At 46.9% G+C, this 121479-nt stretch overlaps 2 protein-coding genes and 1 long non-coding RNA gene across 7 annotated transcripts; 1 reads left to right on the top strand and 2 right to left on the bottom strand.

The window, feature by feature from the left end:
* Nucleotides 1-18882: 18882 nt before the first annotated feature.
* On the bottom strand, nucleotides 18883-56471 carry LOC139254802 (zinc finger protein 229-like). Of its 5 annotated transcripts, XM_070873830.1 has the most exons (4): nucleotides 52475-52578; nucleotides 51630-51793; nucleotides 23726-23912; nucleotides 18883-20751 (listed from the first exon to the last, which is right to left on the bottom strand). In XM_070873830.1, the coding sequence occupies exon 4, from the start codon at nucleotides 20420-20422 to the stop codon at nucleotides 19220-19222; it is 1203 nt and encodes a 400-aa protein (XP_070729931.1). In that variant the 5' UTR covers nucleotides 20423-20751; nucleotides 23726-23912; nucleotides 51630-51793; nucleotides 52475-52578; the 3' UTR covers nucleotides 18883-19219. The 5 variants fall into 5 exon arrangements, with proteins under 5 accessions (XP_070729931.1, XP_070729930.1, XP_070729929.1 ...); XM_070873829.1 differs by lacking the exons at nucleotides 23726-23912; nucleotides 52475-52578 and adding an exon at nucleotides 56392-56471; XM_070873828.1 differs by lacking the exon at nucleotides 23726-23912.
* A 3101-nt stretch (nucleotides 56472-59572) lies between these two features.
* On the top strand, nucleotides 59573-73213 carry LOC139254803 (uncharacterized). Its single transcript, XR_011592038.1, has 3 exons — nucleotides 59573-59657; nucleotides 63014-63342; nucleotides 72805-73213. It is a non-coding gene; the product is annotated as an uncharacterized lncRNA (long non-coding RNA).
* Nucleotides 73214-76830: 3617 nt separating this feature from the next.
* On the bottom strand, nucleotides 76831-78722 carry LOC139254800 (zinc finger protein 154-like). The gene is made up of 2 exons (XM_070873823.1): nucleotides 78496-78722; nucleotides 76831-77868 (listed from the first exon to the last, which is right to left on the bottom strand). Exon 2 carries the CDS (start codon nucleotides 77530-77532, stop codon nucleotides 76831-76833), a length of 702 nt encoding a protein of 233 aa, XP_070729924.1. The 5' UTR covers nucleotides 77533-77868; nucleotides 78496-78722.
* Between the last annotated feature and the right edge of the window lie 42757 nt (nucleotides 78723-121479).

Raw genomic sequence — 121479 nt, 5'->3', positions numbered from 1 at the left:
ACCCCACTAGTTACTGATTGCCAACCAGAGAATGACCCATTTATCCCGACTCTCTGTTCTCTGTTAGTTAGCCAATCCTCTATCCATGCTGATATATTACCCCCAACCCCATGAACTTTTACCTTGTGCAGTAACCTTTTATGTGGCAACTTGTCAAATGCCTTCTGGAAGTCGAAATGCACCTGATCCACTGGTTCCCCTTTATCCACCCTGTTCATTACATCCTCAAAGAATTGCATCAAATTTGTCAAACATGACTTCCCCTTCATAAATCAATGCTGACTCTGCTTGACCGAATTTTGCTTTTCCAAATGTCCTGCTACTGCTTCTTTAATAATGGACTCCAACATTTTCCCAACCACAGATGTTAGGCTAACTAGTTTCCCGCTTTTTGTCTGCCTCCTTTTTTAAATAGGGGCATTACATTTGCAGTTTTCCAATCTGCTGGGACCTACCCAGAATCCAGGGAATTTTGATAAATTACAACCAGTGCATCCACTATCCCTGCCGCTACTTCTCTTAAGACACGAGGATGCAAGCCACTCCGCTGCTCTTGCCTCATAACCCTGCAAATATTTCCAACTCAAATATTTATCTCTTTTGAAAGTAACGTGAATCTGCTTCCATCACCCTTACAGGCAGTGCATTCCAGGCCATAACATCTGGCTGCTTAATTTTTCCCCCTCGTGTAGCATCTGGTTCATTTGCCAATCACCTTAAATGGGTGTCCTCTGGTTACCGAACCTTCTGACACTGAAAATTGTTTCTCCTTATTAAGAGAGTTGGTGGGCTGGAGGAGGTTACAGAGCTAGTGAGGGATGAGGCCTTGGTGGGATTTGGACAAGAGGAGTATTTTAAAGGTTGAAGCCACCAGCTATCTCTCCCAGTGCAGAATGTGACTCACTGCTAACAGGAAAGATTTTTGTTTAACGACTAAAGATGCATAATGAGGGTAAATCAATCTCTGTACCTTTAACTAACAGCAACATGGATCCCCGACATTGTAAATTGTTTCTCATTATAGAAGCATAGAAATTTACAGCACGGAAGGAGGCCATTTAGGCCCATTGTGTCTGCGCAGGCTGACAGAGAGCTATCCAGCCTAATCCCACTTTCCAGCTCTTAGTCCGTAGCCTTGTAGGTTATAGTACTTCAAGTACACGTGCAAGTATTTTTTAAATGTGAAGGTTTCTGCCTCTACCAACCTTTCAGGCAGTGAGTACCAGACCACACACCACCCTCTAGGTGACAAAATTTCCCCTCAAAACCCCTCTAATCCTCCTACCAATTACTTTAAATCTATGCCCACTGGTTGTTGACCCCTCTGCAAATGGAAATAGGTCCTTCCTATGCACTCTATCTAGGCCCCTCTCAATTTTATACACCTCAATAGGGTCTCCCCTCAGCCTCCTCTGTTCCTAAGAAAACAAACCCAACCTATTAAGAGGGTTGCTGGGCTGGAGGAGGTTACAGAGATAGGCAGGCGTGAGACTTTGGAGGGATTTCAACAAGTGGAGGAGTATTTTAAAGGCTGAAGCTGCCAGCTATTCCTCCAGCACAGAATGTGACTCACTACCAATAGGAAGGATGTTACTTTAATGACTACGACTGCATAATGAGGGGAACTCAATCTCTGTCCCTTTAAGTAACAGTGACATGGTAAGAGGGAAATGAATGATCTTTTCAACATCTATTCCACTTGGCACTGAAGTGTCTGGAACTCATAATAGGAACTCTCGGGAAACAAGATATTGACAAATGTTAAACTGTTACGTTGAGAAAAAAAACCTCGATTTAACTGTTAAAAGATAAATTCTTTAAGAGGGCTTCACACTGACTCACCTGACAGCCCGACTCAGGCTCCAACCCTCAAGCACCTCGATTGACTGCAGAACACGCTGCTGCCTTGGCCCACCTGTCATGGCCTACTCCTGCACCTATTTTCTATGTTTCTATAGCAGGAATGGGGTATTGAAGTTGCATGTTCAGCCATGAACTCGTTGAGTGGTGGTGCAGGCTCGAAGGGCCGAATGGCCTACTCCTGCACCTATTTTCTATGTCATGTATGCAACCCCAGGCAACCTGTATAACTCTGCCACCAAAGGGCTTACCTGTTGGAGTCCCAAGGGATCCCAACATCCCTTGGGAGCACTGTATATAAGCAGGCCTCCCACGCTGTACTAGCATTCTGGATGGAGTCTGCATAAAGGAGCTAAGGCCACACTTACTCATTGTCTACAGTACTCAGTTGCATTACTTTATTATGAGCATAACAGTTGGTGATGAGATAACGAACAACCACGCTTAAATGAAGAGAACTGTTGGTATCCTGGAGAAATTCTCAGAAGGGGATGATTGGGGGGCCTTCGTGGAGCGAATGGACCAATGCTTTGTAGTCAACGAGCTGGAAGGGGATGAGAACACTGCCAAACGAAGGGCGATCCTCCTAACCATCTGCGGGGCAACACCCTATGGCCTCATGAAGAATCTTCTCGCTCCGATGAAACCAACAGTCAAATCCTATGAAGAACTGTGTACGCTGGTCCGAAAGCACCTAAATCTGAAGGATAGCGTTCTGATGGCAAGGTATCGATTCTACACGTGTCAGCAGTCTGAAGGCCAGGAAGTGATGAGCTATGTCGCCGAACTAAGGCGCCTTGCAGGACATTGCAAATTCGATGGATTCCTTGAGCAAATGCGAAAAGACTTTTTTGTGTTTGACATTGGCCATGAGGTTATCCTTCGCAAACTGTTGACTATTGAAACACCAAATCTGAGCAAAGCCACTCACTCACCTACTCACTCCCACTCACCCACTCACTCACATTCACTCACTCACTCCAACTCACTTACTCACTCACTTACCCACCCACTCACTCCACTCCACTCACTCATCCACTCACTAAATCACTCACTTGCTCATTCTCCCACTCATCACTCACTCACTCACTCCAATGTTGGGGATGTCCAGAACAGGGGACACAGTCTAAGGATAAGGGGTAGGCCATTTAGGACTGAGACGAGGAGAAAATTCTTCACTCAGAGAGTTGTTAATCTGTAGAATTCCCTACCGCAGAGAGTTGTTGATGCCAGTGCATTGGATATATTCAAGAGGGAGTTAGAAATGGCCCTTACAGCTAAAGGGATCAAGGGGTATGGAGAGAAAGCAGGAAAGGGATAGTGAGGGAATGATCAGCCATGATCTTATTGAATGGTGGTACAGGCTCGAAGGGCCGAATGGCCTACTCCTTCCCTATTTTCTATGTTTCTATGATAGCCCAGGCATTTATGTCCACCAGCGATAACACCAAACAAATTTTGCAGCATAAAGAGGTTTCGGCAAGTACTGTTCACAAAGTAACATCGTTTTCAGGCAGAACGTAAACGCCGGCAGCTGCACGACCTCAGATGACCCAGAGTCCACCATCAACCATTAATTCGAGGCAGTTAACACCTTGTTGGTGCTGTGGAGGTGATCATCGAGCCCATCAATGCCGCTTCAAACACTGTGCAAAAGCTGTGGAACAATGGGACACCTCCAGCGAATGCGCAGATGAGCCGCAAAACCTGCAAACCATCACATTGCAGAGGAGAACAGATCCATGGCGGATCAGGCTGAACTAGAGACTCGAACCAAGGAGGCAGTAGTGTACAGGGTACACACTTTCACCACGAAATGCCCACCGATCATGCTAAAAGTTTAACTGGATCGAATTCCAGTATCCATGGAACTGGACAAGGGTGCGAGGCAGTCTATCATGAGTAAAAAGGCCTTCGACAGACTGTGGTGCAACAAGGCACACAGGCCCAAGCTTAGCTCCATTCATACCAAGGTAACAACTTACACTAAAGAGCTGATCCCTGTAATTGATAGCGCAGCAGTAAAAGTCTCCTATGATGGAGCAGTGCATGAACTCTCACTATGGATTGTACCAGGAGATAGCCTCACACTGTTCAGCAGAAGCTGGCTGGGAAAAATCTGTTGGAATTGGGACAGTATCCGAGCACTCTCGTCCATCGACCTCGTGCCCAGGTTCTGAGCAAGTTCCCGTCATTGTTTTAGCCAGGCATCGGAAGTTTCTCGGGGTCACAGGTACAGATCCACTTGGTTCTTGGTACACACAAGGCACGGGTGGTACCATATATGATGTGAGAGAAAGTGAAAATTGAGCTGGACAGGCTGCAGTGAGAAGGCATCATCGCGCCGATGGAGTTCAATGAGTGGGCCAGTCCTATTGTTCCAGTTCTCAAAGATGACGGCACGGTCAGAATTTGTGGGGACTATAAAATAATGATTACCTGTTTTTGCTACAGGACCAGTACCCACTACCTAAGGCAGATGACCTATTTGCGACTCTGGCTGGAGGAAAGACATTCACCAAGTTGAACCTGGCTTACATGACGCAGGAGCTGGTGGAATCTTCGAAAGGCCTCACCTGCATCAACACGCACAAAGGTCTGTTCATCTACAATAGGTGCCCGTTTGGGATTTGATCGGCTGTGGCAATTTTCCAAAGGAACATGGAGAGTCTGCTACAGTCGGTTCTGCACACCGTTGTTTTCCAGGACAAAATACTGGTCATAGGTCGGGACACCATCGAACACTTGCAGAACCTGGAAGAGGTTCTAAGTCAGCTAGATCGCATGGGACTCAGGTTAAAATGCGTGAAGTGTGTTTTCCTGGCACCAGAGGTCGAGTTCTTAGGAAGAAGAACCGCGGCAGACAGCATCAGACCAACCGACACTAAGACAGAAGAGCCATCAAGAACGTGCCGAGACCACAGAACGTGACAGAGCTGAGGTCGTTCCGGGGACTCCTCAACTATTTTGGTAATTTCCTACCCGGTTTAAACACCTTGCTAGAACCCCTACATGTGCTACGCAAGGGAGACGACTGGATATGGGGGAAATCACAAGAGGCTGCTTTTGAGAAAGCCAGAAATCTGTTATGTTCCAACAAACTGCTTGTCTTGTATAACCCATGTAAACGTTTAGTGCTAGCTTGCGATGTGTCTTCATACGGGATTGGGTGTGTGTTACAACAAGCTAACGAATCGGAAACATTGCTACCAGTCGCCTGTGCATCCAGGAGCTTGTCCAAGGCCAAAAGGGCCGATAGCATGATTGAAAAAGAAGCTCTGGCATGTGTTTACGGGGTGAAAAAAATGCACCAGTATCTCATGTTTGGTCTCATGTTTGAGCTGGAAACTGACCATAAGCCACTCATATCACTATTCTCAGAGAGCAAAGGGATTAATACCAATGCCTCTGCCCGCATCCAAACATGGGCGCTCACGCTGGCTGCATACAACTATGTAATCCACCACAGACCAGGCAGAGAAATGTGCTGATGCTCTCAGTTGGCTACCATTGGCCACCACCGGGGTAGAAATGGTACAGCCTGCAGACTTGCTCTTGGTGATGGATGCATTTGCAAACGAAAAGGCACCCGTTCCAGCCCGCCAGATCAGGACCTAAACCAGCCAGGATCCTTCACTATCCCTTGTAAAAAACTGTGTCCTCCATGGGAGCTGGTCCAGCGTCCCAGCGGAAATGCATGAAAAGATCAAGCAGTTCCAGCGGCGCAAAGACGAAATGTCCATACAGGTGCACTTTCTTTTGTGGGGTAATCTTGTGGTTTTGCCCAAGAATCATAGAAACATAGAAATTAGATGCAGGAGCAGGCCAAACGGCCCTTCGAGCCTGCACCGCCATTCAATAAGATCATGGCTAATCATTCAACCTCAGTACCCCTTTCCTGCTTTCTCTCCATACCCCTTGATCCCTTTGGCCGTAAGGGCCATATCGAACTCCTTTTTGAATATATCTAATGAACTGGACTCAACAACTTTCTGCGGTAGAGAATTCCACAGGTTCACAATTCTCTGAGTGAAGAAGTTTCTCCTCATCTCGGTCCTAAATGGCTTACCCCTTATTCTTAGACAGTGACCCCTGGTCCTGGAACTCCCCAGCTACGGGAACATTCTTCCTGCCTTGAACCTGTCCAGTCCCATCAGAATTTTATATGTTTCCATGAGACCCCCTCTCATTCTTCTAAACTCCAGTGGATACAAGCCCAGTTGATCCAGTCCCTCCTCATATGTCAGTCCTGCCATCCCGGGAATCAGTCTGGTGAACCTTCGCTGCACTCCCTCAATAGCAAGAACGTCCTTCCTCAGATTTGGAGACCAAAACTAACAGAATATTCCAGGTATGGCCTCAGCAAGGCCCTGTACAACTGCAGTAAGACCTCCCTGCTCCTATACTCAAATCCCCTAGCTATGAAGGCCAACATGCCATTTGCCGCCTTCACCGCCTGCTGTACCTGCATGCCAAACTTCAATGACTGATGTACCATGACACCCAGGTCTCGCTGCACCTCCCCTTTTCCTAATCTGTCACCATTCAGATAATATTCTGCCTTCCTGTTTTTGCCACCAAAGTGGATAACCTCACATTTATCCACATTATACTGCATCTCCCATGCATTTGCTCACTCACCTAACCTGTCCAAGTCACCCTGCAGTCTCTTAGCATCCTCCTCACAGCTCACACCGCCACCCAGCTTAGTGTCATCTGCAAACTTGCCGATATTATACTCAATTCCCTCATCTAAATCATCAATGTATTATATTGTAAATAGCTGGGGTTCCAGCACTGAGCCCTGCGGCACTCCACTAGACACTGCCTGCCATTCTGAAAAGGACCTGTTTATTCTGACTCTCTGCTTCCTGTCTGCCAATGAGTTCTCTATCCACGTCAGCACATTGAACCCAATACCATGTGCTTTAATTTTGCACACTAATCTCTTGTGTGGGACCTTGGCAAAAGCCTTTTGAATGTCCAAATACACCACATCCACTGTGTCCACTCTACTAGTTACATCCTCAAAAAATTCTCGAAGATTTGTCAAGCATGATTTCCCTTTCATAAATCCATGCTGACTTGGACCGATCCTGTCACTGCTTTCCAAATGCGCTGCTATTTCATCTTTAATAATTGATTCCAACATTTTCCCCACCACCGATGTCAGGCTAACCAGTCGATAATTCTCTGTTTTCTCTCTCCCTCCTTTTTTAAAAAGTGGTGTTACTTTGCTACCCTCCAGTCCATAGGAACTGATCCAGAGACAATAGGATGTTGGGAAATAATCACCAATGCATCCACTATTTCTCGGGCTTTAAGTACTTTGGAATGCAGCTTATCAGCCCCTTGAGATTTATCGGCCTTCAATCCCATCAATTTCCCGAACACAATTTCCTGACTAATAAGGATTTCCTTCAGTTCCTCCTTTTCGCTAGACCCTCGAATCCCTAGTGTTTCCGGAAGGTTATTTGTGTCTTCCTTAGTGAAGGCAGAACCAAAGTATTTGTTCAATTGGTCTGCCATTTCTTTGTTTCCCTTATAAATTCACCAGATTCTGTCTGCAAAGGACCTACATTGGTCTTCACTAATCTTTCTCTCTTCACATATCTATAAAAGCTTTTGCAATCAGTTTATATGTTCTCTGCAAGCTTCCTCTCATACTTTATTTTCCCCTCTTAATTATACCCTTTGACCTCCTATGCTGAATTCTAAATTTCTCCCAGTCTTCAGATTTGCTGCTTTTTCTGGCCAATTTATATGCCTCTTCTTTGGATTTAACACGATCCCTAATTTCTCTTGTTAGCCACGGTTGAGCTACCTTCGCCTTTTTATTTTTTACTCCAGACAGGGATGTACAATTGTTGAAATTCATCCATGTAATCTATAAATATCTGCCATTGCCTATCCACTGTCAACCCTTTAAGTATTATTTGACAGTCCATCCGAGCCGATTCATGTCTCATACTGTGAATGTTTAAAAATGTATAGAGACATTGAAGTTGAGAATGTGGGAATTGTATAGGGACAGTATAAGCTAACAAAGAATTCATGGTGGAATAGCCATGACATCTCAGACTCGAGACTGCGAAATGTTACAACACTAACACATATTGAAACAAAACCCACAGCTTGCAGAAAAACCTCAAGGTCTTATTAAATCATGTTATTAACCTGAAACATTAACAGAAGGTCTTTGTTTAAAATCAGACCATACTTAGGTCGGCTTATGAGTGGACAAAGGGAAAGAGGGATCAAAAGAGATAGGCTGAACTAGGATGTCACTCTAGCCCTATCTTGTTATCTTTTGCCGAAAATGTATAACCGTCATCCCTTTACAATGTAACATCACTTTGTCCGTAGGAAGTGGGTGCGATCTATCAGAGTTGCATTCTGTCTGATAAGGTCCCCGATCGGGATTTGCTTTTGAAATAAAAGCTTGCTTTGTTTAAAGCACAAACGGTATTCGTTTCAGTAATTTTGCTGAACCAGATTGAAAGAAAAGAATCTACATTTACATTTGGTGTCAGAAGTGGGATCTCAACGGACGACTGCCGAAAACTTGCGAATTAAGAGCCAGACTCGCCTTGGACGAGACGAGGGGAAAGTGGCCACTGGAGTGAGTATGATTTCAATACTGCTCCAGTTTCCCCCGGTTTCAAAAGTCTGAGGAAAGTTTAGCCAATCGCTGGTTCTCAGGTAGTGTCTGAACGAGATCCAGGACAATCTGGTGAATACCTTTCAAACTTAGAATAGGGATAGAGATAGGGAAATTGCGCGGTGACGCAAACCAAGCGGCGACTTGGAAAGATAGGTTAGAATAGGTAAGTATTGCGCGGTGACGCAAACCAAGCGGCGACTTGGAAAGATAGGTTAGAATAGATAAGTCTTGCACGGTGATGCAAACCAAGCGGTGACTTGGAAAGAGTAGATCCGTGCGGTGACACGGAAAGTAGGGATAGTTAGAGATAGATAGGGATAGATGATCAATCATGGATCCAAAAATTAATAGGAAAGAAAAGAGACTCTTGTGAACGTCTGTTTAAATGAGAAATGCTTGTGTGATTTTTACTGTAAAAAAAAAAGCCGGGGAGTTGTGGTTTGTTTTAGCTCCACCTACTTTTTCAAACAGAATGAAAGTTTTTTTAACCCTTCGTAGTGTTGTCCTGTATGTGGGAAGTTTAAGAGTGTGAACCTTATTGAATTACGTATATTCGGATGATAAGTTACGGAGCCAGGAAATGCACAAAGGATAGGTTTGTTGAGTAAAAAAAAAAAAAAATACGTGGTCCCGGTGGTTAAAAAAAAGGATTTGACATGCTCACTTACTTGTCGAAAGAAAACATTCAGAGAAGGCACAGCAAAACAACTGAGATGGATTCAAAAGGATTCAAAAAAAATATTATATTAAATAACACGACCTTGAGGCTGGAACAATTGAGATAACGAAAAGCAGTCCACAGCCTACGTGCCAGACTTCTCTCTAGTTATGGAAAAGACAAAAAAAAAGTAACGTACTAAATAGGTGCTAAAAAAAAATGTTCTGAGATTTTAAATTATGAGAAAAATTCCACTGCAGTCTAAAAAGATCACTCCTGTCGAGTTGGCAGAAAAACTCCATTAAATTAGGGCTTTCATTGACAGAAGGAGGACATATTAAAAACCGTAGACGTCTTAAAGAAAGAGTGCACGCACGAGAAACGTACTCAGAGTTCCACTGGGACCTCTGAGAAATGTATCGATAGATGGTTGGCTTTGCATTGACCGAGGCTGATGACGAAATTGAATTTCAGTAAACAAATAGCTATTAAAAATTTGTGGTCTCGTTTTAAATCAATTAAAAAAAATGTCTTTGGCAAGTACTTGAATAAGAAGTTAAAAACATATTGGAGTTTAATCAAATGCTGCCTTTCCTGATGAAAAGATTTTTTTTTCAGATGGTTACGTGAAGACACGTAATGACATCAGGTCTTCTTATAAACCTGTAAAGGAGTTAACCCTTTCCATTGACAGCCGTTTCATACTAAACATTATCAATTTGGATTTCTTAATAGAAAAAGACTCACCTAACAGAGGAATGGTGCGATAGTCAGAATAAAAATAAAAACAGAACTAGCTTATGTCATAATACTTGCCTGATACAATAAAGAAATAGATACTCAAACAAAACAAATTGAAGAGTTAAAAGGCTAAGATAAATAAGCTGAAAGGGATCCACAAACCCAACTTAACCCTGACCTCCGATTTCACGGAGTGACCTCGACATGCATGGATATAATGCAGAATCAAGGGACCTGTGGGCCCTGGTAAAGCAAACCCTGAGCCCAACTGAGCATGCCCGATTTCTAACTCACCTCGGACGTGCTACTCATGATGCATTGTTGGTTGCTCACCCTAACGATGTCCAGGATCGCGTAAACGCTATCTTTAATGCTCTCACCACGACCCTTCAGAAGCCCATCAGTATGGCCGCAGTATTAGAAACTAAACCCAAACGAGAAGAAACTGCCGATGAATTCATGGAAAGATTTATTGAAATATACGGAAGTCAATAAACCGCAGACGTCCAAGCCTTTAAGGAACTAAAGACAGCCCTGCTGCAAGCTCTGGCTTTGGGCCGGCCCCTCTATGACCGGCCCTTTCAACTGTACTGTACAATCCTGAAAGACTGTGCTACTGCTGTCTTAACTCAGAAACACGGGGATAAGTATAGACCCCGTTGCCTTGGGGCACCCTGTATGCACTCAAATATTAACCGCCATCTACAATAGCCTTCAATCTGCTGCCAACCTTACCCTCCAGCAGGATATTGTTGTGTACACCTCTCACTCCGTAGCTGCCCTCCTGGGCCAACTGCAGACTCAACACCTTACCATGGCCAGGCAAAGCAGATATGAGATCTACTTACAAAACAATCCTAAGCTGATCTTTTGGCACTGTGCTGCAATTAATCCGGCCTGTTTTCTTACTGAGCCGCCCCAAGATGAGGAAGAACCCAGTCATGATTCTTTTAGTTGATGTACCAATGGAAGATCCACATCAGTCAGGGAAGATTACGCCATAGTAAACCAGGAGAATCAGGTCTTGGAATCTGCCGCTTTTGAAACTGCCTATTCTGCCCAACAAGCTGAACTATTCACCCTCACCCGAGCCTGTATCTTGGCCAAAGATCTCAAAGTCAATATCTATACCGACTCTAGGTATGCCTTTGGGGTGGCCCATGATTTCAGACAATTATAGAAAAATAGGGGATTCCTAACCTCACAGGGGAATGAGCTATCCCATAAGCAACTAGTATCTGATTAGTTGCAAGCCCTCATGCTCCCCAAGCACATTGCCGTTGTTAAATGTACCGCCCACACCACCGGAAAATCCCCGGTTGATATAGGGAACCACTGTGCTGACAAAGAGGCTAAACAGGCCTCTCGTGACCAACAGATGGTAGTGCCCAAAATTATGATTCAGACTAAAAATCCTGTGAAGGATAAGTTAGCCTCGGAAAAACCAATGCCAACCATCCAAGATGTTATAAAAGCACAGGAGGACGCTCCTGAAAAAGATAAACTGTTGTGGAAATATTATGCATGTACTTATGACAATGTTTCTAAACTCTGGACCACTCCCGCGGAACAGACTTGCATGTCTGACGAGTTGGCTCTATGGGTTATTGAATGTATGCATTTTGCTACTCATTGTGGAGCAAGGACCACGAGTGATACACTTTTGGCTACTTGGTGGCACCCTGGACTCCAGGCGCTCGCCCAGAACATCAGTAGTTGTTGCCTGGTTTGCCAGCAACATAATCCAGGGAAGGGAGTCCTCTGTGATTGGGGTAAAATGCCCCTACCCGAAGGTCCCTTTGAGACATTTCAGTTGGACTACATTGAGTTGCAAAAAGTTCAGTGTTACAAATATGTGTTAGTAATAGTAGATGTGTTTAGCAGATGGATTGAAGCCTACCCTACCCTGGACAATAAGGCTCAAACTGTTGTTAAGGTGTTAATGAGGGAAATTGTTTCTAGATATGGTATCTCAGCTCGACTGATGACCACCTATGTTCTTTCTCTGACTCAGGCTCTGCGACTAGCTCACAACCAGGTTCAAGATGCTCACCTTGACCTCCCAGTTTTACCCGAATTGTCCCTCGTGGCACCAGGGAAGTATGGATTCGGAAGGGATTAGAGCCACAATGGGAGGGGCCTTTTCAGGTGTTACTCACTACCCCCACTGCAGCCAAGGTTGAGGGGAAAAGTGCCTGGGTTCACCTGCACCACTGCAAGCTCACCACCCTCTAACGAACCTATTTTACTGGTTATTCTAACTCCTGTTTCTGTTCCAGACTTCCTCTCCTCCATAGCTGAACAAGGCCGTTGGCATCCTAATTGGAACGTGGACCAGTTTGAACTTTTACCCGTAGTGATAGACAGCCAGCTACACCGACGGTGACCTGAGAAGAGAGACGGGAAAACTGAACTCTTTTAATCAGCAAAATAATTGGACTATTTATCTGAATCCTGAGCCATAAGATGAAACTGTGTCTGTATGCCACAGTCTGTATAATAGTGTTGATATATGACAGTTTTGGTGCATGGGAGGGGAGACAGAGACGAGAGCTCCATGTAAACACCTTTTTGTACATGTCTTATGTTTATGCGCAAAATGGGAACTTTTCTAGATGCTGGGTGTGTTCACATATCCCTATACATTCCAAAGGGGGAATTCCTTTGCGCCCCGTTCCACTGACCCTAACTGAGACTGTCATATGGATTCAGAGCCAAACTATCACGAGAGGAGGGGGGGCCAATACAAATACGAGAGAGGAAAGGCGGGTCCATAGAGGGATCACAGAGATCAGGAGGAGTATCATACCGTTACCACGTGAATGACCACGGGGAGGTCACCAAGTGGGAGAGTGCTGGAGATCCCATTAGTCAGACATTCCAGGGATGGTACCAACCAACCTACAACCGTGAAAAGGAACCCCCATTCATAGCCCTGACCAATACCTCAGGGATTGGGAGGCCAACCGGGGACATATGTCTAACCCGAAATGACACCAGTAACAAGGGACATATCGTAGGGTACAGCAATTGCCTACACAGTCTCAACCTCACCACAGGTGCACGAGTCACCATCCACTCTCACGATCCGAATCCTTGGTTGCCTTGGCGATGGACAGGGTTCTGCTATCTGGGATATGTGGTGCCATTTGTGCGGCAAGTACGTACCCTGGCGGAAGCACATGCCTCCAGCCGATACAAGCGAGCCATCACCCCCACCGACAAGTTCTTTGGGGTCTTAATGTTCCCAATCGGGATAAGACGTCTCATGGACGAAGTACAGAACCTAGAGACGATATTGGAACAGATAGTTAACCATACTGCTGAAGCTCTGGAGGGCATCACAGCTGAAATGGTAGCAATAAGGACCGTAGCATTACAAAACCGAATGGCCCTCAATTACCTGTTAGCTGAGAAAGGGGGAACGTGTGCCCTGATAGGATCTGAATGTTGCACTTACATTCCTGATAGTTCAGAAAACATAACCAATCTCGCTGATCACATAAGAAGGGAGGTGAAGAAGTTATCCACACCAGCAGAAGGATCTAGCTGGTTTGATTGGCTATCAGATGGATCTTGGAGATCCTATCTAATTGTTGGTTGCCTTAACCTTTGTTGTAAAGTAATGATGGCAAGGTTAGCAAACCCTCTTGTGGTCAAGGGCTCCCGAGTTATGATTCAACGAACTAAAGAACTAGTCGACACTAACAACAATATGATTCAGGAAATAGAGTGTGAACGGATGAATGCGATACTCCGAGAATGATCCTAAGTGTTATCATGGAATGATAAAAGGGGGGAATGTGAATGTTTAAAAATGTATAGAGACATTGAAGTTGAGAACGTGGGAATTGTATAGGGACAGTATAAGCTAACAAAGAATTCATGGAGGAATAGCCATGACATCTCAGATTTGAGACTGCGAAATGTTACAACACTAACACATATTGAAACAAAACCCACAGCTTGCAGAAAAACCTCAAGGTCTTATTAAATCATGTTATTAACCTGAAACATTGACAGAAGGTCTTTGTTTAAAATCAGACCATACTTAGGTCGGCTTATGAGTGGACAAAGGGAAAGAGGGATCAAAAGGGATAGGCTGAACTAGGATGTCACTCTGGCCCTATCTTGTTATCTTTTGCCGAAAATGTATAACCGTCGTCCCTTTACAATGTAACGTCACTTTGTCCGTAGGAAGTGGGTGCGTTCTATCAGAGTTGCATTCCTTCTGTCTGATAAGGTCCCCGATCGGGATTTCCTTTTTAAATAAAAGCTTGCTTTGTTTAAAGCACAAACGGTATTCGTTTCAGTAATTTTGCTGAACCAGATTGAGAGAAAATAATCTACATTTACAGCTCAACCGTGCTAACAAGGGAAATTAGGGATAGTGTTTAATCCAAGGAAGAGGCATATAAATTGGCCAGAAAAAGCAACAAACCTGAGGACTGGGAGAAATTTAGAATTCAGCAGAGGACAAAGGGTTTAATGAGGAGGGGGAAAATCATCATCATAGGTAGTCCCTCGCAATGAGGATGACTTGCTTCCACGCCAAAATAGGATGAGTTCACAGGTGTTTCAATAAAGAACCTAATATTCCAGGTCCTGAACTACATCCCAAAGGGTGGAAGATGACTGTGCATGCATTTTTTTTAACGCTTGATGGCCGTTGCACACCAGCCACCACACGGGCTTGACAGAGCTAGGTCTTGGTCCAGTGGCGAGGATTAACCAGGACGACTGAAGACCAGCTCTGTTGCATGAATCTAGTGCACACACATATCGCAGTGTGGGCTGGCCCGTGCTGCCTCTGGGCCCCTGGCCCCGAACTCACACCTCTCCTGGGCCCCAATCACATCCCTCCACAGTCTCTCGCCGCTCCTTCGCCTCTTCGCCCCGACCTCGCTGCTCCTGCTGCACCAACCCATGGTCCAATCATCAACCTGGACCTTGATGATGTCACTCTTTGCTGCCTTCACAGCTCGCGCTGCTCCCTCAAGCTGCATGCCTCCACGCTGCTCCCTGGGCCGCACGCTGCTCCTTTTATGACCCTGACCTGCCATAACATATCCTGATCTTCCAATATAACATGGACAGGGTATCCGGTCATTTATCACATTGCTGTTTGTGGGAGCTTGCTGTGTTCAAATTGGCTGTCGCGTTTCCCACAGTACAACAGTGACTACACTCCAAAAGTACTTCATTGGCTGTAAAGCATTTGAGATGTTTGGTGGACATGAAAGGCACTATATCAATGCAAGTCTTTCTTTCTTAATACAAAAGCAAAATACTGCAGATGCTGAAGTCTGAAATAATAACAAACTGCTGAAAATCTCAGCAGGTCAGGCAACATCTGAGAGAAAAAAGAGAGTATAAGAACATAAGAATTAGGAACAGGAGTAGGCCATCTAGCCCCTCGAGTCTGCTTCGCCCTTCAATAAGATCATGGGTGATCTGGCCGTGGACTCAGCTCCACTTACCCGCTCTCTCCCCGTAACCCTTAATTCCCTTATTGGTAAAAAGTCTATCTATCTCTGACTTGAATACATTCAATGAGCTAGCCTCAACTGCTTCCTTGGGCAGAGAATTCCACAGATTCACAACCCTCTGGGAGAAGAAATTCCTTCTCAACTCAGTTTTAAATTGGCTCCCCCGTATTTTGAGGCTGTGCCCCCTAGTTCTAGTCACCCTGACCAGTGGAAACAGCCTCTCTGCCTCTATCTTGTCTATCCCTTTCATGATTTTAAATGTTTCTATAAGATCACCCCTCATCCTTCTGAACTCCAACAAGTAAAGACCCAGTCTACTCAATCTATCATCATAAAGTAAGCCCCTCATCTCCGGAATCAGCCTAGTGAATTGTCTCTGTACCCCCTCCAAAGCCAGTATATCCTTCTTTAAGAAAGGTGACCAAAACTGCACACAGTACTCCAGGTGCGGCCTTACCAATATCCTATACAGTTGCAGCAGGACCTCCCTGCTTTTGTACTCCATCCCTCTCGCAATGAAGGCCAACATTCCATTCGCCTTCCTGATTACCTGCTGCACCTGCAAACTAACTTTTTAGGATTCATGCACAAGGACCCCCAGGTCCCTCTGCACCTCAGCATGTTGTAATTTCTCCCCATTCAAATAATATTCCCTTTTACTGTTTTTTTTCCCAAGGTGGATGACCTCACGCTTTCTGACATTGTATTCCATCTGCCAAACCTTAGCCCATTCGCTTAACCTATCTAAATCTCTTTGCAGCCTCTCTGTGTCCTCTACACAACCCGCTTTCCCACTAATCTTTGTGTCATCTGCAAATTTTGTTACACTACTCTCTGTCCCCTCTTCCAGGTCATCTATGTATATTGTAAACAGTTGTGGTCCCAGCACCGATCCCTGTGGCACACCACTAACCACCGATTTCCAACCCGAAAAGGTCCCATTTATCCCGACTCTCTGCTTTCTGTTCGCCAGCCAATTCTCTATCCATGCTAATACATTTCCTCTGACTCCGCATACCTCTATCTTCTGCAGTAACCTTTTGTGTGGCACCTTATCGAAAGCCTTTTGGAAATCTAAATACACCACATCCATCGGTACACCTCTATCCACCATGCTCGTTATATCCTCAAAGAATTCCAGTAAATTAGTAAAACATGATTTCCCCTATGAGAGGAAGCTTGCAGGAAACATAAAAACTGACTGCAAAAGCTTCTGTAGATATGTGAAGAGAAAAAGATAAGTGAAAACAAACGCTAGGTCGCTTGCAGTCAGAATCAGGTAAATTTATAATGGGGAACAAAGAAATGGCAGGCCAATTGAACAAATACTTTGGTTCTGTCTTCACTAAGGAAGACACAAATAACCTTTCAGAAATATTAGGGGACCAAAGGTCTAGCGAGAAGGGGGAACTGAAGGAAATCCTGATTAGTCAGGAAATTGTGTTACGGAAATTTATGGGATTGAAGGCCGATAAATCGCCAGGGCCTGATAGACTGCATCCCAGAGTACTTAAGGAAATGGTCCTAGAAATAGTGGATGCATTGGTGGTCATTTTCCATTATTCTATCGATTCTGGATCAGTTTCTATAGATTTAAGGGTAGCGAGTGTAATACCACTTTTTAAAGAAGTGAACGAGAAAACCGAATTAAAGACCGGTTAGCCTGACATCAGTCGTGGGGAAAATGTTGGAATCAATTATTAAAGATGTAACAGCGGCGCATTTGGAAAGCAGTGACAGGATCGGTCCAAGTCAGCATGGATTTATGAAAGGGAAATCATGCTTGACAAATCTTCGAGAATTTTTTGAGGATGTAACTAGTAGAGTGGACAAGGGAGAGCCAGTGGATGTGGTGTATTTGTACTTTCAAAAGGCTTTTGACAAGGTCCCACAAAAGAGATTAGTGTGCAAAATTAAAGCACATGGTATTGGGGGGTAATGTAATGACGTGGATAGAGAACTGGTTGGCAGACAGGAAGCAAAGAGTAGGCATAAATGGGTCCTTTTCAGAATGGCAGTTAGTGACTAGTGGGGGAACCGCAAGGTTCAGTGCTGAGACCTCAGATATTCACAATATACATTAATGATTTAGACAAAGGAATTGAATGTAATCTCTCCAATTTTGCAGATGACACTAAACTGGGTGGCAGTGTGAGCTGTGAGCAGGATGTTAAGAGGCTGCAGGGTGGCTTGGACAGGTTGCATGAGTGGGCAAATGCATGGCAGATGCAGTATGATGTAGATAAATGTGAGGTTACCCAATTTGGTGGCAAAAACACGAAGGCAGAATATTACCTGAATGGTGACAGATTCGGAAAAGGGGAGGTGCATCGAGATCTGGGTGTCATGGTACATCAGTCATTAAAAGTTGGCATGCAGATATAGCAGCCAGTGAAGGCGGCAAATGGCATGTTGGCCTTCATAGCGAGGGGATTTGAGTATAGCAGTGAGGTCTTACTGCAGTTGTACAGGGCCTTGGTGAGGCCACACCTTGAATATTGTGTACAGTTTTGGTCTCCTAATCTGAGGATGGACATTCTTGCTATTGAGGGAGTGCAGCAAAGGTTCACCAGACTGATTCCTGGGATGGCAGGACTGACATATGAAGAAAGACTGGATTGACTAGGCTTATATTCACTGGAATTTAGAAGAATAAGAGGGGATCTCATATAAACACAAAATTCTGACGGGATTGGACAGGTTAGATGCAGGAAGAATGTTCCGGATGTTGGGGAAGTCCAGAACCAGGTGTCACATTCTAAGGATAAGGGGTAAGCCAATTAAGACTGAGATGAGGAGAAACTTCTTCACTCAGAGAATTGTGAACCTGTGGAATTCTCTACCACAGAAAGTTGTTCAGGCCAGTTCGTTCGATATATTCAACAGGGAGTTAGATGTGGCCTTTACAGCTAAAGGGATGTGGGGAGAAAGCATTGAATGGTGGTGCAGACTCGAAGGGCCGAATGGCCTATTCCTGTACCTATTTTCTATGTTTCTATAACAAGCAAAAATCTGGCAGATGGACCATGTGGTAAAATGTCAGGTTATTCCCTTTGGTAGGAAAAAGAAAAAACAAAATTATTTAAATGGGGATTATTGCAAAATGCTGTAGTACAAAGGGATCTGGAGGTTCTTCTACATGAAACTCAAAAGGTTAGCATGCAAGTACAGCAAGTAATCAGGAAGGCAAATGGAATACTGGCCTTTATTGCAAGAGGGATGGAGTATGAAAGTAGGGAAGTCCTGCTGCACCTGTACAGGGCATTGGTAAGACCACACCTGGAGTACTGCGCACTGTTTTGGTCTGGACTTGTCTCTATTCCCGTGCCGAAGGGATTGCTGCACCAGATGGGAGGGGCAACATTTGGGGACACGAATTCCCCACCAATTCCCATTCCCCTTCTTTCTGGTGGATAATGGAGGGGCCACTGTGTGTAATGTGCAAGTCAGTAAGAATTGTCAGTAAGCTCTTTCTAATTGGACATTTTATTCAGTCGAAACTTTCACACACTATTGCAGATTTTGTACCAAAGATCAATTTAGGATTAAAGTAAAAGTTCATAATTTTATTGCAAACTAACTTTCTGTTGAGAGTTGCTGAATTAAGGGGAAAGATAACACACTGTGTTTCTTAAATGGACACTGCAGCCCCGAGAACACAATCAGCAATATATCCTGAATATTAAAGTCCAGCCCAGTTATAGGGTTATTAACATCAGCAGAAACAAATCCCAACTGTCAGAATGAACATGGTTCAGTGAGGATGTGATTAACAGCAGTAATAACAGCAGATTCCAACCCCTGCAGTCACTTGTGAACTCGCTGGTGTGTTAGCAGGTGGGATGACCGAGTGAATCCCTTCCCACACTCTGAGCAGGTGAATGGCCTCTCCCCAGTGTGAACTCGCTGGTGTGTCAGCAGGGTGGATAACCGAGTGAATCCCTTCCCACACTCTGAGCAGGTGAATGGCCTCTCCCCAGTGTGAACTCGCTGGTGTATCAGCAGGTCGGATGATCGAGTGAATCCCTTCTCACACTCAAAGCAGGTGAACGGCCTCTCCCCAGTGTGAACTCGCTGGTGTCTCAGCAGGTCGGCTGAACATGTGAATCCCTTCCCACACTCAGAGCAGGTGAATGGCCTCTCCCCGGTGTGAACTCGCATGTGTATCAGCAGGCTGAATGACCGAGTGAATCCCTTCCCACACTCTGAGCAGGTGAATAGCCTCTCTCCAGTGTGAACTCGCTGGTGTGCCAGCAGGGTGGATAACCGAGTGAATCCCTTCCCACACTCAGAGCAGGTGAATGGCCTCTCCCTAGTGTGAACTCGCTGGTGTTTCCGCAAGTTGGATGACTGAGTAAATTCCATCCCACACTCAGAGCAAGTGAATGGCCTCTCCCCAGTGTGAACTCGCTGGTGTATCCGCAGGATGGATGAATAAGTGAATCCCTTCCCACACTCAGAGCAGGTGAACGGTCTCTCCCCGGTGTGAACTCGCCAGTGAGCTACAAGTTGGGATGACCCAGTGAATCCCTTCCCACTCTCTGAGCAGGTGAATGGCCTCTCCCCAGTGTGAACTCGCTGGTGTGCCAGCAGGGTGGATGACCGAGTGAATCCCTTCCCACACTCAGAGCAGGTGAATGGCCTCTCCCCAGTGTGAACTCGCTGGTGTCTCAGCAGGTCGGCTGAAAATGTGAATCCCTTCCCACACTCTGAGCAGGGGAATGGCCTCTCCCCAGTGTGAACTCGCTGGTGTGCCAGCAGGTTGGATGACTGAGTAAATCCCTTCCCACACTCAGCGCAGGTGAACGGCCTTGCCCCAGTGTGAGTGCGTTGGTGTGACTGCAGGTGGGATAATCGAGTGAATCCCTTCCCACACTCTGAGCAGGTGAACGGTCTCTCCCCAGTGTGACTGCGTCGATGAATTTCCAGCTCAGACGGTGATCTGAATACCTTCCCACAGTCACATTTCCACGGTTTCTCCATGGTGCGGGTATCCTTGTGACTCTCCATGGTTGGACGATGGGTTGAAGCCTCGCACAAAACACGTTTACAGTTTCTTCGCGCTGTGAATGGTGCGATGATTTTTCAGTCTGTTTAATTGGTTAAAGCTCTTTCCACAGGCAGTGCACTGGAACACTCACTCGGGTGTGTGTGTCTCGGTGCTTTTCCAGGCACACTGATGTTTGATATCTTTTCCAACAGACAGAACAGACAAACATTTCTCCTTCCACTTTCAAAGGCCGATGATATTCAGGTCCTGATGAATCGATTGACTCTGTCAGATCTTGACATGATGTTTGGTTTGTGTTTCCTGTCTGAAAATCTTCCCTTCTAATATTCTGTAAAAGGAGATAATAAAAGGTTACCGCACAAGATAATAGTTCACGGGGTTGGGAGTAATATATTCGCATGGATAGGATTGGTTAACTAACAGAAAACAGAGATTCGGGATAAATTCTCAGTTTGGCAATCAGTAACTAGTGGGGTGCTGCAGGAATCAGTGTTGGGCCCCCAACTATTTACAATCTAGATTAATGAATTGGATGAAGGGACCGAGTGTAATGTTGCCAAGATGGGAGGAAATGTAATGTGCGAGGAGGACACAAAAAACCTGCAAAAGGACATAGACAGGCTAAGTGAGTGGGCAAAAATTTGGCAGATGGAGTATAATGTTGGAAAGTGTGAGGTTATGCACTTTGGCAGAAAAAAATTCGAAGAGCATGTTATTATTTAAATGGAGAAATATTTGCAGTACAGCGGGACCTGGGGAGTCCTGCTGCATGAAACACAAAAGGTAAGTATGCGGGTACAGCAAGTGAACAGGAAGGCCAATGGAATCTTGGCCTTTATTGCAAAGGAGATGTTGTATAATAGCAGGGATGTCTTGCTACAGTTATACGGGGTATTGGTGAGGCCACACCTAGAATACTGCATACAGTTTTGGTTTCCATATCTAAGAAAGGAGATACTTCTTTGGAGGCAGTTCAGAGAAGGTTCACAAGGTTGATTCCGGAGATGAGGGGGTTGACTTATGAGGAAAGGTTGAGAAGGTTGGGCCTCTACTCATTGGAATTCAGACGAATGAAAGGTGATTTTATCGAAACGTGTAAGATTATGAGGGAGCTTGACAAGGTGGATGCAGAGAGGATGTTTCCACTGATAGGGGAGACTAGAACTAGGGGCATAATCTTAGAATAAGGGGCCGCCCATTTAAAACTGAGATGAGGAGGAATGTCTTCCCTCAAATGGTTGTAAATCTGTGCAATTTGCTGCCTCAGAGAGCTGTGGAAGCTGGCTCATTGAATAAATTTAAGACAGAGATAGACAATTTCTTAATCGATAAGGGAATAAGCGGTTATGGGGAGCAGACAGAGAAGTGGACCTGAGTCCATGATCGGCTCAACCATGATCGTATTAAATGGTGGAGCAGACTCGAGGGGCCGTATGGCCTACTTCTTCTTATGTTCTTATGCTGACTCTGGCTGGGTTTAGTTCTACACTCACTGGTTCCCCTCCCGCCCCTCCCCTGATGGTGCTGACTCTGGCTGGGTTCAGTTCTTCAATCACATGTTTCCCACTCTCTGCTCCCCTGATGGTGCTGACTCTGGCTGGGTTCAGTTCTTCAATCACACGTTTCCCGCTCTCTGCTCCTCTGATGGTGCTGACTCTGGCTGGGTTCAGTTCTTCAATCACACGTTCCTTTCTCTCTCCGCCCCTGAAGGTTCTGACTCTGGCTGGGTTCAGTTCCACACTCACTGGTTCCTCACCTCCCCTGAAGATGCTGACTCTGGCTGGGTTCAGTTCTACATTCACTGGTTCCCCTCTCTCTCCTCCCCTGATGCTGCTGACTCTGACTGGGTTCAGTTCTACAATAACTGGTTTCCTCTCTCTCTCCTCCTCTGAAGTGCTGGCTATCTTAGATCTGGTCCTGTGTAATGAGATAGGATTAATAAACAATCTCTGAATAAAGGAGCCCCTTGGAATGAGTGATCATAGCGTGGTTGAATTTCAAATTCAGATGGAGAGCGAGAAATTTGGATCTCAAACCAGCGTTCTAAGCTTAAATGATGGAGACTACAAAGGTATGAGGGCAAATTGGGCAAAAGTGGACTGGGAAAATAGATTGAAGTGTAGGACGGTTAAAGTGTCGGGCCAAATTACAGCAAAATTCTAAAGGGGCAAAGTGTGTTAAAAACACAAGCCTGAAGGCTCTGTGCCTCAATGCGAGGAGTATTCGGAATAAGGTGGACGAATTAACTACACAGAGAGCTGTTAACCGATATGATGTAATTGGCATCACGGAGACATGGCTCCAGGGTGAACAAGGCTGGGAACTCACCATCCATGGGTATTCAACATTCAGGAAGGATAGACAGAATGGAAAAGGAGGTGGGGTGGCGTTGCTGGTTAAAGAGGAAATTAACGCAATAGTAAGGAAGGACATTAGCTTGGATGATGTGGAATCAGTATGGATGGAGCTACGGAATATCAAAGAGCAGAAAACGCTAGTGGGAGTTGTGTACAGACCACCAAACAGTAGTAGTGAGGTTGGGGGCAGCACCAAATAAGAAATTAGGGATGCGTGCAATAAAGGTACAGCAGTTATCATGGGCGATTTTAATCTACATATTGATTGGGCTAACCAAACTGGTAGCAATGCGGTGGAGGAGGATTTCCTGGAGTGTATTAGGGATGGTTTTCGAGACCAATATGTCGAGGAACCAACTAGAGAGCTGGCCATCCTAGACTGGTTGATGTGTAATGAGAGAGGACTAATTAGCAATCTTGTTGTGCGAGGCCCCTTGGGGGAAGAGTGACCATAATATGGTAGAATTCTTTATTAAGATGGAGAGTGAAACATAATTAAGGTGAAGATAGGCACATTTTTGAGCGATAAGGGATTAAAGGGTTATGGGGAGCGGACGGGGAATTGGAACCTAATCCATGATTGGATCAGCAATCATCTTATTGAATGGGGAGCAGGCTCAAGGGGCCAAATGGCCTACACCTGCTCCAATTTCTTATGTTCTAGACAGTTTCCCCTCCACTTCCAGTTTTCTCCACCGATTCTGGCTGGGTTCAGTTCTACACTCACTAGTTCCCCTCCCCTGAAGGTGCTGACTCTGGCTGAGTTCAGTTCTACACACACTGGTTCCCCTCCCCTGAAGGTGCTGACTCTGGCTGGGTTCAGTTCTACACTCACTGGTTCCCCTCCCCTGAAGGTGCTGACTCTGGCTTGGTTCAGTTCCAGACACTGACATCATTCACATTGTTCCTGCACCAACATGGCCGCACATGCGCTTTGCTACTCACTGAATATAGATAGCAGACCGTTGAACCTGACTTCCTACACGAAAATGTCCGCCGTTAGCCTGGGCCTGTGACCGGGAGAAAGCCCCGAAGCTGCAACCGCCGATATTCCGGTTATTATTTCGGGCTTGCGGCGGGCACCGGTTGTTTATGAAGCCTCTCCGGCTCCCCGCTGGTTCATTACTCCGCTCTGTACCGATGAAAAGGACACTTCTGAGGAGCCTACCCAAAACGTGTGGCCTCCGCCATTACCCGCACCGTACATGCTCCAAAGCCCCACCCCCCAGGACCCGCGCCTGCGCACTGAGCTCCTGTAGTCTGGGTGCGGCACATTCTTCCCCGCGGGGCATGCTGGGTACATAAGACCATGAGAAATCGGAGCAGGAGTGGGCCACCCGGACCTGCTCCCCATTCAATAAGGTCATGGCTGATCTGATCATAGAGTCAGCCCCACTTCCCTGCCCGCTCCCCAGAGCCCTTTACTCCCTTATCGCTCAAAAATCTATCCATCTCCGCCTTAAATATATTCAATGAACCAGCCCCCGTGGCTCTCTGGGGCAGAGAATTCCAGATTTACAACCCTCTGAGAAAAGAAATTCCTCCTCATCTCAGTTTTAAATGGGCTGAGGAGAAAGGCTGCATTTGTGAATAGGACAGGATTTACTGTGATTGCATTGGACACTGAAACATGTTCATTCTGGCAGCTCTTGTTTATTTCTGATGATCTTCAGAGCCCCTATACCTGAGCTGGAAATTGGTAGCCTGTATAAATGTTGAATAAATTATCTGTGTTTCAAACACAGTGTTTCGAATATTTGATTGCTCCATGATCACAGGAGACCAACTGATGTTCCATTTTAGTGCTTTTTCTTAATCTAACTTATATCACTTCTCACCTCGTTTGCCTTCTATCATATAAACCCCAAACTTGTTCTGTTTGAGGTCCTACAAGACGAATTTATGGAGCTAGGAGCTAAATTAAAAAGTAGGACCTCAAAGGTAGTAATCTCAGGATTGCTACCAATGCCACGTGCTGGTCAGAGTGGGAAGCGCAGGATAGCTCAGAGGAATACGTGGCTTGAGAAGTGGTGCAGAAGAGAGGGATTCAAATTCCTGGAATATTGAAACTGGTTCTGGGGGAGGTGGGACCAGTACAATTGATCTACACCTGGGAAGGACCGGAACCAATGCCGTAGGGGGAGTGTTTGCTAGTTCTGTTGGGGAGGGATTAGACTAATATGGTAGGGGGATGGGAACCTATGCAGGGAGACAGAGGGAAGTAGAATGGGGGCAGAAGCAAACCCATTGTAAATGTCAACAATTGTATTTAAGTGCTGTTCAGAGGGCAGTGTCATTAATTTAGAATTTTTTTACATCAACAACAATACCAGGAATCAGAGAGTGTAGATGAACGGAGAAGGATTCAGGTGTAGAAAGAAGAAAAGTAAAAGTGGAGGGCAGAGAAACCCAAGACAAAAAGCAAAAAGGGCCACATTACAGCAAAATTCTAAAGGGGCAAAGTGTGTTAGAAAGACAAGCCTGATGGCTCTGTGCCTCAATGCGAGGAGTATTCGGAATAAGGTGGACGAATTAACTGCACAGATAGCTGTTAACAGATATGATGTAATTGGCATCACGGAGACATGGCTCCAGGGTGACCAAGGCTGGGAACTCAACATTCAGTGGTATTCAACATTCAGGAAGGATAGACAGAATGGAAAAGGAGGTGGGGTGGTGTTGCTGGTTAAAGAGGAAATTAACACAAGAGTAAGGAAGGACATTAGCTTGGATGATGTGGAATCAGTATGGATGGAGCTACGGAATACCAAAGGGCAGAAAACGCTAGTGGGAGTGATGTACAAACCACCAAACTGTAGCAGTGAGGTTGGGGACAGCATCAAATAAGAAATTAGGGATGCGTGCAACAAAGGTACAGCAGTTATTATGGGCGACTTTAATCTGCATATTGATTGGGCTAACCAACCTGGTAGCAATGCGGTGGAGGAGGATTTCCTGGAGTCTTTTACGGATGGTTTTCGAGACCAATATGCCGAGGAACCAACTAGAGGGCTGGCCATCCTAGGCTGGGTGATGTGTAATGAGAAAGGACTAATTAGCACTCTTGTTTGTGAGGCCCCTTGGGGAAGAGTGACCATAATATGGTAGAATTCTTTATTAAGATGGAGAGTGACACTGTTAATTTAGAGACTTGGGTCCTGAACTTAAGGAAAGGTAACTTCGATGGTATGAGACATGAATTGGCTAGAATAGACTGGTGAATGATACTTAACGGGTTGACGGTGGCTTGGCAATGGCAAACATTTAACGATCACATTGATTAACTTCAACAATTGTACATCCGTGTCTGGAGTAAAAATAAAACGGGGAAGGTGGCTCAACGGTGGATAACAAGGGAAATTAAGTATAATGTTCAATCTAAGGAGGAGGCATATCAACTGGTCAGATAAAGCAGCAAATCTGAGGACTGGGAGAAATTTATAATTCAGCAGAGGAGGACAAAGGGTTTAATTAGGAGGCGGAAAATAGAGTTTGAGAGGAAGCTTGCTGGGAACATAAAAACCGGCTGCAAAAGCTTCTATAGATATGTGAAGAGAAAAAGATTAGTGAAGACAAACGTAGGTCCCTTGCAGTCAGATTCAGGTGAATTTATAATGGGGAACAAAGAAATGGCAGACCAGTTGAACAAATACTTTGGTTCTGTCTTTATGAAGACACCAGTAACCTTCCGGAAATACTAGCGGACCGAGGGTCTAGTGAGAAGGAGGAGCTGAAGGAAATCCTTATTAGACGGGAAATTGTGTGAGGGAAATTGATGGGATTGAAGGCCGATAAATCCCCAGGGCATGATAGTCTGCATCCCAGAACACTCAAGGAAGTGGCCCTAGAAATAGTGAATGCATTGGTGATCATTTTCCAACAGTCTAACGACTCTGGATCAGTTCCTATGGGCTGGACGGTTGCTAATGTAACACCACTTTTTTAAAAAGGAGGGAGAGAGAAAACGGGTAATTATAGACCAGTTAGCCTGACATCAGTATTGGGAAAAATGTTGGAATTAATGATTAAATATGACATAACAGCGCATTTGGAAAGCAGTGGAAGGGTCAGTTCAAGTCAGCATGGATTTATGAAAGGGAAATAATGCTTGACAAATCTTCGAGAATTTTTTGAGGATGTACCTAGTAAAGTGGACAAGGGAGAACCAGTGGATGTGGTGTATTTGGACTTTCAAAAGGCTTTTGACAAGGTCCCACATAAGAGATTGGTGCGCAAAATCAAAGCACCTGGTATTGGGAGTAATGTACTGATGGGGATGGAGAACTGGTTGGCAGACAGGAAGGAGAGAGTTGGGATAAACGAGTCCTTTTCAGAATGGCAGGCAGTGACTAGTGGGGTGCCGCAGGACTCAATGCTGGGACCCCAGCTATTTACAAGATACATTAATGATTTATATGAAGGAATTGAGTGTAATATCTCCAAGTTTGCAGATGACACTAAGCTGGGTGGCGGTGTGAGCTGTGAGGAGGATGCTAAGAGGCTGCAGGGTGACTTGGACAGGTTAGGTGAGTGGGCAAACTCATGGCAGATGCAGTATAATGTGGATAAATGTGAGCTAATCCACTTTGGGGGGAAAAAACATGAAGGCAGAATATTATTTGAATGGTGGCAGATTCTGAAAGGGGAGGTACAACGAGACCTGGGTATCATGCTACATCAGTCATTGAAAGTTGGCATGCAGGTACAGCAGGTGGTGAAGGCGGCAAATGGTATGTGGGCGTTCATAGCTATCGGATTTGAGTATAGGAGCAGGGAGGTCTTACTGCAGTTGTACAGGGCCTTAGTGAGGCCTCACCTGGAATATTGTGTTAAGTTTTGGTCTCCTAATCTGAGGAAGGACGTTCTTGCTATTGAGGGAGTGCAGCGAAGGTTCACCAGACTGATTCCCGGGATGGCAGGACTGACATATGAGGAGAGACTGGATTGACTGGGCCTTTATTCGCTGGAGTTCAGAAGGATGAGAGGGGATCTCATTGAAACATATAAAATTCTGACGGGACTGGACAGGTTAGATGCAGGAAGAATGTTCCCGATATCGGAGAAGTCCGGAACCAGGGGACCTTATCAAAGGATAAGGGGTAAGCCATTTAGGACTGAGATGAGGAGAAACTTCTTCAATCAGAGAGTTGTTAACCTGTGGAATTCCCTACCGCAGTGAGTTGTTGATGCCAGTTCATTGGATATATTCAAGAAGGAGTTAGATATGACCCTTATGGCTGAAGGGATCAAGCGGTATGGAGAGAAAGCAGGAAAGGGGTACTGGGGGAATGATCAGCCATGATTTTATGTTCCCGATGTTGGGGAAGTCCAGAACCAGGGGTCACAGTCTAAGATAAGGGGTAAGCCATTTAGGACCAAGATGAGGAGAAACTTCTTCACCCAGAGAGTGGTGAACCTGTGGAATTCTCTACCACAGAAAGTTGTTGAGGCCAATTCACTAAATATATTCAAAAAGGAGTTAGATGAAGTCCTGACTACTAGGGGGATCAACGGGTATGGCGAGAAAGCAGGAATGGGGTACTGAAGTTGCATGTTCAGCCATGAACTCATTGAATGGCGGTGCAGGCTAGAAGGGCCGAATGGCCTACTCCTGCACCTATTTTCTATGTTTCTATGGGTCAGAGGGTCTAGTGAGGAGGAGGAACTGAGGGAAATCCTTATTAGTAGGGAAATTGTGTTGGGCAAATTGACGGGATTGAAGGCCGATATATCCCCAGGGCCTGATGGACTGCATCCCAGAGTACTTAAGGAGGTGGCCTTGGAAATAGCGGATGCATTGACAGTCATTTTCCAACATTCCATAGATTCTGGATTAGTTCCTATGGAGTGGAGGGTAGATAATGTAACAGCACTTTTTAAAAAAGGAGGAAGAGAAAAAACGTAATTATAGACCGGTCAGCCTGACATCGGTAGTGGGTAAAATGATGGAATCAATTATTTAGGATGTCATAGCTGCGCATTTGGAAAGAGGTGACATGATAGGTCCAAGTCAGCATGGATTTGTGAAAGGGAAATCATGCTTGACAAATCTTCTGGAATTTTTTGAGGATGTTTCCAGTAGAGTGGACAAGGGAGAACCAGTTGATGTGGTGTATTTGGACTTTCAGAAGGCTTTCGACAAGGTCCCACACAAGAGATTAACGTGCAAAGTTAAAGCACATGGGATTGTGGTTGGTGTGCTGACGTGGATTGAGAACTGGTTGGAAGACAGGAAGCAAAGAGTAGGAGCAAATGGGTACTTTTCAGAATGGCAGACAGTGACTAGTGGGATACAGCAAGGTTCTGTGCTGGGGCCCCAGCTGTTTACATTGTACATTAATGATTTAGACGAGGGGATTAAATGTAGTATCTCCGAATTTGCGGATGACACTAAGTTGGGTGGCAGTATGAGCTGCGAGGAGGATGCTATGAGGCTGCAGAGTGACTTGGATAGGTTAGGTGAGTGGGCAAATGCATGGCAGATGAAGTATAATGTGGATAAATGTGAAGTTATCCATTTTGGTGTTAAAAACAGAGAGACAGACTATTATCTGAATGGTGACAGATTAGGAAAAGGGGAGGTGCAACGAGACCTGGGTGTTATGCTACATCAGTCATTGAAGGTTGGCATGCAGGTACAGCAGGCTGTTAAGAAAGCAAATGGCATGTTAGCCTTCATAGCGGGGGGGGATTTGAGTACAGGGGCAGGGAGGTGTTACTACAGTTGTAGAGGGCCTTGGTGAGGCCACACCTGGAGTATTGTGTACAGTTTCGGTCTCCTAACTTGAGGAAGGACATTCTTGCTATTGAGCGAGTGCAGCGAAGATTCACCAGACTGATTCCTGGGATGGCGGGACTGACATATCAAGAAAGACTGAATCAACTGGGCTTGTATTCACTGGAGTTCAGAAGAATGAGAGGGGATCTCATATAAACGTTTAAAATTCTGATGGGTTTAGACAGGTTAGATGCAGGAAGAATGTTCCCAATGTTGGGGAATCCAGAACCAGGGGTCACAGTCTAAGGATAAGAGGTAAGCCATTTAGGACCGAGATGAGGAGAAACTTCATCACTCAGAGAGTGGTGAACCTGTGGAATTCTCTACCACAGAAAGTTGTTGAGGGTAATTCACTAAATATATTCAAAAAGGAGTTAGATGTAGTCCTTACTACTAGGGGGATCAAGGGGTATGGCAAGAAAGCAGGAATGGGGTACTGAAGTTGCATGTTCAGCCATGAACTCATTGAATGGCGGTGCAGGCTCGAAGGGCCGAATGGCCACTCCTGCACCTATTTTCTATGTTTTCTATGTTTCTATGTAAGATTTGAAATCCGTTACTTTCTGTATCAGTTAACCCGGTTTTGGAACCGATTGAATTTAACAAACTCATCCACACATTTTACACGTGATAGCCTGTGAAATATCGTGATATTTGTAATTGTTATTGCCACAAACTCTGTTCCCTAGTCACTGATTCCATCTCTCTCCCCAACTTCTGTCTGACGCTGAACCAGCCTGTTCGCAACCTTGGTGTCATACTTAACTCTGAAATAAGTTTTTGACCACATATCCACAGCATAACTAAGATTGTCGATTTCCACCTCTGGAACATCGCCCGTCTCTGCTCTTGCCTCAGCTCATCCACTGCTGAAGCCCTCATCCATGCCTTTGTTACTTCTGGTCTTGACAATTCCAACTCCTCCCACATTCTACCCTACATAAACTAGAGTTGATCCAAAACTCGGCTGCCCGTGTCCTAACTCACACCAAGTCCTGCTCACCCATCACCCCTCTGCTCGCTGACCTACACTGGCTTTTGTTCAGCAAGCCTTGAATTCAAAATTCTAATACTTATTTTAAAATCCCTCCATGGCTTCGCCCCTCCCTAGCTCTGTAAACTCCTCCAGCCCCACATCTGCTCCCCCCACCCCCCATACCCCGGCCAAAAAGATATCTGCCTTCCTGAGCATCCCTGATTATAATTGTTCAACCACTGGTGGCTTTGTTGGCTGTGCCTTCTGTTGCCCAGGCCCCAAGTTCTGGAATGCCCAGCTTAAACCTTCCTGTCTAACCCGTGCTGTACCTGCCCTGGCAGTTTTTGATGGGATCGTGTGTAGCAAGCTTTTCTCTGTATCTAGTGGACATAGTCTCAGAAAAAGTTGCCGCCCATATAAAACTGAGATGTGGAGGAATTTCTTCTCTCAGAGGGTTGTAAATCTGTGAATTTTCTGCCCCAGAGAGTTGTGGAGGCTGGGTCATTGAATATATTTAAGGTGGAGATAGACAGATTTTTGAACGATAAGTGAGTAAAGTGTTCTGGGGAGTGTGCAGGAAAGTGGAGCTGACTCTATGATCAGACCAGCCATGATCTTATTGAATGGGGAGCAGGCTCGGGGTCCGGGTGGCCCACTCCTGCTCCTATTTCTCATGGTCTCCACCCACCGAGCCTGTTTTTTTTCCTTGTCTCGAGTGGCCACTGATCATTATCCCACCACTCACACCCTATCCTGACTAATGTTGTTCTAACTCCTGCCAGTACCATCTGAATTCGGCCCATCCTCCCTTTTGTCTCTCTAATCTCTCCTGCCTTCCCCCTATCACAGACCTTCCCTGTTGTCCTTTCTCCCCCTCCCCCTTTCAGTGCTCCTTCAGGATCTGTTCTTTCCCAGGACTCTCCAGTTGTGACGGAGGGCCGCGGCCCCGCCCCCTCTGACGCTGCCCACAGATGCTGCCTGAGCCGTGGACACTTCCAGCATCTTCTGTTTGTGTCGCCAGAGACACTTTCCCTTCAGCACCGCGCGCCCTGGATTGTTCACCGATTGATTGATTGGTGCCACGGCCCCGCCCCCCCGCCGCTGATTGGCGCGGAGCAGCACGCGCTGTGTGGGCTGGTGCCCCGCGCCGCCTCGCCATTGGCTGCGGGCTGAGTGCTGCGCGCAGGCGGACGGTTGGCGGGCTCCGCTCGCGGCCTTTGAGCTCGGGGTCCCGGGTGAGGCGAGGCGGAGTTGTGCGCAGGCGCGAGGCCAGCCTATTGGCCGCGGGCGGACGGACGATGTTTCGCCGCCGAGGATGGAGGAGGGGCTCGAGCAGCACACCCGGCCTCGCTGCGGACTCACATACTCACGGACACGCGCGGGCAGCGAGATTTGGCCGCCGAGTCGGCGGGTGGCAGCTGCGGGGCACCTTCGGGCGGGGACGGGCCTCGGTTACTGTCGGGGGCTGCGGGGAGTTCGGCCGCCATCTTTGGGCAGCACGGGACCGGCCGCCGCAGGGAGCGACCGGGGCAGGGCTTCCTCGACGTCACAATGCTTTCCATTGTCCCTCTGCAGGGCAGGGAGCATGCGCGGCGGCCATCTTACTGCAGGGAGGCCATCAGGTGCAGGATGGGGACCAGTGACATGAATACATGAGAACATCAGAAATAGGACATGAGTCGGCATTTGGTCCCTCGAGCCTGCCACCATTCAATAAGATGATGGCTGCAGTATCTGGGGTGTTTCTCCTTGGAGCAGTGAAGGTGCAGGGCAGGTTTAACAGAGGTGCTCACAATCAGGAAGCTTTAGATTGAGTCATGGAACAGAGTGGTTCTCCTCACACAATCAGAGAATGGTTACAGCACGGAAGGCCATTCGGCCCGTCGAGACCCTGCTGGCTCCCAGCTCGTCCCACTGCCCCCTCACCGGCCCTGCAAATGTTTTCTTTCAGAAACTTATCCAACTCTCTTTTGAAAGCTGTTATTGAGTCTTCCTCCACTACCCTTTCAGGCCGTGCATTCCAGATCCTAACCATGTGGTGTATTTAGATTTCCAAAAGGCATTCGATAAGGTGCCACACAAAAGGTTACTGCAGAAGATAGAGGTACGCAGAGTCAGAGGAAATGTATTAGAATGGATAGAGAATTGGCTGGCGAACAGAAAGCAGAGTCGGGATAAATGGGTCCTTTTCGGGTTGGAAATCGGTGGTTAGTGGTGTGCCACAGGGATCGGTGCTGGGACCACAACTGTTTACAATATACATAGATGACCTGGAAGAGGGGACAGAGTGTAGTCTAACAAAATTTACAGATGACACTAAGATTAGTGGGAAAGCGGGTTGTGTAGAGGACACAGAAAGGCTGCAAAGAGATTTGGAGAGGTTGAGCAAATGGGCGAAGGTTTGGCAGATGGAATACAATGTCGGAAAGTGTGAGGTCATCCACCTTGGGGAAAAAAAACAGTAAAAGGGAATATTACTTGAATGGGGAGAAATTACAACATGCTGAGATGCAGAGGGACCTGGGGGTCCTTGTGCATAAAACTCTTTTTGGAGTTCACCTGCAAAACATAAAACAGTGCCACCCGACCTGGGTGACACTCCAGACATTTACAAGGCCCTTTTTTTCCCCCCCCCCTTTTTTTTTTTTTTGTTTTTTTTTGTGTGTTTCTTTTTTTTTTTGGGGCACTAAAATCACAATTTTTCCCCAGTGCCCCCTATAAAAGGGAAGGGGACACTAAAAGCACCGGCAATTAAAACAAATTAACTTTAAAACGTAAAATCAAATTAAAATTTGGTTGCCGGGCGTGATGATGCACTCCAGTCCCTCCGGTGCCCACCTCTCGTGGAAGGCCGCGAGCGTACCGGTGGACACCGCGTGCTCCATCTCCAAGGACACCCTGGACCGGATGTAAGAGCGGAAGAGAGGCAGGCAGTCAGGTTGAACGACCCCCTCGACCGCCCGCTGCCTGGACCGGCTGATGGCACCCTTGGCCGTGCCCAGGAGCAGTCCTACGAGGAGGCCTTCGGACCTACCCGCTCCCCTCCGCACAGGGTGCCCAAAGATCAGGAGAGTGGGACTGAAGTGCAGCCAGAATTTCAGGAGCAGCCCCTTCAAATAAAACAGGGGCTGCAACCTTGTGCATTCCATAAAAACATGGAACACGGACTCTTCCAGACCGCAGAAATTGCAGGCGGCCTGGGAGTCCGTGAACCGGCTTAAAAATTTATTGCACGGCACTGCTCCGTGCACCACCCTCCAGGCCAAGTCCCCGATGAATAGTGGGAGGACCCCTGCGTAGAGTGCCCTCCATCGGGGACCCCCGCCTCCTCCGGACGGCAAGATGGTACGCCATGGCGTGTCCGGACGGCCGGCGAGGATGGCAAAGTTGAGGGTGTGCAGGAGCAGCCCGTACAGGAAACCCCTCCGCGCGGAACTGAAAGGCACGGAGGGGATTTCCCCGAGGCGGCTCAAGTTGTGAGGCGCCGGCCCCCGAGGGAGGTTCCGGGGTTTGGCGCCGATGAGGAATTCCGTCCGGACGGGGGTCAGTTCGGACGGGATCTCCCCACGTGCTTGAGCCTCCTCGATGCACCTAACGGAGTCAGGGCCCAGAGCTGTTTTTAGCGACTCGATGGCATCGGCCGCGTGACGGACGTTGGCAGAATTTAGGCGCCGCGCCAGCGTGTCTGGCGCCATCCAGCCCGCTCCTCCGCCATCGAGCAGGTCCCTGACCCTGGTCACCTCACCAGCCACAGCCCTCTCTTCCGACCGCCACATAAAACCTCGGCCGTGGAGGTACGGATTCCCGAGCAGCGGTTCCTGCAGGACGGCCGCCACTCCAGCCGGCGGAGAGCTGCGCTTGGTGGAGACTTTGTTCCAGACCCTGATGAGTTCCCTGTAAAAGACAGGCAGCTCCCGGAGGGCGGTCCTGGCACCCCCCAAGTTCACAAACAGGAGCTGAGTGTCATAATTGAGGTCGAGCTGCTGGCGGAAGAAATACCTCGCCAGAGCGCACCACCTAGGAGGGGGCTCGACGTAAAGGTATCTCTGCAGGGTCTGAAGACGGAAAGTCGCGAGCTGGGCGCTGACGCACACCAACGACTGACCGCCCTCCTCAAGCGGGAGACTCAAGACCGCGGCAGAGACCCAGTGCTTCCTGTCGTTCCAGAAGAAGTCCACCAGCTTCTTCTGTATCTTGGCGACAAACGCAGGGGGAGGGGTCAAAGTGACCAGCCGGTACCACAACATTGCGGCCACCAGCTGGTTTATGACTAGCGCTCGACCCCTGTAGGACAGCACTCGGAGCAGTCCTGTCCAGCGCCCTAGGCGAGCGGCGACCTTGGCCTCCAGCTCCTGCCAGTTCGCCGGCCAGGCTCCCTCGTCGGGGCTAAGGTAGACTCCCAGATAGAGGAGATGGGTCGTGCTCCAGGCAAAAGGCCTGAGCTCCTCCGGCAGGGAGTCCACCCGCCACTGACCCACCAGGAGTCCGGAACATTTCTCCCAGTTGATCCTGGCGGAGGACGCGGCCGAGTAAATCTCCTGGCACTCACGCATCCTCCGCAGGTCAGCGGGATCCTCTACCGCGAGGAGCACGTCATCGGCGTAAGCCGAGAGGACGACCTCCACGCCCGGCCCTTGCAGAGCAAGTCCCGTCAACCTCGTCCGCAAGAGGCGCAGGAAAGGCTCCACGCAAACGGCGTATAACTGGCCGGACATGGGGCATCCCTGGCGCACCCCTCTCCTAAAGCGAAGGGGCGCCGTCAAGGACCCGTTAACCTTAATCAGACACTCCGCGGCGGCGTACAAAAGTCGGATCCGGGCGACGAAATGCGTCCCGAACCCGAAAGCGCGCAGAGTTCCGAGCAGATAGTCGTGATCCACCCTGTCGAACGCCTTCTCTTGGTCGACCGACAGACCAGCCTCCTGGGAACAATGGATGAGGTCCCGGACCAGATGGATGTTATCGTGGATTGTCCGGCCCGGGACCGTGTATGTCCTTGTGCATAAATCCTAAAAAGTTAGTTTTCAGGTGCAGCAGGTAATCAGGAAGGCGAATGGAATGTTGGTCTTCATTGCGAGAGGGATGGAGTGCAAAAACAGGGAGGTCCTGCTGCAACTGTACAGGGTATTGGTAAGGCCGCACCTGGAGTAATGCGTGCAGTTTTGGTCACCTTACTTAAGGAAGGATATACTGGCTTTGGAGGGGGTACAGAGACGATTCACTCGGCGGATTCCGGAGATGAGGGGGTTACCTTTTGATGATAGATTGAGTAGACTGGGTCTTTACTCGTTGGAGTTCAGAAGGATGAGGGGTGATCTTATAGAAACATTTAAAATCATGAAAGGGATAGACACGATAGAGGCAGAGAGGTTGTTTCCACTGGTAGGGGAGGCTAGAACTAGGGGGCACAGCCTCAAAATACGGGGGAGCCAATTTAAAACCGAGTTGAGAAGGAATTTCTTCTCCCAGAAGGTTGTGAATCTGTGGAATTCTCTGCCCAAGGAAGCAGTTGAGGCTAGCTCATTGAATATATTCAAGTCACAGATAGACAGATTTTTAACCAATAAGGGAATTAAGGGTTACGGGGAGAGGGCGGGTAAGTGGAGCTGAGTCCACGGCCAGATCAGCCATGATCTTATTGAATGGCGGAGCAGGCTCGAGGGGCGAGATGGCCTACTCCTGTTCCTAATTCTGATGTTCTTATGACCCAGGAGGTAGTGATGGAGGAGCCTCAGCCCTTACAATTGTCCAACAGGTACGGGATTCTTGTTCCTTGTTTGGACGAGGGCAGGGGCTGCAGGGAGGATCAGCAAACTGACCACAGTGCCGTGGTACAGGAGGCCATTCAAGTGGGGGGACTAAAAATAAATGTTGTAGTGGTAGGAAAGAGTATAGTTAGGGGGTTAGATACTGTTCTCTGCAGCCGAGAGCGTGAGTCCTGAAGGCTGTGTTGCCTGTGTGGCTCAAAGACTGGTGTGGGAGAAATGGGTTTTGGTTCATGGGGCACTGGCACCAGTACTGGGGGTGGGGGGGGAGGGTTCAGGTGAGCAGAAATTTAAAAAGGCAAAGAGCATGGAGAAGGCAATAGAGCAGGGTAGCGGTGGGGGAAATGATAACCAGACTGTGACAGGAAGGGACAGAATGTATAAAATAAGAGTGTAACAGAAAGTAGGGTCAAAGCAGGGAAAAATGGTAAAAAGACAAAATTAAAAGCTCTTTATCTGTATGCACATAATATTCGTAACAAGATAGATGAGTTGACGGCACAAATAGATACAAATGGGTATGATTTGATAGCCATTCCAGAAACGTGGTTGCAAGGTGACCAAGGCTGGGAACTGAATATTCAGGGGTATTAAACAATTCAGAAGGATAGACAGAAAGGAAAAGGTGAGGGAGCTCTGTTAATAAAGGATGAAATCAGTGCAGTAGTGAGAAATGATATTGGCTCAGAAGATCAAGATGTAGAATCAGTTTGAGTGGAGATAAGAAATAATAAGGGGAAGAAGTCACTGGTGGGCGTAGTCCATAGGCCCCCTAACAGTAGCTACACTGTTGGTCGGAGTATAAATGAAGAAATAATGGAGGCTTGTAAGAAAGGTACGGCAATAATCATGGGAGACTTTAATCTTCATATTGATTAGACAAATCAAATTGGCCAAGGTAGACTTGAGGAAGAGTGTATCCGAGATGGTTTCCTTGAAGAGTAAGTTGAAGAAACCAATCAGGGAGCAGGCTATCTTAGATCTGGTACTGTGTAATGAGACAAGATTAATAAATTATCTCACAGTAAAGGATCCTCTCGGAAAAAGTGATCATAACATGGTTGAATTTCAAATTCAGTTGGAGGGCGAGAAAGTCAGACCTCAAACCAGTGCCCTGATTCTAAATAAAGGCGACTACAAAGGTATGAAAGCAGAACTGGGAATGTTCGCTGATGACTGCATAGTATTCAGTTCCATTCAAAACTCCTCAGATAATGGAGCAGTCCATGCCCGCTTGCAGCAAGACCTGGACAACATTCAGACTTGGGCTGATAAGTGGCAAGTAACATTCACGCCACTCGAGTGCCTGATAATGACTATTTCCAACAAGTGAGAGTCTAACCACCGCCCCTTAACATTCAATGGCATTACCATCGCCGAATCCCCTACCATCAACATCCTGGGGGTCACCATTGACCAGAAACTTAACTGGACCTGCCAAATAAATACTGTGGCAACAAGAGCAGGTCAGAGGCTGGGTATTCTGCGGTGAGTGTGTCATCTCCTGACTCCCCAAAGCCTTTCCACCATCTACAAGGCACAAGCCAGGAGTGTGATGGAATACTCTCCACTTGCCTGGATGAGTGCAGCTCCAAAACTCAAGAAGCTCGACACAATCCAGGACAAAGCAGCCCGCTTGATTGGCAACCCATCCACCACCTTAAACATCCACTCCCTCTACCACCGGCGTACCGTGGCTGCAGTGGCTACAAGATGCACTACAGCAACTCGCCAAGGCTTCTTCGGCAGCACCTCCCAAACCCGCGACCTCTAACATCGAGAAGGACAAGGGCAGCAAGCGCATGGGAACACCACAACCTCCACATTCCCCTCCAAGTCATACACCATCCTGACTTGAAAGCATATCGCCATTCCTTCATCGTCGCGAGGTCAAATTCCTGGAACTCCCTAACAGCACTGTGGCACTACCATCACCACACAGACTGCAGCAGTTCATGAAGGTGGCTTACCACCATCTTCTCAAGGGCAATTAGGGATGGGCAATAAATGCTGGCCTTGCCAGCGACGCCTACATCCCATGAACGTATAAAAAAAAAAGTTGGCTTAAGTCAACTGGGAAAATAGATTAAAGTGTAAGACGGTTGAGAAGCAGTGACAGACAATTAAGGAGATATTTCATAACTCAACAAAAATATATTTCAGTGAGAAGGCAAGACTTTAAGCGAAGGGAGAACCATCCATGGCTAACGAAGGAAGTAAAGGATGGTATCAATTTGAAAACAATGTCATACAAAGTGACCAAGATCAGTGGGAGGCCAGAGCATTGGCAAATTTTTTAAAAACAGCAAATGATGACTAAAGAAATAATAGAGAGGGAAGATAGATTATGAGAGTAAACTAGCAAGCAATATAAAAAAGATAGTATGAGCTTCTACAGGTATGTAAAAAGGATAGGGTAAATAAAGTAAACGTTGGTCCCTTAGAGGATGAGACTGGGGAATTAATAATGGGGAACAGGGAAATGGCAGAGACTTTGAACAAATAATTTGTATCAGTCTTCACGGTAGAAGATACTAAAAACATCCCAATAATAGATAATCAAGGGACTATAGCGAGGGAGGAACTTAAAGCAATCACTATCACAAAAAAAGGGCTCAGTAAAATAATGGGACTAAAGATGGAAAAGTCCCCTGGACCTGATGGCTTGCAAGCTTGGGTCTTAATACACAGTAATGGTCCCACTTCATTGTCCCATCAAATACTCCAAGGGCCCACACAGCACGGGTTAGATACAGAGTAAAGCTCCCTCTATACTGTCCCATCAAACACTCCCAGGGGAGGTACAGTACGGGTTAGATACAGAGTAAAGTTTTCTCTACACCAGCCAATAGATGCTCCAAGAGCAGGAATTGCATGGGTTAGGCAGAGAGTAAAGCTCCCTCTATACTCCCCGATCAAACAATGCCAGGGCAGGCAGAGCATATGCTAGATAAGAGCAAGGCTCCTTCTATACTGTCCCATCAAACACTCCCAGGACAGGTACAGCACAGGTTAGATACAGAGTAATTCTCCGTCTACATTATCCATCAAACACTCGCAGAGCAGGTACAACACAGGTTAGATACAAAGTAAAGCTCCCTCTACATTGTCCTATCAAATACTCTCAGGGCAGGTACAGCATGGGTTAGGTACCGATTAAAGCTCCCTCTACACTGTCGCATCAAACACTCGCAGGGCAGGTATCGCAAAATTAGATGCAGAATAAATCTCCCTCGACAGTGTCCCATCAAAAACTCCCAGAGCAGGTATAGCACAAGTCAGAAAGAGAGTAAAGTTCCGTCTACACTGTCCCATCAAATATTCCAAGAGCAGGTACAGCTTATGTTAGATACAGAGTAAACCTCCCTCTACACTGTCCTATCAGACACAACTAGGGCAGGTAGAGTATGGGTTAGATACAGAGGAAAGCTTCCTCTGAAGTGTCCCATCAATCACTCACAAGACAGGTACAGCACGGGTTATGTGGAGAGTAAAGCTCTCTCTACACTCTGGGGGGAGAGTTGAACAGCCAGAGGTTATGGTTCACATCGGTACCAATGACATGGGTAGGAAGAGGGATGAGGTCCTGCAGGCAGAGTTTAGGGAGCTAGGAGATAAATTAAAAAGCAGGACCTCAAAAGGTAGTAATCTCTGGATTACTCCTGGTGCCACGAGCTAGTGAGTACAGAAATAGGAGGATCGAGCAGATGGCTGGAGAGATGGTGCAGGCGGGAGGGCTTTAGCTTCCTGAGGCATTGGAACTGCTTCCGGGGGAGGCGGGACCTGTACAAGCCGGACGGGTTGCACCTCAACATAGCAAGGACCAATATCCTTGCGGGTGGGTTTGCTAGTGCTGTTGGGGAGGGTTTAAACTAGCTTGACAGGGGGATGGGAACCTGAAAAAGATTCAATAGGGAGAGGAGTAAAGCTGGAATTAGAAAGCAAAAATAAAGAAAGTGAATTTGAAGGAGAGGATACAAGCAGGAAAAAAAAGGTAAAAAAAAAACTTAAAGGCACTGTGTCTAAATGCACGAAGCATTTGTAACAAAATAGATAAGTTGACGGCACAATTTGAGACAAATGGATATGATCTGATAGCCATTACAGAGACGTGGTTGCAAGGTGACCAGGACTGGGAATTATATATTCAGGGGTACTTGACAATCCGGTAGGACAGACAGAAAGGAAAAGGAGGTGTGGTAGCTCTATGGATAAAGGATGGAATCACTGCAATAGTAAGAAACGATATTGGCTCAAATGATAAGAGTGTTGAGACAGTTTGGGTGGAGATAAGGAATAATAAGGGGAAAAAGTCACTGGTGGGTAGAGTCTATAGGCCCCCGAACAGTAACAACTCTGTTGCTTGGAGCATAAACCAGGAAATAGTGGGGGCTTGTAAAAAGGGAACAGCAATAATCATAGGTGATATTAACCTCTATATTGATTGGACAAATCAAATTGGTCAGGGCAGCCTTGAGGAGGAGTTCATGGAGTGCATAATGGACAGGTTCCTTAAGCAGTCTGTAACAGAACCAACCAGGAGGCAGGCTATTTTAGATCTGATCCTGTGTAATGAGACAGGATTAATAAACAATCTCCTAGTAAAGGATCCCCTCGGAATGAGTGATCATAACATGATTGAATTTCAAATTCAGATGGAGGGTGAGAAAGTTGGATCTCTAACCAGCGTACTAATCTTAAATAAAGGAGACTATGAAGGTATGAGGGCAGAGTTGGGGAAAGTGCACTGAGAAAATAGATTAATGTGTAGGACGGTTAATGAACTGTGGTGTACATTTAAGGAGATATTTCACAACTCTCAAGAAAAATACATTCCATCAAGGAGGAAAGGGTGCAAGAGAAAAGATAGCCATCCGTGGCTAACTAAAGAAATAAAGGACGGTATCCAACTAAAAACAAGGGCATACAAAGTGACCAAAACTAGTGGGAGGACAGAAGACTCGGAAGCTTTTAAAAGTCAGCAAAGAACGACTAAAAAAATTAAGAAGAAAGGGAAGATTGACTATGAGAGTAAATTAGCACAAAATATAAAAACAGATAGCAAGAGTTTCTATAGGTATATAAAAAGGAAAAGAGTGGCTAAAGTAAATGTTGGTCCCTTAAGAGGACGAGACCGGGGAATTAATAATGGGGAACATGGAGATGGCAGAAACTCTGAACAAATATTTTGTATCAGTCTTTACGTTAGAGGACACCAACAATATTCCAACAGTGGATAGTCAAGGGGCTATTGGGGGGGGGGGGGGGGGGGGGAAGAACTTAACACGATCACAATCACTAGGGAGGTGGTACTCAGTAAGATAATGGGACTAAAGGCAAATACATCCCCTGGACCTGATGGCTTGCATCCTAGGGTCTTAAGAGAAGTAGCGGCAGGGATTGTAGATGCATTGGTTGTAATTTACCAAAATTCCCTGGATTCTGGAGAGATCCCAGCAGATTGGAAAACTGCAAATGTAACGCCCCTATTTAAAAAAGGAGGCAGACAAAAAACAGGAAACTTTACACCAGTTAGCCTAATATCTGTGGTTGGGAAAATGTTGTCCTTGTCCATTATTAAAGAAGCAATAGCAGGACATTTGGATAAGCAAAATTCGATCAGGCAGAATCAGCATGGATTTATGAAGGGGAAGTCATGTTTGATAAATTTGCTGGAGTTCTTTGAGGATGTAACGAACAGGGTGGATAAAGTGGAACCAGTGGATATGGTGTATTTGGACTTCCAGCAGGCATTTGACAATGTGCTACATAAAAGGTTGCCGCACAAGATAAAAGTTCACGGAGTTGGGGGTAATATATTAGCATGGATAGAGGATTGGCTAACTAATAGAGAACAGAGAGTCGGGATAAATGGTTCATTCTCTGGTTAGCAACCAGTAACTAGTGGGGTGCCGCAGGGATCAGTGCTGGGTCCCCAACTATTTTCAATCTATATTAACTACTTGGACGAAGGGACTGAGTGTAACATAGCCAAGTTTGCTGACAATACAAAGATGGGTGGAAAAGCAATGTGTGAGCAGGACACAAAAAATCTGCAGAAGGACATAGACAGGCTCAGTGAGTGGGCAAAAATTTGGCAGTTGGAGTATAATGTTGGAAAGTGTGAGGTCATGCACTTTGGCAGAAAAAAATCAAAGAGAAAGTTATTATTTAAATGGAGAAAGATTGCAAAGCGCCACAGTACAGCGGGACCTGGGGGTACTTGTGCATTAAACACAAAAGGATAGTATACAGATACAGCAAGTGATCAGGAAGGCGAAAGGTATCTTGGACTTTATTGCAAAGGGGTTGGAGTATAAAAGCAGGGAAGTCTTGCTGCAGCTATACAAGGTTTTGGTGAGGCCACACCTGGAATACTGTGTTGAGTTTTGGTTTCCATATTTACAAAAGGATATCGTTGCTTTGGAGGCAGTTCACAGAAGGTTCACTTGGTTGATTCCGGGGATGAGGGTTGATTTATGAGGAAAGGTTAAGTAGGTTGGGCCTCTACTCACTGGAGTTCAGAAGAATGAGAGACGATCTTATTGAAATGTATAAGATTATGAGGGGGCTCGACAAGGTGGATGCAGAGAGGATGTTTCCACTGATGGGGGAGACGAGAACTAGAGGGCATGATCTTAGAATAAGGGGCCGCCCATTTAAAACACAGATGAGGAGAAATTTCTTCTCTCACAGGGTTCTAAATCTGTGGAATTCTCTGCCTCAGAAAGCTGTAGAAGCTGGGACATTGAATAAATTTAAGATAGAAATCGACAGTTTCTGAAACGAAAAGGGATAAGGGGTATGAGGAGCGGGCGGGGAAGTGAAGCTAAGTCCATGATCTTATTGAATGGCGGAGCAGGATCGAGGGGCCGTATGGCCTACTCCTGTTCCTTATGCTCTTATGTACACTGTCTAATGAAACGTTCCCAGGGTAGGTGCAGCACGGATTAGATACAGAGTAAACCTCCGCCTACACTGTCCCATCAGAGACTCCCAGGGCAGGTACAGCATGGGTTAGATATAGCGTAACACTCCCTGTACACTGTCCCATCAACCACTTCCAGGGCAGGTATGGAACATAAGAAATAGGAGCAGGAGTAGACCATTTGTCCCTTTGAGCCTGCTCCGCCATTCAATAAGATCATGGCTGATCGGATCCAGGTCTCAACTCCACTTCACTGCCCACTCCCCATAATCCTTGACCCACTTATCGTTCAAAAATCTGTCCATCCCCACCTTAAAAACATTCAATGACCCAGCCCCCACAGCTCTCTGAGGTCGAGAATTCCAAAGATTCACATCCCTCAGATAAGAAATTTCTCCTTATTTCAGTTTTAAATGGGCGACCCCTTATTCTGAAACTATGCCCTCTAGTTCTAGATTCCCCCACGAGGGGAAACATCCTCTCTGTCAAGCCCCCTCAGAATCTTATACGTTTCAATAAGATCACCTCTAAGTCTTCTAAATTCCAATGAGTACAGGCCCAATCTGCTCAACCTTTCTCATTATGAAAACCCCTTCATCTCAGTTATACACCTCGGGAACTTTCTCTGAACTGCCTCCAGTGCAAGTATATCCTTCCTGAAATAAGGAGACCAAAACTGTACGCAGTACTCCAGGTGTGGTCCTACCAACACCCTGTACAGTTGCAGCAGGACTTCCCTACTTTTATACTCCATCCCCCTTGCAATAAAGGCCAACATTCCATTTGCCTTCCAGATTAATTGCAGTAACTGCATGCTAACTTTTTGTGTTTAATGTACAAGGACTCCCAGATCCCACTGTACCACTGCATTTTGTAATCTCACAATTTAAATAATAATTTGCTTTATTATTTCTCCAACCAAAGTGGATAAGCTCACATTTTCCCACATTATACTCCATCTGCCAAAGTTTTGCCCACTCACTTAGCCTCTCTATATCCCTTTGTAGATTATTGGCGTCCTCTTCACAACTTGCTAGGTTAGCACAGGTTTGGCACACAATAAATCTCCGTCTACATTATCCCATCAAACACTCCCAGGGCAGGTACAGTATGGGTTAGATTCAGAGAAAAGCTCCCGCCACACTGTCCCATCAAATACTCCCAAGGCAGTTACAGTATGGGTTAGATAGACAGAAAAGCTTCCTCTAAACTGTCCCGTCAAACTCTGCCAGATCAGGTACAACATGGGTTAGATACAGCGCAAAGCTTCCTTTACATTATCCTGTCAAAAACTCCCAGGACAGGTACAGCACAGGGTTAGATAAAGAGTAAAACTCTCTCTATACTATCCCATCAAACAGTCCCGGGACATGTACAACATGGGTTAGATATAGAGTAAAACTCTCTCTATACTATCCCATCAAACACTCCCAGGGCAGGTACAGCACAGGTTAGATACAGAGTAAACCTCCCTCTACATTGTCCCAGCAAACAATCCCAGGGCAGGTACAGCACGGGTTAGATACAGAGTAAAACTCCCTATGCACTGTCCCATCAAACACTCCCAGGGCAGGTACAGCACAGGTTAGATACAGAGTAAACCTCCCTCTACATTGTCCCAGCAAACAATCCCAGGGCAGGTACAGCACGGGTTAGATACAGAGTAAAACTCCCTATGCACTGTCCCATCAAACAATCCCAGGGCAGGTACAGCACGGGTTAGATACAGAGTAAAACTCCCTGTGCACTGTCCCATCAAACAATCCCAGGGCAGGTACAGCACGGGTTAGATACAGGGTAACTCTCCCTTACTGCAACAGTGACTACAATCCAAAAGTACTTCATTGGCTGTAAAGCGCTTTGAGGACTCCGGTGGTCGTGAAAGGCGCCAAATAAATTCAAGTCTTTCTCCCTCTTCACTGTCCCATCAGACACTGCCAGCCCATAATGAGCAGGGCTCAGGGAGGTTGGTTGCTAGGCACTGCAGTGATGTCATAAAGCAGGGCCATTCAGCCCAGTGGGTCCTCTCCATGTCCCTTTAAAGGTGGAGAGCTGGGACATCCTGTCTCAACACACATCCCCCTGTTCATACTGAGAATCCTCGGGGAAGGCCCAAGGCCGAGTGTGGAACACAACCAAGGGGGAAAGGGGAGGCGAGCTGGGACATCCTGTCTTAACACACAGGAGGAGAGACGGTGCAGTGTGGGAGAGGAGGGAGGAGTCTGCTCATTCCCAGGGGCAGATCAGACAAAGTGCTTTGAGTAGTAGGTCCAGCAGTGAAACTGAAAACAAACCAAAGGGAATAAATAAAGATCCAATCCAAGGGAACAAGCAACGGTCATTTGGCAGACATCACAACCGGCCCAGAATTATTCAATGGGCGAGCATCGACTGCTTATTGTGGGAAGTTCCACACTTCCACACAGCTTTTTCATAGTGCGCAACAAAAATATATTCCAGTGAAAAAGAAGGGCGGCAAGAGAAGGGATAACCAGCCGTGGATAACCAAGGAAATAAAGGAAAGTATCAAATCAAAGACCAATGCGTATAAGGTGGCCAAGGTTAGTGGGAAACTAGAGGATTGGGAAAATTTTAAGCAACAGCAAAGAATGACTAAAAAAGCAATAAAGAAAGGGAAGATAGATTACGAAGGTAAACTTGCGCAAAACATAAAAACAGATAGTAAAAGCTTTTACAGATATATAAAATGGAAAAGAGTGACTAAAGTAAATGTTGGTCCCTTAGAAGATGAAAAGGGGGATTTAATAATGGGAAATGTGGAAATGGCTGAGACCTTAAACAATTATTTTGCTTCCGTCTTCACAGTGGAAGACACAAAAACGATGCCAAAATTTGCAGGCCACAGGAATGTGGGAAGGGAGGACCTTGAGACAATCACTATCACTAGGGAGGTAGTGCTGGACAGGCTAATGGGACTCAAGATAGACAAGTCCCCTGGTCCTGATGAAATGCATCCCAGGGTATTAAAAGAGATGGCGAAAGTTATAGCAGATGCATTCGTTATAATCTACCAAAATTCTCTGGACTCTGGGGAGGTACCAGCGGATTGGAAAGCAGCTAATGCAACGCCTCTGTTTAAAAAAGGGGGCAGGCAAAAGGCAGGTAACTATAGGCCGGTTAGTTCAACATCTGTAGTGGGGAAAATGCTTGAAACTATCATTAAGGAAGAAATAGCGGGACATCTAGCTAGGAATAGTGTAATCAAGCAGACGCAGCATGGATTCATGAAAGGGAAATCATGTTTAACTAACTTACTGGAATTCTTTGAGGATATAACGAGCATGGTGGATAGAGGTGTACCGATGGATGTGGTGTATTTAGATTTCCAAAAGGCATTCGATAAGGTGCCACACAAAAGGTTACTGCAGAAGATAAAGGTACGCGGAGTCAGTGGAAATGTATTAGCATGGATAGAGAATTGGCTGGTGAACAGAAAGCAGAGAGTCGGGATAAATGTGTCCTTTTCCGGTTGGAAATCAGTGGTTAGTGGTGTGCCACAGGGATCAGTGCTGGGACCACAACTGTTTACAATATACATAGATGACCTAGAAGAGGGGACAGAGTGTAGTGCAACAAAACTTGCAGATGACACTAAGATTAGTGGGAAAGCGGGTTGTGAAGAGGACTCAGAGAGGCTGCAAGGAGATTTAGATAGGTTAAGCGAATGGGTTAAGGTTTGGCAGATGGAATACAATGTCAGAAAGTGTGAGGTCATCCACCTTGGGAAAAAAAAAACAGTAAAAGGGAATATTATTTGAATGGGGAGAAATTACAACATGCTGTGGTGCAGAGGGACCTGGGAGTCCTTGTGCATGAAACTCTTTTTGGGAGTAAACAAAAAACATTAAACCGTGCCCCCCCGATCTGGGGGAAACACCAAACATTTGCAGGCTCTTTTATTTTTTTTTTTGTGGTTTTTTTGGGGGTTTTTTTGGGCACAAAAACATATTTTTTCTCCAAGTGCCCCCTATAAAAGGGGAGGGGGACACTAAAAGCAACGGCAATTAAAACAAATTAACTTAAAAACATAAAATCAAATTAAAATTTGGTTGCCGGGCGTGATGAGGCACTCCAGTCCCTCCGGTGCCCACCTCTCGCGGAAGGCCGCGAGCGTACCGGTGGACACCGCGTGCTCCATCTCCAGGGACACCCTGCACCGGATGTATGCGCGGAAGAGAGGCAGGCAGTCTGGCTGAACGACCCCATCGACCGCCCGCTGCCTGACCGGCTGATGGCGCCCTTGGCCGTGCCCAGGAGCAGTCCTACGAGGAGGCCCTCGGATCTACCCGCTCCCCTCCGCACAGGGTGCCCGAAGATCAGGAGTGTGGGACTAAAGTGCAGCCAGAATTTCAGGAGCAGCCCCTTTAGATAACAAAACAGGGGCTGCAACCTCGTGCAATCAATAAAAACATGGAACACGGACTCTTCCAGACCGCAGAAATTGCAGGCGGCCTGGGAGCCCGTGAACCGGCTTAAATCCCAAAAGGTTAGTTTGCAGGTGCAGCAGGTAATCAGGAAGGCGAATGGAATGTTGGCCTTCATTGCGAGAGGGATGGAGTACAAAAGCAGGGAGGTCTTGCTGCAACTGTATAAGGTATTGGTAAGGCCGCACCTGGAGTACTATGTGCAGTTTTGGTCACCTTACTTAAGGAAGGATATACTAGCTTTGGAAGGGGTACAGAGACGATTCACTAGGCTGATTCCATAAATGAGGGGGTTACCTTATGATGATAGATTGAGTAGACTGGGTCTTTACTCGTTGGAGTTCAGACGGATGAGGGGAGATCTTATAGAAACATTTAAAATCACAAAAGGCATAGACAAGATAGAGGCAGAGAGGTTGTTTCCACTGGTAGGGGAGTCTAGAACTAGGGGGCACAGCCTCAAAATACTGAGGTGCCAATTTAAAACCGAGTTGAGAAAGAATTTCTTCTCCCAGAGGGTTGTGAATCTGTGGAATTCTCTGCCCAAGGAAGCAGTTGAGGCTAGCTCATTGAATGTATTCAAGTCAAAGATAGATAGATTTTTAACCAATAAGGGAATTAAGGGTTACAGGGAGAGGGCGGGTAAGTGGAGCTGAGTCCACGACCAGATCAGCCATGATCTTATTGAATGGCGGAGCAGGCTCGAGGGGTCAGATGGCCTATTCCTGTTCCTAATTCTTATGTTCTTATGTTCAACCATCCATTGAGTGAAGAAGTGTATCCTAACATCTCTCCTGAATGGCCTGGCTCGGATTTTAAGGTTATGTCCCCTCGTCCTAGATACCCCAAGCAGCAGAATAAATTTCTCTCTATCTACCCAAGCAATTGCTTTCAAATTCACACTAAATTCCCACAGACGAGGTGGTGTATGGGTTAGATACAGAGTAAAGTTCCCTCTACCCTGCTGCAGGGCACACTTTGGTGTCCGTCCCGACCGCACTGCTGGCAGCTTATCAATTAAAATTCAGCAGCAGTACGATCTGCCACTGCACTGAAAACTTTCCACCCGCAGCTCCTGATCAGTTTCAGGTTAAAGCTCCTTTTAAACTGCCAGCACTCCCAGGGCAGGGACAGCACGAATTAGGTATACAGTAAATCTGTGTCAGAGGAAACTGTACCCCAGTGAGAGTCAGTGCCAGAGGAAACTGTACCCCAGAGTCAGTGCCAGAGGAAACTGTACCCCAGAGAGTCAGTGCCAGAGGAAACTGTACCCCAGAGAGAGTCTGCCAGAGGAAACTGTACCCCATTGAGAGTCAGTGCCAGAGGAAACTGTACCCCAGTGAGAGTCAGTGCCAGAGGAAACTGTACCCCATTGAGAGTCAGTGCCAGAGGAAACTGTACCCCAGTGAGAGTCAGTGCCAGAGGAAACTGTACCCCAGCGAGAGTCAGTGCCAGAGGAAACTGTATTCCAGTGAGAGTCAGTGCTACAGGAAACTGTATCCCAGTGAGAGTCAGTGCCAGAGGAAAGTGTATCCCAGTGAGAATCAGTGTCAGAGGAAACATGCAGCAGAGCCTGGTCTCCAGTCATCTTGGATCCCCTTGCCATTGGACCAAGACCTTGCTCTGCCAAGCCCGTGTGGTAGCGAATGTGCAAGGGCCACCTCACATTAAAAGAATTCACACTATGAGCAATACAGAACAATCCTCTTCCTCTGCAGTTATCAACCTATTGCAATTCCCCATGCCTGTAGTTTTGTTATATTACGATTCAAAATATATTCAGTTATCAGCAACAAATGGCATCTATATCACGCCTTAAACGTAGTAAAATGTCCCAAGGCACTTCACAGGACTGTTAGCAAACAAACTTTGACACCCAGTCACGTAAGGAAATATTAGCACAGGTGACTGAAAGCTTGTTCAAAAGGGTAGGTATTAAGGAGCATTTTAAAGGTGGAGAGGTTTAGGGAGGAATTCCACAGCTTATGGCCTCGGCAGCTGAAGGTACAGCCACCAATATTGCTGAAAATTGGGGCTGCTCAAGAGGCCAGAATTGGAGGAATGCAAAGATCTGAGGGCTGTCGCGTTGGAGGAGGTGACAGCAATAGGGAGGGGCAAGTTCCTGGATGGATTTCAAAACAAGGATGAGAATTTTGAAAGCGAGGCACTGATGGACCAGGAGCCAATGTAGTTCAGCGAGCTCAGGGGTGATGGGTGAACGGAAATTGGTACAAGTTGTGATGAGAGGGCTGAGGACAGATTGAGTAGAATAGGCCTATATTGTCTGGAGTTTAGAAGAACGGAAGGTGATATCACTGAAACATATAAAATTCTGAGAGGAACTGACAAGGGCTGGATAGTCTAGAGTTAGGGTTCCTCGTATTAGGATAACAGATCGGTCATTTAAGACTTTGTGGAGGAGCTATTTCTTCACTCAGAGTTGTGAATCTTTAAAATTCTCTATCGAATACAGATCTTACTGAATGGCGGAGTAGATGGGAGGGCCAACTCCTGCTGCTACTTCTTGTGTTCTTGAGTAAGGATATGGGCAGGAATGTTTTAGAAACATAGAAATTTACAGCGCAGAAGGAGGCCATTTCAGACCATCGTGTCCGCGCCGGCCGACAAAGAGCCGCACGGCCCTCGGTCAGCAGCCCTGAAGGTTACATATAAACCTATGAACAATGAACAATGGCGGAAAGGTAAATAGCACCCAGCCCAACCAGTCCGCCTCACACAACTGCATCACCCCTTGCACCGAAACATTCTACATTCCACCCCAACCAGAACCATGTGATGTCCTGGGGAGAGGCAAAAAACAGGTAAAAACCCAGGCCAATTTAGGGAAAGAAAATGTGGGAAAATTTCTCTCCTACCCATCCAGGCGATCGAAACTAGTCCAGATCACCCTGGCCATATTCGATTCCCTGCAGCACTTACCATTATATCTGCGCCGGCCAACAAGAGGTGATCTCGTCTAATCCCAATTACCAGCTCTAGGTCCGTACCCTGCAGGTTACGGCACTTTAAGTGCCCATCCAACCATCTCTTAAAAGTAGTGAGGGTTTCTGTATCCACTACTCTTCCAGGCAATGAGTTCCAGATCCCCAAAACCCTCTGCGTAAAGAAGCCCCCCCTCAAATCCCCTCTAAACCTTCCACCAACCACCTTAAAACTATGCCCCCTAAGTTTAAGCATATGTTTACGGAGAGTGCGAGGTGTGAGGCCGATCAGAGGCTTGGATGAGGGTTTGAGCAGATGAGCTGAGGAAGGGGCAGAGACCGGCAATGTTATGGAGGTGGAAGTAAGCATACTTGGTGATTGATGGAATATGGGTTCGGAAGCTCATCTCGGGGTCAAGTACGACGCCAATCAATAAATTGCAACTCTCCATATCTGTGTTTCAGTATTTTAGAATACTACATATCTCTCGTGATTAATGCTTCAATATTAGTAATAAATATAAAATAGTTATCAATATATTTTCTTATCATTCTAAATGTTCATGAATGAATAATTGATTCTGTGGGTGATGGGCTGTGCTGGTCTTTCAGATGGGTCTGTGCACCGTGATCAGTGAATTGACGATGTGCTTCCGGTTCAATCTTTCCATTGGCTTTCTCACCAGATGGGAAATATTTGAACATTGAGATCTGATGGTGTCGGTGAGAGCTCAGCCGCACCTAATGTACAGAGACCGGTCCATCTGCTGGGCTCTGCCTCAAACTGGAGTCATCTCTTAGATTAAAGCCCTTTACTCTAAAACACACACAAGATTCACTGTGACTGTGTTTAGACAGAAACTGATCTCACTTCACATCCCATTGCACGGCCTCATGCTGGATAATTGTGCTCGGTGGTTAGTCTCTCCCGGTCTCATTTCCTGTCTTGCCTTGTAACCTGTGTGTACTGTCTACAGGACCGGTGTGTATCTGAGTAAATGGCACTTTCTCTTACCTTTCTCTCCAGTCGATCTATTGAAGCGCTTTCAATCAAAAGGGGCTCACTGGTTGGTGCTCTCACAATCCTGTGCTTGTTCACCTGCTGTTGTTCCTCAGACCACAATCCCCGTTTCCTTCCAGCTGTGGAACTTTCTCAATCACTCCACCATTCACCGGGATCTAATTATCACAGGGCAGAAAATTAGAAGATAAATGTTGTGAAGTGGAATGTAACGTAAAGTGTTTTTCCAACGTTTCAGAACAGTATATGTCCAGTATTTCTGTTTTATTTTATCCTTTTCCTCAGATCTCTCCTGCCCGTCTGGACTTATAGAAAATCATCAGAAATCTCCTCGGGTTACACACTGTCTGATCTCACTGGGCCACGGGTTACACACGGTCTGATCTCACTGGGCCCCCGGGATACACACTGTCTGATCTCACTGGGCCCCGGGTTACACACTGTCTGATCTCACTGGGCCCCCGGGATACACACTGTCTGATCTCACTGGGCCCCCGGGTTACACACTGTCTGATCTCACTGGGCCCCCGGGTTACACGCTGTCTGATCTCACTGGGCCCCGGGTTACACACTGTCTGATCTCACTGGGCCCCCGGGGAGGGGGACGAGGAGGAGGGGAAGGTTACAGGAGGAGGGGAGGGGAGCGGTTTTCCAGGACCCCCCACCCTCCCCGTCTGTCTCCTCCCTCCCCAGTCATTCTGGGGATGTGCCTGTGTCAAGTCTGTGTGCGCGTGTCCGTGTCTCTCTCGCCCTCACCCCCATTCCATGTCTCACCTCCCCCACCCGGGACTCTCTCCCTCGGCCCCCTCTCCCCCCCGGTGCCGCTCGGCTCCGCTCACTTTCCGCCATCTTCACCAACGGCCGATCTCCGGGAATCCTGGACATGCGCAGTGCCGCCACTCAGCGCGCTCAGGGAGGCGTTGTCCGCCCCTGCAATTGGCTGATTGACCTGATTGACAGGCCGCCCACCAATCGCGACCCTATATCTGCCATTTACCCCGCCCGCTCCCACAGTCTGAGGCGGGCTCGCTCCGGGTCACGTGGCTGCGATTCGAACTCGCGCCGCCGCTCGCTCAGCGCCAGTGACGTCAACAACCCGGCAATAATGTGTGTGACGTGAAAACCCCAGCAACGTGAGCTGTGTGACATCAGCAACCTGGCAATGCAGTCTCTGTGACGTCATGTAGCCTGGCGGGGAGGGCACTGAGCCCACAGAATGGGTATACCGAGCCTGGCACCAGGGGAGGGCACCGACCCCGCAGGATGGGCGTATACTGAGCCTGGCACCAGGGGAGGGCACCGACCCCACAGGATGGACGTGTACTGAGACTGGCACCAGGGGAGGGCACCGTCCCCACAGGATGGCCAGATACTGAGCCTGGCACCTGGGGGGGGGCACCGACCCCACAGGATGGGCGTATACCGAGCCTGGCACCTGGGGAGGGCACCGACCCCACAGGATGGGCGTATACCGAGCCTGGCACCTGCGGAGGGCACCGACCCCACAGGATGGCCAGATACCGAGCCTGGCACCTGGGGAGGGCACCGACCTCACAGGATGGCCGTGTATCTATACTGGCAGCAGGGGAGGGCACTGACCCCACAGGATAGTGTACACCGAGCCTGGCACCAGGGGAGGGCACCGACCCCACAGGATGGCCGTATATCTAGCCTGGCTCCAGGGGAGGGCACAAACCCCACAGGATGGCCGAGTATTGAGCCTGGCACTAGTGGGGGGGCGGGGGGGGGCGGCGGGGAGTGCAGCAACACCACAGAATGGCCGTGTATTGAGCCTGGCACCAGTGGTGGTGGGGGGGGGGGGTAGGGCACCAACCCACAGGATGGCATATACCGAGCCTGGCACCAGGGGCGGAGAGGGCACCAGGAAAACCATTGGCCCATTGGTTGTCACGTGTGTGTCCAGCGGGGCGGGAGCTGCGGGTTTTACCATCAGTGACAGGCCCAGATTACCCAGGTGTATCGGCGCTGCATGGCCCATAGGACAGGAACAAGAAGGAGAGAATGTTCTGAAGTTCTATCCTGTACTTACAGTGATGACTTTTGTAAACTCCTTTTAAAGAATATTAGGAAAAGATTAGCACACGGGAAGCTCAAACCCAAAGATCACATCTATATCTGCCACAGTTAGTCTATTCATCAAGGGCTGATTATCATCGGCTTTTTACATAAGAACATAAGAAATAGGAGCAGGAGTAGGCCATATGGCCCCTGGAGCCTGCTCCACCATTTAATACAATATTGGCTGATCTGTTATAGACTCAGGACAACTTTCCTGCCCGCTCCCCATAACCCCTAAATCCCTTACCGGTTAAGAAACTGTCTCCCGCTGTCTTAAATTTATTCAATGTCCCAGCTTCCACAGTTCTCTGAGGCAGCAAATTCCACAGATTTACAAGCCTGAGAGAAGGAATTTCTCCTCATCTCAGTTTTAACTGGGCGGCCCCTTATTCTAAGATTATGCCCCCTAGTTCTAGTCTCCCCTATCAGTGGAAACATCCTCTCTGCATCCACCTTGTCAAGCCCCCCTCATAATCTTATACGTTTCGATAAGATCACCTCTCATTCTTCTGAATTCCAATGAGGATAGGCCCATTCTACTCAACCTTTCCTCGTAAGTCAACAACCTCATCTCTGGAATCAACCTAGTGAACCTTCTCTGAACTGCCTCCAAAGCAATTATATCCTTTTGTAAATATGGAAACCAAGGCAATATCCCAGGTGTGACCTCACCAATACCCAGTAAAACTGTAGCAAGACTTCCCTGCTTTTATACTCCATCCCCTTTGCAATAAAGGCCAAGATACCATTGGCCTTCCTGATCACTTGCTGTACCTCCATACTAACCTTTTGTGTTTCATGCACAAATACCCCCAGGTCCCACTGTACTGCAGCACTTTGCAATTATTCTCCATTTAAATAATAACTTGCTCTTTGATTTTTTTTTGCCAAAGTGCATGACCTCACACTTTCCAACATTATACTTCATCTGCCAAATTTTTGCCCACTCACTTAGCCTGTCTATGTCATTTTGAAGGTATTTTGTGTCCTCCTCACACATTGCTTTTTATCCCATCTTTGCATTGTCAGCAAACTTGGCTACGTTACACTCGGTCCTTTCTTCCAAGTTGTTCATATAGATTGTAAATAGTTGGGGTCCCAGTGGCACCCCACTAGTTACTGATTGCCAACCGGAGAATGAACCATTTGTCCCGACTCTCTGTTTTCTGTTAGCCAAACCTCTATCCATGCTAATATATTACCCCCAACCCCGTGAACTTTTATCTTGCGCAGTAACCTTTTATGTGGCACCTTGTCAAATGCCTTCTGGAAGTCCAAATACACATCCACTGGTTCCCCTTTATCCACCATGTTCGTTACATCCTCAAAGAATTCCAGCAAATTTGTCAAACATGACTTCCCCTTCATAAATCCATGCTGACTCTGCCTGACCGAATTATGCTTTTCCAAATATCCTGTTACTGCTTCTTTAATAATGGACTCCAACATTTTCCCAACCACAGATGTTAGGCTAACTGGTTTTTGTCTGCCTCCTTTTTTAAATAGGGGCGTTACATTTGCGGTTTTCCCAGAATCTAGGGAATTTTGGTAAATTATAACCAATGCATCCACTATCCCTGCCGTTACTTCTCTTAAGATGTCATCAGGTCCAGGAGATTTATCTGCCTTTAGACCCATTACCTTACTTCTTAGTGATTGTGATATGTTCCTTCCACCCCCCCCCTTTCGCCCCTTGACTATCCACTGTTGGAATATTGTTTGTGTCCTCTACCGTAAAGACTGATACAAAATATTTGTTCAGAGTTTCTGCCATCTCCATGTATCCCATCACTAATTCCCGTTCTCGTCCTCTGAGGGACTAACATTTACTTTAGCCACTCTTTTCCTTTTTATATACCGAGAGAAACTCTTGCTATCTGTTTTTATATTTTGTGCTAGCTTACTTTCACAGTCTATCTTCCCTTTCTTAATGATTTTTTTCGTCATTCTTTGCTGGCTTTTAAAAGCTTCCCAATCTTCTGTCCTCCCACTAGTTTGGGCAACTTTGTATGCCCTTGTTTTTAATTGGATACCATCCTTTATTTCTTTAGTTAGCCACAGATGGCTATCTTTTCTTTTACACCCTCAATGGAACTGGAACTTGATTGCAGTGGGACTTTCAGGAGAATATTAAAGTTGGGCACCACAGAAATAATTACAATCTGAGTGTCAACACCAGGGCAACTTATTCCCGGGGCATTCATTTATCGTGGGCCACCCTGACCTGCGAGAGGTCACCACCGCAGGTCGGGAGGATAAAAGAGCAGCGTGGGTCCTGGGACATCGAGGGCCACCCTGACCTATGAGAGGACATATTCTCATCTGTTCCATGTACTGCTTTCATCTGCATAGTGCTACATGCAATGTGATTCGTGATCGGTATTGAAATGTACCCTGGAATGTAATGTAAACCTGTTATTATCTGCTCCATGTAATACCCTTATTTGCACAGTACTACATGTAACGTGATTCACGGATTGTACTAAACTGTACCTTGAAATGAAATGCACGCTAGTGCATCGTATGGAACTGCTGTCAGCATCCAAACGAATTGTATGGAATTGCTGACCGCAAGATACTGAACTATTTTCCAATGTACTGTGAAAATTTTATATGAATAAAGTATATTTTTGAAGAAAAAAAAGCCACGGCGGGTCGGGAGGATAAAAGAGCATACCACTGCAGCTTCCAGAGTGAGCTGCTACAAGTGTGCGACGGCTTCGAGGTGGGCGACTGGATGACATCATCAAAACCCAGGTCACAGTTTGGGGCGTGGGCAGGAACATCGGCGGGGTCCAGGTACAGCGGAGGAGCGGGATGGTCGGGGCGGAGGAACGGTGAGAGATCATGGCGGAGGAACGGTGAGAGATCGTGGCGGAGGAACGGTGAGTGATTGTGGCGCAGGTACGGTGAGATATCGTGGCGGAGGTACGGTGAGAGATCGTGGCGGAGGAACGGTGAGAGATCGTGGCGGAGGAACGGTGAGAGATCGTGGCGGAGGAACGGTGAGAGATCGTGGCGGAGGAACGGTGAGAGATCGTGACGGAGGAACGGTGAGAGATCGTGGCGGAGGTACGGTGAGAGATCGTGGCGGAGGAACGGTGAGAGATCGTGGCGGAGGAACGGTGAGAGATCGTGGCGGAGGAACGGTGAGAGATCGTGGCGGAGGAACGGTGAGAGATCGTGACGGAGGAACGGTGAGAGATCGTGGCGGAGGAGCGGTGAGAGATCGTGGCGGAGGAACGGTGAGAGATCGTGGCGGAGGAACGGTGAGAGATCGTGGCGGAGGAGCGGTGAGAGATCGTGACGGAGGAACGGTGAGAGATCGTGGCGGAAGCACGGTGCAAGATCTTGACGGAGGAACGGTGAGAGATCGTGGCGGAGGAACGGTGAGAGATCGTGGCGGAGGAGCGGTGAGAGATCGTGGCGGAGGTGCGTTGAGAGATCGTGGCGGAGGAGCGGTGAGAGATCGTGGCGGAGGTGCGTTGAGAGATCGTGGCGGAGGTGCGGTGAGAGATCGTGGCGGAGGTGCGGTGAGAGATCGTGGCGGAGGTGCGGTGAGAGATCGTGGCGGAGGAACGGTGAGAGATCGTGGCGGAGGAGCGGTGAGAGATCGTGGCGGAGGTGCGTTGAGAGATCGTGGCGGAGGTGCGGTGAGAGATCGTGGCGGAGGTGCGTTGAGAGATCGTGGCGGAGGTGCGGTGAGAGATCGTGGCGGAGGTGCGGTGAGAGATCGTGGCGGAGGTGCGGTGAGAGATCGTGGCGGAGGAACGGTGAGAGATCGTGGCGGAGGAGCGGTGAGAGATCGTGGCGGAGGTGCGTTGAGAGATCGTGGCGGAGGTGCGGTGAGAGATCGTGGCGGAGGTGCGGTGAGAGATCGTGGCGGAGGAGCGGTGAGAGATCGTGGCGGAGGTGCGTTGAGAGATCGTGGCGGAGGTGCGGTGAGAGATCGTGGCGGAGGAGCGGTGAGAGATCGTGGCGGAGGTGCGGTGAGAGATCGTGGCGGAGGAACGGTGAGAGATCGTGGCGGAGGAGCGGTGAGAGATCGTGGCGGAGGTACGGTGAGAGATCGTGGCGGAGGTGCGGTGAATGAGCGTACGGGGCCCAGAAGAGCCAAGAGCCCAGGGGCAGCACGGGCCTGCCCACACTGTGATATGTGTGCGCACTCGGTCCTTGCATCAGAGCAGGTCTCCAGCCATCCTGGTTAACCCTTGCCACTGGATAAAGGCCGAGCTCTGTCAAGCCCGTGTGGTGGCTGGTGTGAGACGGTCACCACACGTTAAAATAATCCAGGCACAGGCATCTTCCTCCCTTCAGTTGGAGTTTAGGACTGGAATATCGGCTCCTTCATTGAAACATCTGCGACCCCCTGTGGAAGCAAGTCATCCTGGTTCCAGGGACCGCCAATGATGATGATGAAGACCATTCTCGGGGAGGTTGCGGGTATTCCCGGGATTCTGTAGACATTGTAGGAGGCAGATTAGTTCGGTGACAATCACAGATCTGCCTCGGAATAGACAAAACAATCTGTGACCCTCCTGTGAAGCGCCTGGGGACCTTTTACTGCGTTAAAGGCGCTATATAAACACAAGTTGTTGTTGTTGTCCTGCCAATCCCACTTTTTTCATAGGCAGTCCCTCAGAATTGAGGAAGACTTGCTTCCACTCCTAAAATATGAGTTCTTTAGTGGTTGAACAGTCCAATATGAGAGCCACAGACCCTGTCATAGGTGGGACAGATATTTGTCGGAGGAAGGGATGGGTGGCACTGATTTATCACACGCTCCTTCCGCTGCCTGCGCCTGACCTCTTCACGCTTGCAGCATTGAGATTCGAAGAGCTCAACAACCTCCCGGATGCACTTCCTCCACTTCGGGCGGTCTTTGGCCAGGGACTCCCAGGTGTTGGTGGGGATGTCGCACTTTACCAGGGAGGCTTTGAGGGTGTCCTTGTAACGTTTCCTCTGCCCACCTTTGGCTCGTTTGCCGTGACGGAGCTCCGCGTAGAGCGCTTGCTTTGGGAGTCTCGTGTCGGGTATGCGGACAATATGACCTGCCCAGCGGAGCTGGTCGAGTGTGGTCAGTGCCTCAATGCTGGGGATGTTGGCCTGGTCGAGGACGCTAACGTTGGTGCATCTGTCCTCCCAGGGGATTTGCAGGATCTTGCGGTGACATCGTTGGTGGTATTTCTCCAGCGACTTGAGCTGTCTGCTGTACATGGTCCATGTCTCTGAGCCATACAGGAGGGCGGCTATTACTACAGCCCTGTAGACCATGAGCTCGGTGGTAGGTTTGAGGGCCTGGTCTTCAAACACTCTTTTCCTCAGGCGGCCGAAGGCTGCACTGGCGCACTGGAGGCGGTGTTGGATCTGGTGGTCAATGCCTGCCCTTGTTGATAAGAGACTCCCGAGGTTTGGGGAATGGTCCCCGGTGTCCAGGGCCACGCCGTGGACCTTGCTGACTGGGGGGCAGTGCTGTGCGGCGGGGACAGGTCGCTGGAGGACCTTTGTCTTACGGATGTTGAGTGTAAGGCCCGAGCTCTCGGCCGCCTCAGTAAATACGTCACAATGTCCTGGAGTGGGACACAGGGGCAAAGGTCACCGCCCGTTAAACATTCAAATATTTCAACCCAACCGCCAAGCTCCGAGCGCGAGCCTCGCTCAACCCAAATCATGGCCGCAAACCCCGCCTCCTGGCGGCACTGATTGGCCAGGGGCGGCCCGGTGAGGAGCTCAGGATAAAGCTGATTGGCCTGAGCGCCTGTCACACAGAGTGAGGGAGGCGGGTTTCCGGGGGCGGGGCTCTCTCGGGGGAAACGGATTGGCCGGAGCGCCTGTCACTCAGAGTGAGGGAGGCGGGCCCGGACCCGGGCCTCAGTGGGACTCGGAGCTCGGGCAGTGTGTTTGGGCCGGGTGCCAGTGACGCGGCGCTGGGCCCTTGTGTCGGTGAGTTGGAGCCGGTGGGAGCGGCCGCCTGGTTTTATACCCGGGGGGTGAAGGCTGGGATGAGGGGAGGGGGGATTGAGGAGGAGGGGGATGTGTTTGCTCCAGTCTGTACTATATATAATGTGTTGAATGTTGTTGTGGATTGTTACAGAGGGGAAACACATTGAAACAGTGTTTGCAATGACAGGGTCTGCTGCCCAGTGAGTGAGCCACAGGCCTGGCTGCTGGGTACAGGATGTGCTGCAGAGGGCACAGATCAAATGTTTCATCTATTGGAAGGTAATGCACCTAATTCCGGACCTGCCAAGTCTGTTATTTGGAGTGGGCACCATATAGCGGATCATTTTTAAATTCACAAACCGCAGCCGTGCCTTCAGCTGCCTGGGCCCTGAGCTCTGGATTCTCTCCCTAAACCTCTCCGCCTCTCTACCCCTCTCCTTTAAAGCGCTCCTTAAAACCTGCCTCTTTTACCAGCTTTTGGTCACCTGACTTAATATCTCCTCACGTGGCTCAGTGTTGACACTGATTTAAGAAGCGGGGTGAAATGAAACTTTGTTTTTTAAACACAGCGAGTCGTTGTGATCTGGAACTACTTTTGAAGTGTACTTGTGGTTGTAATGTCGGAAACGTGGCCGTCAATCTGCACACGGCAAGCTCCCACCAGCAGCAATGTGTTAGCGACCAAATAATATGTTTTTGTTGATGTTGGTTGAGGGATAAATATTGGCCAGGGCATTGTGGATAACTTCCCCTGCTCTTCAAAATAGTGCCGTGAGATCTTTTACATCCACCTGAGGGGGTAGACGGGGGGCTCGGTTTAAGATTTCATCCGAAAGACGGCACCTCCGACAGTGCAGCGCTCCCTCAGCACTGCATTGGTGTGTCAGCCTAGATTTTGTGCTCAAGGTTCTGGAGCAGGACTTAAACCCATAACCTTCTGAGTCTTAAAAAAACCCAAATTGGTAATACAGAAAAATAGACAGGAGGAGTTGGGGGCAGGTCTTGGTGCAATTATCTCCCTCCTGTCACTATATGAAGGCACAGTTTTAAGAGGATGACTTCTTTACCCAGAGAGTGTTGAGAATGTGGGATTCGCTGCTGCATGGAGTTGTTGAGGAGAATAGCATAGATGCAATTAAGGGGAAACTAGGTTCTTTATTGTCATCCTTTATTATCAGGGTCCCCTCCCTCCCCCTTTACCATTCGGGCCTGCTCCCCCATTCAATAAGATCATGGTTAATCTTCGACCTTAACTCTACTTTCCCGCCAAATCCCATATCCCTTAATTTCCCCCAGAGTCCAAAAATCTATCGATCTCAGCCTTAAATATATTCAGAGACTCAGCATCCACAGCCTTTTAGGTTAGAGAATTCCAAAGATTCGCAACCCTCTCAGTGAAGAAATTCCTCCTCATCTCGGTCTTAAATGGCCGACCTATTATCCTGAGACTATGTCCCCTAGTTCTAGACTCTCCAGACAGGGGAAACAACCTCTCAGCATCTACCCTGTCAGTCCCCCTCAGAATTTTGTGTCTCAATGAGATCACCTCTCTTTCTTCTTAATTCCAGAGAGTATGGGCCCAATGTGCATTGGGGAGGGGGGAGAGGAAGGGGGATGGGATGGGGAGGGGGATGGGATGGGGAGGGGGAGAGGAAGGGGGATGGGATGGGGAGGGGGAGAGGAAGGGGGATGGGATGGGGAGGGGGAGAGGAAGGGGGATGGGATGAGGAGGGGGAGAGGGGGGGGGAAGAGGAAGGTGGAGGGGAGGGGATGGAATGAGGAGGGGGAATGGTGAGGCGGAGGAAGGATGCAAATAATCCCCATAATATAATGGTGGGTAATCTTAGTCATGGGTTAAAGACGATCTGTGCATGGGATCTTCTGTTTTTGTGAGGGGGGGGGCTATCATCTATTGTAAGGTGTGTATGTGTGTGCTTAAATTAGACTCGTGGTGTGAAGAATCTGCTCATAGCTGGAGTATGGGTAAGAAATGATGGAATCAGCAACGACAGGAAATGATGCTGTATCAGGACTATCTCAGTCACACACTGTCGCTGACTTGTGTCTGACAGTTTCTAGCAGAAGACATGTCATGCTGCAATAATGGTGTGTGTTAATCCTGTAGAAAGAAAGACTAAATCGTGTTTTTCACAAGCTCAGGACATCCCTAAGTGCGTTACAGCCAATGAAGTACTTTTGAAACGTAGTCAGTATTGTAAAGTAGGAAACGCAGCAGCCAATATGCGCACAGCAAGATTCCATGAACAGCAATGTGACAATAACCAGCTCGTCTGTTTTAGTGATGTTGGTTGAAGGATAAATATTGACCCAGGACACTGAGGTGAACTTCCCAATAGGAAACTTGGTGTTACCTGACTTTGCATTTTATTTAAATTTCAGGATATCTTGTGAGCTGGAGGAGGGCAGCAATCTTACTGTGAATCTAATGTTGTTGAAGTATAGAAAGCTCAGTACTTCTGTTCATAGTTCAGCTGATTCTGCATGTCTTAACTCAGTATGTCCCAGCTCAGTGTGATTGGGACAGTCATGCCACATACTCTGTGTTGATGCAAAGCAGTTTGAGATTGATGGCGAGGGAAGATGTGCAGAGTAACTCTGAAGATCAATAGTTTCCATTGACCGTGGGCCAGGAGAGAGTTTGACTCCACTTCAGCTTTGCATCAGCTGCAACCATTATGAAGTGAAGTTAAAATAGTTGGTCCAGCTAAGAATTTATTTTAAAATTCACATTTAATCTTTCTAATTTTAACAGAGCCCCGACTCTGCTGTCAGCACCTAGAATTATAGAAACACACAACACTGGAGGCCATTCGGCCCATCGTGTATGTGCTGGCTCTTTGAAAGAGCTGTCCCATTAGTCTCACTCCTCTGCTCTTTCCCCAGAGCCCTGTGAATATCTCCTAGTCAACTATTTATCCAATTCCCTTTTGAAAGTTACTATTGAATCGGCTTCCACTGCCCTTTACTCGCTGCGTAAAAATGTTTCCCCTCATTTCCTCCCTGGATTTTTTGCCAATTAACTTCAGACCTCATTTAATTTAAATTGCAGGTGAAAATGAACTGAATCCTACATTCTCTGAGGCAGAAGGAAATCTCATGAGTTTGAGTTTAAGCAGCAAGAGATCATCTCCAAAGTGAAGGTGAATTCTCAGCAGGCCGATGTGGGCTGTGCCTGTACGGGTAGCGTGTTGTGCACCCCATGCCTGGCTAACACAACTCTTTCCCTGTGCATTTTCAGCAGCGTGGCTTGGTGGTTATTAAGCATTGTAATCCATGTGCTGGTGACCTGCGATAGTTTTGTTTCCTTCTTTAACAAACTTTTTTTGTCTTCACAGGAACAGTCGAATCAATCGCAGAACCTCATCGACTCTGAATTTTCTACATTGCGCAATATTTTGGATGAAAAGGAACAGAACTTGGTCAAAGAACTCTAAGGAAAAGAATGATATTTTACTCAGAATGGAGACACATCTGTGAGAAATCTGAGACCATTCATGATAAGCTTTCCTTGTTGTAGATAAATAACCTGAACTTGGGGATAGAAAGTATAATTTTGAAATTTGCAGATGATACAAAACTTGGCAATGTAGTGAATAGTGAGCAGGATAGTAGCAGACTTCAGGAGGACATGGACAGACTGAAGAAATGGGCAGACACATGGCAGGTACAGTTTAACGTGGCTGAGTGTGAGGTGATGCACTTTGGGAAGAACAACATGGAGAGGCAGTATAATCTAAATGGTGCTATTTTGAAAGATGTGCAAAAACAGAATGAACTGGGGTAAATGTTCACATATTGAGGGTTGCAGGGCAAGTTGATCAGACAGTGAAGAAAGCTTGTGGGATACTTGGCTTTGTAAACGGGGGCATTGAATTCAATACAAGGAAGTCATGCTGAACCTTTACACATCACTGGTTAGGCTGCAGCTGGAGTTTTGTGTAGCATTCTGGGAACCAGACTTAAGGAAGGATGTCAAGATCTTGGAGAGAGTAAGGAGGAGGTTTAGTAGGATGAGAGTAGGAATGAGGGACTTCAGTAAAGTGGAGAGATAGCAGAAGCTGGGATTGTTCTCCTTGGAGCAGCAAAGGTCAAGGGGACACCTAATGGAGGTATTCAAAATTCTGAGGGTGTTTGATTGAGCAAACGGGAGAAACTGTTTCTTCTGGTAACCGGACCGGTAGCCCGAGGTCACAGATCTAAAATAATTGGCAAGAGAACTAGAGGGGAAATGTGGAGATATGTTTTCAGATTTGGAACCTGAAAGGGTGGTGGAAGCAGATTCCATCGGGACGTTCAAAGGGCAATGGGACATGTAGCTGGAGAGAACTAATTTGCAGGGTTATGGGGAAAGGATTGGGTGTGGGAATAAATTGGACAGCTCTTTCACAGGATCAACAGCTTTAATCTCCTCGGTGTCTTTGACATCCAGGCCCAAATCACATCCCTGCTGTCTACTCTGCTGTGCCTGAATACTTTTACAAAAATTATTCATTCACAGAGTTGTGGAAATCTGGAACACTCTCCCTCAAAAGACTGAATGCCAGAATCAAACAATTCACCATTTTCCAGACTGAGATGGGTATATTTGTGTTGGTTAAGGGCATCAAGGGATATGGAGCAGAAGTGGGTAAATGCAGTTGAGGTACAGATTGAACTGAATGGTGGAACAGGCTCCTCCTGTCCCTGTGCACCATCCTCTGCAGTCAGCCATGTTTATAATATTCCCACAACACTGGAGTTCCCGAGTGCTGCAGTAACCTCGTGTTTTGGAATTGCTGATTCCGAATGCATTCAGCATTCACGTCGATACAGCTTACTGTAGATGTTCCATCTTTTGTCCCCTAGTTTACCCTTGTTAATGTTACCTGGTTCTTGTATATCACCCACCTGCAGTCTAGATTCCACTCTGTAATCAATGTCATGTGGATCACCTTTCCTCCTGGCCTTCTCCCTCCTCCAATGTAAATGCTTCTTGCAGCTACTTCAACGTTCCTGACCAGTTCCATGGTTTTTATTTGCTCATCTCTCTCCCATTTTTTGTCACAAGAACAGCGCCATTTACGTTTCAACGTCCCAGTATTATTTTCGCAGCAGATTTACATAATTTGCGATTTTCTTTGCAAACATCTTTGTCACCCAGAACAGGAAGTATAACACAGGGAATTGCCTTGATTTTCTCGGCCATCCTTGCATGGGAGGGTTCAGTACCCTTACAGGATTTCATACATTGTCATTTAGAACCCCCCTGCTCCTCCAGTACCTTTTGTCATTTATCTTCAATGTGCACAGACCTATCCCTGAGTAACCGACTCATCATCATTACCGCACTCATCACCACCCATCTCCCTACAGCCAGAATCGACCTGCACATTAACAGACTGCAGGAAGATATCAGTGAACTGGTCACGTGGGCAGAACAGTGGCAAATAGAATTCAATCCGCAGAAGTGTGAGGTCATGCATTTGGGGAGGGCTAACAAGGCACATTAAATGGTGGGTCACTGAGCAGTGTAGAGGAGCTGACACTGAGACACACACGGGCCATACAGTACCAGGCGGGAGTGAATCATTCTCCTTTACCCACTGTGTGCTGTACATGTACAGGAGATGACACTGAGACACACACTGGCCATACAGTACCAGCCAGCTGTGAATTATTCCTTTACCTGCTGTTACTGTACATGTACAGGAGCTGACACTGAGACACACATGGACTTTACAGTAGCAGACGGGATTTATGAGGATGTTGCCTGGACTGGAGAATTTTAGCTTTGAGGAAAGATTGGATAGGCTGGGATTGTTTATTCTTTGGAAAAGAGGAGACTGAGGAGAGACCCGAGTGAATAGGAAGGACCTATTTCCCTTAGCAGTGGGGTCAACAAGCAGGGGGCATAGATTTAAAGTAATTGGTAGGAGGTTTAGCGGGTATTTGAGGGGAAATGTTTTCACCCAGAGGGTGGTTGGGGTATGGAACTCACTTACCGAAAGGTTGGTAGAGGCAGAAAACCTCACCACTACTAAAACGTACTTGAATGTGCACTTGAAGTGCCATAATCTACAGGGATAGGACCGAGAGCTGGAAAGTGGGATTAGGCCGGATAACTCTTCGTCGGCCGGCACGGACACAATGGGCTGAAATGGCCTCCTGCCCTGCTGTAAATTTCTATGATTCTGTGAACTGCATCTTTGTCCTAACTATGTTCTCTGGCTTCTGAACTACTTGTTCCTCCATTACTTGGTCTTCTGCATTCGGAGTTGGTGCTTGATCTAACTAAATCTTGATTTAAACTCGAGGGGCTGAATGACCTACTCCTGTTCTTATGTTCCTATATCTGCACATTGTTGTGACTTTCTCAGTGTCTTTACAAGCATTCTTCCTGCCGTCAGTGCATCCTCTATTATCTTATGTGCTCGGTTTCCCCCAGCAGTTATTTCTGTTTCTTGCTGCCCCTGTACCTGTTTGCAAAAATCCCTGTCCCAGCTCCCCAGTGACTCGCCCTCAATATTGAGTACCAGCCCATGCACTTCACTAAACTGACTCAATTTGTCCAATACTATCCACTGGTCTTTGCTTATTAGCTTTCCAACCATTTCCTTGCATTAGTTCCCATCTGCTCCTCTCAAAGGCCCAAACATAGAAACATAGAAAATAGGTGCAGGAGTAGGCCATTCGGCCCTTCGAGCCTGCACCACCATTCAATGAGTTCCTGGCTGAACATGCAACTTCAGTACCCCATTCCTGCTTTCTCGCCATACCCCTTGATCCCCCTAGTAGTAAGGACTTACATCTAACTCCTTTTTGAATATATTTAGTGAATTGGCCTCAACAACTTTCTGTGGTAGAGAATTCCACAGGTTCACCACTCTCTGGGTGAAGAAGTTTCTCCTCATCTCAGTCCTAAATGGCTTACCCCTTATCCTTAGACTGTGACCCCTGGTTCTGGACTTCCCCAACATTGGGAACATTCTTCCTGCATCTAACCTGTCTAAACCCGTCAGAATTTTAAACGTTTCTCTGAGATCCCCTCTCATTCTTCTGAACTCCAGTGAATACAAGCCCAGTTGATCCAGTCTTTCTTCATATGTCAGTCCCGCCAACCCGGGAATCAGTCTGGTGAACCTTCGCTGCACTCCCTCAATAGCAAGAATGTCCTTCTTCAAGTTAGGAGACCAAAATTGTACACAATACTCCAGGTGTGGCCTCACCAAGGCCCTGTACAACTGTAGAAACACCTCCCTGCCCCTGTACTCAAATCCCCTCGCTATGAAGGCCAACATGCCATTTGCTTTCTTAACCGCCTGCTGTACCTGCATGCCAACCTTCAATGACTGATGTACCATGACACCCAGGTCTCGTTGCACCTCCCCTTTTCCTAATCTGTCACCATTCAGATAATAGTCTGTCTCTCTGTTTTTACCACCAAAGTGGATAACCTCACATTTATCCACATTATACTTCATCTGCCATGCATTTGCCCACTCACCTGACCTATCCAAGTCACTCTGCAGCCTCATAGCATCCTCCTCGCAGCTCACACTGCCACCCAACTTAGTGTCATCCGCAAATTTGAAGATACTACATTTAATCCCCTCGTCTAAATCATTAATGTACAATGTGAACAGCTGGGGCCCCAGCACAGAACCTTGTGGTATCCCATTAGTCACTGCCTGCCATTCTGAAAAGTACCCATTTACTCCTACTCTTTGCTTCCTGTCGGACAACCAGTTCTCAATCCACGTCAGCACACTACCCCCAATCCCATGTGCTTTAACTTTGCACATTAATCTCTTGTGTGGGAAACAGCTAATGTAGTTACAGCAGTGACAGATAAGAAAGGTGTTGAATTAAACAGTGAGCGGAAGGACAGTGAGGTTCTCTTGCCCTCAAAGAAGGACTCCCAGGTCCTGATCAGAAGTGTCCCTCAGGCAATCTCGGTGATAAACAGGTTAATGTCTCTCGAACATGTAGAAATCTAGATCGACAGCGACTTTGCTGTTCAGATTATTGATAGGAAAACACGTGAATGAACCTTCCTCACAAGACCGTCCGTCAGTAACCATTTTTGCCTGAGAGCAGAATAGAAACATAAAGAACAGAGTATAAATCGGGAGGGGATGTATTTGATGACTTAGAATTTGAGATTTTGGCGAGCAATAAATTTGATTGGTCTCTTTAAACACCCAATCAGAGAGATACAGAACAATAGAAATTGACAACGCAGCCAACGAACCAATCACAGTCATTGCCTTCGCCCATCCCTCATTAGCATCGGGCTGTGGGCGGAGTGTGGGGCTGCCTATATAATGCGAGCTCCGAGCTGAGTTTCCTTCATAATTGTGCCTGACTGAACAAGACGGTGTCTGACTGAACAAGACGATGCCTGAGGAAAAGAAACAAATTGCCAAGAAAGGCGCCAAGAAAGTAATCAAGAAAACACCACCGAAGGGCGGCAAGAAGCGCAGAAAGTCGAGGAAGGAGAGTTATTCCATCTACATCTACAAAGTGATGAAGCAGGTTCACCCCGACACCGGCATCTCCTCCAAGGCCATGGGCATTATGGACTCGTTTGTGAATGATATTTTCGAGCGCATCGCGGGTGAGGCTTCCCGCCTGGCCCATTACAACAAGCGCTGCACCATCAGCTCCCGGGAGATCCAGACCGCCGTGCGCCTGCTGCTGCCCGGGGAGCTGGCCAAGCACGCCGTGTCGGAAAGGACAAAGGCGGTGACCAAGTACACCAGCTCCAAGTAAAACTCCACGCTGTCCTGACAGAACAAACCCCAAACACAACGGCTCTTTTAAGAGCCACCCACAACATCGTTGAAAGAGCTGCACAAACGCCTCATCCTTTAAACTCAATTTACTGTAGTTATTTCCAGAGCAAGTGTGTTTTGACAACCTTTAAAGATCCAGCTGAAGATTTAGATTTGAATTCTCAGATAAGCGGTTTCACCATCCGGTTCAACCTTAGCTTCGCTGATGAATTTCCCTCCCAGTAAACTACACACACTGTCCCTGGTCTCCTGCCGACGAATTATGATCTTGTTTTAGGGGGTGAGACTCAGACTTCAGTCACCTCATTCTCTCTTTATAGTTTAAAATAAAATTCTAGTTCGGGGTCAATCTGCTTATTAACCGAGACTCCGTGTGTAACAAGCCAGAATGGGAGTTCTTCCAGAGATCAGAACGGAGGCGGTTTGAACACTCTCCCTCTTTTCTCACAGAAGGACTCCCAGTTCTGGTCTCACTGCCGCCTGTGCGGAGGATCGATTAATGATCTGTGATTCCCAAATTGTACGAAGATTGAGCTGGAATGTTTCTCGTTACAGAAAATTCCCGCCCATTACAGACTGTTTGAAACTAGGCCCGAATTTAATCCTGATTGTAACATCCTGGAATTTGCAAGGTAATATAGAATTAGACAAAAGGAATTAAAACTCTTTGACTAATGATGAATTTATTAATATAATCCGCACTTGTAAAAATTATTGGCGGGCTTTTTCAAATTGAAAATTCGTCAAAGGTCGGACTGTTAACAATAATTTTCGCCCTCTTCATTGGCGGACTAAACAGAGGGTGATTGGTCATTAGAAATGACCAATCACAAGTTCACTCCCTGCATCCCTCCAGGATGTATAAGAAGGTTAGATGTGGGAGGAACTTCTCATTCTTTCTCTGAACTTGTGGATTGTGGAAATGTCTGGAAGAGGAAAAACTGGTGGAAAAGCTTGGGCCAAGGCCAAGTCTCGCTCCTCCTGGGCCAGACTGCAGTTCCCTGTGGGCCGTGTTCACAGGCTCCTGCGAAAGGGGAACTACGCTGAGCGTGTGGGTGCCGGAGCCCCGGTCGACATGGCTGCTGTGCTCGAGTATCTGACCGCTGAAATCCTGGAGCTGGCTGGCAACGCGGCCCGCGACAACAAGACGACCCGCATCATCCCCAGACACCTGCAGCTGGCCATCCGCAACGATGAGGAGCTCAACAAGCTGTTGGGAAAGGTGACGATCGCTCAGGGCGGGGTGCTGCCTAATATCCAGGCTGTGCTGCTGCCCAAGAAAACCACCACTTCGTCCAAGAGCAAGTAAAGCGGACAAGATTTAATCTAATAACCCAAAGGCTCTTTTCAGAGCCACCCACAGTATCTGTGAAAGGGCTGGTTACTGGTCTATGGATTATAATTGTTCGAGATCTAATTTAACAGATTGAATCTCCTGCAATCAAGCTGGGAATTTCCTGATCAGAAATGGGGCTAAAACATTTTCAGTATAAGCGAATGCATTGAACCATGCAGAATTTTACCCTTTAAATTTGCATACAGGAATGACCCGGAATTACAGCTCTGGTCACTTTAAAATATTCCAAATACTATCCCACCTGTCGCCGCAATAAGAGCTGGGTTTAAAGGCGGGATTCAGACTTCGTGCTCTCTCCTGAAAATCTATCCCAGACTGTGGATAATTTACTTAGATTCCTACCCACGTTGAGCAAGTGCAGTCGGTATACTGGGCACCTCAACCAAACCCACATGGTCAGATATTCACCTCCTGCACTGTATAAACCCCCAGTTACAGTAACACTACAAGACTCACACGGTCAGATATTCATCACCTGCACTGTATAAACCCCCAGTTACAGTAACACTACAAGACTCACACGATCAGATATTCACCTCCTGCACTGTATAAACCCCCAGTTACAGTAACACTACAAGACTCACAGTCAGATATTCACCTCCTGCACTGTATAAACCCCCAGTTACAGTAATACTACAAGACCCACATGGTCAGATATTCACCTCCTGCACTGTATAAACCCCCAGTTACAGTAACACTACAAGACCCACATGGTCAGATATTCACCACCTGCACTGAATAAACCCCCTGTTACAGTAACACTACAAGACCCACGCAGTCAGATATTCACCACCTGCACTGTATAAACCCCCAGTTACAGTAACACTACAAGACCCACACAGTCAGATATTCACCTTCATGCACTGTATAAACCCCCAGTTACAGTAACACTACAAGACCCACATGGTCAGATATTCACCAACTGCACTGTATAAACCCCCAGTTACAGTAACACTACAAGACCCACACGGTAATATATTCACCACCTGCACTGTATAAACCCCTAGTTACCAGGACCTTATCTCTGTTTATATTACACTAGACCCTGTCTCTGTTTGTATTACAGTAGACCCTGTCTGTTTATACTGCACTAGACCCTGTCTCAGTTTTTTGAACCTCGACCATGTTTTGGTTACTGCGGCACTAAACAACATCCACAAATATTGGAAATCGTTGGGGAGGAAACAGTGAAAGTAACAGTCAGAAAACAGAAGACTGGAGAGCGAAATAGTCCAAATTTCGCTGGATAGTTGCAAGTGTTTCATTCCTTCCCAAATGAAGGACATAACCAGTGAGAGAATGAGATTTATATTAACCTCACGGCAGGTATAGATACAGTTTCACTTTTACCATCACTGGCACCAATCATCACACACTGGGACTAAATCTCAGGAGCTTCTGTGTGATGGTGAGGTGATCACTGGACAATAAAGCGCATAGACTGTTGGGGGACTGCTCATTATATTGGGGATTTAATCCCCTTTCCCACTGAATACTGCGGACAGACATGGTCACCTTGGTAACAGAATGGTCAGAGTGACATCACTTTCTATACAAGACAATGGGTTATCAATAAATGGTAAAGGTATTAAACACTCTGCAATTACATTGTAAACAAAATGGACTGTGCAGTGATTGTAAAGCTGCCTATTTCGGTGACTTGAGCCTTTCTAAAATGTCTCACTGTTTTTGATGATCTATTTAACTTGCTGCAGAATTTGGAAAGATTTCAGAATTGTGCAGTGTGAAGAAGGTTTCGGTTAAAGGTGGAATCAAATTTGTTTCAAAATATTCTGTTCTCATTCTTCCCGAAGCCCCCAAATTTTAGAACACTGCAATACTGACTGGGAAAGTCCCAAGTTCGATCCGTGATCTGGGCTGTTAGTTGATCTCAGCCAAGGTAGCAGTTCAGGGGTTCTAATTGTCCTCAGTACCACTGGGCTAAATACAAGTGAAAATCAGCCAGTGCCCTGCTCTTCGTACTGATCCAGTGACCTCAACTGGGAAGTGTGTGGATGTCATTTGAGGGCAGGATTTGAGGCTGTGATGCCACCCACCCCCCTCCCACACACATTACACCCCCCTCCACACCCACACACACACACCCCTCACACACACCCCTCACACAGATACACCACACACCCCCCACATACACACACCCCACTCCCCACACATCATTACACCCACACACACAACCCCCCACACACACACATACCCACACATTACACCCCCCACACCCACTCCCCCACACACACACCCCACACACATACACTCCCCACATACACCCCTCCACCCCCCTCACATCCCACTGCCACACACACACATACCCACCCCACACACACACACACCCACACACAAACACCCCCACACATACACCTCCACACACATCCCCGACACACATACCTATACACCCCCACCCCACCCCCCCACACACACACCCATACACCCCCACACACACACCCACACATCCCGCCACACACACACACACAGCCCCCCACACACACTCACTCTCACATACACACACCCCCACACACGCACCCACACACACCCCCCCACACATACCCTCACACACATGGATACACACACACCCCCACACACACCCCCTCCCCACAGACACCCCACCACACATACATACACAGCCCCCCCCCCTCCCCACACACACACACACACCATTACAGGCAAGATTTCAGGCTGTATTGCCTATCACAGTGGAAATCCTGCTGGCACGCACTGAGTCGACTGACGGTGAGGCACTAGAGATTAACTAATGTCTGTGGAATTGCACACAGCCAGATTCAGCACTTTCTGGAGATAAAAAATCTCAGATGCTGAAATGAGTGTTGATTTTAGGCAGTGAGGTTTGAGGGAGAGTGTCTCGAATAAGGAATTTACAGCTTAGGGGCGACAGAATGTTCTATCGAATCTAGAATTGTCTGTTCTGAATTTCTATCTTGTACTTAAAGTAATAACTTTTGTAAGCACCATTTATTTGCAGGGTATTAGAAGGGGAGGATCTGCAGCAGGGAAACTCAATCCAAACATTGCGTCAAGATTTGACTGATTCCTGGATTGATCAGGATCACCTTATCATCAGCCTTGGTAAAAACACCAATCACTGTGGGGAGAAACAGGACACATGTTGTGTGTGTGGATACACCTTCAACCAATCGTTCAGCCTGTGAGACTCGTGCACCCACCTGACTCAACATTGTAAATGTGAGGACAGTGGGAATGGATGCTGTTGTACATGGAAAGTGATTCAGTAACTCATCTCTGACATTTGAGGAGTTAGATAACAGACTTTCTCCTGTGAATATAGAGCTGGTTTATTGGGCTGTGATGAGTTTACTTATTCATTTTGCTAATTCTAAATCTTTGCCAATTATTTGATGTGATTGGTTTACATGTACATCTTTTAAAAATATGTTTGCTGATTGGATTAAAATTTAAATTGAAACCAGGTTTGGAGGCGTTATGCTCCATTCACACATCGAAGGTGAGAGAGATGCTGTGGGGCACACGCTAAGTCCAGTATCTGAAGGTGATTAACAGACTGGGTTTTATGTTTCGTGATCTTGGGCGTGTTACCAACAACTTCCCTGGGCTAGGAGATCAACTCTGGAAGGTATGGGAAACTGGGACTTGTCCCTGAGAGTAACTGAAGGTATAAGAACTAAAATAATCCAGAGTTAGAAAGGAGAAAAGACCAAAAATGGAAGAGTCAGTTGCAGGACATCAATTAATCTCCACTCATTTTGGAGTCATCAAATATTGACACACAGTGTTATTTGAAATATCAAAACATTAAACTCTAGCCCAGTTATAGGGGTTATTAACATCAGCAGAAACAAACACCAACTGACAGAATGAACACGATTCAGTCAGGATGTGATTAACAGCAGCAATAAGAATAGAGTCCAACCCCTGCAGTCACATGTGAACTCGCTGCTGTCTCAGCAGTTCGGATGACGTAGTGAATCCCTTTTCACACTCAGAGCAGGTGAACGGCCTCTCCCCGGTGTGACTGTGACAATGCATTTCCAGTTTACAGGGTTGGGTTTAGTTCTGCACCCGCTGTGCGCAGAGTGACAATAAAATCAATGAGCTGCTAATTTTCTCTGCTGGATAATGGGCCTTTTGTGCTGGCCCAATAGGGTGAGCCCGGACTGGCCCAATAGGGTGAACCTGGGCTGGCCCAATAGCGTGAGCCTGGGCTGGCCCAATAGCGTGAGCCCGGACTGGCCCAATAGGGTGAGCTCGGGCTGACCCAATAGGGTGAGCTCGGGCTGACCCAACAGGGTGAGCTCGGGCTGACCCAACAGGGTGAGCTCGGGCTGACCCAACAGGGTGAGACCAGGCTAGCGCAATAGGGTGAGCCCGGGCTGGCCCAGGGACATCAGACAACAATCAGCACAAGGTTCCCTTTCAGGGGCCACTGACCTGGGCACAAACATGTGTCCAATCAAACTGACAGACATCCTGAAGCCCCGCCCACCCATTGTCCCTGCCGGGTCGAAGCTCCGAGTAGAGCGCTTACTTTGGGAGTCTCCTATTGGGCATATGGACAGCTGAATTTGTAGATTATTCTCCATAATCCCTCACGTTTAACAGTGTCAAAGGCCTTGGTCAGGTCAAAGAAGGTTGAACCAACACCACAGTCACTGACACCAATCTCCTCCCATGTGATATAAATCGACACTTGTCACTGACACCAAGTGGATTGGGAAAATATGTTCAAGAGTAAGACTGTAGAAACACAATGGCAAACATTTAAGGAGATATTACATAACTCTCAGCAAAGATTTATTCAAGTGAGAAATAAAGATGCTAAGAGAAGGATGAACCATCCCTGGCTAACTAAGGAAGTAAAGGATGGTGTCAAATTGAAAAAAGGCATGTAATGTTGCAAAGGACAGTGGAAGGCCAGAGGATTAGGAAATTTTTAGAAACCAGCAAAGGACGACTAAAAAATGATAAAGACAGAGAAGATAGCAGATGGAGCAAACTAACAAGAAATATAAAAACAGACAGTAAAAGCTTCGACAGGTATATAAAATGGAAACGAGTTGCTAAAATAAACATTGGTCCCTTAGAAGATGAGACTGGAGAATTAATAACGGGAAACACGGAAATGGCAGAGACTTTGAACAAATATTTTGTATCGGTCTTCACGGTAGAGGATACTAAAAACATCCCAACAGTTGATAATCAAGGAGCTAATGCGGGGGAGGGGGGGGGGGTAACTTAAAACAGTCACTGTCACTAGAGATTAAGTACTAATCAAACTAATGGGACTAAAGGTGGACAAGTCTCCTGGACACGATGACATGCATCCTAGGGTCTTTAAAGAAGTGGCTGCAGAGATAGTGGATGCATCGGTTGTAATCTACCAAAATTCCCTGAATTCTGGAGAGATCCCAGCGGACTGGAAAACCGCAAATGTACATCCCTAATTAAGAAACGAGGGAGACAGAAAGCAGGAAACTATAGACCAGTTAGCCTACCATCTGTCATTCGGAAAATACTGGAGTCTATCATTAAGGAAGTAGTAGCAGGACATTTAGGAAATTATATTGCAGTCAAGCAGAGTCAGCATGGTTTCGTGAAAGGAAAATCATGTTTGACAAATTTCCTGGAATTATTTGAGGATGTAACAAGCAAAGTGGATAAAGGAGAACCAGTTGATGTCATATATTTGGATTTCCAGAAAGCATACCATATGGTGCCACACAAAACGTTACTTCACAAACTAAGAGTTCACAGGGTTGGGGGTAATATATCAGCATGGATAGATGATTGGCAAACTAACAGAAAACTGACAGAGAGTCAGGATAAATGGATCATATTCAGCTTGGCAAACTGTAACTAGTGGGGTGCCGCAGGGATCAGTGTTGGGTACTCAACTATTTACAACTAATATAAATAACTTGGCTGAAGGGGCCGAGTGTAACATAGTCAAATTTGCTGATGATACAAAGATAGGTTGTGAGGAGGACGCAAAGAATCTACAAGGTGACATAGATAGGCTCTGAGTGGGCAAAAATCTGGCAGATGGACTATAATGTGGTAAAATGTCAGGTTATCCCTTTTGGTAGGAAAAATAAAAAAGCAAATCATTATTTAAATGGGGACAATTACAAAATGCTGTAGTACAGAGGGATCTGGAGGTTCTTGTACATGAAACTCAAAAAGTTAGCATGCAAGTACAGCAAGTAATCAGGAAGGCAAATGGAATGCTGGCCTTTATTGCAAGGGGGATGGAGTATAAAAGTAGGGAAGTCCTGCTACAACTGGAGTATTGCGCACAGTTTTGGTCTGGACTTGTCTCTATTCCCGTGCCAAGGGGATTGCTACACCAGACGGGAGGGGCAACATTTAGGGACACTGATTCCCCACCAATTCCCATTCCCCTTCTTTCTGGTGGATAATGGAGGGGCCACTGTGTGTAATGTGCAAGTCAGTAAGAATTGTCAGCAAGCTCTTTTTAATTGGAGATTTTATTCAGTGGAAACTTTGACACAATTGTAGATTTTGTACCAAAGATCAATTTAGAATTAAAGTAAAAGTTCATAATTTAATTGCAAACTAAATTTCTGTTGAGAGTTGCTGAATTAAGGGGAAAGCTAACACACAGCATTTCTCAAGTGGACATTGCAGCCCCAAGAACACAATCAGCAATATATCCAGAATATTAAAGTCCAGCCCAGTTATAGGGTTATTAACATCGGCAGAAATAAACCCCAAATGTCAAAATGAAACATAGAAAATTGGTGCAGGAGTAGGCCATTCGGCCCTTCTAGCCTGCACCGCCATTCAATGAGTTCATGGCTGAACATGCAACTTCAGTACCCCATTCCTGCTTTCTCGCCATACCCCTTGATCCCCCTAGTAGTAAGGACTACATCTAACTCCTTTTTGAATATATTTAGTGAATTAGCCTCAACAACTTAATGATACATGAACATGGTTCAGTCGGGATGTGATGAAAAGCAGCAATAACAGCAGAATCCCACCCCTGTAGTCACTTGTGAAGTCGCTGGTGTCTCAGCAGGGTGGATGACTGAGTGAAACCCTTCCCACACACTGAGCAGGTGAACGGCCTCTCCCCAGTGTGAACTCGCTGGTGTGTCAGCAGTGTGGATGATTGAGTGAATCCGTTCCCACATTCAGAGCAGGTGAACGGCCTCTCCCCAGTGTGAACTCGCTGGTGTCTCAGCAGGGTGGATGACTGAGTGAATCCTTTCCCACACTCTGAGCAGGCGAACGGCCTCTCCCCAGTGTGAACTCGCTGGTGTTTCAGTAGGTTGGATTGCTCAGTGAATCGCTTCCCACACTGAAAGCAGGTGAACGGTCTCTCCCCAGTGTGAACACGTTGGTGTTTCAGCAGGTCGGATGATGCAGTGAATCCCTTCCCACACTCAGAGCAGGTGAATGGCCTCTCCCCAGTGTGAATTCGCTGGTGCGTCAGCAGGCTGGATGACTCAGTGAATGCCTTCCCACACTCAGAGCAGGTGAAAGGCCTCTCCCCAGTGTGAACTCGCCGGTGTGTCAGCAAGTTGGATGACTGAGTGAATCCCTTCCCACACTCAGAGCAGGTGAACGGCCTCTCCCCAGTGTGACAGCGTCGATGCATTTCCAGCTCAGATGGTGATCTGAATACCTTCCCACAGTCATCACATTTCCACGGTTTCTCTGTGGTGCAGGTATCCTTGTGACTATCCATGGTTGGATAATCAGTTGAAGCCTCGCCCACTCACGCAACACATTTACAGTTTCTCTGCGCTTTGAATGGTGTGATGTTTTTTTCAGGCTGTGTAACTGGTTAGAGCTCTTTCCACAGTCAGTGCACTGGAACACTCACTCGGGTGTGTGTGTCTCGGTACCTTTCCAGTCAGGATGATAATTGAAATCTTTTCCCACAGACAGAACAGACAAACATTTCTCCTTCCACTTTCAAAGGCCAATGATATTCAGCTCCTGATGAATCAACTGCCCCTGTCAGATCTTGATGCGATGTTTGTTTTGTGCTTCCTGTCTGAAAATCTCACCTCCTAATACGCTGTAAAAGGAGATAACAAAACTCATCACTGTCAGTACAAGACAGAAATTCAGAATAGACACATCTAGTTTACATGGAACATTTTTTCCTCTCTCGTTCTTCCAAAGCTGTAAATCCCTGTCCCACACATTGTCCCTCCTGCTGTGCTGAAATCCAAACCATCGCACATTTCTGGACAGTTTCTCCTCCACACACAGTTTACACCACCAATTCAGGCTGGGTTTAGGTCTACATTCACTAATTCCCCATCCCCCTCCTCCCCAGAATGTATAGATACTGGCTGGGTTCAGGTCTACACTCACTGGTACACTTCCTTCTCCAAAAGAAGTGGACTCTGGCTGAATTCAGTTCTACACTCACTGGTTCCTCTCCCCTGAGTGTGGTGATTCTGGCTGGGGTCAGTTCCACACTCACTGGCTCCCCTCTCCTTCCCTGTGTTCGGTTCTGCACTCACTCGTTCTTTGATCTCTCCTCTCCTGAGGGTGCTGACTCTGATTAGGTTCAGTTCTGCACTCACTGGTTCCCCTCCCTTGAAGGTGCTGACTCTGGCTGGGTTCTGTTTCAGACATTGACATCACTCACTTTGTTCCTGCACCAAGATGGCCGCGCATGCGCCTGGCTACTCACTAAACCAAGATGACGGAGCGCTGAATCTGCCTTCCTGCACAAACATGGCCGCCGTTAGCCTGAGCCTGTGACCGGGAGAAAGCCCCGAAACTACAACCGGCGATATTTCGGTTCTTATTCCGGGTTTGCGGCGGGCACCGGTTGTTTATGAAGTCGCTCCGGCTCCCCGCTGGTCCATTACTCCGCTCCGTCCCGCTGAAAAACACAACTCTGAGGCGCCTGTCCGAAACGTGTCTTCTCCGCCATTACAGGCACTGCGCATGCTCCAAACCCAGCCAGGACCAGCGCCTGCGCACTGAGCTCCTGTAGTCTGGGCGAGGCACATTCTGCTCGCGGGGAATGCTGGGTGACAATACCGCCATTGGAAGCCCATGTTATTGAACAGAACATGATTTACTGGGATTCCATTGGTCACTGAACCATGTTCATTCTGGCAGTAAGACTTTGTTTCTGATGATCTCAATAACCGGTATATGTGGGCTGGAGATTAATATCCGACATAAATATTGAATAAATCAGCTTTGTTTCAAACACAGTGTGTCGAATATTTGATTTCTCCATAATCAGAGGAGACTAGTTGATGTTCTGTTACCCACTGTTCCAGTTTAGGGCTTTTTCTTACTCTAACTTATATCATTTCTCACCTAGTTCGCCTTCTATCATATCAAACCTCAAAGTTGTTCCGTTTGAGTGGTTGCAGTAGACTTAACTGCAGTGTCCCACTTTACATTCAGCTGCAATCCTTTGAACAACCCCTTTATTGAACTATCTTGCATAAGATTTGAAATCCGTTATTTCTGTATCAGTTAAGCCGTTTTGGAACAGATTTAATTTAAAGAACTCATCCGCACATTTTGCATGTGATAGCCTGTGGAATATTCTAATAGCCATTGTCACAATCTCCGTTCCCTAGCCACTGACTCCATCCCTCTCCCCAACTTCTGTCTGATGCTGAACCAGACTGTTCGCAACCTTGGTGTTATACTTGACCTTGAAATAAGTTTGTGACCATATATCTGTAGCATAACGAAGATTGCTTATTTCCACCTCTGGAACATCGCCCGTCCACACTATTGCCTCAGCTCATCCACTGCTGAAGCCCTCATCCGTGCCTTTGTTACCTCTAGACATGACTATTCCAACGCACTCCTCCCACATTCTACCCTACATAAACTAGAGTTAATCCAAAACTCGGCTGCTCATGCCCTAACTCGCAACAAGTCAAGCTCACCCGTCACCTCTGTTCTTGCTGAGCTGCATTGCCTTCTGGTTAAGCAGTCAGTCGGTGGGGATTGCTCTGTATCTAACCCATGCTGTACGTGCCCTGGGATATTGTAGACTGTGGTTTACTCTGTATCAACCCTGGTAGTGCTTGGGATAGGATGGAGTGAGATTTATTCTGTATCTAAGCCGTGCGGTACTGGTAGTCATGAAATCAGTGGTAGAGAAAATGCTAGAATCGATTATTAAGCACGTGGTAACAGTGCACTTCGGAAGTAATAACAGGATTGGGCAGAATCAACACGGATTTATGAAGGGAAAATTGTACTTGACAAATCTGTTAGTGTTTTTTGAGCTTGTTGTTGGTGTTTCGGGCAGTGGGGTATCACCTCTTTGTAATTTTGCATTCCTTACTGCGACTTTTGTTCGGCTCACGCTTTCTGGAGTTTACTACTCAGGCTTTCTTGCCCTTGTTCCTTCATTTATCCTCTTTAGTTATTTTCATTATTTTGAATTAATTTGATTAAGATTATGATCCTTTAGGTTCTAGTTTCTTTTTTGGTAAATTGAATTCTCTGATGCCCCCTGTTTATTGTGTCTGGACCACTGTGCTTTATGTGTCGTTCTGGACACTGATGCAATGCTCTGTATATAGATTTGATCTGGGGTGGGGTTAATATGGGTAATATACATTCTGTTCTAGCTTCCTCTTTTTAGTTGTTTGGGTATTCTCCTGTCCATTATTTGCTGTATCAGAGTTGCTGTGGCTTTGTGTGTCGTTCTGGACACTGACGCGTTGTTCTAATTTTATTCTGGATACTGGTGTACCATTATATTTCTAGGGTTAGGGCCTTTGTTGTTTGGCACAGTGGGGTAATGTTCCTTTTGGGACTTTCATGGAAGTGTTTTATTAACAATTAAATTGATGGTAAATTGAGATTAACCAAGAGATTACATTGATGAAGATTGGATCGTATTTATATAAAGTCCCTCTTTGGGAGGTGTTGGGTTAGGATTGTCAGTTAAAATTGGTTATTCGTTGGGATGTTAGTTCCTTACTATGTATTCAATTGATATTTGTGGAGTTAGGTAACTTATTAATTGTAAGTAAGCCAATTGTATTATTTGGATTTATTAATAATATTATTACTGGTGTTTTAAGTTAGGGATATTAATTGGGGAATTATTGTTATTATTTAAGCTGTTCAAGGATCCTGTGGAATCAGTCTGTTGGAAACGGAGACTTGTTGCTGCTGTTGGGCAGAATGCTGATTGGTCACAGTGTGGTGCCACATGTTCCTGAGTCTGTGTCTTCCCATTTTATTCATTTAAACATTTGTGAATTTGTGGATTAAGTTTTGGTTACATGGGTGGGGAGGGCGGGGGGATTTGGTGGGTTTGCTAAAGTTTTTTGGTTTTGGAGAGCGAGTCCATTGTTTATTTAACGGGGTTGGAGCGAGCGGTGGCTGAGGAAAAGAATGTTTGAAGACCAGGCCCTCAAACCTACCACCAAACTCATGGTCTACAGGGCTGTAGTAATACCCATCCTCCTGCATGGCTCAGAGACATAGACCATGTACAGTAGACACCTCAAATCGCTGGAGAAATACCACCAATGATGTCTCCCGAAGATCCTACAAATCCCCTGGGAGGACAGACGCACCAATGTTAGCGTCCTCGATCAGGCCAACATTCACAACATTGAAGCACTGACCACACTCGACCAGCTCCGCTGGGCAGGCCACATTGTCCACATGCCAGACACAAGACTCCCAAAGCAAGCGCTCTACTCGGAGCTCCTTCATGGCAAACGAGCCAAAGGTGGGCAGAGGAAACGTTACAAGAACACCCTCAAAGCTTCCCTGATAAAGTGCAACATTCCCTCTGACATCTGGAAGTCCCTGGCCAACGAACGCCCTAAGTGGAGGAAGTGCATCCTGGAGGGTGCCGAGAGCAAGCAGAAATCAAGCGCAGGCAGTGGAACGAGCGTGTGGCAAACCAGTTCCACCCACCCTTTCCCTCAACGACTCTCTGTCCCACCTGTGAGAGAGTCTGTGGTTCTCGTACTGGACTGTTCAGTCACCTGAGAAATCACTTTTACATAGAAACATAGAAACATAGAAACTAGGTGCAGAAGTAGGCCATTCGGCCCTTCTAGCCTGCACCGCCATTCAATGAGTTCATGGCTGAACATGCAACTTCAGTACCCCATTCCTGCTTTCTCACCATACCCCTTGATTCCCCTAGTAGTAAGGACTCCATCTAACTCCTTTTTGAATATATTTAGTGAATTGGCCTCAACAACTTTCTGTGGTAGAGAATTCCACAGGTTCACCACTCTCTGGGTGAAGAAATTCCTCCTCATCTCGGTCCTAAATGGCTTACCCCTTATCCTTAGACTGTGTCCCCTGGTTCTGGACTTCCCCAACATTGGGAACATTCTTCCTGCATCTAACCTGTCTAACCCCGTCAGAATTTTAAACGTTTCTATGAGGTCCCCTCTCATTCTTCTGAACTCCAGTGAATACAAGCCCAGTTGATCCAGTCTTTCTTGATAGGTCAGTCCCGCCATCCCGGGAATCAGTCTGGTGAACCTTCGCTGCACTCCTTCAATAGCAAGAATGTCCTTCCTCAGGTTAGGAGACCAAAACTGTACACAATACTCCAGGTGTGGCCTCACCAAGGCCCTGTACAACTGTAGCAACACCTCCCTGCCCCTGTACTCAAATCCCCTCGCCATGAAGGCCAACATGCCATTTGCTTTCTTAACTGCCTGCTGTACCTGCATGCCAACCTTCAATGACTGATGTACCATGACACCCAGGTCTCATTGCACCTCCCCTTTTCCTAATCTGTCACCATTCAGATAATAGTCTGTCTCTCTGTTTTTACCACCAAAGTGGATAACCTCACATTTATCCACATTATACTTCATATGCCATGCATTTGCCCACTCACCTAACCTATCCAAGTCGCTCTGCAGCCTCATAGCATCCTCCTCGCAGCTCACACTGCCACCCAACTTAGTGTCATCCGCAAATTTGGAGATACTACATTTAATCCTCTCATCTAAATCATTAATATACAGTGTAAACAGCTGGGGTCCCAGCACAGAACCTTGCGGTACCCCACTAGTCACTGCCTGCCATTCTGAAAAGTACCCATTTACTCCTACTCTTTGCTTCCTGTCTGACAACCAGTTCTCAATCCATGTCAGCACACTACCCCCAATCCCATGTGCTTTAACTTTGCACATTAATCTCTTGTGTGGTACCTTGTCGAAAGCCTTCTGAAAGTCCAAATATACCACATCAACTGGTTCTCCCTTGTCCACTCTACTGGAAACATCCTCAAAAAATTCCAGAAGATTTGTCAAACATGATTTCCCTTTCACAAATCCATGCTGACTTGGACCTATCATATCACCTCTTTCCAAATGCACTGCTATGACATCCTTAATAATTGATTCCATCATTTTACCCACTACCGCTGTCAGGCTGACCGGTCTATAATTCCCTGTTATCTCTCTCCCTCCTTTTTTAAAAAGTGGGGTTACATTGGCTACCCTCCACTCCATAGGAACTGATCCAGAGTCAATGGAATGTTAGAAAATGACTGTCAATGCATCCACTATTTCCAAGGCCACCTCCTTAAGTACTCTGGGAGACAGTCCATCAGGCCCTGGGGATTTATCGGCCTTCAATCCCATTAATTTCCCCAACACAATTTCCCGACTAATAAGGATTTCCCTCAGTTCCTCCTCCTTACTAGACCCTCCGACCCCTTTTATATCCGGAAGGTTGTTTGTGTCCTCCTCAGTGAATACCGAACCAAAGTACTTGTTCAATTGGTCCGCCATTTCTTTGTTCCCCGTTATGACTTCCCCTGATTCTGACTGCAGGGGACCTACGTTTGTCTTTACTAACCTTTTTCTCTTTACATATCTGTAGAAACTTTTGCAATCCGTCTTAATGTTCCCTGCAAGCTTCTTCTCGTACTCCATTTTCCCTGCCCTAATCAAACGCTTTGTCCTCCTCTGCTGAGTTCTAAATTTCTCCCAGTCCCCGGGTTCGCTGCTATTTCTGGCCAATTTGTATGCCACTTCCTTCGCTTTAATACTAGCCCTGATTTCCCTTGATAGCCACGGTTGAGCCACCTTCCCTTTTTTATTTTTACGCCAGACAGGAATGTACAATTGTTGTAGTTCATCCATGCGGTCTCCAAATGTCTGCCATTGCCCATCCACAGTCAACCCCTTCAGTATCATTCGCCAATCTATCCTAGCCAATTCACGCCTCATACCTTCAAAGTTACCCTTCTTTAAGTTCTGGACCATGGTCTCTGAATTAACTGTTTCATTCTCCATCCTAATGCAAAATTCCACCATATTATGGTCACTCTTCCCCAAGGGGTCTCGCACAACGAGATTGCTAATTAATCCTCTCTCATTACACAACACCCAGTCTAAGATGGCCTCCCCCCTAGTTGATTCCTCGACATATTGGTCTAAAAACCATCCCTTATGCACTCCAGGAAATCCTCCTCCAACATATTGCTTCCAGTTTGGTTAACCCAATCTATGTGCATATTAAAGTCACCCATTATAACTGCTGCACCTTTATTGCACGCACCCCTAATTTCATGTTTGATGCCCTCCCCAACATCACTACTACTGTTTGGAGGTCTGTACACAACTCCCACTAACGTTTTTAGCCCTTTGGTATTCTGCAGCTCTACCCATATAGATTCCATATCATCCAAGCTAATGTCCTTCCGAACTATTGCCTTAATTTCCTCCTTAACCAGCAATGCTACCCCACCTCCTTTTCCTTTTATTCTATCTTTCCTGAATGTTGAATACCCCTGGATGTTGAGTTCCCAGCCCTGATCATCCTGGAGCCACGTCTCCGTAATCCCAATCACATCATATTTGTTAACATCTATTTGCACAGTTAATTCATCCACCTTATTACGGATACTCCTTGCATTAAGACACAAAGCCTTCAGGCTTGTTTTTTTAACACCCTTTGTCCTTTTAGAATTTTAGAGTGGAACAAGTCTTCCTCGATTCCGAGGGACTGCCGATGATGATGATGACCTCCGTTTGTTTTGCTGGGAGCTCCGATTTAATATTTTGGAAAAAAAATTATTTTTGTTTTTGTTCAATTGTATCTTGCTGCGAGGTCTCAGTTAGGTTGTGTGTGTGGGGGAGGGTCACGGTTAGGTTGTGTGTTGGGGTGGGGGTCTCGGGCAGGTTGTGTGTGGGTTTCTCGGTTAGGTTGTGTGTGTGGGGGGGGTTCTCGGGTAGGTTGTGTGTGGGGAGGGGTCTCGGTTACATTGTGTGTTGGGGTGGGGGTCTCGGTTAGCTTGTGTGGGGGGGTCTCGGTTAGGTTGTATGGGGGGGTCTCAGTTAGGTTGTGTGTGGGGAGGGGTCTCGGTTACGTTGTGTGTTGGGGTGGGGGTCTCGGTTAGCTTGTGTAGGGGGTCTCGGTTAGATTGTATGGGGGGGTCTCGGTTAGGTTGTGTGTGGGGAGGGGTCTCGGTTACGTTGTGTGTTGTGGTGGGGGTCTCGGTTAGCTTGTGTGGGGGGTCTCGGTTAGGTTGTGTGGGGGGTCTCGGTTAGGTTGTGTGGGGGGGTCTCGGTTAGGTTGTGTGTGTGGGGGTCACGGTTAGGTCTTGTGTGGGGGGGTCACGGTTAGGTTTTGTGGGGAGGGTCACGGTTAGGTTGTGTGTGGGGGGGGTCTCGGTTAGGTTGTGTGTGGGAGGGTCTCGGTTAGGTTGTGTGTGGGGGGGGAGTCTCGGTTAGGTTGTGTGTGGGGGGGGAGTCTCGGTTAGGTTGTGTGTGGGGGGTGGTCTCGGTTCGGTTGTGTGTGGGCGGTGGTCTCAGTTAGCTTGTGTGTAGGGGGGGTCTCGGTTAAATTGTGTGTTGGGGAGTCTCGGTTAAATTGTGTGTGGGGGGGTCTCGGTTAGGTTGTGTGTGGGGGGGGTCTCGGTTAGGTTATGTGTGGGGGGGGTCTCGGTTAGGTTGTGTGTGGGGGGGAGGGGTCACGGTTCGGTTGTGTGTGGGGGGCGAGGGGTCACGATTAGGTTGTGTGTGGGGGGTCTCGGTTAGGTTGTGTGTGGGGAGGGTCATGGTTAGTTTGTGTGGGGGGGGTCTCGGTTAGGTTGTGTGTGGGGAGGGTCATGGTTAGTTTGTGTGGGGTGGGTCTCGGTTAGGCTGTGTGTGGGGAGGGTCATGGTTAGTTTGTGTGGGGGGGGTCTCGGTTAGGTTGTGTGGGGAGGGTCATGGTTAGTTTGTGTGGGGGGGGTCTCGGTTAGGTTGTGTGTGGAGGTTCTCGGTTAGATTGTGTGGCGTTGTGGACTCTTTAATTTTTGTGGCTTTTAGGGATCGAGTAGTCAGGTCAATTCGTTTTTAGTTATTTTTGGGCCTCGAGATGATTAAAAGCCTCGGGCTGGTTTTAACATGCGGCCGAGGAGGAGGGTTGGAGCGGAGGTCTTCTTGTTCCCGGGGAAGGGATTGGTCTCCGGATTTTGAAGGTGGTTGATTTTAAGTTGCTATTATCTTCTTTCAGGAAGATTGATTTATGTACTTTGATGTGCTGATTTTTATTTTTAAGATTTTACATGTTATTCATTGTTTTTTGTTATTTTTTGATTTATTTTAACAATGTCTGTTTTTGAGTGAGGATTGTTTTAATGAGTAATTCAGTTGTAGGATGGGGAAGGGGGGTTATGTCCTTTTATGGTCTTAGCGGGTTGATCAGGGTCCTTGCCACGTTGGAGGATCACGTGGGGGGAGTGGGGGGAGGGAGAATTTAGGAAGCACTTTTTCCTTTGATTGTTTTTAAATTTACTTTCATAAATCTTGTGTGTGTCATCATCAAGGCAGTCCCTGGGAATCGAGGGAGACTTGCTTCCACTCTAAAAGTGAATTCTCAGCTGACTGAATAGTCGAGGATCCGCAAAATCCTACAAATCCCCTGGGAGGACAAATGCACCAACATTAGCGTCCTTGACCAGGCCAACATCAAAGCACTCACCACATTTGATCAGTTCCACTGGGCAGGCCACATTATTTGTATGCCCGACATGAGACTCCCAAAGCAAGCGCTCTACTCGGAACTCCTTCACGGCAAACAAGCCAAAATTGGGCAGAGGAAACGTTGCAAGGACATCCTGATAAAGTGCAACATCCCCACCGACACCTGGGAGTCCCTGGCCAAAGACTGCCCTAAGTGGAGGAAGTGCATCCGGGAGGGCACTGAGCACCTCGAGTCTTGTCGCCGAGAGCAAGCAGAAATCAAGCGCAGGCAGCGGAAAGAGCGTGCGGCAAATTTGTCCCACCCACCCTTTCTCTCAACAACTATCTCTCCCACCTGTGACAGGTACTGTGGTTCTCGTATTGGACTGTTCAGCCACCTAAGGACTCATTTTAAGAGTGGAAGCAAGTCTTCCTCAATTCCGAAGGACTGCCTATGATGAATATTCCAATACGAGAATTACAGTCTCTGTCACAGGTGGGACTGGTTTGCCGCACGCTCCTTCTGCTGCCTGCGCTTGATTTCTGCATGCTCTTGGCAATGAGACTCGAGGTGACACTCGAGATGTGTGTTCACGTAGCGGTTCGATGGCAATAGTATTGGGTAGGGTGGGGGAGGGGGAGCAGAGAAATCACAGTCCCGCAGCAAACACTTATCCTACTAGTTCTAAATAGCAGTACAATTAGAGCTGGTACGGAGAACATTTTTTGTTAAGAACGGAGGGAAATGAGACATAGGCTTTTTTAAAAGAAAAAGACCAGCACGGTGGGTTGAAAGTGTGGAGAAAGTGAGGAAGAAGTCTTCTAAGGGTGGGGGGAGAAAAGTAAGGTGGGGGTTTTTCGGGGGCGGGGGGTGGGATTTATATTCACTTCATGATCCATCGTCTAGGTTGCTGATTGTAGTCTATAGGCCTAATTTCTGGGGCTTCATCAGAGACCAGGAAAAGCAAGTGGGTCGGTCGGGGGGGTTCAAGGGTCAGAGGATATCAGATTGATAACCTTACAGTGAGAGGTTATGGAGGGTTTAGAGCTCCCTAACTTCCACCAGGTCAGTCGGAATGAGAAGGACTGGGATGAGGTGTTAATTGTGAGCTTTGTTTGGTGTTATGGTTCTTGTTTATACTCCTGGTGTGTTGTCTCTGTGTGCTCAGTGGTCCTCTCTGTTTGTTAGGTATAGATTTAAAGGTTGCAAGTTTTAGCTTTAGGTTTATGAGAGTTAGGGTCTGGAGTTCAGATTAGTTATTTTTGTTGTTTTAAATTATTTTAATTAAGAGTATGATTCTTTCTGTTCTGGTTTTTGTTGTGTTTGTGTTTGTGTGATGACTCACCTGGTTGAATGTCCTGTTTCGGGTTTGTTTGTTTTTTGTGGGGGTCTAATGTTTTGATTTACTGACAGTTTGTTTCTTTTAAGTCTTTTACCCCATTTTCCCCTTACGTCCTGTAAATTTTTGATTTTAATAAATTATTTTTTTTAATTAAAATTTTTTGGTTTTTTGTTTTGTGCTTTTTTTGGTTATGTTACAGTTTGTGGGTTAGTTCTGTGATGTTTTTGTTATTATCATCTTCGTTGAATCCAGTGTTTTGTTTTATTTTCAGTTTGGTTCCCTACGTCATCTGTTGTCCCCGATTGTTGTACACCCTTCTGTTTCCTGGTCTGCTCGGGGGGAGGGCAGTTTAGGCCTCTGTTTTACACACATTTCTGTTTAGTTCCTGTTTCCTTGAGCAATAGGGAAGGGCCGGGGGTTGATGTAGGGGCATTTAGAGTTGGGTCTTGGGGTTAGGGTCTGCATTAATATGTTTTAGGTTAGGGTTCAGTCTTAGGGGGGGGGGGTCTAGGGTCTGCGGTTAGGATTGGGTTTGCGAGCTGTGGTGTGGGCTGTTCAGGTTTCAGTTTCCGGGGTTTAGGATCCAGAGTTAGGGTTGGGGTTTTGGGGTTGGGGTCTGGACTGTTATGTTTTATGTTGGCGTTAGATTTTAGGGGGGTTAGGGTCCTGGGTTAGGGTTTAGTTTTGGGGCTGGGGTCTGTGTTTACAAGTTTTAGGTTTAGATTTATGAGAGTTAGGGTCTGGAGTTCGGGTTAGGTTTTGGGGCTGGAGTATAGATTTAAAGGTTGCAAGTTTTAGGTTTAGGTTTATGAGAGTTAGGGTCTGGAGTTCAGATTAGTTATTTTTGTTGTTTTAAATTATTTTAATTAAGAGTATGATTCTTTCTGTTCTGGTTTCTTCTTTTTGGTAAATTGGATTCTCTGTTAAGGTTTGGGACTAGTTTTAGTGTTTATTGTTAAGGTCTGAGAACTAGGATTGGGTTTAGGGGTTATGGCTAAGGCCTGGGAGTTAGGCTATTCTGTCATCTGGGCTTGGGTATATGGGGCACATGATCAAAATCTCCAGGGAATGCCAAAAAGGGCCCATGGCCAACTGTGAAGAGGACTTTAAGTGCCTTCATTGTCAATACACAGGTTAGTAATTGGGGCAGGTAGATGTGAAATGAAATTTAATGCAGAGAAATGTGCTGCGATAGGTTTTGGGAGGAAGAAAATGGGAGGAAATGTAAATTAAATGGTAAAACTTTCAATGGAGTAGAGAAGCAGCGAGATTTAGGGTTGTAAGATTCTAGCTAATTCCTTGTCTTATTAAGGATTGAGAGTCTAGTGTTAGAACACAAGAACATAAGAAATAGGAGCAGGAGTAGGCCATCTGGCTCCTCGAGTCCGCTCTGCCATTCAATAAGATCATGGCTGATCTGATCCTGGCCTCAACTCCACTTCCCTGCCCGCTCCCCATAACCCTTCACTCCCTTATCTTTCAAAACTCTGTATCTCCACCTTAAATATATTCAAGCATTATTAGCAACTTTAATATCTTAAGAACTATAATTTGAGCAGATCCTCTGTGCTCTACCACATCAGAGTAAAGATACAATTCCCGCGTATCCACAGTAACTGACACTAGGTCAGCCCGCTGGATGCCCTGAGCTTGATCTCCGGTGTCTCCAGTCCTGACTGCCCCCTTACATCAGTCTCCCCTCACTTTTATACCCTGCACTGATCCACCTCTGGCACCGGACTCTTCTTTGTCTTCTCTGCTGGGTTTTGGCAGGAAGCGAGGAAAAGGCAGCTGGAACTTCTCTAATTTGTGATTTACAAGGACACTTTCCCTGGTTCCCAGCAGTTACTTTTCTTCAGTAATTTTCTCAATATCCCTAAACTCCCCTGCCTGCTGTTAGTTGTTATTATAGTTTCATAATTATAGGTCTAAACAAAACACGTTATAATCTAATCTATTGTGTTACTCACTCTGGTTTAAGCTTACATTGTGGTTACTAACAGACAAACCCTGTTCTTTCCCCTGATCTGATTACAGATTGCAACAGTGGGTTCAGTGAATGGAATGTCTTATCAGTGTTGCCATGGTGACCTGTCTGCAGTGAATCGATTGTTTGAGTTTCTAACTCAGACTAAACTTCTCTTTCCCATGATGCACATTATATCAGCCAGTTTATGTCAATGTGTTTTAGTCATGTTATGTTAATATCTCTAAAACCTACAAGGTCTTCAGTTAGACAAATCTTTAAAAGTAGGAGGATAAGTTGATAAAGTGGTTAAACAGCACATGGGATCCAAGGTTTTATAAATAGGGGTGTGGAGTACAAAAGGGCAGAGGGCATGTAAAGCTGCACAAATCATTGGTTAGGCTACTGTTCGAATATTGTCAGGTTTTGGGGATCTGACACCAGGAAGGATGTCGAGGCCATGGAGAAGTTGCAGAGAGATTGACTGAGATGGTACCAGGGAAGAGAGGCTTTAGTTATCAGAGGAGATTGGAGAAACTGGGGCTCTTTTCATTAGAACAAAGAGGAATTGGAGATTTGAGGGAGGTGTTCAAAGTTTGATCAGGTAAATGGGTATAAACTATTTCCACCAGTCGATGAGTCAGTAACTCGAGGGCATCAAATTCAAATGATCACCAAAAGGCTGAGACCCAGGGAGGAACTATCGAGCACAATGTACAACAATGTTCGGGACACTCACTGTCCCTCCGGATCTGTGTCCAGGGGAGGAACTGATGGGTTTCTCTTATCTTTGGGTTAAATTTTTTTCTCATCGAGATGATGGATGTCAGCGGCGGGGAATGAGGTATTCTGAGCATCTAGTGTCCGCTATAAACACTCTCCAGTCAGGTACAGCACGGGTTAGATACAGAGTAAAGCGCCCTCTACATTGTCTCATCAAACACTCTCCAGTCAGGTACAGCACGGGTTAGATACAGCGTAAAGCTCCCTCTACGCTGTCTCATCAAACACTCCCAGGGCAGGTACAGCACAGGATTGCTGCACTGTCAGTGTAGCCATCTTTCAGATGAGTCATTCAACCGATGCCCCATCAGCTCTCAACCAATATCACTCAAACAGATTATATGGCCATTGCTGTTCATGGCAGCTTGCTGTTCAAATCATCTGCTGCATTTCCTATACTACAACAGTGAATGCACTTCAAATGTACTTTGATGTTGTTGTACTTTATTGGCTGTAAAGCACTTTGGGACATCCTGAGGTCATGTGAGGTGCTACATAAGGACAGGTCTTTGTTAAATGAAGGAGTAAAGTTCCAAAAAAGGAACAGTTGGTAACAGAACAACAATTATTCTCCTCTCATATTGGAGAAATCAAGGAATGGACACACACTGTGTTGGAACCAAAGCTGATTTATTTGTCAGATATCCAGAAAATTAAACTCCAGCCCAGTTACAGGGGAAACACAGCCCGACTGTCAGAATGAACACGGTTCAGTCCCGATGTGATTCACAGCAGAATACAAACCCTGCAGTCACTTGTGAATGCGCTGGTGTCTCAGCAGGTCGGATGATGTAGTGAATCGCTTCCCGCATTCAGAGCAGGTGAACGGCCTCTCCCCAGTGTGAACTCGCTGGTGTGTAAGCAGGGTGGATGAATCACTGAATCCTTCCCACACACGGAGCAGGTGAATGGCCTCTCCCCGGTGTGAACTCGCTGGTGTGTCAGCAGGGTGGATGAATCACTGAATCCCTTCCCACACACGGAGCAGGTGAACGGCCTCTCCCCAGTGTGACTGCGTCGATGAATTTCCAGCTCAGGCGGGTAACTGAATCCCTTCCCACAGTCCCCACATTCCCATGGTTTCTCCATTGTATGGATGTCCTTGTGTCTCTCCAAGTTGAATGATCAGTTGAAGCCTCGTCGACATACAGAACACGTGTCCGGTTTCTACCCACTGTGAATGGTGCGATGTTTTTTGAGGCTGTGTAACTGGTTAAAGCTCTTTCCACAGTCAGTGCACTGGAACACTCTCACTCGGGTGTGTGTGTCTCGATGCTTTTCCAATCACATTGATGTTTGAAATCTATTCCCAAACAGAACAGACAAACATTTCTCCTTCCACATTCAAAGGCCGATAATATTCAGGTCCTGATGCATCGAATGACTGTCAGATCTTGACGTGATGTTTGGTTCCAATTCCCTGTCTATAAATCCTCCCCTTTTAACACCCTGTAAAAGGAGTTTACAAAACTCACTTCTGTAAGGGCAGGATAGAAATTTAGAACAGACAATTCTAGTTTCTACGAAACATTCTTTCCTCTCTTGTTCCCCCAAAGCTGTAAATCCCCATCCCACACACTCTCCCTCCTCCCGGAGCTGAAACCCAAACCCATCGCACCATATCCATAATTTGTTTCTTCTTGCTGTTCTTTTCCTCCCCTGAAGGTACTGACTCTGGCTGGGTTCAATTCCACACTCACTGGTTCCCCTCCCTCCCCTGAAGGTGCTGACTCTGGCTGAGTTCAGTTCTACACTCACTGGTTCCCCTCCCTCTGCTGAAGGTGCTGACTCTGGCTGGGTTCACGTCTACACTGTATTCTATGGGTATTCTGAACACCGAGTGTGTGCCTGAAACACGTTCTGGTCAGGTACAGAGTAAAGCTCCCTCGACACTGTCCCATCAAACACACCCAGACCAGGTACATCACAGATTAGATACAGAGTAAAGCTCCCTCTACACTGTCCCATCAAACATGTAGAAAGTGAGTTTGAAGTCAGAGGAAACAAGCAGGAAAAAAGGGTAAAAAAATAAATTGATAAGCTCTTTATCTAAATGCATGCAGCATTCATAACAAAATAGATGAGTTGACGGCACAAATAGCCATTACAGAGACATGGTGACCAGGACTGGGAACAAAATATTCAGGGGTATTTGACAATTTTGAAGGACAGACAGAAAGGAAAAGGAGGCAGAGTAGACTGTAAAATAAAGGATTGGATCAGTGAGTTAGTGAGAAACGATATTGGCTCAGAGGATCAAGAGGTTGAATCAGTTTGGGTGGTGATAAGGAATAATAAAGGGTGGACGTAGTCTATAGGCCCCCGAACAGTAGCTACACGATTGGACGGAGTATAAATCAAGAAATAATGGAGCCTTGTAAAGAAGGAACGGCAATAATCATGAGTGATTTTAACCTTCATATGTGTTGGTCTCTGTATTTAAGGATATACTTGCATTGGAGGCTGTTCAGAGAAAGTTCACAAGGTTGATTCCAGAGATTAGGGGATTGACTTATGAGGATAGGTTGAGTAGGTTTGGCCTCAACTCATTGGAGTTCAGAAGAATGAGAGGTGATCTTATTGAAACTTATAAGATAATGAGGGGGCTCGACAAGGTGGATGCAGAGAGGATATTTCCATTCATAGGGGAAACTAAAACTAGGGGACATAGTCTTAGAATAAGGGGCCGCCATTTTAAAACTGAGATGAGGAGAAATTTCTTCTCTCAGCGGGTTGTAAATCCATGGAATTCTCTGCCCCAGAGAGCTGTGGCGGCTAGGTCATTGAATATATTAAAGGCGGAGAGAGACAGATTTTTGAGCGATAAGGGAATAAAGGGTTATGGGGAGCGGGCAGGGAAGTGGAGCTGAGTCCATGATCAGATCAGCCATGATATTGAATGGCGGAGCAGGCTCAAGGGACCAAATGGCCTACTCCTGCTCCTATTTCTTATGTTCTTAAAGACTCCCAGGGCAGGTACAGCATGGGTTAGATGCAGAGTAAAGCTTCCTCTACACTGTCCCATCAAACACTCCCAGGGCTGGTACAGCACGGGTTAGATACAGTGTAAAGCTCTCTTTACACTGTCCCATTAAACACTCCCAGGGCAGGTGCAGCACGGGTTAGATATGGAGTAAAGCTCCCTCTATACTGTCCCATCAAACACCCCCAGGGCAGGTACAGCACGGGTTAGATACAGAGTAAAGCTCCCTCTACACTGTCACATCAAATGCTAAACCCAGTCCATAATGATCAGGGCTCAGGAAGGTTGGTTGCTAGGCACTGCAGTGATGTCATACAGCAGGGCCATTCAACCCAGCGGGTCCTCTCCTTATCCCTTTAAAGGAGGAGAGCTGGGACATCCTGTCTCAACACACATCCCCCTGTTCATACTGAGAATCCCCAGGGAAGGCCCAAAATCGAGAGTGTGGAACACAACCAAGGGGGAAAGAGGAGGAGAGAAGGGGAGGTAAATCAAGGAGTCGGGACTGAGGGCCACCAAGCTTCAGTTTTAGAGCCTGTAGACTTCAGATGGGGGAAGAGTGAGTTCTGTAGTTTCAGGATTCAGGGAGAGAGAGCAAGGCACAAGGCACATTGCACAAATTCCTACTATTTTAATCTTCTCCTCTTCTCCCCTGAAGGTACTGACTCTGGCTGGGTTCAGTTCTATATTCACTGGTTTCTCTCCCTCTCCTCCCCTGAAGGTGCTGACTCTGGCTGGGTTCAGTTCTACACTCACTGGCTCCCCTCCCCTGAAGGTGCTGACTCTGGCTGGGTTCAGTTCTACACTCACTGGTTCCCCTCCCCTGAAGGTACTGTCTCTGGCTGGGTTCAGTTCTACACTCACTGGTTCCCCTCCCTCTCCTCCCTTGAAGGTGCTGACTCTGGCTGGGTTCAGGTCTACAATCGCCAGTTTCTCTCCAATATGTGACCCATGTGCCCAATCTCCACGTGTGAACCTCGACAGTGAGTGTCAATAGGCTATTCCACTGTCCTCAACTGAGGCCTCACATTTGCATTTTCCAGCAGGGTCACAGGACCCTCCTCCCAATGGCTCAGTGGGTAAAGGTAACGCCCAGTGTGACAGTCATAGGAACAGGAGAGACTCAGGTTTAATCCTGTCTGCATATCCTCCCCCTCTAATCCCCTGTAAAAGCTGTTTACAAAAATCATCACTGTAAATAGGAACATAGGAACAGGAATAGGCCATTCAGCCCCTTGAGCCTGTCCCACCATTCAATGAGATTGTGGCTGATCAGTATTTTAACTCCGTCTACCTGCCTTGGTTCCATCGCCATGAATACACTTGCCTAAGGACAATCTATCAATCTCAGTTTTGGAATTTTCAATTGGTCCCCAGCCTCCGTTTTATGGGGAATAGAGTTCCAGATTTCCACTAGGCTTTAAGAGCATAAGAAATAGGAGCAGGAGTGGGTTAAACAGTCCCTCGAGCCTGCTGTGCCATTCAATAAGATCAAGGCTGATCTTCTACCTCAGCTCCACTTTCCCACACTATCCCCGTATCCCTTCATTTCTTTACTGTCCAAACATCTATCGATCTCAGCCCTGAATACACTCAACGACTGAGCATCCACAGCTCTTTGGGGGAGAGAATTCTAAAGATTCACAACCCTTTGAGTGAAGACATTTCTCCTCATCTCAGTCCTAAATGGCCGTCCGTTATCCTGAGACTATGACCCCTAGTTCCAGACTTTCCAACCAAGAGAAACAGCCAATCAGCATTTGTGTGAGGAAGTGCTTCCCGACATCACCCTGAACGGCCTGGCTCTGATTTTAAGGTTGTGACCCTTGTTGTGGACTCCTCCACCAGAGGAAATCGTTTCTCTCCATCCACCCTATCAACTCCTTTAATCATTTAAACACCTCAATTAGATCACCCTTTAATCTTTCATATTTCTCATAATTTACAAACTTCATCACTGTAAGTACAAGATCATAGAATCACAGAAGTTTACAGCATTGAAGGAGGCCATTCAGCCCATCATGACTGTGCCAGCTGACAAAGAGCTATCAAGCCATATCCCAATTTACAGCTCTTGGTCCGTAGCCTTGGAGGTCACGGCACTTCAAGTGCATGTCCAAGTTTGTTTTAAATGCTACGAGAGTTTCTGCCTCTACCACCCTTTCAGGCAGTAGGTTCCAGACCCCAACCACCCTCTGGGTGAAGAGATTTCCCCTCTAAACCTCCTACCACTTTAAATCTATGCCCCCTGGTTGTTGAACCCCTGCTAAGGGAAATAGATCCTTCCTATCCACTATATCTATGCACCCCCATAATTTTATACACCTCAATTAGGCCTTCCCTCAGCCGCCTCTGTTCCAAAGCAAACAACTCCAGCATATCCAATCTTCCCTCATAGTTAAAATTCTCCAGTCCAGGCAACATCCTCGCAAATCTCCTCTGTACCCTCTCCAGTGCAATTACATCTTTCCTGTAATGTGGTGACCAGAACTGCACACAGTACTCTAGCTGTGGCCTAACCAGTGTTTTATACAGTTGAAGCATAACCGCCCTGCTCTTGTATTCTATGCCTCAGCTAATAAAGGCAAGTATTCCGTATGCCTTCTTAACCACCTTATCTACCTGAACTGCTACCTCCAAGGTCCCTCTGTTCCTCTACACTTCTCAGTGTCCTACCATTTAATGTGTATTCCCTTGCCTGTTCGCCATTCCCAAATGCATTACCTCACACTTCTCCAGATTGAATTCCATTTGCCACTGTTCAGCCCACCTGATCAGTTCATTCATATCTTGCTGCAGCCCACAGCTTTCTTCTTCATTATCAACCACACAGCTTATTTTTGTATCATCTGCAAAGTTCTTAATCATACCCCCTGCATTCGTCTAAATCATTGATATATACCACAAAAAGCAAGGGACCTAGTACTGAGCCCTGCAGAACCCCACTGGATACAGCCTTCCAGTCACAAAAACACCCATCGACCATTACCCTTTCCTTCCTGTCGCTGAGCCAATTTTGGATCCAACTTGCCACTTTGTCTTGGATCCCATGGGCTTTAACTTTCCTGACCAGTCTGCCACGTGGGACCATCAAATGCCTTTCTAAAAATCAATATACACGACATCAAATGCACGACCCTCATCGACCCTCTTTGTTACCTCCTCAAAAAATTCAATGAAGTTAGTCAGACCCGACCTACCCTGAACAAATCCATGCTGGCTGTCCTTGATTAATCCGTATCTTTCTAACTGAAGATGTATCCTGCCCCTCAGAATTTTCTCCAATAATTTTCCCACCACTGAGGTTAGACTGACTGGCCTGTAATTACTCGGTCTATCCCTTTCTCCCTTTTTAAACAACAGTACAACATTCGCAATCCTCCAGTCCTCTGGCACCACACCTGTAGCCAGAGAGGATTGGAAAATAATGGTCAAAGCCTCTGCTATTTCCTCTTTTGCTTCTCTTAACAGCCTGGGATACATTTCATCTGGGCCTGGGGGTTTATCCATTTTCAAAGCTGCTAAGCCCCTTAATATCTCCTCTCTCACTGTTTATTTCATCTAATATTTCACACTCCTCCTCCCTGATTGCAATGTCTGCATCACTCCTCTCTATTGTGAAAGCAGATGCAAAGTATTCATTAAGAACCATATCCACATCTTCCGTCTCCACACACAGGTTACCTTTATGGTACCTAATAGGCCCTTCTCTTCCCTTAATTAGCCTCTTCCTCTTAACGTATTGATAAAACATCTTTGGGTTTTCCTTGATTTTACTTGGCAACATTTTTCATGCTCTCTCTTTGCTTTCCTAATTGCACCCCTGCACTTTCTAACTTCTCCTGAGTTTCTGCAGTATTGAGCCCTCGGTATCTGTCATAAGCCTCCCTTTTTTCTTTATCCTACCCTGTATGTCCCTTGACATCCAGGGAGCTCTAGATTTATTAGTCCCATCCTTTTTCTTTAAAGGAACATACTTGCTCTGAACCCTCACTATCTCCTCCTTGAAAGTCTCCCACTGCTCTGAGACTGATTTACCATCAAGTAGCTGTTTCCAGTCCACTTTGGCTAAGTCCCATCTCAGCTTCGCAAAATTGGCTTTTCCCACAATTGAGAACTTTTATTCCTGGTCTATCTTTGTCCTTTTCCATAACTACCCTAAATCCAACTGAATTATGGTCCCTACCACCAAAACGCTCTCCCCTTCCATCTGCCCAGCTTGATTCCCTAAAATAAAGTCCAGAACCACCCCCTCTCTTGTTGGACTTGTTACACACTGGTTAAAAAAGTTCTCCTGAATGCATTTTAGAAAGTCCGCACCCTCTATACCATTCACACTAATTCTATCCCAATTAATATTAGGACAGTTGAAATCCCTGACTATTACTGCCCTATTATTTTTGCACCTATCAGAAATGTGCCTACATATTTGCTCTTCTGTCTCCCTCTGACTGTTTGGGGGTCTATAGTACATCCCCAGCAGTGTGATGTTTTGTTCTTCAGTTCTCCCACGTGGCCTCATTTGATGATCCTTCTGACATATCATCCCTCCTCACAGCTGTAATTGTTTCTTCAATCAATACTGTGACCACCCCCCTCCTTTTTTACCCCCTCTCTATCCCGTCTGAAAACCCTGTAACCAGGAATGTTGAGCTGCCATACTTGCCCTTCTTTCAGCCATGTCTCAGTAATAGTTATATTATACTCCCCCGTGTCTATCTGTGCTCTCAGCTCATCTGCCTTATTCCCTAGACTCCATGCATTGAAGAATATACCATTAAGTACTGCCAAACTGCCTTGTGGTCTATTTTATAGCCCTTGTTTCCCATGTATTCCAAATTCACTTTCTACTTTTTTGATTTCCAATTTCAGCTTTGCTTCTCTCCCTTCTGAATCCATTCTCAGATTCCCATCCCCCTGCCAGATAATTTAAACCCTCCTCAACCACACTACCAAACCCTACCATGAGGATATTGGTTCCGGCTATGTTGCCAAACACCTTAAATCCCTGTCTTCTGGTTACCGACCCTTCTGGCACTGAAAATTGGTTCTCCTTATTAAGAGGGTTTGTGGGCTGGAGGAGGTTACAGAGATAGGGAGGGGTGAGGCCTTGGCGGGATTTGAACAAGAGGATGAGTATTTTAAAGTCTGAAGCCACCAGCCATCTCCCCCAGTGCAGAATGTGACTCACTACTAACAGGAAGGATTTTCGTTTAACTACTAAAGATGCATAATGAGGGGTAAATCAATCTCTATACCTTTAACTAACAGCGATATGGGGGAAATGAATGACCTTTAAACACCTGGTCCACTTGGCACTGAAGTGTCTGAAACACATTATAGGAAATCCAAGAAAACAAAATACTGACAAATGTTAAATTGTTATGCTGACAAAAGAAATATCGATTTAACTTTTAAAAGATGAATTGTTTAACAGGGGTTCACACAGATTTACCTTACAGGCCGACTCAGGATCCACCCCTCAAACACCGCGATTGGTTGCAGAACACGCTGCTCCATGGGCTCTCCGGCCTCTGATCTCCCTTCCTGTTGGTTCCCAGGGCAATCAATCAGCAATCGCCAACATTACGCTGCCAGATGAAGTTGAGGGGCTCAGAGGAAGAAATAAAATGAGGTTGTGAATCTGAGTTAAGAAATAAAATTGGAGAAGCCTGATTACATTTATAAACAAAACTATTTAAAGTCAAATCAAATGAATTGTTGCAATTAATATATTCCTTTTGGGCCAAGTGATGTGTGGGCTGCACAGAGTGTCTGTGCCCGGTTACACAGCGTGTCCCTGGCTCTCCGCTCCAAGTGCACATGTTTCAGCTCACATCCAACTGACTGGATAAACCTCGCCCGTCTAAACGCCAGCACACAAATATCAGCATTTGATGTTTTGCTAAATGTCTTGGTTCCTGCAACAAGGTGGCCGCACATGCGCCATGAACCATCCAAGATGGCGGCCAGTGACCCCGCTGACCCGGGCCTGTCACCGCGGGGCCATCCCAGGGCCTGGGACCTAAAGCAGGTGTTTATGAGGCTCACCAGCCCACTCGCGGCTCCAATTCCTGCCCCGCACCGACAACCGACCATCTGCTGTCCAACATCATCTGGGCTCCACCAATGTAACAAACAGGGTAGATAAAGGGGAACCAGTGGATGTGATGTATTTGGACTTCCAGAAGGCATTGACAAGGTGCCACATAAAAGTTTACCACACAAGATAAAAAAAACATGGGTTTGGGGGTAATATATTAGCATGGATAGAGGACTGGCTAACTAACAGAAAACAGAGAGTCGGGATAAATGGTTCATTCTCGGGTTGGCAATCAGTAACTAGTGGGGTGCCACAGGGATCAGTGCTGGGACACCAACTATTTACAATCTACATTAACGTCTTGGAAGAAAGGACCGAGTGTAATGTAGCCAAATTGTTGGGGTGGAATCTATATTGAAGAATATGACTCAGACACCCATCTGCTCAAGTGGAAAACACACAAGTTTATTATACGTATACAGAGATTCGGTCGAGTTGGAGATCAGTCTAAAAGCTTCGCAGCCTGTTGCGCCTGAATTCGCTGGCTGGGCCCGGCCGTTCCATATTTAATCTCACAACCCACAAGCACATGCGTCATTGTGGTTACAATGGTAGAAGAAAAACCTTTCACAATAAAGTACATGGGACCCTGAGGTCAGCGTTTAGGGCATTCGGTTCCTCCTTATCAGAGAAAAACATGCACACATCTGTTTGCACTGCAACCATACTTCGTCCAACTTCTTCTTTCCCCATGACTCAGAATCAGCAGACTTTATTTGACCATTTTAACATCGCCAGAATGCATAAAGCGGGGTTTCTAAAAATTCCCACTACACTGATGATACAAAGATGGGAGGAAAAGCAATGTGTGAGGAGGACACAAAAAATCTGCAAAAGGACATAGGCAGGCTAAGTGAGTGGGCATAAATTTGACAGATGGAGTAAAATGTAGGAAAGTGTTAGGTCATGCACTTTGGCAGAAAAAAAAATCAAAGAGCAAGTTATTATTTCAATGGAGAAAAATTGCAAAGTGCTACAGTACAGTGGGACCTGGGGGTACTTGTGCACGAAACAAAAGGTTAGTATGTAGGTACAGCAAGTGAACAGGAAGGCCAATGGAATCTTGGCCTCTATTGCAAAGGGGATGGAGTATAAAAGCAGGGAAGTCTTGCCACAGTCATACAGGGTATTAGTGAGGCCACACTTAGAATACTGCGTGCAGTTTTGGTTTCCATATTTATGAAAGAATATACTTGCTTTGGAGGCAGTTCAGAGAAGGTTCCTAAGTTGATTCCGGAGATGAGGTGTTGACTTATGAGGAACGTTTGAGGAGCTTGGGCCTCTACTCATTGGAATTCAGAAGAATGAGAGGTGATCTTATCGAAACGTATAAGGTTTTGAAGCGGCTTGACAAGGTCGATGCAGAGAGGATGTTTCCACTGATAGGGGAGACTAGGACTAGGGAGCATAATCTTAGAATAAGGGACCTCCCATTTAAAACTGAGATGAGGAAAAATTTCTTCTCCCAGAGCATTGTAAATCTGTGGAATTCACTGCCTCAGAGAGCTGTGGAAGCTGGGTCATTGAATAACTTGAAGAGATAGACAGTTTCTTAACCGATAATGGATTAAAGGGTTATGGGGAGTGGGCAGGGAGGTGGACCCGAGTCCTATTAAGCCATGATCCTATTAAATGGCGGAGCAGGCTCGATGGGCCGTATGACCTACTCGAGCTCCTATTTCTTATGTTCTTATGTTACCCTCCACTTAAGTGCTGACTCTGGCTGGATTCAGTTCCACTCACTGGTTCCCCTCTCCTCCCCTGAAGCTGCTGACTCTGTCTGGGTTCAGTTCCACACTCACTGGTTCCCTTCCCCTGAAGGTGCCGACTCTGGCTGGGTTCAATTCCAGACACGAACATCATTCACTTTGTTCCTGCACCAAGATGGCTGCGCATGCGGTGTGCTACTCACTGAATCAAGATGGTGGAGCGCTGAACCTGCCTTCCTGTACGAAGATGGCCGTCATTAACCCTGGCCTGTGACCGCCGATATTCCGGTTACTGTTCCGGGCTTGCGGCGGGCACCAGTTGTTTATGAAGCCTCTCTGACTCCCCGCTAAAAAGGACACTTCTGAGGAGCCCATCCAAATCTTGTCTCCTCCGCCATTACACGCACCGCGCATGCTCCAAACACAGCCAGGGCCCACGCCTGCGCACCGAGTTCCTGTAGTCTGGGTGCGGCACATTCTCCCCCGCGGAGCATGCTGGATACATAAGACCATGAGGCATAGGAGCAGGAGTGGGCCACCGGCCCCCCCGAGCCTGCTCCCTATTCAATAAGATTTGATGGAACAGTCTAGAGGGAGCTTTACTCTGTATCTAACTCGTGCTGTACCTGTTCTGCAGTGTTTGATGGGACAGCATACAGGGAGATTAACTCTGTACCTAATCAAAGCAGTACCTAACCTGGGAGTGCTTGGGACAGGCTAGAGGAAGATTTAATCTTTATGTAACCCGTGCTGCATCTGCCTGGGAATGTCCGGTGAGACAGCATCTAACCTGTGTTGCATCTGCCCTGGGAATCGTTAATGGAACAGTGTAGGAGGAGCTTCACTCTTTATCCAACCAATGCAGTATCTACTCTGGAATGCTTGGGGCAGGGTAGGGGGAGATATACACCGTATCTAACCTGTGTTGTGCCTGCCTTTGAAATGTATGGTGGGACAGTGTTGAGGAAGCTTTACTCGGTATCTAAGCAAGGCAAGTATATCCTTCCTGAGATAAGGAGACCAAAACTGTGCACAGTACTGCAAGTGTGGTCTCACCAAGGCCCTGTACAAATGTAGAGTGAGATTTGAGAGGGTTACCCTTTATCTAAATTAAGCTGTACTTGCCCTAGGAGTGTTTATTTGGAAAGTGTAGAAGGAGCTTTACTTCGTATCTCACCAATGCAGTACCTACCCTGGGAGTGTTTGATGGTACAGTGTAGATGGAGCTTTACTTGTATCTGAGTCAGGATAAATCGGTAATTTTTCTATTGGCAAACTAGCTCCAGCGTTGTCATAGGCATCAGTGCTCAGTCCTCAATCTATATTAATGACTTGGATGAAGGGACCGAGTGTAATCTAGCAAGGTTTGCTGATGATACAATGATGGGTGGGAAAGAAACATGTGAAGAGGACACAATAATCTGCAAAGGGATATAGACAGGCTAAGTGAGTGGGCAAAAATTTGGCAGATGGAGTGTAATGTGGGAACATGTGAGGTTATCCACTGGGGCAGAAAAAATAGAAAAACAAATTATAATTTAAATGGAGAAAAATTGCAAAGTGCTGCAATACAGTCACAACTTGGGGTCCTTGTGCATGAAACACAAAAAGTTAGTATGTAGGTACAGCAAGTAATCAGGAAGACAAATGGAATCTTGGCCTTTATTGCAAGGTGGATAGAGTATAAATGCAGGGAAGTCCTGCTACAACTGTACAGGATATTGGTGAGGCCACACCTAGAGTATTGCATACAGTTTTGGTCTCTCTATTTAATGAAGGATATACTTGCTTTGGAGGCTGTTCAGAGAAGGTTCACTAGGTTGATTCTGGAGATGAGGGGGTTGACTTATGAAGATAGGTTGGGCCTGTACCCATTGGAGTTCAGAAGAATGAGCGGTGATCTTATTGAAACATATAAGATAATGAGGGGGCTCGACAAGGTGAATGCAGAGAGGATGTTTGCACTTATAGGGAAAACTAAAACTAGGGGACATAGTCTCAGAATAAGAGGCCACCCATTTAAAACTGAAATGAGATGGAATTTCTTCTGAGAGTTGTAAATCTATGGAATTTCTGCCCCAGAGAGCTGCGGAGGCTGGGCCATTGAATATATTAAAGACGTAGATGGACAGAATTTTGAGGGATAAGGGAATAAAGTGTTATGGGAAGCGGGCACGGACCTGGAGTTGAGCCCAAGATCAGATCAGCCATGCTTTTATTAAATGGCAGAGTGGGCTCGAGGTACCATGTGGCCTGCTCCTGCTCCTATTTCTTATATTATAATCTACCCTGTGCTGTACCTGCCCTGGGGTTGTCTGTTGGGACAGTGTAGAGAGAGCTTTACTCTGTATCTAATCCGTGCTGTACCTGCCCTGGGATTGTATGTTGGGACAATGCAGAGAGAGAGATTACTCTGTATTTATCCCGTGCTGTACTTGCCCTGGGAGTGTTTGATGGGACTGTGTAGATGGAGCATTATTCCGGATCTAACCAATTCTGTATCTACCCTGGAATGCTTTGGACAGTGTACAGGGAGAAATATTCCATACCTAACCAGTGTTGTACCTGCCTTTGGAATGTCTGGTGGAACAGTGTTGAGGGAGATTTACTCAATATTTAAACCATGTTGTACCTGTTCTGGGAGTGTTTGATGCGGCAGAGTAGAGGGAGCTTTACTCTGTATCTATCCCATGCTGTAGTTGCCTTGGGAGTGTTTGATGTGACAATGTAAAGGAAGATTTATTCTGTACCTCTCTTGGAGTGTTTTATGGGTCAGTGTAGAGGGAGCTTTATTCTGTATCTAACCAATGCAGTATCTACTCTAGAATGCTTGTGACAGGGTAGAGGGAGATATACTCCATATCTAGCCTGTGTTGTACCTGCCCATGGAATGTCTGGTGGGACAATGTTGAGGGAGCTTTACTCTATATCTAAGCAAGGCAAATATATCCTTCCTTAGATAAGGCGACCAAAGCTGTGCACAGTACTCCAGGTGTGGTCTCACCAAGGCCCTGTACAATTATAGAGTGAGGTTTGAGAGGGTTACCCTTTATCTAAATTATGCTGTACTTGCCCTAGGAGTGTTTATTTGGAAAGTGTAGAGGGAGCTTTACTCTGTATCTAATCAAAGCAGTACCTGCCCTGGGAGTGCTTGATGGGACAGTGTAGAGGAAACTTTACTCTGTATCTAACCTGTGCAGTCCCTGCTATGGGACTGTCCAGTGGGAAAGTGTATAGCGATCCTCACTGTGTATCTAACCTGTGCTGTACCTGCCCTGGGAGTGTTTCATGGGACAGTGTAGAGGGAGCTTCACTCTTTTTCTAGCCCGTGCTGTACCTGCCTTGGGAGTGTTTGATGGGGCAGTGGAGATGGAGCTTAACTTTGTATCTGAGTCGGGATAAATGGATCATTTTTCTATTGGCAAACAGTGACTAGTGGGGTGCCACAGGGATCGGTGCTGGATCCTCAACTATTTACAATCTATATTAATGTCCTGGATGAAGGGACCAAGTGTAATGCAGCCAAGTTTGCTGATGATACAAAGATGGGTGGGAAAGCAAATAGTGAGGACACAAAAAATTTGCAAAGGGATATAGACAGGCTAAGTGAGTGGGCAAAATGTTGGCAGATGGTGTACAATGTGGGAAAATGTGAGGTTATCTACCTTGGCAGATAAGATAGAAAAGCAAATTATAATATAAATGGAGAAAAATTGCAAAGTGCTATAGTGCAGTGGGACCTGGGGGTCCTTGTGCATGAAACACAAAAAGTTAGTATGCAGGTATGGCAATAATCAGGAAGGCAAATGGAATGTTGGCCTTTATTGCAAGGGGAATAGAGTATAAAAGCAGAGAAGTACTCCTACAACTGTACACGGTATCGGTGAGGCCACACCTAGAGTACTACTTCCAGTTTTGGTCTCCGTATTTAAGGAAGGATAGACTTGCACTGGAGGCTGTTCAGAGAAGGTTCACTAGATTGATTCTGGAGATGAGGCGGTTGACTTATGAAGATAGGTTGGGCATATATGATAATGAGGGGGCTCGACAAGGTGGATACAGAGAAGATATTTCCATTCATAGGGGAAACCAAAACCAGGGGACAGGGTCTCCAAATAAGAGGCCGCCCATTTCTTCTCTGAGGGTTGTAAATCTTTGGAATTCTCTGCCCCAGAGAGCTGTGGAGGCTGGGTCATTGAATACATTTAAGGCAGAAATAGACAGATTTTTGATCGATAAGGGAATAAATGGTTATGGGGAGCAGGCAGGGAAGTGAAGCTGAGTCCATGATCAAATCAGCCAGGATTCTATTAAATGGCGGAGCAGGCTCGAGGGGCCAAGTGGCCTATTCCTGCCCTTGGAATGTCAGGTGAGACAATATTAAGGGAGCTTTACTCTGTATCTAAGCAAGGCAAGTATATCCTTCCTTAGAAAAGGAGACCAAAACTCTGCACAGTACTCCAGGTGTGGTCTCATCAAGGCCCTGTACAATTGTAGAGTGAAGTTAGAGAGAGAATTATATTGTATCGTAATTGTGCTGTACCTGCCCTAGGAGTGTTTATTTGGACAGTGTAGAGGGAGCTTTACTTGGTATCTAACCAATGCAGTACCTGTTCTGTGAGTGTTTGATGGAAAGTGTAGTGGGAGAAGTTACTCTGCATTTAACCCGTGCTGGAGCTGCCCTGTGACTTTTGATGGGACTGTTCAGAGAGAGTTTTATGCTGGACTTAACCTGTACTGTACCTTCCCTGGGAGAGTTTGATGGGACAGTGTAGAGGGAGCTTTACTCTGTATCTAACCCGTGTGTAACTGCCCTGTGGTGTTTGGGATACTGTAGACTGAGATTTACTCTGTATCAACCCTGGACATGATGGAATGGGATTTACTTTGTATCAAACTCTTGCAGTTCCGGTAGTCCTGACATCAGTAGTCAGGAAAATGCTAAAATCTATTAAGTACGTAGTAACAGGGCATTTCGGAATTAATAACAGGATTGGGTAGAATTAACACGGATTTATGAAAGGGAAATTGTCCTTGAAAATCTGTTAACATTTTTTGTGATAGATAGCAGGATAGATAAGGGGGAAACCACTGGATGTGGTATATTTAGATTTACAGAAGGAATTCAATGAGGTGCCACACAAGAGATTATTAAACAAAGTTATGGCTCATGGGATTGGGTGTGAAATACTTGCAAGGATTAAGGATTGGAAAACAGAGAGGAGGAATAAACAGGTCATTTTTGGGTTGGCAGGCTGTAACTGGTAGGGTCCGAGCATCCCTTGGGAGCACCGAAGCAAGCCTCCCATGCTGTACCATCACTCGAGTTTGAATAAAGGAGCTAAGGTCACACTTACTCATGTCTACACTACTCAGTTACATTGCTTTATTATGAACATAAAAACTGGCAATGAGATAACGAACAATCACGCGAAAATGAAGAGAACTGTTGGTATCCTGGAGAAATTCTCAGAAGGGGACGATTGGGAGGCCTTCGTGGAGCGACTCGACCATTATTTCGTGGCCAACGAGCTGGAAGGGGATGAGAATGCTGCCAAACAAAGGGTGATCCTCCTCACTGTCTGTGGGTCAACAACCTATAGCCTCATGAAGAATCTTCTAGCTCTGGTGAAACCAACAACCACATTGTATGAAGAACTGTGTACGCTGGTCCAGGAGCACCTAAATCTGAAGGAAAGCGTTCTGATGGCAAAGTATCGATTTTACACATATCAACGGTCTGAAGGCCAGGAAGTGGTGAGCTATGTCTAAGGCGCCTTGCAGGACATTGCGAATTCGATGGATTCCTTGAGCAAATGCTAAGAGACTTCTTTGAGGTTTGGCATTGGCCACGAGGTTATCCTTCGCAAACTATTGACTGTTGAAACACCGAACCTGAGCAAAGCCATAACGATAGCCCAGGCATTTATGTTCACCTGTGATAACATGAAACAAATTTTGCAACATAGAGGTTTTGGCAAGTACTGTACACAAAGTAATGTCGTTTTCAGACAGGAATGCAAATGGCAGAACGTACACACCTGCAGCTGCACGACCTCAGATGACCCAGAGTCTACCATCAAATGTTAATGCACGGCAGTTAACACCTTGTTGGCGCTGCGGAGGTGATCATCGAGCCCATCAATGCCGCTTCAAACACTATGCTGTGGAACAATGGGACACCTCCAGCGAATGTGCAGACGAGCTGCGAACCCTGCTAACCACCACGTTGCAGAGGAGGATCGATCCATGGTGGATCAGGCTAAACTAGAGACTCGAACCGAGGAGGCAGAAGTGTACGGGGTACACACCTTCACCACGAAATGTCCACAGATCATGCTAGAAGTCGAACTGGATGGATTTCTAGTACCCATGGAACGGTACATGGGTGCGAGCCAGTCTATCATGAGCAAAAAGCTCTTCGACACCCTGTGGTGCAACAAGGCACACAGGCCCAAACTTAGCTCCATTCATACCAAGCTAAGAACTTACACTAAAGAGCTGATCCCTGTAATTGGCAGCGCAGCAGTAAAAGTCTCCTATGATGGAGCAGTGCATGAACTCCCACTATGGATTGTAGCAGGAGATGGGCCCACACTGTTCGGCAGAAGCTGGCTGTGAAAAATCCATTGGAACTGGGATGACATCCGAGCGCTCTCGTCCGTCGACTATGCCTCATGTGGCCAGGTTCTGAGCAAGTTCCCATTGTTGTTTGAGGCAGGCATCGGAAGTTTCTCAGGGGCGAAGGTGCAGATCCACTTGGTTCCCGATATATGACCCATCCACCACAAGGCACGAGCGGTGCCATATATGATGCGAGAGAAAGTGGAAATTGAGCTGACAGGCTGCAGCGAGAAGGCATCATCGCCACGGTGGAGGTCAACAAGTGGGCCAGTCCGATTGTTCCAGTTCTCAAAGGCAATATCATGGTCAGAATTTGTGGGGGCTATAAAGTAATGATTAACTGTTTTTCGCTACAAGAGCAGTACTCGCTACCCAAGGCAGACGACCTATTTGTGGCCCTGGCTGGAGGAAAGACGTTCACCAAATTGGATCTGACCACGGCCTACATGATGCAGGAGCTGGCAGAATATTCGAAAGGTGTCACCTGCATCAACACACACAAAGGTCTGTACATCTACAATAGAGGCTCGTTTGGGATTCGATCAGCCTGCTAAAGTTGGTTCTGCGCACCGTGGTTTTCCAGGATGACATACTGGTCACAGGTCGGGACACCATCGAACACTTGAAGAACCTGGAAGAGTTTCTAAGTCAGCTAGACCGCTTGGGACTCGGGTTGAAACACTCAAAGTGTGTTTTTCTGGCACCAGAGGTCGAGTTCTTTGGGAGAAAAATCACGGAGGCCATTAAGAATGCACCCAGACCACAGAACGTGACAGAGCTGTATCATTCCTGGGACTCCTCAACTATTTGATAATTTCCTACCTGGGTTAAGCACCTTGCTAGAACCCATACATGTGCTGCTACGCAAGTGAGATGACTGGGTATGGGGGAAATCACAAGAGGCTGCTTTTGAGAAAGCAAGAAAACTGTTATGTTCCAACAAACTGCTTGTTCTGTATAACCCATGCAAACATTTACTGCTAGCTTGCGATGTATCTTCGTATGGGGTCGAGAGTGTGTTACAGCAAGTAAACAAATCAGGAACATTGCAACCAGTCGCCTATGCATCTAGGAGTCTGTCCAAGGCCGAAAGGGCCCACAGCAGGATTGAAAAAGAAGCTCTGGCATGCATTTACGGGGTGAAAAAAATGCACCCGTATCTGTTTGGTCTCAAGTTTGATTTAGAAACCGACCATAAGCCGCTTATATCGCTACTCTCAGAAAACAAAGGGATTAATACCAAAGCCTCTGCCCGCATCCAAAGATAGGCGCTTACGCTGTCTGCATATAACTATGTAATCTGCCACAGACCAGGCACAGAGAACTGTGCTGATGCTCTGTCGGCTACCATTGCCCACCACTGGGGTGGAAATGGCACTGCCTGCAGACTTGCTCTTGGTGATGGATGCATTCGAAAATGAAAAGTCACCCATTGCAGCTTGCCAGATCAGGACCTGGACCAGCCAGGATCCTTTACTGTCCCTTGTAAAAAAAAAACTGTGTCCTCCATGGGAGCTGGTCCAGCATCCCAGCGGAGATGCGTGAAGAGGTCACGCTGTTCCAGCGGCGCAAAGATGAAATGTCTATACAGGCGGACTGTCTTTTATGGGGCAATCATGTAGTTTTGCCTAAGAAAGGCAGGGAAACATTCATACGCGACCTACACAGTACCCATCCAGGCATAGTAATGATGAAAGCAATAGCCAGATCGCATGTGTGGTGGCCCAGCATTGACTCAGATTTGGAGTCATGCGTGCACCAATGCAACACTTGCTCTCAACTGAGCAATGCACCCAGGGAGGCAGTTTGTGGTCATGGCCCTCTAAACCGTGGTCTAGGATCCACGTTGACTTTGCGGGCCCGTTTCTAGGCAAAATGTTTTTGGTTGTTGTGGATGCTTATTCAAAATGGATTGAGTGTGTAATAATGTCTAAGCATGTCCACTGTCACCATTGAAAGCCTATGAGTCATGTTTGCCACACAAGGCCCGCCTGATGTCCTTTTCAGCGACAATGGGCCGTGCTTCACCAATGCTGAATTCAAGGAATTCATGACCCACAATGGGATCAAGTATGTCACATCTGCCCCGTTCAAGCCCACATCCAACGGCCAGGCAGAACGGGCAGTCGAAACCATCAAGAAAAGCTTGAAACATGTGTCGGAAGGCTCCCTGCAGAACCACCTGTCCCGAATCCTGCTCAGCTACTGCACCAGACCCCACTCACTCACCAGGGTTCCCCCATCCGAGCTGCTCATGAAAAGGGCGCTCAAAACAAGGCTCTCGCTTGTCCACCCTGATCTCCATGATCACGTCGAGGACAGGCGGCATCGACAAAGCATGTACCATGATCACGCAAACTTGTCACGCAATATTGGAGTTAATGACCCTGTATTTTTATTCAGCTATGGACATGATCCCTAATGGTTTGCTGGCACTGTCATAGCCAAAGCAGGGAGTAGGGTGTTTCAGGTCAAACTTGCTAATGGACTAACTTGCAGAAAGCATTTGGACCAAACCAAACTGCGATTCACAGACAGCCATGAGCAACCCGAAGAGGCCACCACCAACTTCGGCCCTCCAACACGCACACAAGTGGCAACTGACATCACGGTTGACCACAAAGCTGAACTCACCATCCCCAGCAGCCCAGCAAGGCCAGCTGTCCAGCGAAGAACAGACCAACTCACCCACACCTGCATTTGTACCGAGACGATCGACAAGGGAGCAAAAAGCCCCAGATCGTCTCACCCTGTAAATAAGTGTACTATTGACTTTGGGAGGGAGTGATGTTATGTATGCAACCTGTATCAATCCACCACCAGAGGGCATATCTGTTGGAGTCCCAATGGATCCCAACATCCCTTGGGAGCACTGTATATAAGCAGGCCTCTCATGCTGTGCCATCACTCTGGAGTTTGAATAAAGGAGATAAGGTCACACTTACTCATGTCTACGGTACTCAGTTATATTGCTTTATTATGAACATAACAACATTGGCCTTTATTACAAGAGGATTTGAGTATAAGAGTAAAGATGTCTTACTGCAATTATATAGGGCCCTGGTGAGACCGCACCTGGAGTATTATGCACAGTTTTGGTCTCCTTACCTAAGGAAAGATAAACTTGCTATAAAGGGAGTGCAAGGAAGGCTCACCAGACTGATTCCTGGGATGGGGGTATTGTCCTATGAGAGATTGAGTAGACTAGGCCTATATTCTCTAGCATTTAATGAGAGTCAATGCCCACATCACATGAACTAATTTTAAAAAGAGATGAGTGAGGTGTTTAAATTTGATCAAGGACACCAGACAAATTATTAGAGACACTCACTGTCCTTCAGGACCTGTGTCCAGGGGAGAAGCTGATGGGTTTATCCGATCATCTTTGGGTTAAATGTTGTGCTCATCGAGCTGAGCACCTCATGCCAGCATCAAACTCTCTCCAGTCGGGCTCAGCACGGCTTAGATACAGAGTGAACCCATCGGTCGCTCCCCAACACAGATACTGAGGGACAGGGAGTGTCTGGGACAATAACATTTCTCACTCAATAAGATACAAATTGATCCTGTACCTCTCCCCATTAATCCTGGGCTCCACACGTGTCGAATCCTGCTCCTGTTTCCCTTCCTGCAACAGCACTGAGCTCAACCCAGCCCATAATGAGCAGGGCTCAGGGAAGGTGGTTGCTAGGTACTGCAGTGAAGTCATAAAGCAGGGCCATTCAGCCCGGCGGGTCCTCTCCTTGTCCCTTTAAAGGTGGAGAGCTGGGACATCCTGTCTCAACACACATCCCCCTGTTCATACTGAGAATCCCCGGGGAAGGCCCAAGGCCCAGAGTGGAACACAACCAAGAGGGAAAGAGGAGGAAAGAAGGGGAGGTAAATCAAGGAGTCGGGACTGAGGCCCACCAAGCTTCAGTTTTGGAGCCTATAGACTTCAGGAGGGGAAGAGCGAGTTCTGTAGTTTCAGGATCCAGGAAGAGAACAAGGAACAGATGGGGAAACTGGTGTGGATTCCAGCACAGTGAGGATGTAGGGGGAGGGAGATTGTGTCGGGCCGTGTATTAGGGGTGTAAGAGGGACAAGAGAGGAAAGGTCAGAGGAGCAATTACTGCAGCAGTGTCCATCAATAGTGAGAGAGAGAAGGTGGGGGTCAGAGTGGGCCCTGGACAGGCCGGTAAATTGTTTGTTTGTTGTGACCAGCTTTCCTTCTGTCACAAATAGCCTCCTGTAGCCCAGTGACACAAACAGCCCATTAAACGCCACCAATGTCCTTTGGTCTTGTGAGGTCTCCCTTTGTGAAACATCGGTTGTTGTTAAAGCTTCTCATTCTGACTTGCTCACTGTCCGTTTTATTCCATGGGCTTCATTTTTGCTGGTATTGGTAACACGCCCGGGATCACGAAACACAAAACCCAGTCTGTTAATCGCTTTCAGCTACTGGACTTAGCATATGCCCCACAGCATCTCTTCCACGTTCAATGTATGAATAGAGCATCACACCTGCAAAACTGGTTTAAGTTTATATCCACGCAGCAAATATATTTGAGAAAAGCCTGTCGGCCGATGAGGCACTGTTCAGGTGCCAGTATGCTGCTGGTTTGCCCGGCATTTTGCCTGTAATGGAAAATAACTGAACATTTCTCCCTTTGCTGTAATTAAATGTGTCTTTTAATAAGCCTCACGTCCTTGCTCATGTCTGCTGCAATTGTGTAGAAAGGGGATGTGTGAAGTGATGGTTTTTGTATGGAGACGTGAAGCAAGAAAACGCTATCTGTGTATGGCAGTGACACAGCCTTGTGGTCACAGGCAGAACAATGCAGCAATATCCTTCTGGTTATTGTTTGAGCAAGGTCAGTTCATGAATGCTCAAGCTAAGAGGTGGCAGGGATTGGGAGCAGCGCCAGTAAATACAATCTAATAACTTTTGCTGAATGTGGCCCACGCCAAGTGCCAGGATATTGGATCAGGCCCACCATAGAAAATGAGTTTGACACCCTGAGGTAGACAATGTCAACCGGATTCCCCCATCCACCAACCTAACAACTTCTTTACAAACTCAAGCTAGTTTGTAAGACATGACCATGTTTACCAGAATCCATGTTCAGTATCTCTAATGGCCCCTTCCCTTTCCCCATGATCAAAAACAGCATCTCTCAGGATCCCTTCAAGCACCTTCCCGATGATCGAGGTCATGTTGATGGGCCTTTAGTTCCTGAGCTCAGACTTGTGCCCAATTTGGAAAATGGGAACTACGCGTGCTGGCTTCCAATCTCAGAACAATCCCTGACTCTACTAAGCTGTTGAGAAATATGGGCAAGGGGCTGACAGAGCACCCGTCCCATCTCTTTAAACACCCTTGGGTGGATATTATCCGCACCTTACATACGTCAAGATTAACCCGCACGGCAACTTTGCTGTTAGTGATGAGAGATGAGAGAGACCAAAGTGCCATTTGCCCCTCTCAGTGACCCTGAAGGACTGCGTCCAGGCTGAAGTTCTCCCCCAATAAGATCCCCTCCCCCCTCCCCCGCAGATTGTCCTCTCTGAGCTCCAGCCAGCTGATGCTAAACACTCAGATGGGAAAGACAAAAATCTACAGCAATGTGTTGAAAGCAACACTCATTTGTTTGATTATCCCAAATATTAACCTCCAGTCCAGTTAGAGGAGTTATTATCAGCGGAAACAAACCCAACTGTCAGAATGAACACGATTTAGTCCTGGATGTAATTAACAGCAGCAATAACAGCAGATTCCAACCACTATAGTCATTTGTGAACTCGCTGGTGTGTCAACAGGTGGGATGACCGAATGAATCCCTTCCCACACTCAGAACAGGTGAACGGCCTCTCCCCAGTGTGAATTTGCTGGTGTCTCAGCAGGCTGGATAACTGAGTGAATCCCATCCCACACACAGAGCAGAGGAACGGTCTCTCCCCAGTGTGAACTCGTTGGTGTGTCAGCAGGTTGGATAACCGAGTAAATCCTTTCCCACACTCAGAGCAGAGGAACAGTCTCTCCCCAGTGTGAACTCGCTGGTGTGCCAGCAGGTTGGATGACTGAATAAATCCCTTCCCACACTCAGAGCAGAGGAACAGTCTCTCCCCAGTGTGAACTCGCTGGTGTGCCAGCAGGTTGGATAACTGAGCGAATCCCATCCCACAATCGGAGCAGGTGAATGGCCTCTCCCCAGTGTGAATTCGCCTATGTGTTTCCAGCTGGGACGGGTAGTTGAAACATTTCCCACAGTCCCCACATTTACACAGTTTCTCCCCAGTGTGACTGCACTTGTGTCCCTCCAGATTGGATGATAGGCTGAAGCCTTGTCCACACACAAAGCATGTGTGCAGTTTCTCCCCGCTGTGAACGGTGCTTTTTGCTTCCATGGTCAAAGGTCGATGATATTCCGTTCCCGGTGAATCGAGTGACTCTGTCAGGTCTTACTGTGATGTTTGGTTTGAGCCTCCGGTCGACAAATCCTCCCCTTTTAATACCCTGTAAAGTGAATTTCAAACAGGAAAAAGGGTGGATGAGAGGGAACCCACAAAAACATAAAGACAGGTTGTGAAATTGAACTTAGTGAACCGGGTCATTTGTGGGGCCGGCACTAGAAACTGTGACCATGAAAGTTGCCAGTTTGTGGTAAAATCCAAATGGTTCATTAATGTCTTTTAGGAAAGGGAACCCACCTCCATTGACAGTTCCATATGGGGAATTGTTGGTCCCACTGGGCCCAGAAGTACTGGGGGTGAAACCCAGCAGCTTCTCCTCCACCTCCACTCCAGCTCAAACTGATGCAACAAACAGACCCACACAGGAGGCCAGGTATCCAAAGCGTCTTTGTTACATTTGTAGCATAGGTGAGCGGCGATCTTCTCTAAATTGCCCTAGATGTGGAGACTTGAGAGTCTAGATTTTGCTTTGTACCAGAATCCAGGTCACCGATTGGAGCATGGGCAGGACCATTGGAATGTCCCAGGTACAGCAAGCAGCAGAGAAGCGGTGAGGTTGGGGTGGAGTAGCGGTGAGAGTTTGGGGCAGAAGGATTGGGGCCAAGGAGAGGCGAGAGTTCAGGGTGGAGAGATTGGGCCCACGAGAGGCGAGAGTTCAGGGCGGAGAGATTGTGTCCCACGAGAGGCGAGATTTCGTGGCCCGGAAGAGGCGAGGGTCCAGGGGCAGCACGGGCCAGCCCACACTGCGATCTGTGGGCAGTAGGAGTATGTGCGCCAGGTCTGTGCAGCAGAGCTTGGTCTCCAGTTGTCTTAGTTAACCCTTTCCACTGGACCAAGACCTAGCTCTCTCCAGCCCGTGTGGTGGTCGGTGTGCAGCAGCCAACCACGTTAAAAGAATCCACGCACAGGCACCTTCCATCCTTCAATATGGAGTTCTGTACCTGGAATATCAGCTCCCATATTGAAACACCTGTGAACTCATCCCTTTTTGGTGTGGAAGCGGGTCATCCTCGATACAAGGGACTACCTAATTCTATACTATGCACGAGGCCAGGGAGCGACTTCCGCATCCAGCGTCCACCCTGACACAGAGCGGCTGGGAATTTCTGAGCCTGCTGTATAAATGGAAGTTTTGTTTTTCTGGTTTGAGGGAGGATCTACCCTCAGGGTTTGCTGGTTCTGGGCCCAGTGGCTCTGACTCCGGGACTGAGAGCCGCACTCGGTGTTGCCCGGGGCCCGAGAGCCGCACTCGGTGTTGCCCGGGGCCCGAGAGCCGCACTCAGTGTTGCCCGGGGCCCGAGAGCCGCACTCGGTGTTGCCCGGGGCCCGAGAGCCGCACTCGGTGTTGCCCGGGGCCCGAGAGCCGCACTCGGTGTTGCCCGGGGCCCGAGAGCCGCACTCGGTGTTGCCCGGGGCCCGAGAGCCGCACTCGGTGTTGCCCGGGGCCCGAGAGCCGCACTCGGTGTTGCCCGGGGCCCGAGAGCCGCACTCGGTGTTGCCCGGGACCTGAGAGCCGCACTCGGTGTTGCTCGGGGCCCGAGAAACATGGAAACATAGAAAATAGGTGCAGGTGTAGGCCATTCGGCCCTTCGAGCCTACACCACCATTCAATATCATGGTTGATCATTCACCTCAGTACCCCTTTCCTGCTTTCTCCTTTAGCCGTAAGGGCCATATCTAACTCTCTCTTGAATATATCCAATGAACTGGCATCAACAACTCTCTGCGGTAGGGAATTCCACAGGTTAACAACTCTCTGAGTGAAGAAGTTTCTCCTCATCTCAGTCCTAAATGGGTTACCCCTTATCCTTAGACTATGTCCCCTGGTTCTGGACTTCCCCAACATTGGGAACATTCTTCCTGCATCTAACCTATCCAGCCCTGTCAGAATTTTATATGTTTCTATGAGATCCCCTCTCATCCTTCTAAACTCCAGTGAATACAGGCCCAGTCGATCCAGTCTTTCCTCATATATCAGTCCTGCCATCCCGGGAATCAGTCTGGTGAACCTTCGCTGCACTCCCTCAATAGCAAGAACGTCCTTCCTCAGATTAGGAGACCAAAACTGAACACAATATTTCAGGTGAGGCCTCACTAAGGCCCTGTACAACTGCAGTAAGACCTCCCTGCTCCTATACTCAAATCCCCTACCATTTGCCTTCATCAACACCTGCTGTACCTGCATGCCAATTTTCAATGACTGATGTACCATGACACCCAGGTCTCATTGCACCTCCCTTTTTCCTAATCTGCCGCCATTCAGATAATATTCTGCCTTCGTATTTTTGCCACCAATGTGGATAACTTCACATTTATCCACATTATACTGCATCTGCCACGCATTTGCCCACTCACCAAAATGTTCAATTCACCCTGCAGCCTTTTCGCGTCCTCCTCACAGCTCACACTGCCACCCAGCTTAGTGTCATCTGCAAACTTGGTGATATTACACTCAATTCCCTCATCCAAATCATTAATGCATGTTGGAAATAGCTGGGGTCCCAGCACTGAGCCTTGCAGCACCCCACTAGTCACTGCCTGCCATTCTGAAAAGGACCCGTTTATCCCGACTCTCTGCTTCCTGTCTGCCAACCAGTTCTCTATCCACGTCAGTACATTACCCCCAATACCATGTGCTTTAATTTTGCACACCAATCTCTTGTATGGGATCTTGACAAAAACCGCACTTGGCGTTGCCCGGGACCTGAGAGCCACACTTGGTGTTGCCTGGGGCCTGAGAGCCGCACTCGGTGTTGCCTGGGGCCCGAGAGCCGCACCTGGTGTTGCCCGGGGCCCGGGAGCCGCACTCGGTGTTGCCCGGCGCCTGAGAGCCCCGCACTCGGTGTTGCCCGGCGCCTGAGAGCCGCAGTCGGTGTTGCCCGGCGCCTGAGAGCCGCGCTCGGTGTTGCTCGGGGCCCCGAGAGCCGCACTCGGTGTTGCCCGGCACATGAGAGCCGCACTCGGTGTTGCCTAGGGCCCCCGAGAATCGCACTCGGTGTTGCCTAGGGCCTGAGAGCCACACTCGGTGTTGCCGACGCCGCGCTCACTCTGTTCAGTCCCCGGGAGCTGCTCCACACAGGGAGGTGCTCTCCAGGGACAAGCCCTTCCCATGCGCTGCCCCCCTGCTGATGAAGATAGAGCGTATTCCCCCAGGCGGAGCACTCTGGGTAAGATCATCCGCCATTGTTTGGGAGTGGTACAGCACAGGAGGCCATTTGGCCTATCGTGTCTATGCCGGCTATTTGGTTGAGCTGTTCAATGAGTTCCACTCCTCTGCTCTTTACCCATGGCTCGGTATATTTTTCCCTTCAAGTATTTATCCAATTCCATTTTGAAAGTTACTATTGAATCTGCTTCCATCACCCTTTCAGACAGTGCATTCCAGATCATAAAAATCCGCTGGGTAACAACTAACCTCTAATTTTTTTGCCAATCATCGGAAGTTTGACTCCTCTCGTTACCTACCCTAATGCCACTGGAAACACTTTCGCCATATTTATTCTGTCTAAATTGTTCATAATTTTGTACATTTCCATCAAATCTCCTTTTACCCTTTCCTGCTCGCTGGAGAAAACTTCACCACTCTCTCCACATAATGGAAGTCCCTCATCTCTGGCACCGTTCCTTCTGCACCCTCTCGAAAAGCTTGGCATCATTCCGAAAGTTTGGAGCCCAAACCTGAACACAATACTCCAGCTGAGGCCTAACCAGTGTTTTATAAAGATTTAGAAAACTAAACATCAAATGTTGATATTTCTCTGATGCGGTTTAAAGGGCGACGTCCATCCTGTCAGTTGGATGTGTCAATAAGACTGTGAACCGTAAGAAGCTCATTTGCAGTGGAGAGCCAGACACACGCTGTGTAACTGGGCGCAAACACTCCCGCACAGCCCAGACATCACTTCTTCCCATTTGGCATGTAAGTAATGTGTTATTTGCAACAATACATTTGATTTGATTTCAAATAGTTTAGTATATAAATTGAATCATGCTTCTATGATTTTTTTTCCAAACTCACATTCAAGGTCTCAATTTTTCTCTTCATCTGTGTACAGTCACAGGATTCCAACCCTGGGACTGTACATGGGGATTCCAACTCTGGGACTGTACCTGGGGATTCTAACCCTGGGACTGTACATGGGAATTCTAACCCTGGGACTGTACATGGGGATTCTAACCGTGGACTGTACATAGGAATTCCAACCCTGGGACTGTACATGGGGATTCTAACCCAAGGAGTAAACAGTTCTGGGGCTTCTTTGTTACATAGAAACATAGAAAATAGGTGCAGGAGTAGGCCATTCAGACCTTCTAGCCTGCACCGCCATTCAATGAGTTCATGGCTGAACATGAAACTTCAGTACCCCCTTCCTGCTTGATCCCCCGAGTAGTAAGGACTTCATCCAACTCCCTTTTGAATATATTTAGTGAATTGGCCTCAACTACTTTCTGTGGTAGAGAATTCCACAGGTTCACCACTCTCTGGATGAAGAAGTTTCTCCTCATCTCGGTCCTAAATGGCTTACCCCTTATCCTTAGACTGTGACCCCTGGTTCTGGACTTCCCCAACATTGAGACCATTCTTCCTGCATCTAACCTGTCTTAACCCGTCAGAATTTTAAACGTTTCTATGAGGTCCCCTCTCATTCTTCTGAACTCCAGTGAATACAAGCCCAGTTGATCCAGTCTTTCTTGATAGGTCAGTCCCACCATCCCGGGAATCAGTCTGGTGAATCTTCGCTGCACTCCCTCAATAGCAAGAATGTCCTTCCACAAGTTAGGAGACCAAAACTGCACACAATACTCCAGGTGTGGCCTCACCAAGGCCCTGTACAACTGTAGCAACACCTCCCTGCCCCTGTACTCAAATCCCCTCGCTATGAAGGCCAACATCCCATTTGCTTTCTTAACCGCCTGCTGTACCTGCATGCCAACCTTCAATGACTGATGTGCCATGACACCCAGGTCTCGTTGCACCTCCCCTTTTCCTAATCTGTCACCATTCAGATAATAGTCTGCCTCTCTGTTTTTACCACCAAAGTGGATAACCTCACATTTATCCACATTATACTTCATCTGCCATGCATTTGCCCACTCATCTAACCTATCCAAGTCACTCTGCAGCCTCCAAGCATCCTCCTCGCAGCTCACACTGCCACCCAACTTAGTGTCATCCGCAAATTTGGAGATACTACATTTAATCCCCTCGTCTAAATCATTAATGTACAATGTAAACAGCTGGGGCCCCAGCACAGAACCTTGCGGTACCCCACTAGTCACTGCCTGCCATTCTGAAAAGTACCCATTTACTCCTACTCTTTGCTTCCTGTCTGACAACCAGTTCTCAATCCACGTCAGCACACTACTCCCAATCCCATGTGCTTTAACTTTGCACATTAATCTCTTGTGTGGGACCTTGTTGAAAGCCTTCTGAAAGTCCAAATATACCACATCAACTGGTTCTCCTTTGTCCACTTTACTGGAAACATCCTCAAAAAATTCCAGAAGATTTGTCAAGCATGATTTCCCTTTCACAAATCCATGCTGACTTGGACCTATCATGTCACCATTTTCCAAATGCACTGCTATGACATCCTTAATAATTGATTCCATCATTTTACCCACTACTGAGGTCAGGCTGACCGGTCTATAATTCCCTGTTTTCTCTCTCCCTCCTTTTTTAAAAAGTGGGGTTACATTGGCTACCCTCCACTCGATAGGAACTGATCCAGAGTCAATGGAATGTTGGAAAATGACTGTCAATGCATCCGCTATTTCCAAGGCCACCTCCTTAAGTACTCTGGGATGCAGTGCATCAGGCCCTGGGGATTTATCAGCCTTCAATCCCATCAATTTCCCCAACACAATTTCCCGACTAATAAAGATTTCCCTCAGTTCCTCCTCCTTACTAGACCCTCTGACCCCTTTTATATCTGGAAGGTTGTTTGTGTCCTCCTTAGTGAATACTGAACCAAAGTACTTGTTCAATTGGTCTGCCATTTCTTTGTTCCCCGTTATGACTTCCCCTGATTCTGACTGCAGGGGACCTACGTTTGTCTTTACTAATCTTTTTCTCTTTACATACCCATAGAAACTTTTGCAATCCGCCTTAATGTTCCCTGCAAGCTTCTTCTCGTACTCCATTTTCCCTGCCCTAATCAAACCCTTTGTCCTCCTCTGCTGAGTTCTAAATTTCTCCCAGTCCCCGGGTTCGCTGATATTTCTGGACAATTTGTATGCCACTTCCTTGGCTTTAATACTATCCCTGATTTCCCTTGATAGCCACGGTTGAGCCACCTTCCCTTTTTTATTTTTACGCCAGACAGGAATGTGCAATTGTTGTAGTTCATCCATGCGGTCTCTAAATGTCTGCCATTGCCCATCCACAGTCAACCCCTTAAGTATCATTCGCCAATCTATCCTAGCCAATTCACGCCTCATACCTTCAAAGTTACCCTTCTTTAAGTTCTGGACCATGGTCTTTGAATTAACTGTTTCATTCTCCATCCTAATGCAGAATTCCACCATATTATGGTCACTCTTCCCCAAGGGGCCTCGCACAATGAGATTGTTAATTAATCCTCTCTCATTACACAACACCCAGTCTAAGATGGCCTCCCCCCTAGTTGGTTCCTCGACATATTGGTCTAGAAAACCATCCCTCACAATTGTGTGAGACGTAAACCGTAAGGTCGGCACTAAGCAGCGCCTTTGGGAGAGACGGTGAGAAATCCGTGGTGTGAAGAGTGAGAATAAAATATCTGTGTCAGGACTTCAC

Source organism: Pristiophorus japonicus, unplaced genomic scaffold, assembly GCF_044704955.1.
Source record: "Pristiophorus japonicus isolate sPriJap1 unplaced genomic scaffold, sPriJap1.hap1 HAP1_SCAFFOLD_579, whole genome shotgun sequence".
In the NCBI taxonomy this organism is placed as follows: domain Eukaryota; kingdom Metazoa; phylum Chordata; class Chondrichthyes; family Pristiophoridae; genus Pristiophorus; species Pristiophorus japonicus.
Note: the sequence above shows the minus strand (reverse complement) of the source record. Positions and strands in the feature narration are given on the sequence as shown.

Bases quoted from the DNA above. Each gene is read 5' to 3' on its own strand.
- LOC139254802 (XM_070873829.1), bottom strand. From the start codon at position 20,422: ATGGAGAGTCACAAGGATACCCGCACCATGGAGAAACCGTGGAAATGT.
- LOC139254800 (XM_070873823.1), bottom strand. From the start codon at position 77,532: ATGGATAGTCACAAGGATACCTGCACCACAGAGAAACCGTGGAAATGT.